The 121,896-nt window shown below is 35.8% G+C and overlaps 8 non-coding genes across 8 annotated transcripts; all 8 read right to left on the bottom strand.

Moving 5' to 3' along the window:
- Positions 1 to 5,158: 5,158 nt before the first annotated feature.
- On the bottom strand, positions 5,159 to 5,251 carry TRNAL-UAA (transfer RNA leucine (anticodon UAA)). Its single transcript is given in 2 exon segments — positions 5,159 to 5,194; positions 5,214 to 5,251. It is a non-coding gene; the product is annotated as a tRNA-Leu (tRNA).
- Positions 5,252 to 17,859: 12,608 nt separating this feature from the next.
- TRNAL-UAA (transfer RNA leucine (anticodon UAA)) lies at positions 17,860 to 17,952 on the bottom strand. Its single transcript is given in 2 exon segments — positions 17,860 to 17,895; positions 17,915 to 17,952. It is a non-coding gene; the product is annotated as a tRNA-Leu (tRNA).
- A 1,709-nt stretch (positions 17,953 to 19,661) lies between these two features.
- TRNAL-UAA (transfer RNA leucine (anticodon UAA)) lies at positions 19,662 to 19,754 on the bottom strand. The gene is given in 2 exon segments: positions 19,662 to 19,697; positions 19,717 to 19,754. It is a non-coding gene; the product is annotated as a tRNA-Leu (tRNA).
- A 37,867-nt stretch (positions 19,755 to 57,621) lies between these two features.
- Positions 57,622 to 57,714, bottom strand: TRNAL-UAA (transfer RNA leucine (anticodon UAA)). Its single transcript is given in 2 exon segments — positions 57,622 to 57,657; positions 57,677 to 57,714. It is a non-coding gene; the product is annotated as a tRNA-Leu (tRNA).
- A 29,669-nt stretch (positions 57,715 to 87,383) lies between these two features.
- Positions 87,384 to 87,476, bottom strand: TRNAI-UAU (transfer RNA isoleucine (anticodon UAU)). Its single transcript is given in 2 exon segments — positions 87,384 to 87,419; positions 87,439 to 87,476. It is a non-coding gene; the product is annotated as a tRNA-Ile (tRNA).
- Positions 87,477 to 91,899: 4,423 nt separating this feature from the next.
- TRNAI-UAU (transfer RNA isoleucine (anticodon UAU)) lies at positions 91,900 to 91,992 on the bottom strand. The gene is given in 2 exon segments: positions 91,900 to 91,935; positions 91,955 to 91,992. It is a non-coding gene; the product is annotated as a tRNA-Ile (tRNA).
- A 4,422-nt stretch (positions 91,993 to 96,414) lies between these two features.
- On the bottom strand, positions 96,415 to 96,507 carry TRNAI-UAU (transfer RNA isoleucine (anticodon UAU)). Its single transcript is given in 2 exon segments — positions 96,415 to 96,450; positions 96,470 to 96,507. It is a non-coding gene; the product is annotated as a tRNA-Ile (tRNA).
- A 16,899-nt stretch (positions 96,508 to 113,406) lies between these two features.
- TRNAI-UAU (transfer RNA isoleucine (anticodon UAU)) lies at positions 113,407 to 113,499 on the bottom strand. Its single transcript is given in 2 exon segments — positions 113,407 to 113,442; positions 113,462 to 113,499. It is a non-coding gene; the product is annotated as a tRNA-Ile (tRNA).
- Positions 113,500 to 121,896: the final 8,397 nt, after the last annotated feature.

Genomic DNA, 121,896 nt, shown 5'->3' with positions numbered 1-121,896 from the left:
TCATTTTTAGCTTCTGTGGTCATTTTTTACAAGCTAAACACTGCAAGACTGTTTTACAGTTGAAGCAAGGATAAAATATCAGCTCTAGTGATGAGGCACTTGCTGTAATGACTTCCACCCCAGATCGGACTTGGACCCACATCCCCTGGCTTAGGAGGACAGCGACTTATCCATTATGCCAGTGGTGCTTACTGATGTTCTTATTTAAGACTGTTAGGTTTTTAATAGTCAATTATTTATTTTTGAGGAAAAAGTGAAGCTGTTTTCTGTGTTCTTTGCATTACCATGTCCAGCAGGAAATGTGCTGGTACTATCCAGAGCTGTCAGTATGGATTATCATGCTATATTGCAGAAAATCAATTTGATGCAACTGTTTTACCAACAGTATGTTAATCTTTTCCATTGCTGTTTTGTTGGCTGACTGAAGGAAGATATGCAGTGCATTTGAACCAAAGCAGATGTGTGCTGACAACTTGAATGCACAATCATGTTTGTGTTTTTTCTTTCTTTCTTCCATCCTTTGTAATATCATATTAAATATTAAGGTAGCAGTTTACAATCAATGATTATTGACATAAGAAAAAGAATAAAAAACAGTAAACAAAGCTGCTCCAGGTGAGTCAAAGGTGCTCCAGGTGAGGTTTGAACTTACAACCTCGGCATTGTTCAACAGATACTGTCTTATAAGTACTGTGCGCTGACCAATTGCGCCACTGGAGCACTTAGCAGCATTTCTTGGTTATGCTATATGTGGATTTTATTCAATACAACCAGTACAGTCATAAAAATTGAAAAAGAAAATAATTTTTGGTAATGAATGATGAGCAACAAACATACGTGCATGCCAGATGGCACTTGAATAAGCTGTCCTCGGTGATAGAAAAGGTTTAAAAAAAACAACAACAATGTTATCATAATAAATGTCATTTTTTAGCTTCTGTGGTCATTTTTTGCCAGCTAAACACTGCAAGACTGTTGTACAGTTGAAGCAAGGATAAAATATCAACTCTAGTGATGAGACACTTGCTGTAATGACTTCCAACTCAGATGGGACTAAAACCCACAACCACTGGCTTTGGAGAACAGTGCCTTATCCATTATGCCAGTGGTGCTTACTGATGTCCTTATTTAAGACTGATAGGTTTTTAATAGTCAATTATTTATTTTTGAAAAAAAGTGAAGCTGTTTACTGTGTTCTTTGCATTACCAAGTCCAGCATGAAATGTGCTGGTACTATGCAGAGCTGTCAGTATGGATTATCATGCTATATTGCAGAAAATCAATTTGATGCAACTGCTTTACCAACAGTATGTTTATCTTTTCCATTGCTGTTTTGTTGGCTGACTGAAGGAAGATATGCAGTGCATTTGAACCAAAGCAGATGTGTGCTTACAACTTAAATGCACAATCATATTTGTGTTTTTTTTTTCTTCCATCATTTGTAATATCATATTAAATATTAAGGTACCAGTTTATAATCAATGACTAATGACATAAGTAAAGAAAAAAAACAGTATACAAAGCTGATCCAGGAGAAGCTTAAACTCACAACCTCGGCATTGCTCAACAGATACTGTCTTACAAGTACCACGCACTGACCAATTGCACCAATGGAACACTTTGCAGCATTTATTGGTTATGCTAGATGTGGATTTTATTCAATACAATCAGTACAGTCATAAGAATTGAAAAAGAAAATCATTTTTGATGATGAATGATGAGCAACAAAGGAACATGCATGCCAGATGACACTTGAATAAGCTGTCCACGGTGATAGAAAAGGTTTAAAATAAACCAACAACAATGTCATCATAATAAATGTAATATTTAGCTTCTGTGGTCATTTTTTACAAGCTAAACACTGCAAGACTGTTTTACAGTTGAAGCAAGGATAAAATATCAACTCTAGTGATGAGACACTTGCTGTAATGACTTCCACCCCAGATGGGACTTGGACCCACAACCCCTGGCTTAGGAGGACAGTGACTTATCCATTATGCCAGTGGTGCTTACTGATGTTCTTATTTAAGACTGTTAGGTTTTTAATAGTCAATTATTTATTTTTGAGGAAAAAGTGAAGCTATTTACTGTGTTCTTTGCGTTACCAAGTCCAGCAGGAAATGTGCTGGTACTATCCAGAGCTGTCAGTATGGATTATCATGCTATATTGCAGAAAATCAATTTGATGCAACTGCTTTACCAACAGTATGTTAATCTTTTCCATTGCTGTTTTGTTGGCTGACTGAAAGAAGATATGCAGTGCATTTGAACCAAAGCAGATGTGTGCTGACAACTTAAATGTACAATCATGTTTGTGTTTTTTCTTTCTTTCTTCCATCCTTTGTAATATCATATTAAATATTAAGGTAGCAGTTTATAATCAATGATTATTGACATAAGAAAAATAATAAAAACAGTAAACAAAGCTGATCCAGGTGAGGTTTGAACTCACAACCTCGGCATTGCTCAACAGATACTGTCTTATAATTACCGCGCGCTGACCAATTGCGCCACTGGAGCACTTAGCAGCATCAGTTGGTTATGCTAGATGTGGGTTTTATTCAATACAATCAGTACAGTCATAAGAATTGAAAAAGAAAATCATTTTTGGTGATGAATGATGAGCAACAAACGAACGTGCATGCCAGATGGCACTTGAATAAGCTGTTCACGGTGATAGAAAAGGTTTAAAAAAAAACAACAACAATGTTATCATAATAAATGTCATTTTGTAGCTTCTCTGGTAATTTTTTGCAAGCTAAACACTGCAAGACTGTTGTACAGTTGAAGCAAGGATAAAATATCAACTCTAGTGATGATACACTTGCTGTAATGACTTCCAACTCAGACGGGACTAAAACCCACAACCACTGGCTTAGGAGAACAGTGCCTTATCCATTATGCCAGTGGTGCTTACTGGTGTCCTTATTTAAGACTGATAGGTTTTTAATAGTCAATTATTTATTTTTGAAAAAAAGTGAAGCTGTTTACTGTGTTATTTGCATTACCAAGTCCAGCATGAAATGTGCTGGTACTATGCAGAGCTGTCAGTATGGATTATCATGCTATATTGCAGAAAATCAATTTGATGCAACTGCTTTACCAACAGTATGTTTATCTTTTCCATTGCTGTTTTGTTGGCTGACTGAAGGAAGATATGCAGTGCATTTGAACCAAAGCAGATGTGTGCTTACAACTTAAATGCACAATAATATTTGTGTTTTTTTTTCTTTCTTCCATCATTTGTAATATCATATTAAATATTAAGGTAGCAGTTTATAATCAATGACTAATGACATAAGTAAAGGAAAAAAATAGTATACAAAGCTGATCCAGGAGAAGCTTGAACTCACAACCTCGGCATTGCTCAACAGATACTGTCTTACAAGTACGGCGCACTGACCAATTGCACCAATGGAACACTTTGCAACATTAATTGGTTATGCTAGATGTGGATTTTATTCAATGCAATCAGTACAGTCATAAGAATTGAAAAAGAAAATCATTTTTGGTGATGAATGATGAGCAACAAAGGAACATGCATGCCAGATTGCACTTGAATAAGCTGTCCACGGTGATAGAAAAGGTTTAAATTAAACCAACAGCAATGTTATCATAATAAATGTCATTTTTAGCTTCTGTGGTCATTTTTTACAAGCTAAACACTGCAAGACTGTTTTACAGTTGAAGCAAGGATAAAATATCAACTCTAGTGATGAGACACTTGCTGTAATGACTTCCACCCCAGATGGGACTTGGACCCACAACCCCTGGCTTAGGAGGACAGTGACTTATCCATTATGCCAGTGGTGCTTACTGCTGTTCTTATTTAAGACTGTTAGGTTTTTAATAGTCAATTATTTATTTTTGAGGAAAAAGTGAAGCTGTTTACTGTGTTCTTTGCGTTACCGAGTCCAGCAGGAATTGTGGTGGTACTATCCAGAGCTGTCAGTATGGATTATCATGCTATATTGCAGAAAATCAATTTGATGCAACTGCTTTACCAACAGTATGTTAATCTTTTCCATTGCTGTTTTGTTGGCTGACTGAAAGAAGATATGCAGTGCATTTGAACCAAAGCAGATGTGTGCTGACAACTTAAATGCACAATCATGTTTGTGTTTTTTCTTTCTTTCTTCCATCCTTTGTAATATCATATTAAATATTAAGGTAGCAGTTTATAATCAATGATTATTGACATAAGAAAAAGAATAAAAACAGTAAACAGAGCTGCTCCAGGTGAGGCAAAGGTGCTCCAGGTGAGGTTTGAACTGACAACCTCACCGTTGCTCAACAGATACTGTCTTATAAGTACCGCACGCTGACCAATTGCGCCACTGGAGCACTTAACAGCATCTGTTGGTTATGCTAGATGTGGATTTTATTTAATACAATCAGTACAGTCATAAGAATAGAAAAAGAAAATAATTTTTGGTGATGAATGATGAGCAACAAAGGAACATGCATGCCAGATGGCACTTGAATAAGCTGTCCACGGTGATAGAAAAGGTTTAAATTAAACCAACAACAATGTTATCATAATAAATGTAATTTTTAGCTTCTGTGGTCATTTTTTACAAGCTAAACACTGCAAGACTGTTTTACAGTTGAAGCAAGGATAAAATATCAACTCTAGTGATGAGACACTTGCTGTAATGACTTCCACCCCAGATGAGACTTGGACCCACAACCCCTGGCTTAGGAGGACAGTGACTTATCCATTATGCCAGTGGTGCTTACTGATGTTCTTATTTAAGACTGTTAGGTTTTTAATAGTCAATTATTTATTTTTGATGAAAAAGTGAAGCTGTTTACTGTGTTCTTTGCGTTACCGAGTACAGCAGGAAATGTGCTGGTACTATCCAGAGCTGTCAGTATGGATTATCATGCTATATTGCAGAAAATCAATTTGATGCAACTGCTTTACCAACAGTATGTTAATCTTTTCCATTGCTGTTTTGTTGGCTGACTGAAAGAAGATATGCAGTGCATTTGAACCAAAGCAGATGTGTGCTGACAACTTAAATGTACAATCATGTTTGTGTTTTTTCTTTCTTTCTTTCTTCCATCCTTTGTAATATCATATTAAATATTAAGGTAGCAGTTTATAATCAATGATTATTGACATAAGAAAAATAATCAAATCAGTAAACGAAGCTGCTGCAGGTGAGGTTTGAACTTACAACCTCGGCATTGCTCAACAGATACTGTCTTTTAAGTACCGCGCGCTGACCAATTGCGCCACTGGAGCACTTAGCAGCATCCGTTGGTTATGCTAGATGTGGGTTTTATGCAATACAATCAGTACAGTCATAAGAATTGAAAAAGAAAATAATTTTTGGTGATGAATGATGAGCAACAAACGAAAGTGCATGCCAGATGGCACTTGAATAAGCTGTCCACGGTGATAGAAAAGGTTTAAAAAAAAGAACAACAATGTTATCATAATTAATGTCATTTTGTAGCTTCTGTGGTTATTTTTTGCAAGCTAAACACTGCAAGACTGTTGTACAGTTGAAGCAAGGATAAAATATCAACTCTAGTGATGATACACTTGCTGTAATGACTTCCAACTCAGACGGGACTAAAACCCACAACCACTGGCTTAGGAGAACAGTGCCTTATCCATTATGCCAGTGGTGCTTACTGATGTCCTTATTTAAGACTGATAGGTTTTTAATAGTCAATTATTTATTTTTGAAAAAAAGTGAAGCTGTTTACTGTGTTCTTTGCATTACCAAGTCCAGCATGAAATGTGCTGGTACTATGCAGAGCTGTCAGTATGGATTATCATGCTATATTGCAGAAAATCAATTTGATGCAACTGCTTTACCAACATTATGTTTATCTTTTCCATTGCTGTTTTGTTGGCTGACTGAAGGAAGATATGCAGTGCATTTGAACCAAAGCAGATGTGTGCTAACAACTTAAATGCACAATCATGTTTGTGTTTTTTCTTTCTTTCTTCCATCCTTTGTAATATCATATTAAATATTAAGGTAGCAGTTTATAATCAATGATTATTGACATAAGAAAAAGAATAAAAACAGTAATGCTCCAGGTGAGGCAAAGGTGCTCCAGGTGAGGTTTGAACTGACAACCTCACCGTTGCTAAACAGATACTGTCTTATAAGTACCGCACGCTGACCAATTGCGCCACTGGAGCACTTAGCAGCATCTGTTGGTTATGCTAGATGTGGATTTTATTTAATACAATCAGTACAGTCATAAGAATTGAAAAAGAAAATAATTTTTGGTGATGAATGATGAGCAACAAAGGAACATGCATGCCAGATGGCACTTGAATAAGCTGTCCACGGTGATATAAAAGGTTTAAATTAAACCAACAGCAATGTTATCATAATAAATGTAATTTTTAGCTTCTGTGGTCATTTTTTACAAGCTAAACACTGCAAGACTGTTTTACAGTTGAAGCAAGGATAAAATATCAACTCTAGTGATGAGACACTTGCTGTAATGACTTCCACCCCAGATGAGACTTGGACCCACAACCCCTGGCTTAGGAGGACAGTGACTTATCCATTATGCCAGTGGTGCTTACTGATGTTCTTATTTAAGACTGTTAGGTTTTTAATAGTCAATTATTTATTTTTGAGGAAAAAGTGAAGCTGTTTACTGTGTTCTTTGCGTTACCGAGTACAGCAGGAAATGTGCTGGTACTATCCAGAGCTGTCAGTATGGATTATCATGCTATATTGCAGAAAATCAATTTGATGCAACTGCTTTACCAACAGTATGTTAATCTTTTCCATTGCTGTTTTGTTGGCTGACTGAAAGAAGATATGCAGTGCATTTGAACCAAAGCAGATGTGTGCTGACAACTTAAATGTACAATCATGTTTGTGTTTTTTCTTTCTTTCTTTCTTCCATCATTTGTAATATCATATTAAATATTAAGGTAGCAGTTTATAATCAATGATTATTGACATAAGAAAAATAATAAAATCAGTAAACGTAGCTGCTGCAGGTGAGGTTTGAGCTTACAACCTCGGCATTGCTCAACAGATACTGTCTTTTAAGTGCCGCGCGCTGACCAATTGCGCCACTGGAGCACTTAGCAGCATCCGTTGGTTATGCTAGATGTGGGTTTTATGCAATACAATCAGTACAGTCATAAGAATTGAAAAAGAAAATAATTTTTGGTGATGAATGATGAGCAACAAACGAAAGTGCATGCCAGATGGCACTTGAATAAGCTGTCCACGGTGATAGAAAAGGTTTAAAAAAAAGAACAACAATGTTATCATAATTAATGTCATTTTGTAGCTTCTGTGGTTATTTTTTGCAAGCTAAACACTGCAAGACTGTTGTACAGTTGAAGCAAGGATAAAATATCAACTCTAGTGATGATACACTTGCTGTAATGACTTCCAACTCAGACGGGACTAAAACCCACAACCACTGGCTTAGGAGAACAGTGCCTTATCCATTATGCCAGTGGTGCTTACTGGTGTCCTTATTTAAGACTGATAGGTTTTTAATAGTCAATTATTTATTTTTGAAAAAAAGTGAAGCTGTTTACTGTGTTCTTTGCATTACCAAGTCCAGCATGAAATGTGCTGGTACTATGCAGAGCTGTTATTATGGATTATCATGCTATATTGCAGAAAATCAATTTGATGCAACTGCTTTACCAACAGTATGTTTATCTTTTCCATTGCTGTTTTGTTGGCTGACTGAAGGAAGATATGCAGTGCATTTGAACCAAAGCAGATGTGTGCTAACTACTTAAATGCACAATCATATTTGTGTTTTTTTTTTTTTCTTCCATCATTTGTAATATCATATTAAATATTAAGGTAGCAGTTTATAATCAATGACTAATGACATAAGTAAAGGAAAAAAACAGTATACAAAACTGATCCAGGAGAAGCTTGAACTCACAACCTCGGCATTGCTCAACAGATACTGTCTTACAAGTACCGCGCACTGACCAATTGCACCAATGGAACACTTTGCAGCATTAATTGGTTATGCTAGATGTGGATTTTATTCAATACAATCAGTACAGCCATAAGAATTGAAAAAGAAAATCATTTTTGGTGATGAATGATGAGCAACAAAGGAACATGCATGCCAGATGGCACTTGAATAAGCTGTCCACGGTGATAGAAAAGGTTTAAAATAAACCAACAAAAATGTCATCATAATAAATGTCATATTTAGCTTCTGTGGTCATTTTTTACAAGCCAAACACTGCAAGACTGTTTTACAGTTGAAGCAAGGATAAAATATCAACTCTAGTGATGAGACACTTGCTGTAATGACTTCCAACTCAGATGGGACTTAAACCCACAACCACTGGCTTAGGAGAACAGTTCCTTATCCATTATGCCAGTGGTGCTTACTGATGTCCTTATTTAAGACTGATCGGTTTTTAATAGTCAATTATTTATTTTTGAAAAAAAGTGAAGCTGTTTACTGTGTTCTTTGCATTACCAAGTACAGCATGAAATGTGCTGGTACTAACCAGAGCTGTCAGTATGGATTATCATGCTATATTGCAGAAAATCAATTTGATGCAACTGCTTTACCAACAGTATGTTTATCTTTTCCATTGCTGTTTTGTTGGCTGACTGAAGGAAGATATGCAGTGCATTTGAACCAAAGCAGATGTGTGCTGACAACTTAAATGCACAATCATGTTTGTGTTTTTTCTTTCTTTCTTTCTTCCATGCTTTGTATTAAGGTAGCAGTTTATAATCAATGACTAATGACATAAGAAAATGAAAAAAACAGTACACAACGCTGATCCAGGTGAGGCTTGAACTCACAACCTCAGCATTGCTCAACAGATTCTGTCTTACAAGTATCGCGCACTGACCAATTGCATCACTGGAACACTTTGCAGCATTAATTGGTTATGCTAGATGTGGATTTTATTCAATACAATCAGTACAGTCATAAGAATTGAAAAAGAAAATCATTTTTGGTGATGAATGATGAGCAACAAAGGAACATGCATGCCAGATGGCACTTGAATAAGCAGTCCACGGTGATAGAAAAGGTTTAAAATAAACCAACAACAATGTCATCATAATAAATGTCATATTTAACTTCTGTGGTCATTTTTTACAAGCTAAACACTGCAAGACTGTTTTACAGTTGAAGCAAGGATAAAATATCAACTCTAGTGATAAGACACTTGCTGTAATGACTTCCACCCCAGATGGGACTTGAACCCACAACCCCTGGCTTAGGAGGACAGTGACTTAACCATTATGCCAGTGGTGCTTACTGATGCTCTTATTTAAGACTGTTAGGTTTTTAATAGTCAATTATTTATTTTTTAGGAAAAAGTGAAGCTGTTTACTGTGTTCTTTGCGTTACCAAGTCCAGCAGGAAATGTGCTGGTACTATCCAGAGCTGTCAGTATGGATTATCATGCTATATTGCAGAAAATCAATTTGATGCAACTGCTTTACCAACAGTATGTTAATCTTTTCCATTGCTGTTTTGTTGGCTGACTGAAGGAAGATATGCAGTGCATTTGAACCAAAGCAGATGTGTGCTGACAACTTAAATGCACAATCATGTTTGTGTTTTTTCTTTCTTTCTTCCATCCTTTGTAATATCATATTAAATATTAAGGTAGCAGTTTATAATCAATGATTATTGACATAAGAAAAAGAATAAAAACAGTAGACAGAGCTGCTCCAGGTGAGGTTTGAACTGACAACCTCACCATTGCTCAACAGATACTGTCTTATAAGTACCGAACGCTGCCCAATTGCGCCACTGGAGCACTTAGCAGCATCTGTTGGTTATGCTAGATGTGGATTTTATTCAATACAATCAGTACAGTCATAAGAATTGAAAAAGAAAATAATTTTTGGTGATGAATGATGAGCAACAAAGGAACATGCATGCCAGATGGCACTTGAATAAGCTGTCCACGGTGATAGAAAAGGTTTAAATTAAACCAACAGCAATGTTATCATAATAAATGTCATTTTTAGCTTCTGTGGTCATTTTTTACAAGCTAAACACTGCAAGACTGTTTTACAGTTGAAGCAAGGATAAAATATCAGCTCTAGTGATGAGGCACTTGCTGTAATGACTTCCACCCCAGATCGGACTTGGACCCACATCCCCTGGCTTAGGAGGACAGCGACTTATCCATTATGCCAGTGGTGCTTACTGATGTTCTTATTTAAGACTGTTAGGTTTTTAATAGTCAATTATTTATTTTTGAGGAAAAAGTGAAGCTGTTTTCTGTGTTCTTTGCATTACCATGTCCAGCAGGAAATGTGCTGGTACTATCCAGAGCTGTCAGTATGGATTATCATGCTATATTGCAGAAAATCAATTTGATGCAACTGTTTTACCAACAGTATGTTAATCTTTTCCATTGCTGTTTTGTTGGCTGACTGAAGGAAGATATGCAGTGCATTTGAACCAAAGCAGATGTGTGCTGACAACTTGAATGCACAATCATGTTTGTGTTTTTTCTTTCTTTCTTCCATCCTTTGTAATATCATATTAAATATTAAGGTAGCAGTTTACAATCAATGATTATTGGCATAAGAAAAAGAATAAAAAACAGTAAACAAAGCTGCTCAAGGTGAGTCAAAGGTGCTCCAGGTGAGGTTTGAACTTACAACCTCGGCATTGTTCAACAGATACTGTCTTATAAGTACTGTGCGCTGACCAATTGCGCCACTGGAGCACTTAGCAGCAGTTCTTGGTTATGCTATATGTGGATTTTATTCAATACAACCAGTACAGTCATAAAAATTGAAAAAGAAAATAATTTTTGGTAATGAATGATGAGCAACAAACATACGTGCATGCCAGATGGCACTTGAATAAGCTGTCCTCGGTGATAGAAAAGGTTTAAAAAAAACAACAACAATGTTATCATAATAAATGTCATTTTTTAGCTTCTGTGGTCATTTTTTGCCAGCTAAACACTGCAAGACTGTTGTACAGTTGAAGCAAGGATAAAATATCAACTCTAGTGATGAGACACTTGCTGTAATGACTTCCAACTCAGATGGGACTAAAACCCACAACCACTGGCTTTGGAGAACAGTGCCTTATCCATTATGCCAGTGGTGCTTACTGATGTCCTTATTTAAGACTGATAGGTTTTTAATAGTCAATTATTTATTTTTGAAAAAAAGTGAAGCTGTTTACTGTGTTCTTTGCATTACCAAGTCCAGCATGAAATGTGCTGGTACTATGCAGAGCTGTCAGTATGGATTATCATGCTATATTGCAGAAAATCAATTTGATGCAAATGCTTTACCAACAGTATGTTTATCTTTTCCATTGCTGTTTTGTTGGCTGACTGAAGGAAGATATGCAGTGCATTTGAACCAAAGCAGATGTGTGCTTACAACTTAAATGCACAATCATATTTGTGTTTTTTTTTTCTTCCATCATTTGTAATATCATATTAAATATTAAGGTACCAGTTTATAATCAATGACTAATGACATAAGTAAAGAAAAAAAACAGTATACAAAGCTGATCCAGGAGAAGCTTAAACTCACAACCTCGGCATTGCTCAACAGATACTGTCTTACAAGTACCACGCACTGACCAATTGCACCAATGGAACACTTTGCAGCATTTATTGGTTATGCTAGATGTGGATTTTATTCAATACAATCAGTACAGTCATAAGAATTGAAAAAGAAAATCATTTTTGATGATGAATGATGAGCAACAAAGGAACATGCATGCCAGATGACACTTGAATAAGCTGTCCACGGTGATAGAAAAGGTTTAAAATAAACCAACAACAATGTCATCATAATAAATGTAATATTTAGCTTCTGTGGTCATTTTTTACAAGCTAAACACTGCAAGACTGTTTTACAGTTGAAGCAAGGATAAAATATCAACTCTAGTGATGAGACACTTGCTGTAATGACTTCCACCCCAGATGGAACTTGGACCCAGAACCCCTGGCTTAGGAGGACAGTGACTTATCCATTATGCCAGTGGTGCTTACTGATGTTCTTATTTAAGACTGTTAGGTTTTTAATAGTCAATTATTTATTTTTGAGGAAAAAGTGAAGCTATTTACTGTGTTCTTTGCGTTACCAAGTCCAGCAGGAAATGTGCTGGTACTATCCAGAGCTGTCAGTATGGATTATCATGCTATATTGCAGAAAATCAATTTGATGCAACTGCTTTACCAACAGTATGTTAATCTTTTCCATTGCTGTTTTGTTGGCTGACTGAAAGAAGATATGCAGTGCATTTGAACCAAAGCAGATGTGTGCTGACAACTTAAATGTACAATCATGTTTGTGTTTTTTCTTTCTTTCTTCCATCCTTTGTAATATCATATTAAATATTAAGGTAGCAGTTTATAATCAATGATTATTGACATAAGAAAAATAATAAAAACAGTAAACAAAGCTGATCCAGGTGAGGTTTGAACTCACAACCTCGGCATTGCTCAACAGATACGGTCTTATAATTACCGCGCGCTGACCAATTGCGCCACTGGAGCACTTAGCAGCATCAGTTGGTTATGCTAGATGTGGGTTTTATTCAATACAATCAGTACAGTCATAAGAATTGAAAAAGAAAATCATTTTTGGTGATGAATGATGAGCAACAAACGAACGTGCATGCCAGATGGCACTTGAATAAGCTGTTCACGGTGATAGAAAAGGTTTAAAAAAAAACAACAACAATGTTATCATAATAAATGTCATTTTGTAGCTTCTCTGGTAATTTTTTGCAAGCTAAACACTGCAAGACTGTTGTACAGTTGAAGCAAGGATAAAATATCAACTCTAGTGATGATACACTTGCTGTAATGACTTCCAACTCAGACGGGACTAAAACCCACAACCACTGGCTTAGGAGAACAGTGCCTTATCCATTATGCCAGTGGTGCTTACTGGTGTCCTTATTTAAGACTGATAGGTTTTTAATAGTCAATTATTTATTTTTGAAAAAAAGTGAAGCTGTTTACTGTGTTATTTGCATTACCAAGTCCAGCATGAAATGTGCTGGTACTATGCAGAGCTGTCAGTATGGATTATCATGCTATATTGCAGAAAATCAATTTGATGCAACTGCTTTACCAACAGTATGTTTATCTTTTCCATTGCTGTTTTGTTGGCTGACTGAAGGAAGATATGCAGTGCATTTGAACCAAAGCAGATGTGTGCTTACAACTTAAATGCACAATAATATTTGTGTTTTTTTTTCTTTCTTCCATCATTTGTAATATCATATTAAATATTAAGGTAGCAGTTTATAATCAATGACTAATGACATAAGTAAAGGAAAAAAATAGTATACAAAGCTGATCCAGGAGAAGCTTGAACTCACAACCTCGGCATTGCTCAACAGATACTGTCTTACAAGTATGGCGCACTGACCAATTGCACCAATGGAACACTTTGCAACATTAATTGGTTATGCTAGATGTGGATTTTATTCAATGCAATCAGTACAGTCATAAGAATTGAAAAAGAAAATCATTTTTGGTGATGAATGATGAGCAACAAAGGAACATGCATGCCAGATTGCACTTGAATAAGCTGTCCACGGTGATAGAAAAGGTTTAAATTAAACCAACAGCAATGTTATCATAATAAATGTCATTTTTAGCTTCTGTGGTCATTTTTTACAAGCTAAACACTGCAAGACTGTTTTACAGTTGAAGCAAGGATAAAATATCAACTCTAGTGATGAGACACTTGCTGTAATGACTTCCACCCCAGATGGGACTTGGACCCACAACCCCTGGCTTAGGAGGACAGTGACTTATCCATTATGCCAGTGGTGCTTACTGCTGTTCTTATTTAAGACTGTTAGGTTTTTAATAGTCAATTATTTATTTTTGAGGAAAAAGTGAAGCTGTTTACTGTGTTCTTTGCGTTACCGAGTCCAGCAGGAATTGTGGTGGTACTATCCAGAGCTGTCAGTATGGATTATCATGCTATATTGCAGAAAATCAATTTGATGCAACTGCTTTACCAACAGTATGTTAATCTTTTCCATTGCTGTTTTGTTGGCTGACTGAAAGAAGATATGCAGTGCATTTGAACCAAAGCAGATGTGTGCTGACAACTTAAATGCACAATCATGTTTGTGTTTTTTCTTTCTTTCTTCCATCCTTTGTAATATCATATTAAATATTAAGGTAGCAGTTTATAATCAATGATTATTGACATAAGAAAAAGAATAAAAACAGTAAACAGAGCTGCTCCAGGTGAGGCAAAGGTGCTCCAGGTGAGGTTTGAACTGACAACCTCACCGTTGCTCAACAGATACTGTCTTATAAGTACCGCACGCGGACCAATTGCGCCACTGGAGCACTTAACAGCATCTGTTGGTTATGCTAGATGTGGATTTTATTTAATACAATCAGTACAGTCATAAGAATAGAAAAAGAAAATATTTTTTGGTGATGAATGATGAGCAACAAAGGAACATGCATGCCAGATGGCACTTGAATAAGCTGTCCACGGTGATAGAAAAGGTTTAAATTAAACCAACAACAATGTTATCATAATAAATGTAATTTTTAGCTTCTGTGGTCATTTTTTACAAGCTAAACACTGCAAGACTGTTTTACAGTTGAAGCAAGGATAAAATATCAACTCTAGTGATGAGACACTTGCTGTAATGACTTCCACCCCAGATGAGACTTGGACCCACAACCCCTGGCTTAGGAGGACAGTGACTTATCCATTATGCCAGTGGTGCTTACTGATGTTCTTATTTAAGACTGTTAGGTTTTTAATAGTCAATTATTTATTTTTGAGGAAAAAGTGAAGCTGTTTACTGTGTTCTTTGCGTTACCGAGTACAGCAGGAAATGTGCTGGTACTATCCAGAGCTGTCAGTATGGATTATCATGCTATATTGCAGAAAATCAATTTGATGCAACTGCTTTACCAACAGTATGTTAATCTTTTCCATTGCTGTTTTGTTGGCTGACTGAAAGAAGATATGCAGTGCATTTGAACCAAAGCAGATGTGTGCTGACAACTTAAATGTACAATCATGTTTGTGTTTTTTCTTTCTTTCTTTCTTCCATCCTTTGTAATATCATATTAAATATTAAGGTAGCAGTTTATAATCAATGATTATTGACATAAGAAAAATAATAAAATCAGTAAACGAAGCTGCTGCAGGTGAGGTTTGAACTTACAACCTCGGCATTGCTCAACAGAGACGGTCTTATAATTACCGCGCGCTGACCAATTGCGCCACTGGAGCACTTAGCAGCATCAGTTGGTTATGCTAGATGTGGGTTTTATTCAATACAATCAGTACAGTCATAAGAATTGAAAAAGAAAATCATTTTTGGTGATGAATGATGAGCAACAAACGAACGTGCATGCCAGATGGCACTTGAATAAGCTGTTCACGGTGATAGAAAAGGTTTAAAAAAAAACAACAACAATGTTATCATAATAAATGTCATTTTGTAGCTTCTCTGGTAATTTTTTGCAAGCTAAACACTGCAAGACTGTTGTACAGTTGAAGCAAGGATAAAATATCAACTCTAGTGATGATACACTTGCTGTAATGACTTCCAACTCAGACGGGACTAAAACCCACAACCACTGGCTTAGGAGAACAGTGCCTTATCCATTATGCCAGTGGTGCTTACTGGTGTCCTTATTTAAGACTGATAGGTTTTTAATAGTCAATTATTTATTTTTGAAAAAAAGTGAAGCTGTTTACTGTGTTATTTGCATTACCAAGTCCAGCATGAAATGTGCTGGTACTATGCAGAGCTGTCAGTATGGATTATCATGCTATATTGCAGAAAATCAATTTGATGCAACTGCTTTACCAACAGTATGTTTATCTTTTCCATTGCTGTTTTGTTGGCTGACTGAAGGAAGATATGCAGTGCATTTGAACCAAAGCAGATGTGTGCTTACAACTTAAATGCACAATAATATTTGTGTTTTTTTTTCTTTCTTCCATCATTTGTAATATCATATTAAATATTAAGGTAGCAGTTTATAATCAATGACTAATGACATAAGTAAAGGAAAAAAATAGTATACAAAGCTGATCCAGGAGAAGCTTGAACTCACAACCTCGGCATTGCTCAACAGATACTGTCTTACAAGTATGGCGCACTGACCAATTGCACCAATGGAACACTTTGCAACATTAATTGGTTATGCTAGATGTGGATTTTATTCAATGCAATCAGTACAGTCATAAGAATTGAAAAAGAAAATCATTTTTGGTGATGAATGATGAGCAACAAAGGAACATGCATGCCAGATTGCACTTGAATAAGCTGTCCACGGTGATAGAAAAGGTTTAAATTAAACCAACAGCAATGTTATCATAATAAATGTCATTTTTAGCTTCTGTGGTCATTTTTTACAAGCTAAACACTGCAAGACTGTTTTACAGTTGAAGCAAGGATAAAATATCAACTCTAGTGATGAGACACTTGCTGTAATGACTTCCACCCCAGATGGGACTTGGACCCACAACCCCTGGCTTAGGAGGACAGTGACTTATCCATTATGCCAGTGGTGCTTACTGCTGTTCTTATTTAAGACTGTTAGGTTTTTAATAGTCAATTATTTATTTTTGAGGAAAAAGTGAAGCTGTTTACTGTGTTCTTTGCGTTACCGAGTCCAGCAGGAATTGTGGTGGTACTATCCAGAGCTGTCAGTATGGATTATCATGCTATATTGCAGAAAATCAATTTGATGCAACTGCTTTACCAACAGTATGTTAATCTTTTCCATTGCTGTTTTGTTGGCTGACTGAAAGAAGATATGCAGTGCATTTGAACCAAAGCAGATGTGTGCTGACAACTTAAATGCACAATCATGTTTGTGTTTTTTCTTTCTTTCTTCCATCCTTTGTAATATCATATTAAATATTAAGGTAGCAGTTTATAATCAATGATTATTGACATAAGAAAAAGAATAAAAACAGTAAACAGAGCTGCTCCAGGTGAGGCAAAGGTGCTCCAGGTGAGGTTTGAACTGACAACCTCACCGTTGCTCAACAGATACTGTCTTATAAGTACCGCACGCGGACCAATTGCGCCACTGGAGCACTTAACAGCATCTGTTGGTTATGCTAGATGTGGATTTTATTTAATACAATCAGTACAGTCATAAGAATAGAAAAAGAAAATATTTTTTGGTGATGAATGATGAGCAACAAAGGAACATGCATGCCAGATGGCACTTGAATAAGCTGTCCACGGTGATAGAAAAGGTTTAAATTAAACCAACAACAATGTTATCATAATAAATGTAATTTTTAGCTTCTGTGGTCATTTTTTACAAGCTAAACACTGCAAGACTGTTTTACAGTTGAAGCAAGGATAAAATATCAACTCTAGTGATGAGACACTTGCTGTAATGACTTCCACCCCAGATGAGACTTGGACCCACAACCCCTGGCTTAGGAGGACAGTGACTTATCCATTATGCCAGTGGTGCTTACTGATGTTCTTATTTAAGACTGTTAGGTTTTTAATAGTCAATTATTTATTTTTGAGGAAAAAGTGAAGCTGTTTACTGTGTTCTTTGCGTTACCGAGTACAGCAGGAAATGTGCTGGTACTATCCAGAGCTGTCAGTATGGATTATCATGCTATATTGCAGAAAATCAATTTGATGCAACTGCTTTACCAACAGTATGTTAATCTTTTCCATTGCTGTTTTGTTGGCTGACTGAAAGAAGATATGCAGTGCATTTGAACCAAAGCAGATGTGTGCTGACAACTTAAATGTACAATCATGTTTGTGTTTTTTCTTTCTTTCTTTCTTCCATCCTTTGTAATATCATATTAAATATTAAGGTAGCAGTTTATAATCAATGATTATTGACATAAGAAAAATAATAAAATCAGTAAACGAAGCTGCTGCAGGTGAGGTTTGAACTTACAACCTCGGCATTGCTCAACAGATACTGTCTTTTAAGTACCGCGCGCTGACCAATTGCGCCACTGGAGCACTTAGCAGCATCCGTTGGTTATGCTAGATGTGGGTTTTATGCAATACAATCAGTACAGTCATAAGAATTGAAAAAGAAAATAATTTTTGGTGATGAATGATGAGCAACAAACGAAAGTGCATGCCAGATGGCACTTGAATAAGCTGTCCACGGTGATAGAAAAGGTTTAAAAAAAAGAACAACAATGTTATCATAATTAATGTCATTTTGTAGCTTCTGTGGTTATTTTTTGCAAGCTAAACACTGCAAGACTGTTGTACAGTTGAAGCAAGGATAAAATATCAACTCTAGTGATGATACACTTGCTGTAATGACTTCCAACTCAGACGGGACTAAAACCCACAACCACTGGCTTAGGAGAACAGTGCCTTATCCATTATGCCAGTGGTGCTTACTGATGTCCTTATTTAAGACTGATAGGTTTTTAATAGTCAATTATTTATTTTTGAAAAAAAGTGAAGCTGTTTACTGTGTTCTTTGCATTACCAAGTCCAGCATGAAATGTGCTGGTACTATGCAGAGCTGTCAGTATGGATTATCATGCTATATTGCAGAAAATCAATTTGATGCAACTGCTTTACCAACATTATGTTTATCTTTTCCATTGCTGTTTTGTTGGCTGACTGAAGGAAGATATGCAGTGCATTTGAACCAAAGCAGATGTGTGCTAACAACTTAAATGCACAATCATGTTTGTGTTTTTTCTTTCTTTCTTCCATCCTTTGTAATATCATATTAAATATTAAGGTAGCAGTTTATAATCAATGATTATTGACATAAGAAAAAGAATAAAAACAGTAATGCTCCAGGTGAGGTTTGAACTGACAACCTCACCGTTGCTAAACAGATACTGTCTTATAAGTACCGCACGCTGACCAATTGCGCCACTGGAGCACTTAGCAGCATCTGTTGGTTATGCTAGATGTGGATTTTATTTAATACAATCAGTACAGTCATAAGAATTGAAAAAGAAAATAATTTTTGGTGATGAATGATGAGCAACAAAGGAACATGCATGCCAGATGGCACTTGAATAAGCTGTCCACGGTGATAGAAAAGGTTTAAATTAAACCAACAGCAATGTTATCATAATAAATGTAATTTTTAGCTTCTGTGGTCATTTTTTACAAGCTAAACACTGCAAGACTGTTTTACAGTTGAAGCAAGGATAAAATATCAACTCTAGTGATGAGACACTTGCTGTAATGACTTCCACCCCAGATGAGACTTGGACCCACAACCCCTGGCTTAGGAGGACAGTGACTTATCCATTATGCCAGTGGTGCTTACTGATGTTCTTATTTAAGACTGTTAGGTTTTTAATAGTCAATTATTTATTTTTGAGGAAAAAGTGAAGCTGTTTACTGTGTTCTTTGCGTTACCGAGTACAGCAGGAAATGTGCTGGTACTATCCAGAGCTGTCAGTATGGATTATCATGCTATATTGCAGAAAATCAATTTGATGCAACTGCTTTACCAACAGTATGTTAATCTTTTCCATTGCTGTTTTGTTGGCTGACTGAAAGAAGATATGCAGTGCATTTGAACCAAAGCAGATGTGTGCTGACAACTTAAATGTACAATCATGTTTGTGTTTTTTCTTTCTTTCTTTCTTCCATCATTTGTAATATCATATTAAATATTAAGGTAGCAGTTTATAATCAATGATTATTGACATAAGAAAAATAATAAAATCAGTAAACGTAGCTGCTGCAGGTGAGGTTTGAACTTACAACCTCGGCATTGCTCAACAGATACTGTCTTTTAAGTGCCGCGCGCTGACCAATTGCGCCACTGGAGCACTTAGCAGCATCCGTTGGTTATGCTAGATGTGGGTTTTATGCAATACAATCAGTACAGTCATAAGAATTGAAAAAGAAAATAATTTTTGGTGATGAATGATGAGCAACAAACGAAAGTGCATGCCAGATGGCACTTGAATAAGCTGTCCACGGTGATAGAAAAGGTTTAAAAAAAAGAACAACAATGTTATCATAATTAATGTCATTTTGTAGCTTCTGTGGTTATTTTTTGCAAGCTAAACACTGCAAGACTGTTGTACAGTTGAAGCAAGGATAAAATATCAACTCTAGTGATGATACACTTGCTGTAATGACTTCCAACTCAGACGGGACTAAAACCCACAACCACTGGCTTAGGAGAACAGTGCCTTATCCATTATGCCAGTGGTGCTTACTGGTGTCCTTATTTAAGACTGATAGGTTTTTAATAGTCAATTATTTATTTTTGAAAAAAAGTGAAGCTGTTTACTGTGTTCTTTGCATTACCAAGTCCAGCATGAAATGTGCTGGTACTATGCAGAGCTGTTATTATGGATTATCATGCTATATTGCAGAAAATCAATTTGATGCAACTGCTTTACCAACAGTATGTTTATCTTTTCCATTGCTGTTTTGTTGGCTGACTGAAGGAAGATATGCAGTGCATTTGAACCAAAGCAGATGTGTGCTAACTACTTAAATGCACAATCATATTTGTGTTTTTTTTTTTTCTTCCATCATTTGTAATATCATATTAAATATTAAGGTAGCAGTTTATAATCAATGACTAATGACATAAGTAAAGGAAAAAAACAGTATACAAAACTGATCCAGGAGAAGCTTGAACTCACAACCTCGGCATTGCTCAACAGATACTGTCTTACAAGTACCGCGCACTGACCAATTGCACCAATGGAACACTTTGCAGCATTAATTGGTTATGCTAGATGTGGATTTTATTCAATACAATCAGTACAGCCATAAGAATTGAAAAAGAAAATCATTTTTGGTGATGAATGATGAGCAACAAAGGAACATGCATGCCAGATGGCACTTGAATAAGCTGTCCACGGTGATAGAAAAGGTTTAAAATAAACCAACAAAAATGTCATCATAATAAATGTCATATTTAGCTTCTGTGGTCATTTTTTACAAGCCAAACACTGCAAGACTGTTTTACAGTTGAAGCAAGGATAAAATATCAACTCTAGTGATGAGACACTTGCTGTAATGACTTCCAACTCAGATGGGACTTAAACCCACAACCACTGGCTTAGGAGAACAGTTCCTTATCCATTATGCCAGTGGTGCTTACTGATGTCTTTATTTAAGACTGATCGGTTTTTAATAGTCAATTATTTATTTTTGAAAAAAAGTGAAGCTGTTTACTGTGTTCTTTGCATTACCAAGTACAGTAAGAAATGTGCTGGTACTAACCAGAGCTGTCAGTATGGATTATCATGCTATATTGCAGAAAATCAATTTGATGCAACTGCTTTACCAACAGTATGTTTATCTTTTCCATTGCTGTTTTGTTGGCTGACTGAAGGAAGATATGCAGTGCATTTGAACCAAAGCAGATGTGTGCTGACAACTTAAATGCACAATCATGTTTGTGTTTTTTCTTTCTTTCTTTCTTCCATGCTTTGTATTAAGGTAGCAGTTTATAATCAATGACTAATGACATAAGAAAATGAAAAAAACAGTACACAACGCTGATCCAGGTGAGGCTTGAACTCACAACCTCAGCATTGCTCAACAGATTCTGTCTTACAAGTATCGCGCACTGACCAATTGCATCACTGGAACACTTTGCAGCATTAATTGGTTATGCTAGATGTGGATTTTATTCAATACAATCAGTACAGTCATAAGAATTGAAAAAGAAAATCATTTTTGGTGATGAATGATGAGCAACAAAGGAACATGCATGCCAGATGGCACTTGAATAAGCTGTCCACAGTGATAGAAAAGGTTTAAATTAAACCAACAACAATGTTATCATAATAAATGTCATATTTAGCTTCTGTGGTCATTTTTTACAAGCTAAACACTGCAAGACTGTTTTACAGTTGAAGCAAGGATAAAATATCAACTCTAGTGATGAGACACTTGCTGTAATGACTTCCACCCCAGATGGGACTTGGACCCACAACCCCTGGCTTAGGAGGACAGTGACTTATCCATTATGCCAGTGGTGCTTACTGATGTTCTTATTTTAGACTGTTAGGTTTTTAATAGTCAATTATTTATTTTTGAGGAAAAAGTGAAGCTGTTTACTGTGTTCTTTGCGTTACCAAGTCCAGCAGGAAATGTGCTGGTACTATACAGAGCTGTCAGTATGGATTATCATGCTATATTGCAGAAAATCAATTTGATGCAACTGCTTTACCAACAGTATGTTAATATTTTCCATTGCTGTTTTGTTGGCTGACTGAAGGAAGATATGCAGTGCATTTGAACCAAAGCAGATGTGTGCTGACAACTTAAATGCACAATCATGTTTGTGTTTTTTCTTTCTTTCTTCCATCCTTTGTAATATCATATTAAATATTAAGGTAGCAGTTTATAATCAATGATTATTGACATAAGAAAAAGAATAAAAACAGTAAACAAAGCTGCTCCAGTTGAGGTTTGAACTCACAACCTCAGCATTGCTCAACAAATACTGTCTAATAAGTACTGCGCGCTGACCAATTGCACCACTGGAGCACTTAGCAGTATCTGTTGGTTATGCTAGATGTGGATTTATTCAATACATTCAGTACAGTCATAAGAATTGAAAAAGAAAATAATTTTTGGTGATGAATGATGAGCAACAAACGAACGTGCATGCCAGATGGCACTTGAATAAGCTGTCCACGGTGATAGAAAAGGTTTAAAAAAAACAACAACAATGTTATCATAATAAATGTCATTTTGTAGCTTCTGTGGTCATTTTTTACAAGCTAAACACTGCAAGACTGTTTTACAGTTGAAGCAAGGATAAAATATCAACTCTAGTGATGATACACTTGCTGTAATGACTTCCAACTCAGACGGGACTGAAACCCACAACCACTGGCTTAGGAGAACAGTGCCTTATCCATTATGCCAGTGGTGCTTACTGATGTCCTTATTTAAGACTGATAGGTTTTTAATAGTCAATTATTTATTTTTGAAAAAAAGTGAAGCTGTTTACTGTGTTCATTGCTTTACCAAGTCCAGCATGAAATGTGCTGGTACTATGCAGAGCTGTCAGTATGGATTATCATGCTATATTGCAGAAAATCAATTTGATGCAACTGCTTTACCAACAGTATGTTTATCTTTTCCATTGCTGTTTTGTTGGATGACTGAAGGAAGATATGCAGTGCATTTGAACCAAAGCAGATGTGTGCTGACAACTTAAATGCAGAATCATGTTTGCGTTTTTTTTTTTTTTCTTTCTTCCATCCTTTGTAATATCATATTAAATATTAAGGTAGCAGTTTATAATCAATGACTAATGACATAAGAAAAGGAAAAAAAACAGTATAAAAGCTGATCCAGGAGAAGCTTGAACTCATAACCTCAGCATTGCTCAACAGATACTGTCTTACAAGTACTGCGCACTGACCAATTGCACCAATGGAACACTTTGCAGCATTAATTGGTTATGCTAGATGTGGATTTTTTTCAATACAATCAGTACAGTCATAAGAATTGAAAAAGAAAATCATTTTTGGTGATGAATGATGAGCAACAAAGGAACATGCATGCCAAATTGCACTTGAATAAGCTGTCCACGGTGATAGAAAAGGTTTAAAATAAAGCAACAACAATGTCATCATTATAAATGCCATATTTAGCTTCTGTGGTCATTTTTTACAAGCTAAACACTGCAAGACTGTTTTACAGTTGAAGCAAGGATAAAATATCAACTCTAGTGATGAGACACTTGCTGTAATGACTTCCACCCCAGATGGGACTTGGACCCACAACCCCTGGCTTAGGAGGACAGTGACTTATCCATTATGCCAGTGGTGCTTACTGATGTTCTTATTTTAGACTGTTAGGTTTTTAATAGTCAATTATTTATTTTTGAGGAAAAAGTGAAGCTGTTTACTGTGTTCTTTGCGTTACCAAGTCCAGCAGGATATGTGCTGGTACTATACAGAGCTGTCAGTATGGATTATCATGCTATATTGCAGAAAATCAATTTGATGCAACTGCTTTACCAACAGTATGTTAATATTTTCCATTGCTGTTTTGTTGGCTGACTGAAGGAAGATATGCAGTGCATTTGAACCAAAGCAGATGTGTACTGACAACTTAAATGCACAATCATGTTTGTGTTTTTTCTTTCTTTCTTCCATCCTTTGTAATATCATATTAAATATTAAGGTAGCAGTTTATAATCAATGATTATTGACATAAGAAAAAGAATAAAAACAGTAAACAAAGCTGCTCCAGTTGAGGTTTGAACTCACAACCTCAGCATTGCTCAACAAATACTGTCTAATAAGTACTGCGCGCTGACCAATTGCACCACTGGAGCACTTAGCAGTATCTGTTGGTTATGCTAGATGTGGATTTATTCAATACATTCAGTACAGTCATAAGAATTGAAAAAGAAAATAATTTTTGGTGATGAATGATGAGCAACAAACGAACGTGCATGCCAGATGGCACTTGAATAAGCTGTCCACGGTGATAGAAAAGGTTTAAAAAAAACAACAACAATGTTATCATAATAAATGTCATTTTGTAGCTTCTGTGGTCATTTTTTACAAGCTAAACACTGCAAGACTGTTTTACAGTTGAAGCAAGGATAAAATATCAACTCTAGTGATGATACACTTGCTGTAATGGCTTCCAACTCAGACGGGACTGAAACCCACAACCACTGGCTTAGGAGAACAGTGCCTTATCCATTATGCCAGTGGTGCTTACTGATGTCCTTATTTAAGACTGATAGGTTTTTAATAGTCAATTATTTATTTTTGAAAAAAAGTGAAGCTGTTTACTGTGTTCATTGCATTACCAAGTCCAGCATGAAATGTGCTGGTACTATGCAGAGCTGTCAGTATGGATTATCATGCTATATTGCAGAAAATCAATTTGATGCAACTGCTTTACCAACAGTATGTTTATCTTTTCCTTTGCTGTTTTGTTGGATGACTGAAGGAAGATATGCAGTGCATTTGAACCAAAGCAGATGTGTGCTGACAACTTAAATGCAGAATCATGTTTGCGTTTTTTTTTTTTCTTTCTTCCATCCTTTGTAATATCATATTAAATATTAAGGTAGCAGTTTATAATCAATGACTAATGACATAAGAAAAGGAAAAAAACAGTATACAAAGCTGATCCAGGAGAAGCTTGAACTCATAACCTCAGCATTGCTCAACAGATACTGTATTACAAGTACTGCGCACTGACCAATTGCACCAATGGAACACTTTGCAGCATTAATTGGTTATGCTAGATGTGGATTTTTTTCAATACAATCAGTACAGTCATAAGAATTGAAAAAGAAAATCATTTTTGGTGATGAATGATGAGCAACAAAGGAACATGCATGCCAAATTGCACTTGAATAAGCTGTCCACGGTGATAGAAAAGGTTTAAAATAAACCAACAACAATGTCATCATTATAAATGCCATATTTAGCTTCTGTGGTCATTTTTTACAAGCTAAACACTGCAAGACTGTTTTACAGTTGAAGCAAGGATAAAATATCAACTCTAGTGATGAGACACTTGCTGTAATGACTTCCACCCCAGATGGGACTTGGACCCACAACCCCTGGCTTAGGAGGACAGTGACTTATCCATTATGCCAGTGGTGCTTACTGATGTTCTTATTTTAGACTGTTAGGTTTTTAATAGTCAATTATTTATTTTTGAGGAAAAAGTGAAGCTGTTTACTGTGTTCTTTGCGTTACCAAGTCCAGCAGGAAATGTGCTGGTACTATACAGAGCTGTCAGTATGGATTATCATGCTATATTGCAGAAAATCAATTTGATGCAACTGCTTTACCAACAGTATGTTAATATTTTCCATTGCTGTTTTGTTGGCTGACTGAAGGAAGATATGCAGTGCATTTGAACCAAAGCAGATGTGTACTGACAACTTAAATGCACAATCATGTTTGTGTTTTTTCTTTCTTTCTTCCATCCTTTGTAATATCATATTAAATATTAAGGTAGCAGTTTATAATCAATGATTATTGACATAAGAAAAAGAATAAAAACAGTAAACAAAGCTGCTCCAGTTGAGGTTTGAACTCACAACCTCAGCATTGCTCAACAAATACTGTCTAATAAGTACTGCGCGCTGACCAATTGCACCACTGGAGCACTTAGCAGTATCTGTTGGTTATGCTAGATGTGGATTTATTCAATACATTCAGTACAGTCATAAGAATTGAAAAAGAAAATAATTTTTGGTGATGAATGATGAGCAACAAACGAACGTGCATGCCAGATGGCACTTGAATAAGCTGTACACGGTGATAGAAAAGGTTTAAAAAAAACAACAACAATGTTATCATAATAAATGTCATTTTGTAGCTTCTGTGGTCATTTTTTACAAGCTAAACACTGCAAGACTGTTTTACAGTTGAAGCAAGGATAAAATATCAACTCTAGTGATGATACACTTGCTGTAATGACTTCCAACTCAGACGGGACTGAAACCCACAACCACTGGCTTAGGAGAACAGTGCCTTATCCATTATGCCAGTGGTGCTTACTGATGTCCTTATTTAAGACTGATAGGTTTTTAATAGTCAATTATTTATTTTTGAAAAAAAGTGAAGCTGTTTACTGTGTTCATTGCATTACCAAGTCCAGCATGAAATGTGCTGGTACTATGCAGAGCTGTCAGTATGGATTATCATGCTATATTGCAGAAAATCAATTTGATGCAACTGCTTTACCAACAGTATGTTTATCTTTTCCATTGCTGTTTTGTTGGATGACTGAAGGAAGATATGCAGTGCATTTGAACCAAAGCAGATGTGTGCTGACAACTTAAATGCAGAATCATGTTTGCATTTTTTTTTTTCTTTCTTCCATCCTTTGTAATATCATATTAAATATTAAGGTAGCAGTTTATAATCAATGACTAATGACATAAGAAAAGGAAAAAAACAGTATACAAAGCTGATCCAGGAGAAGCTTGAACTCATAACCTCAGCATTACTCAACAGATACTGTCTTACAAGTACTGCGCACTGACCAATTGCACCAATGGAACACTTGGCAGCATTAATTGGTTATGCTAGATGTGGATTTTTTTCAATACAATCAGTACAGTCATAAGAATTGAAAAAGAAAATCATTTTTGGTGATGAATGATGAGCAACAAAGGAACATGCATGCCAAATTGCACTTGAATAAGCTGTCCACGGTGATAGAAAGGGTTTAAAATAAACCAACAACAATGTCATCATTATAAATGCCATATTTAGCTTCTGCGGTCATTTTTTACAAGCTAAACACTGCAAGACTGTTTTACAGTTGAAGCAAGGATAAAATATCAACTCTAGTGATGAGACACTTGCTGTAATGACTTCCACCCCAGATGGGACTTGGACCCACAACCCCTGGTTTAGGAGGACAGTGACTTATCCATTATGCCAGTGGTGCTTACTGATGTTCTTATTTAAGACTGTTAGGTTTTTAATAGTCAATTATTTATTTTTGAGGAAAAAGTGAAGCTGTTTACTGTGTTCTTTGCGTTACCAAGTCCAGCAGGAAATGTGCTGGTACTATCCAGAGCTGTCAGTATGGATTATCATGCTATATTGCAGAAAATCAATTTGATGCAACTGCTTTACCAACAGTATGTTAATCTTTTCCATTGCTGTTTTGTTGGCTGACTGAAGGAAGATATGCAGTGCATTTGAACCAAAGCAGATGTGTGCTGACAACTTAAATGCACAATCATGTTTGTGTTTTTTCTTTCTTTCTTTCATCCTTTGTAATATCATATTAAATATTAAGGTAGCAGTTTATAATCAATGATTATTGACATAAGAAAAAGAATAAAAACAGTAAACAAAGCTGCTCCAGGTGAGGTTTGAACTTACAACCTCAGCATTGCTCAACAGATACTGTCTTATAAGTACCACGCGCTGACCAATTGCGCCACTGGAGCACTTTGCAGCATCAGTTGGTTATGCTAGATGTGGATTTTATTCAATACAATCAGTACAGTCATAAGAATTGAAAAAGAAAATAATTTTTGGTGATGAATGATGAGCAACAAACGAACATGCATGCCAGATGGCACTTGAATAAGCTGTCCACGGTGATAGAAAAGGTTTAAAATAAACCAACAACAATGTCATCATAATAAATGTCATATTTAGCTTCTGTGGTCATTTTTTACAAGTTAAACACTGCAAGACTGTTTTACAGTTGAAGCAAGGATAAAATATCAACTCTAGTGATGAGACACTTGTTGTAATGACTTCCACCCCAGATGGGACTTGGACCAACAACCCCTGGCTTAGGAGGACAGTGACTTATCCATTATGCCAGTGGTGCTTACTGATGTTCTTATTTAAGACTGTTAGGTTTTTAATAGTCAATTGTTTATTTTTGAGGAAAAAGTTAAGCTGTTTACTGTGTTCTTTGCGTTACCAAGTCCAGCAGGAAATGTGCTGGTACTATCCAGAGCTGTCAGTATGGATTATCATGCTATATTGCAGAAAATCAATTTGATGCAACTGCTTTACCAACAGTATGTTAATCTTTTCCATTGCTGTTTTGTTGGCTGACTGAAGGAAGATATGCAGTGCATTTGAACCACTGCAGATGTGTGCTGACAACTTAAATGCACAATCATGTTTGTGTTTTTTCTTTCTTTCTTCCATCCTTTGTAATATCATATTAAATATTAAGGTAGCAGTTTATAATCAATGATTATTGACATAAGAAAAAGAATAAAAACAGTAAACAAAGCTGCTCCAGGTGAGGTTTGAACTTACAACCTCAGCATTGCTCAACAGATACTGTCTTATAAGTACCGCGCGCTGACCAATAGCGCCACTGGAGAACTTAGCAGTATCTGTTGGTTATGCTAGATGTGGATTTATTCAATACATTCAGTACAGTCATAAGAATTGAAAAATAAAATCATTTTTGGTGATGAATGATGAGCAACAAACGAACGTGCATGCCAGATGGCACTTGAATAAGCTGTCCACGGTGATAGAAAAGGTTTAAAAAAATACAACAACAATGTTATCATAATAAATGTCATTTTGTAGCTTCTGTGGTCATTTTTTACAAGCTAAACACTGCAAGACTGTTTTACAGTTGAAGCAAGGATAAAATATCAACTCTAGTGATGATACACTTGCTGTAATGACTTCCAACTCAGACGGGACTAAAACCCACAACCACTGGCTTAGGAGAACAGTGCCTTATCCATTATGCCAGTGGTGCTTACTGATGTCCTTATTTAAGACTGATAGGTTTTTAATAGTCAATTATTTATTTTTGAAAAAAAGTGAAGCTGTTTACTGTGTTCATTGCATTACCAAGTTCAGCATGAAATGTGCTTGTACTATGCAGAGCTGTCAGTATGGATTATCATGCTATATTGCAGAAAATCAATTTGATGCAACTGCTATACCAACAGTATGTTTATCTTTTCCATTGCTGTTTTGTTGGCTGACTGAAGGAAGATATGCAGTGCATTTGAACCAAAGCAGATGTGTGCTGACAACTTAAATGCACAATCATGTTTGTGTTTTTTTTTCTTTCTTCCATCCTTTGTAATATCATATTAAATATTAAGGTAGCAGTTTATAATCAATGACTAATGACATAAGAAAAGGAAAAAAACAGTATAAAAAGCTGATCCAGGAGAAGCTTGAACTCACAACCTCGACATTGCTCAACAGATATTGTCTTACAAGTACAGCGCACTGACCAATTGCACCAATGGAACACTTTGCAGCATTAATTGGTTATGCTAGATGTGGATTTTATTCAATACAATCAGTACAGTCATAAGAATTGAAAAAGAAAATCATTTTTGGTGATGAATGATGAGCAACAAAGGAATATGCATGCCAGATGGCACTTGAATAAGCTGTACACGGTGATAGAAAAGGTTTAAAATAAACCAACAACAATGTCATCATTATAAATGCCATATTTAGCCTCTGTGGTCATTTTTTACAAGCTAAACACTGCAAGACTGTTTTACAGTTGAAGCAAGGATAAAATATCAACTCTAGTGATGAGACACTTGCTGTAATGACTTCCACCCCAGATGGGACTTGGACCCACAACCCCTGGCTTAGGAGGACAGTGACTTATCCATTATGCCAGTGGTGCTTACTGATGTTCTTATTGTAGACTGTTAGGTTTTTAATAGTCAATTATTTATTTTTGAGGAAAAAGTGAAGCTGTTTACTGTGTTCTTTGCGTTACCAAGTCCAGCAGGAAATGTGCTGGTACTATACAGAGCTGTCAGTATGGATTATCATGCTATATTGCAGAAAATCAATTTGATGCAACTGCTTTACCAACAGTATGTTAATATTTTCCATTGCTGTTTTGTTGGCTGACTGAAGGAAGATATGCAGTGCATTTGAACCAAAGCAGATGTGTACTGACAACTTAAATGCACAATCATGTTTGTGTTTTTTCTTTCTTTCTTCCATCCTTTGTAATATCATATTAAATATTAAGGTAGCAGTTTATAATCAATGATTATTGACATAAGAAAAAGAATAAAAACAGTAAACAAAGCTGCTCCAGTTGAGGTTTGAACTCACAACCTCAGCATTGCTCAACAAATACTGTCTAATAAGTACTGCGCGCTGACCAATTGCACCACTGGAGCACTTAGCAGTATCTGTTGGTTATGCTAGATGTGGATTTATTCAATACATTCAGTACAGTCATAAGAATTGAAAAAGAAAATAATTTTTGGTGATGAATGATGAGCAACAAACGAACGTGCATGCCAGATGGCACTTGAATAAGCTGTCCACGGTGATAGAAAAGGTTTAAAAAAAACAACAACAATGTTATCATAATAAATGTCATTTTGTAGCTTCTGTGGTCATTTTTTACAAGCTAAACACTGCAAGACTGTTTTACAGTTGAAGCAAGGATAAAATATCAACTCTAGTGATGATACACTTGCTGTAATGACTTCCAACTCAGACGGGACTGAAACCCACAACCACTGGCTTAGGAGAACAGTGCCTTATCCATTATGCCAGTGGTGCTTACTGATGTCCTTATTTAAGACTGATAGGTTTTTAATAGTCAATTATTTATTTTTGAAAAAAAGTGAAGCTGTTTACTGTGTTCATTGCATTACCAAGTCCAGCATGAAATGTGCTGGTACTATGCAGAGCTGTCAGTATGGATTATCATGCTATATTGCAGAAAATCAATTTGATGCAACTGCTTTACCAACAGTATGTTTATCTTTTCCATTGCTGTTTTGTTGGATGACTGAAGGAAGATATGCAGTGCATTTGAACCAAAGCAGATGTGTGCTGACAACTTAAATGCAGAATCATGTTTGCGGTTTTTTTTTTTCTTTCTTCCATCCTTTGTAATATCATATTAAATATTAAGGTAGCAGTTTATAATCAATGACTAATGACATAAGAAAAGGAAAAAAACAGTATACAAAGCTGATCCAGGAGAAGCTTGAACTCATAACCTCAGCATTGCTCAACAGATACTGTCTTACAAGTACTGCGCACTGACCAATTGCACCAATGGAACACTTTGCAGCATTAATTGGTTATGCTAGATGTGGATTTTTTTCAATACAATCAGTACAGTCATAAGAATTGAAAAAGAAAATCATTTTTGGTGATGAATGATGAGCAACAAAGGAACATGCATGCCAAATTGCACTTGAATAAGCTGTCCACGGTGATAGAAAAGGTTTAAAATAAACCAACAACAATGTCATCATTATAAATGCCATATTTAGCTTCTGTGGTCATTTTTTACAAGCTAAACACTGCAAGACTGTTTTACAGTTGAAGCAAGGATAAAATATCAACTCTAGTGATGAGACACTTGCTGTAATGACTTCCACCCCAGATGGGACTTGGACCCACAACCCCTGGTTTAGGAGGACAGTGACTTATCCATTATGCCAGTGGTGCTTACTGATGTTCTTATTTAAGACTGTTAGGTTTTTAATAGTCAATTATTTATTTTTGAGGAAAAAGTGAAGCTGTTTACTGTGTTCTTTGCGTTACCAAGTCCAGCAGGAAATGTGCTGGTACTATCCAGAGCTGTCAGTATGGATTATCATGCTATATTGCAGAAAATCAATTTGATGCAACTGCTTTACCAACAGTATGTTAATCTTTTCCATTGCTGTTTTGTTGGCTGACTGAAGGAAGATATGCAGTGCATTTGAACCAAAGCAGATGTGTGCTGACAACTTAAATGCACAATCATGTTTGTGTTTTTTCTTTCTTTCTTTCATCCTTTGTAATATCATATTAAATATTAAGGTAGCAGTTTATAATCAATGATTATTGACATAAGAAAAAGAATAAAAACAGTAAACAAAGCTGCTCCAGGTGAGGTTTGAACTTACAACCTCAGCATTGCTCAACAGATACTGTCTTATAAGTACCACGCGCTGACCAATTGCGCCACTGGAGCACTTTGCAGCATCAGATGGTTATGCTAGATGTGGATTTTATTCAATACAATCAGTACAGTCATAAGAATTGAAAAAGAAAATAATTTTTGGTGATGAATGATGAGCAACAAACGAACATGCATGCCAGATGGCACTTGAATAAGCTGTCCACGGTGATAGAAAAGGTTTAAAATAAACCAACAACAATGTCATCATAATAAATGTCATATTTAGCTTCTGTGGTCATTTTTTACAAGTTAAACACTGCAAGACTGTTTTACAGTTGAAGCAAGGATAAAATATCAACTCTAGTGATGAGACACTTGTTGTAATGACTTCCACCCCAGATGGGACTTGGACCAACAACCCCTGGCTTAGGAGGACAGTGACTTATCCATTATGCCAGTGGTGCTTACTGATGTTCTTATTTAAGACTGTTAGGTTTTTAATAGTCAATTATTTATTTTTGAGGAAAAAGTGAAGCTGTTTACTGTGTTCTTTGCGTTACCAAGTCCAGCAGGAAATGTGCTGGTACTATCCAGAGCTGTCAGTATGGATTATCATGCTATATTGCAGAAAATCAATTTGATGCAACTGCTTTACCAACAGTATGTTAATCTTTTCCATTGCTGTTTTGTTGGCTGACTGAAGGAAGATATGCAGTGCATTTGAACCACTGCAGATGTGTGCTGACAACTTAAATGCACAATCATGTTTGTGTTTTTTCTTTCTTTCTTCCATCCTTTGTAATATCATATTAAATATTAAGGTAGCAGTTTATAATCAATGATTATTGACATAAGAAAAAGAATAAAAACAGTAAACAAAGCTGCTCCAGGTGAGGTTTGAACTTACAACCTCAGCATTGCTCAACAGATACTGTCTTATAAGTACCGCGCGCTGACCAATAGCGCCACTGGAGAACTTAGCAGTATCTGTTGGTTATGCTAGATGTGGATTTATTCAATACATTCAGTACAGTCATAAGAATTGAAAAATAAAATCATTTTTGGTGATGAATGATGAGCAACAAACGAACGTGCATGCCAGATGGCACTTGAATAAGCTGTCCACGGTGATAGAAAAGGTTTAAAAAAATACAACAACAATGTTATCATAATAAATGTCATTTTGTAGCTTCTGTGGTCATTTTTTACAAGCTAAACACTGCAAGACTGTTTTACAGTTGAAGCAAGGATAAAATATCAACTCTAGTGATGATACACTTGCTGTAATGACTTCCAACTCAGACGGGACTAAAACCCACAACCACTGGCTTAGGAGAACAGTGCCTTATCCATTATGCCAGTGGTGCTTACTGATGTCCTTATTTAAGACTGATAGGTTTTTAATAGTCAATTATTTATTTTTGAAAAAAAGTGAAGCTGTTTACTGTGTTCATTGCATTACCAAGTTCAGCATGAAATGTGCTTGTACTATGCAGAGCTGTCAGTATGGATTATCATGCTATATTGCAGAAAATCAATTTGATGCAACTGCTTTACCAACAGTATGTTTATCTTTTCCATTGCTGTTTTGTTGGCTGACTGAAGGAAGATATGCAGTGCATTTGAACCAAAGCAGATGTGTGCTGACAACTTAAATGCACAATCATGTTTGTGTTTTTTTTTCTTTCTTCCATCCTTTGTAATATCATATTAAATATTAAGGTAGCAGTTTATAATCAATGACTAATGACATAAGAAAAGGAAAAAAACAGTATAAAAAGCTGATCCAGGAGAAGCTTGAACTCACAACCTCGACATTGCTCAACAGATATTGTCTTACAAGTACAGCGCACTGACCAATTGCACCAATGGAACACTTTGCAGCATTAATTGGTTATGCTAGATGTGGATTTTATTCAATACAATCAGTACAGTCATAAGAATTGAAAAAGAAAATCATTTTTGGTGATGAATGATGAGCAACAAAGGAATATGCATGCCAGATGGCACTTGAATAAGCTGTCCACGGTGATAGAAAAGGTTTAAAATAAACCAACAACAATGTCATCATTATAAATGCCATATTTAGCCTCTGTGGTCATTTTTTACAAGCTAAACACTGCAAGACTGTTTTACAGTTGAAGCAAGGATAAAATATCAACTCTAGTGATGAGACACTTGCTGTAATGACTTCCACCCCAGATGGGACTTGGACCCACAACCCCTGGCTTAGGAGGACAGTGACTTATCCATTATGCCAGTGGTGCTTACTGATGTTCTTATTGTAGACTGTTAGGTTTTTAATAGTCAATTATTTATTTTTGAGGAAAAAGTGAAGCTGTTTACTGTGTTCTTTGCGTTACCAAGTCCAGCAGGAAATGTGCTGGTACTATACAGAGCTGTCAGTATGGATTATCATGCTATATTGCAGAAAATCAATTTGATGCAACTGCTTTACCAACAGTATGTTAATATTTTCCATTGCTGTTTTGTTGGCTGACTGAAGGAAGATATGCAGTGCATTTGAACCAAAGCAGATGTGTACTGACAACTTAAATGCACAATCATGTTTGTGTTTTTTCTTTCTTTCTTCCATCCTTTGTAATATCATATTAAATATTAAGGTAGCAGTTTATAATCAATGATTATTGACATAAGAAAAAGAATAAAAACAGTAAACAAAGCTGCTCCAGTTGAGGTTTGAACTCACAATCTCAGCATTGCTCAACAAATACTGTCTAATAAGTACTGCGCGCTGACCAATTGCACCACTGGAGCACTTAGCAGTATCTGTTGGTTATGCTAGATGTGGATTTATTCAATACATTCAGTACAGTCATAAGAATTGAAAAAGAAAATAATTTTTGGTGATGAATGATGAGCAACAAACGAACGTGCATGCCAGATGGCACTTGAATAAGCTGTCCACGGTGATAGAAAAGGTTTAAAAAAAACAACAACAATGTTATCATAATAAATGTCATTTTGTAGCTTCTGTGGTCATTTTTTACAAGCTAAACACTGCAAGACTGTTTTACAGTTGAAGCAAGGATAAAATATCAACTCTAGTGATGATACACTTGCTGTAATGACTTCCAACTCAGACGGGACTGAAACCCACAACCACTGGCTTAGGAGAACAGTGCCTTATCCATTATGCCAGTGGTGCTTACTGATGTCCTTATTTAAGACTGATAGGTTTTTAATAGTCAATTATTTATTTTTGAAAAAAAGTGAAGCTGTTTACTGTGTTCATTGCATTACCAAGTCCAGCATGAAATGTGCTGGTACTATGCAGAGCTGTCAGTATGGATTATCATGCTATATTGCAGAAAATCAATTTGATGCAACTGCTTTACCAACAGTATGTTTATCTTTTCCATTGCTGTTTTGTTGGATGACTGAAGGAAGATATGCAGTGCATTTGAACCAAAGCAGATGTGTGCTGACAACTTAAATGCAGAATCATGTTTGCGTTTTTTTTTTTTTTCTTTCTTCCATCCTTTGTAATATCATATTAAATATTAAGGTAGCAGTTTATAATCAATGACTAATGACATAAGAAAAGGAAAAAAACAGTATACAAAGCTGATCCAGGAGAAGCTTGAACTCATAACCTCAGCATTGCTCAACAGATACTGTCTTACAAGTACTGCGCACTGACCAATTGCACCAATGGAACACTTGGCAGCATTAATTGGTTATGCTAGATGTGGATTTTTTTCAATACAATCAGTACAGTCATAAGAATTGAAAAAGAAAATCATTTTTGGTGATGAATGATGAGCAACAAAGGAACATGCATGCCAAATTGCACTTGAATAAGCTGTCCACGGTGATATAAAAGGTTTAAAATAAACCAACAACAATGTCATCATTATAAATGCCATATTTAGCTTCTGTGGTCATTTTTTACAAGCTAAACACTGCAAGACTGTTTTACAGTTGAAGCAAGGATAAAATATCAACTCTAGTGATGAGACACTTGCTGTAATGACTTCCACCCCAGATGGGACTTGGACCCACAACCCCTGGTTTAGGAGGACAGTGACTTATCCATTATGCCAGTGGTGCTTACTGATGTTCTTATTTAAGACTGTTAGGTTTTTAATAGTCAATTATTTATTTTTGAGGAAAAAGTGAAGCTGTTTACTGTGTTCTTTGCGTTACCAAGTCCAGCAGGAAATGTGCTGGTACTATCCAGAGCTGTCAGTATGGATTATCATGCTATATTGCAGAAAATCAATTTGATGCAACTGCTTTACCAACAGTATGTTTATCTTTTCCATTGCTGTTTTGTTGGCTGACTGAAGGAAGATATGCAGTGCATTTGAACCAAAGCAGATGTGTGCTGACAACTTAAATGCACAATCATGTTTGTGTTTTTTTTTCTTTCTTCCATCCTTTGTAATATCATATTAAATATTAAGGTAGCAGTTTATAATCAATGACTAATGACATAAGAAAAGGAAAAAAACAGTATAAAAAGCTGATCCAGGAGAAGCTTGAACTCACAACCTCGACATTGCTCAACAGATATTGTCTTACAAGTACAGCGCACTGACCAATTGCACCAATGGAACACTTTGCAGCATTAATTGGTTATGCTAGATGTGGATTTTATTCAATACAATCAGTACAGTCATAAGAATTGAAAAAGAAAATCATTTTTGGTGATGAATGATGAGCAACAAAGGAATATGCATGCCAGATGGCACTTGAATAAGCTGTCCACGGTGATAGAAAAGGTTTAAAATAAACCAACAACAATGTCATCATTATAAATGCCATATTTAGCCTCTGTGGTCATTTTTTACAAGCTAAACACTGCAAGACTGTTTTACAGTTGAAGCAAGGATAAAATATCAACTCTAGTGATGAGACACTTGCTGTAATGACTTCCACCCCAGATGGGACTTGGACCCACAACCCCTGGCTTAGGAGGACAGTGACTTATCCATTATGCCAGTGGTGCTTACTGATGTTCTTATTGTAGACTGTTAGGTTTTTAATAGTCAATTATTTATTTTTGAGGAAAAAGTGAAGCTGTTTACTGTGTTCTTTGCGTTACCAAGTCCAGCAGGAAATGTGCTGGTACTATACAGAGCTGTCAGTATGGATTATCATGCTATATTGCAGAAAATCAATTTGATGCAACTGCTTTACCAACAGTATGTTAATATTTTCCATTGCTGTTTTGTTGGCTGACTGAAGGAAGATATGCAGTGCATTTGAACCAAAGCAGATGTGTACTGACAACTTAAATGCACAATCATGTTTGTGTTTTTTCTTTCTTTCTTCCATCCTTTGTAATATCATATTAAATATTAAGGTAGCAGTTTATAATCAATGATTATTGACATAAGAAAAAGAATAAAAACAGTAAACAAAGCTGCTCCAGTTGAGGTTTGAACTCACAATCTCAGCATTGCTCAACAAATACTGTCTAATAAGTACTGCGCGCTGACCAATTGCACCACTGGAGCACTTAGCAGTATCTGTTGGTTATGCTAGATGTGGATTTATTCAATACATTCAGTACAGTCATAAGAATTGAAAAAGAAAATAATTTTTGGTGATGAATGATGAGCAACAAACGAACGTGCATGCCAGATGGCACTTGAATAAGCTGTCCACGGTGATAGAAAAGGTTTAAAAAAAACAACAACAATGTTATCATAATAAATGTCATTTTGTAGCTTCTGTGGTCATTTTTTACAAGCTAAACACTGCAAGACTGTTTTACAGTTGAAGCAAGGATAAAATATCAACTCTAGTGATGATACACTTGCTGTAATGACTTCCAACTCAGACGGGACTGAAACCCACAACCACTGGCTTAGGAGAACAGTGCCTTATCCATTATGCCAGTGGTGCTTACTGATGTCCTTATTTAAGACTGATAGGTTTTTAATAGTCAATTATTTATTTTTGAAAAAAAGTGAAGCTGTTTACTGTGTTCATTGCATTACCAAGTCCAGCATGAAATGTGCTGGTACTATGCAGAGCTGTCAGTATGGATTATCATGCTATATTGCAGAAAATCAATTTGATGCAACTGCTTTACCAACAGTATGTTTATCTTTTCCATTGCTGTTTTGTTGGATGACTGAAGGAAGATATGCAGTGCATTTGAACCAAAGCAGATGTGTGCTGACAACTTAAATGCAGAATCATGTTTGCGTTTTTTTTTTTTTCTTTCTTCCATCCTTTGTAATATCATATTAAATATTAAGGTAGCAGTTTATAATCAATGACTAATGACATAAGAAAAGGAAAAAAACAGTATACAAAGCTGATCCAGGAGAAGCTTGAACTCATAACCTCAGCATTGCTCAACAGATACTGTCTTACAAGTAATGCGCACTGACCAATTGCACCAATGGAACACTTGGCAGCATTAATTGGTTATGCTAGATGTGGATTTTTTTCAATACAATCAGTACAGTCATAAGAATTGAAAAAGAAAATCATTTTTGGTGATGAATGATGAGCAACAAAGGAACATGCATGCCAAATTGCACTTGAATAAGCTGTCCACGGTGATAGAAAAGGTTTAAAATAAACCAACAACAATGTCATCATTATAAATGCCATATTTAGCTTCTGTGGTCATTTTTTACAAGCTAAACACTGCAAGACTGTTTTACAGTTGAAGCAAGGATAAAATATCAACTCTAGTGATGAGACACTTGCTGTAATGACTTCCACCCCAGATGGGACTTGGACCCACAACCCCTGGTTTAGGAGGACAGTGACTTATCCATTATGCCAGTGGTGCTTACTGATGTTCTTATTTAAGACTGTTAGGTTTTTAATAGTCAATTATTTATTTTTGAGGAAAAAGTGAAGCTGTTTACTGTGTTCTTTGCGTTACCAAGTCCAGCAGGAAATGTGCTGGTACTATCCAGAGCTGTCAGTATGGATTATCATGCTATATTGCAGAAAATCAATTTGATGCAACTGCTTTACCAACAGTATGTTAATCTTTTCCATTGCTGTTTTGTTGGCTGACTGAAGGAAGATATGCAGTGCATTTGAACCAAAGCAGATGTGTGCTGACAACTTAAATGCACAATCATGTTTGTGTTTTTTCTTTCTTTCTTTCATCCTTTGTAATATCATATTAAATATTAAGGTAGCAGTTTATAATCAATGATTATTGACATAAGAAAAAGAATAAAAACAGTAAACAAAGCAGCTCCAGGTGAGGTTTGAACTTACAACCTCAGCATTGCTCAACAGATACTGTCTTATAAGTACCACGCGCTGACCAATTGCGCCACTGGAGCACTTTGCAGCATCAGTTGGTTATGCTAGATGTGGATTTTATTCAATACAATCAGTACAGTCATAAGAATTGAAAAAGAAAATAATTTTTGGTGATGAATGATGAGCAACAAACGAACATGCATGCCAGATGGCACTTGAATAAGCTGTCCACGGTGATAGAAAAGGTTTAAAATAAACCAACAACAATGTCATCATAATAAATGTCATATTTAGCTTCTGTGGTCATTTTTTACAAGTTAAACACTGCAAGACTGTTTTACAGTTGAAGCAAGGATAAAATATCAACTCTAGTGATGAGACACTTGTTGTAATGACTTCCACCCCAGATGGGACTTGGACCAACAACCCCTGGCTTAGGAGGACAGTGACTTATCCATTATGCCAGTGGTGCTTACTGATGTTCTTATTTAAGACTGTTAGGTTTTTAATAGTCAATTATTTATTTTTGAGGAAAAAGTTAAGCTGTTTACTGTGTTCTTTGCGTTACCAAGTCCAGCAGGAAATGTGCTGGTACTATCCAGAGCTGTCAGTATGGATTATCATGCTATATTGCAGAAAATCAATTTGATGCAACTGCTTTACCAACAGTATGTTAATCTTTTCCATTGCTGTTTTGTTGGCTGACTGAAGGAAGATATGCAGTGCATTTGAACCACTGCAGATGTGTGCTGACAACTTAAATGCACAATCATGTTTGTGTTTTTTCTTTCTTTCTTCCATCCTTTGTAATATCATATTAAATATTAAGGTAGCAGTTTATAATCAATGATTATTGACATAAGAAAAATAATAAAAACAGTTAACAAAGCTGCTCCAGGTGAGGTTTGAACTTACAACCTCAGCATTGCTCAACAGATACTGTCTTATAAGTACCGCGCGCTGACCAATAGCGCCACTGGAGAACTTAGCAGTATCTGTTGGTTATGCTAGATGTGGATTTATTCAATACATTCAGTACAGTCATAAGAATTGAAAAATAAAATCATTTTTGGTGATGAATGATGAGCAACAAACGAACGTGCATGCCAGATGGCACTTGAATAAGCTGTCCACGGTGATAGAAAAGGTTTAAAAAAATACAACAACAATGTTATCATAATAAATGTCATTTTGTAGCTTCTAGGGTCATTTTTTACAAGCTAAACACTGCAAGACTGTTTTACAGTTGAAGCAAGGATAAAATATCAACTCTAGTGATGATACACTTGCTGTAATGACTTCCAACTCAGACGGGACTAAAACCCACAACCACTGGCTTAGTAGAACAGTGCCTTATCCATTATGCCAGTGGTGCTTACTGATGTCCTTATTTAAGACTGATAGGTTTTTAATAGTCAATTATTTATTTTTGAAAAAAAGTGAAGCTGTTTACTGTGTTCTTTGCATTACCAAGTTCAGCATGAAATGTGCTTGTACTATGCAGAGCTGTCAGTATGGATTATCATGCTATATTGCAGAAAATCAATTTGATGCAACTGCTTTACCAACAGTATGTTTATCTTTTCCATTGCTGTTTTGTTGGCTGACTGAAGGAAGATATGCAGTGCATTTGAACCAAAGCAGATGTGTGCTGACAACTTAAATGCACAATCATGTTTGTGTTTTTTTTTCTTTCTTCCATCCTTTGTAATATCATATTAAATATTAAGGTAGCAGTTTATAATCAATGACTAATGACATAAGAAAAGGAAAAAAACAGTATAAAAAGCTGATCCAGGAGAAGCTTGAACTCACAACCTCGACATTGCTCAACAGATATTGTCTTACAAGTACAGCGCACTGACCAATTGCACCAATGGAACACTTTGCAGCATTAATTGGTTATGCTAGATGTGGATTTTATTCAATACAATCAGTACAGTCATAAGAATTGAAAAAGAAAATCATTTTTGGTGATGAATGATGAGCAACAAAGGAATATGCATGCCAGATGGCACTTGAATAAGCTGTCCACGGTGATAGAAAAGGTTTAAAATAAACCAACAACAATGTCATCATTATAAATGCCATATTTAGCTTCTGTGGTCATTTTTTACAAGCTAAACACTGCAAGACTGTTTTACAGTTGAAGCAAGGATAAAATATCAACTCTAGTGATGAGACACTTGCTGTAATGACTTCCACCCCAGATGGGACTTGGACCCACAACCCCTGGCTTAGGAGGACAGTGACTTATCCATTATGCCAGTGGTGCTTACTGATGTTCTTATTTAAGACTGTTAGGTTTTTAATAGTCAATTATTTATTTTTGAGGAAAAAGTGAAGCTGTTTACTGTGTTCTTTGCGTTACCAAGTCCAGCAGGAAATGTGCTGGTACTATCCAGAGCTGTCAGTATGGATTATCATGCTATATTGCAGAAAATCAATTTGATGCAACTGCTTTACCAACAGTATGTTAATCTTTTCCATTGCTGTTTTGTTTGCTGACTGAAGGAAGATATGCAGTGCATTTGAACCAAAGCAGATGTGTGCTGACAACTTAAATGCACAATCATGTTTGTGTTTTTTCTTTCTTTCTTTCATCCTTTGTAATATCATATTAAATATTAAGGTAGCAGTTTATAATCAATGATTATTGACATAAGAAAAAGAATAAAAACAGTAAACAAAGCTGCTCCAGGTGAGGTTTGAACTTACAACCTCAGCATTGCTCAACAGATACTGTCTTATAAGTACCACACGCTGACCAATTGCGCCACTGGAGCACTTTGCAGCATCAGTTGGTTATGCTAGATGTGGATTTTATTCAATACAATCAGTACAGTCATAAGAATTGAAAAAGAAAATCATTTTTGGTGATGAATGATGAGCAACAAACGAACATGCATGCCAGATGGCACTTGAATAAGCTGTCCACGGTGATAGAAAAGGTTTAAAATAAACCAACAACAATGTCATCATAATAAATGTCATATTTAGCTTCTGTGGTCATTTTTTACAAGTTAAACACTGCAAGACTGTTTTACAGTTGAAGCAAGGATAAAATATCAACTCTAGTGATGATACACTTGCTGTAATGACTTCCAACTCAGACGGGACTAAAACCCACAACCACTGGCTTAGGAGAACAGTACCTTATCCATTATGCCAGTGGTGCTTACTGATGTCCTTATTTAAGACTGATAGGTTTTTAATAGTCAATTATTTATTTTTGAAAAAAAGTGAAGCTGTTTACTGTGTTCATTGCATTACCAAGTTCAGCATGAAATGTGCTGGTACTATGCAGAGCTGTCAGTATGGATTATCATGCTATATTGCAGAAAATCAATTTGATGCAACTGCTTTACCAACAGTATGTTTATCTTTTCCATTGTTGTTTTGTTGGCTGACTGAAGGAAGATATGCAGTGCATTTGAACCAAAGCAGATGTGTGCTGACAAATTAAATGCACAATCATGTTTGTGTTTTTTTTTTCTTTCTTCCATCCTTTGTAATATCATATTAAATATTAAGGTAGCAGTTTATAATCAATGTCTAATGACATAAGAAAAGGAAAAAAACAGTATAAAAAGCTGATCCAGGAGAAGCTTGAACTCACAACCTCAACATTGCTCAACAGATATTGTCTTACAAGTACAGCGCACTGACCAATTGCACCAATGGAACACTTTGCAGCATTAATTGGTTATGCTAGATGTGGATTTTATTCAATACAATCAGTACAGTCATAAGAATTGAAAAAGAAAATCATTTTTGGTGATGAATGATGAGCAACAAAGGAATATGCATGCCAGATGGCACTTGAATAAGCTGTCCACGGTGATAGAAAAGGTTTAAAATAAACCAACAACAATGTCATCATTATAAATGCCATATTTAGCCTCTGTGGTCATTTTTTACAAGCTAAACACTGCAAGACTGTTTTACAGTTGAAGCAAGGATAAAATATCAACTCTAGTGATGAGACACTTGCTGTAATGACTTCCACCCCAGATGGGACTTGGACCCACAACCACTGGCTTAGGAGGACAGTGACTTATCCATTATGCCAGTGGTGCTTACTGATTTTCTTATTTAAGACTGTTAGGTTTTTAATAGTCAATTATTTATTTTTGAGGAAAAAGTGAAGCTGTTTACTGTGTTCTTTGCGTTACCAAGTCCAGCAGGAAATGTGCTGGTACTATCCAGAGCTGTCAGTATGGATTATCATGCTATAATGCAGAAAATCAATTTGATGCAACTGCTTTACCAACAGTATGTTTATCTTTTCCATTGCTGTTTTGTTGGATGACTGAAGGAAGATATGCAGTGCATTTGAACCAAAGCAGATGTGTGCTGACAACTTAAATGCAGAATCATGTTTGCGTTTTTTTTTTTTTTCTTTCTTCCATCCTTTGTAATATCATATTAAATATTAAGGTAGCAGTTTATAATCAATGACTAATGACATAAGAAAAGGAAAAAAACAGTATACAAAGCTGATCCAGGAGAAGCTTGAACTCATAACCTCAGCATTGCTCAACAGATACTGTCTTACAAGTACTGCGCACTGACCAATTGCACCAATGGAACACTTGGCAGCATTAATTGGTTATGCTAGATGTGGATTTTTTTCAATACAATCAGTACAGTCATAAGAATTGAAAAAGAAAATCATTTTTGGTGATGAATGATGAGCAACAAAGGAACATGCATGCCAAATTGCACTTGAATAAGCTGTCCACGGTGATATAAAAGGTTTAAAATAAACCAACAACAATGTCATCATTATAAATGCCATATTTAGCTTCTGTGGTCATTTTTTACAAGCTAAACACTGCAAGACTGTTTTACAGTTGAAGCAAGGATAAAATATCAACTCTAGTGATGAGACACTTGCTGTAATGACTTCCACCCCAGATGGGACTTGGACCCACAACCCCTGGTTTAGGAGGACAGTGACTTATCCATTATGCCAGTGGTGCTTACTGATGTTCTTATTTAAGACTGTTAGGTTTTTAATAGTCAATTATTTATTTTTGAGGAAAAAGTGAAGCTGTTTACTGTGTTCTTTGCGTTACCAAGTCCAGCAGGAAATGTGCTGGTACTATCCAGAGCTGTCAGTATGGATTATCATGCTATATTGCAGAAAATCAATTTGATGCAACTGCTTTACCAACAGTATGTTTATCTTTTCCATTGCTGTTTTGTTGGCTGACTGAAGGAAGATATGCAGTGCATTTGAACCAAAGCAGATGTGTGCTGACAACTTAAATGCACAATCATGTTTGTGTTTTTTTTTCTTTCTTCCATCCTTTGTAATATCATATTAAATATTAAGGTAGCAGTTTATAATCAATGACTAATGACATAAGAAAAGGAAAAAAACAGTATAAAAAGCTGATCCAGGAGAAGCTTGAACTCACAACCTCGACATTGCTCAACAGATATTGTCTTACAAGTACAGCGCACTGACCAATTGCACCAATGGAACACTTTGCAGCATTAATTGGTTATGCTAGATGTGGATTTTATTCAATACAATCAGTACAGTCATAAGAATTGAAAAAGAAAATCATTTTTGGTGATGAATGATGAGCAACAAAGGAATATGCATGCCAGATGGCACTTGAATAAGCTGTCCACGGTGATAGAAAAGGTTTAAAATAAACCAACAACAATGTCATCATTATAAATGCCATATTTAGCCTCTGTGGTCATTTTTTACAAGCTAAACACTGCAAGACTGTTTTACAGTTGAAGCAAGGATAAAATATCAACTCTAGTGATGAGACACTTGCTGTAATGACTTCCACCCCAGATGGGACTTGGACCCACAACCCCTGGCTTAGGAGGACAGTGACTTATCCATTATGCCAGTGGTGCTTACTGATGTTCTTATTGTAGACTGTTAGGTTTTTAATAGTCAATTATTTATTTTTGAGGAAAAAGTGAAGCTGTTTACTGTGTTCTTTGCGTTACCAAGTCCAGCAGGAAATGTGCTGGTACTATACAGAGCTGTCAGTATGGATTATCATGCTATATTGCAGAAAATCAATTTGATGCAACTGCTTTACCAACAGTATGTTAATATTTTCCATTGCTGTTTTGTTGGCTGACTGAAGGAAGATATGCAGTGCATTTGAACCAAAGCAGATGTGTACTGACAACTTAAATGCACAATCATGTTTGTGTTTTTTCTTTCTTTCTTCCATCCTTTGTAATATCATATTAAATATTAAGGTAGCAGTTTATAATCAATGATTATTGACATAAGAAAAAGAATAAAAACAGTAAACAAAGCTGCTCCAGTTGAGGTTTGAACTCACAATCTCAGCATTGCTCAACAAATACTGTCTAATAAGTACTGCGCGCTGACCAATTGCACCACTGGAGCACTTAGCAGTATCTGTTGGTTATGCTAGATGTGGATTTATTCAATACATTCAGTACAGTCATAAGAATTGAAAAAGAAAATAATTTTTGGTGATGAATGATGAGCAACAAACGAACGTGCATGCCAGATGGCACTTGAATAAGCTGTCCACGGTGATAGAAAAGGTTTAAAAAAAACAACAACAATGTTATCATAATAAATGTCATTTTGTAGCTTCTGTGGTCATTTTTTACAAGCTAAACACTGCAAGACTGTTTTACAGTTGAAGCAAGGATAAAATATCAACTCTAGTGATGATACACTTGCTGTAATGACTTCCAACTCAGACGGGACTGAAACCCACAACCACTGGCTTAGGAGAACAGTGCCTTATCCATTATGCCAGTGGTGCTTACTGATGTCCTTATTTAAGACTGATAGGTTTTTAATAGTCAATTATTTATTTTTGAAAAAAAGTGAAGCTGTTTACTGTGTTCATTGCATTACCAAGTCCAGCATGAAATGTGCTGGTACTATGCAGAGCTGTCAGTATGGATTATCATGCTATATTGCAGAAAATCAATTTGATGCAACTGCTTTACCAACAGTATGTTTATCTTTTCCATTGCTGTTTTGTTGGATGACTGAAGGAAGATATGCAGTGCATTTGAACCAAAGCAGATGTGTGCTGACAACTTAAATGCAGAATCATGTTTGCGTTTTTTTTTTTTTCTTTCTTCCATCCTTTGTAATATCATATTAAATATTAAGGTAGCAGTTTATAATCAATGACTAATGACATAAGAAAAGGAAAAAAACAGTATACAAAGCTGATCCAGGAGAAGCTTGAACTCATAACCTCAGCATTGCTCAACAGATACTGTCTTACAAGTAATGCGCACTGACCAATTGCACCAATGGAACACTTGGCAGCATTAATTGGTTATGCTAGATGTGGATTTTTTTCAATACAATCAGTACAGTCATAAGAATTGAAAAAGAAAATCATTTTTGGTGATGAATGATGAGCAACAAAGGAACATGCATGCCAAATTGCACTTGAATAAGCTGTCCACGGTGATAGAAAAGGTTTAAAATAAACCAACAACAATGTCATCATTATAAATGCCATATTTAGCTTCTGTGGTCATTTTTTACAAGCTAAACACTGCAAGACTGTTTTACAGTTGAAGCAAGGATAAAATATCAACTCTAGTGATGAGACACTTGCTGTAATGACTTCCACCCCAGATGGGACTTGGACCCACAACCCCTGGTTTAGGAGGACAGTGACTTATCCATTATGCCAGTGGTGCTTACTGATGTTCTTATTTAAGACTGTTAGGTTTTTAATAGTCAATTATTTATTTTTGAGGAAAAAGTGAAGCTGTTTACTGTGTTCTTTGCGTTACCAAGTCCAGCAGGAAATGTGCTGGTACTATCCAGAGCTGTCAGTATGGATTATCATGCTATATTGCAGAAAATCAATTTGATGCAACTGCTTTACCAACAGTATGTTAATCTTTTCCATTGCTGTTTTGTTGGCTGACTGAAGGAAGATATGCAGTGCATTTGAACCAAAGCAGATGTGTGCTGACAACTTAAATGCACAATCATGTTTGTGTTTTTTCTTTCTTTCTTTCATCCTTTGTAATATCATATTAAATATTAAGGTAGCAGTTTATAATCAATGATTATTGACATAAGAAAAAGAATAAAAACAGTAAACAAAGCTGCTCCAGGTGAGGTTTGAACTTACAACCTCAGCATTGCTCAACAGATACTGTCTTATAAGTACCACGCGCTGACCAATTGCGCCACTGGAGCACTTTGCAGCATCAGTTGGTTATGCTAGATGTGGATTTTATTCAATACAATCAGTACAGTCATAAGAATTGAAAAAGAAAATAATTTTTGGTGATGAATGATGAGCAACAAACGAACATGCATGCCAGATGGCACTTGAATAAGCTGTCCACGGTGATAGAAAAGGTTTAAAATAAACCAACAACAATGTCATCATAATAAATGTCATATTTAGCTTCTGTGGTCATTTTTTACAAGTTAAACACTGCAAGACTGTTTTACAGTTGAAGCAAGGATAAAATATCAACTCTAGTGATGAGACACTTGTTGTAATGACTTCCACCCCAGATGGGACTTGGACCAACAACCCCTGGCTTAGGAGGACAGTGACTTATCCATTATGCCAGTGGTGCTTACTGATGTTCTTATTTAAGACTGTTAGGTTTTTAATAGTCAATTATTTATTTTTGAGGAAAAAGTTAAGCTGTTTACTGTGTTCTTTGCGTTACCAAGTCCAGCAGGAAATGTGCTGGTACTATCCAGAGCTGTCAGTATGGATTATCATGCTATATTGCAGAAAATCAATTTGATGCAACTGCTTTACCAACAGTATGTTAATCTTTTCCATTGCTGTTTTGTTGGCTGACTGAAGGAAGATATGCAGTGCATTTGAACCACTGCAGATGTGTGCTGACAACTTAAATGCACAATCATGTTTGTGTTTTTTCTTTCTTCCATCCTTTGTAATATCATATTAAATATTAAGGTAGCAGTTTATAATCAATGATTATTGACATAAGAAAAATAATAAAAACAGTTAACAAAGCTGCTCCAGGTGAGGTTTGAACTTACAACCTCAGCATTGCTCAACAGATACTGTCTTATAAGTACCGCGCGCTGACCAATAGCGCCACTGGAGAACTTAGCAGTATCTGTTGGTTATGCTAGATGTGGATTTATTCAATACATTCAGTACAGTCATAAGAATTGAAAAATAAAATCATTTTTGGTGATGAATGATGAGCAACAAACGAACGTGCATGCCAGATGGCACTTGAATAAGCTGTCCACGGTGATAGAAAAGGTTTAAAAAAATACAACAACAATGTTATCATAATAAATGTCATTTTGTAGCTTCTAGGGTCATTTTTTACAAGCTAAACACTGCAAGACTGTTTTACAGTTGAAGCAAGGATAAAATATCAACTCTAGTGATGATACACTTGCTGTAATGACTTCCAACTCAGACGGGACTAAAACCCACAACCACTGGCTTAGTAGAACAGTGCCTTATCCATTATGCCAGTGGTGCTTACTGATGTCCTTATTTAAGACTGATAGGTTTTTAATAGTCAATTATTTATTTTTGAAAAAAAGTGAAGCTGTTTACTGTGTTCTTTGCATTACCAAGTTCAGCATGAAATGTGCTTGTACTATGCAGAGCTGTCAGTATGGATTATCATGCTATATTGCAGAAAATCAATTTGATGCAACTGCTTTACCAACAGTATGTTTATCTTTTCCATTGCTGTTTTGTTGGCTGACTGAAGGAAGATATGCAGTGCATTTGAACCAAAGCAGATGTGTGCTGACAACTTAAATGCACAATCATGTTTGTGTTTTTTTTTCTTTCTTCCATCCTTTGTAATATCATATTAAATATTAAGGTAGCAGTTTATAATCAATGACTAATGACATAAGAAAAGGAAAAAAACAGTATAAAAAGCTGATCCAGGAGAAGCTTGAACTCACAACCTCGACATTGCTCAACAGATATTGTCTTACAAGTACAGCGCACTGACCAATTGCACCAATGGAACACTTTGCAGCATTAATTGGTTATGCTAGATGTGGATTTTATTCAATACAATCAGTACAGTCATAAGAATTGAAAAAGAAAATCATTTTTGGTGATGAATGATGAGCAACAAAGGAATATGCATGCCAGATGGCACTTGAATAAGCTGTCCACGGTGATAGAAAAGGTTTAAAATAAACCAACAACAATGTCATCATTATAAATGCCATATTTAGCTTCTGTGGTCATTTTTTACAAGCTAAACACTGCAAGACTGTTTTACAGTTGAAGCAAGGATAAAATATCAACTCTAGTGATGAGACACTTGCTGTAATGACTTCCACCCCAGATGGGACTTGGACCCACAACCCCTGGCTTAGGAGGACAGTGACTTATCCATTATGCCAGTGGTGCTTACTGATGTTCTTATTTAAGACTGTTAGGTTTTTAATAGTCAATTATTTATTTTTGAGGAAAAAGTGAAGCTGTTTACTGTGTTCTTTGCGTTACCAAGTCCAGCAGGAAATGTGCTGGTACTATCCAGAGCTGTCAGTATGGATTATCATGCTATATTGCAGAAAATCAATTTGATGCAACTGCTTTACCAACAGTATGTTAATCTTTTCCATTGCTGTTTTGTTTGCTGACTGAAGGAAGATATGCAGTGCATTTGAACCAAAGCAGATGTGTGCTGACAACTTAAATGCACAATCATGTTTGTGTTTTTTCTTTCTTTCTTTCATCCTTTGTAATATCATATTAAATATTAAGGTAGCAGTTTATAATCAATGATTATTGACATAAGAAAAAGAATAAAAACAGTAAACAAAGCTGCTCCAGGTGAGGTTTGAACTTACAACCTCAGCATTGCTCAACAGATACTGTCTTATAAGTACCACACGCTGACCAATTGCGCCACTGGAGCACTTTGCAGCATCAGTTGGTTATGCTAGATGTGGATTTTATTCAATACAATCAGTACAGTCATAAGAATTGAAAAAGAAAATCATTTTTGGTGATGAATGATGAGCAACAAACGAACATGCATGCCAGATGGCACTTGAATAAGCTGTCCACGGTGATAGAAAAGGTTTAAAATAAACCAACAACAATGTCATCATAATAAATGTCATATTTAGCTTCTGTGGTCATTTTTTACAAGTTAAACACTGCAAGACTGTTTTACAGTTGAAGCAAGGATAAAATATCAACTCTAGTGATGATACACTTGCTGTAATGACTTCCAACTCAGACGGGACTAAAACCCACAACCACTGGCTTAGGAGAACAGTACCTTATCCATTATGCCAGTGGTGCTTACTGATGTCCTTATTTAAGACTGATAGGTTTTTAATAGTCAATTATTTATTTTTGAAAAAAAGTGAAGCTGTTTACTGTGTTCATTGCATTACCAAGTTCAGCATGAAATGTGCTGGTACTATGCAGAGCTGTCAGTATGGATTATCATGCTATATTGCAGAAAATCAATTTGATGCAACTGCTTTACCAACAGTATGTTTATCTTTTCCATTGTTGTTTTGTTGGCTGACTGAAGGAAGATATGCAGTGCATTTGAACCAAAGCAGATGTGTGCTGACAAATTAAATGCACAATCATGTTTGTGTTTTTTTTTTCTTTCTTCCATCCTTTGTAATATCATATTAAATATTAAGGTAGCAGTTTATAATCAATGTCTAATGACATAAGAAAAGGAAAAAAACAGTATAAAAAGCTGATCCAGGAGAAGCTTGAACTCACAACCTCAACATTGCTCAACAGATATTGTCTTACAAGTACAGCGCACTGACCAATTGCACCAATGGAACACTTTGCAGCATTAATTGGTTATGCTAGATGTGGATTTTATTCAATACAATCAGTACAGTCATAAGAATTGAAAAAGAAAATCATTTTTGGTGATGAATGATGAGCAACAAAGGAATATGCATGCCAGATGGCACTTGAATAAGCTGTCCACGGTGATAGAAAAGGTTTAAAATAAACCAACAACAATGTCATCATTATAAATGCCATATTTAGCCTCTGTGGTCATTTTTTACAAGCTAAACACTGCAAGACTGTTTTACAGTTGAAGCAAGGATAAAATATCAACTCTAGTGATGAGACACTTGCTGTAATGACTTCCACCCCAGATGGGACTTGGACCCACAACCACTGGCTTAGGAGGACAGTGACTTATCCATTATGCCAGTGGTGCTTACTGATTTTCTTATTTAAGACTGTTAGGTTTTTAATAGTCAATTATTTATTTTTGAGGAAAAAGTGAAGCTGTTTACTGTGTTCTTTGCGTTACCAAGTCCAGCAGGAAATGTGCTGGTACTATCCAGAGCTGTCAGTATGGATTATCATGCTATAATGCAGAAAATCAATTTGATGCAACTGCTTTACCAACAGTATGTTAATCTTTTCCATTGCTGTTTTGTTGGCTGACTGAAGGAAGATATGCAGTGCATTTGAACCAAAGCAGATGTGTGCTGACAACTTAAATGCACAATCATGTTTGTGTTTTTTTTTCTTTCTTTCTTCCATCCTTTGTAATATCATATTAAATATTAAGGTAGCAGTTTATAATCAATGACTAATGACATAAGTAAAGGAAAAAAAACAGTAAACAAAGCTGCTCCAGGTGAGGTTTGAACTCACAACCTCGGCATTGCACAACAGATACTGTCTTATAAGTACTGCGCACTGACCAATTGCGCCACTGGAGCACTTAGCAGTATCGGTTGGTTATGCTAGATGTGGATTTTATTCAATACAATCAGTACAGTCATAAGTATTGAAAAAGAAAATAATTTTTGGTGATGAATGATGAGCAACAAAGGAACATGCATGCCAGATGGCACTTGAATAAGCTGTCCACGGTGATAGAAAAGGTTTAAAATAAGCCAACAACAATGTTATCATAATAAATGTCATATTTAGCTTCTTTGGTCATTTTTTACAAGCTTAACACTGCAAGACTGTTGTACAGTTGAAGCAAGGATAAAATATCAACTCTAGTGATGAGACACTTGTTGTAATGACTTCCACCCCAGATGGGACTTGGACCCACAACCCCTGGCTTAGGAGGACAGTGACTTATCCATTATGCCAGTGGTGCTTACTGATGTCCTTATTTAAGACAGATAGGTTTTTAATAGTCAATTATTTATTTTTGAGGAAAAAGTGAAGCTGTTTACTGTGTTCTTTGCATTACCATGTCCAGCAGGAAATGTGCTGGTACTATCCAGAGCTGTCAGTATGGATTATCATGCTATATTGCAGAAAATCAATTTGATGCAACTGCTTTACCAACAGTATGTTAATCTTTTCCATTGCTGTTTTGTTGGCTGACTGAAGGAAGATATGCAGTGCATTTGAACCAAAGCAGATGTGTGCTGACAACTTAAATGCACAATCATGTTTGTGTTTTTTCTTTCTTTCTTCCATCCTTTGTAATATCATATTAAATATTAAGGTAGCAGTTTACAATCAATGATTATTGACATAAGAAAAAGAATAAAAACAGTAAACAAAGCTGCTCCAGGTGAGTCAAAGGTGCTCCAGGTGAGGTTTGAACTTACAACCTCTGCATTGCTCAACAGATACTGTCTTATAAGTACTGTGCGCTGACCAATTGCGCCACTGGAGCACTTAACAGCGTCTGTTGGTTATGCTAGATGTGGATTTTATTCAATACAACCAGTACAGTCATAAAAATTAAAAAAAGAAAATAATTTTTGGTGATGAATGATGAGCAACAAACGAACGTGCATGCTAGATGGCACTTGAATAAGCTGTCCTCGGTGATAGAAAAGGTTTAAAAAAAACAACAACAATGTTATCATAATAAATGTCATTTTTTAGCTTCTGTGGTCATTTTTTGCCAGCTAAACACTGCAAGACTGTTGTACAGTTGAAGCAAGGATAAAATATCAACTCTAGTGATGAGACACTTGCTGTAATGACTTCCAACTCAGACCGGACTAAAACCCACAACCACTGGCTTAGGAGAACAGTGCCTTATCCATTATGCCAGTGGTGCTTACTGATGTCCTTATTTAAGACTGATAGGTTTTTAATAGTCAATTATTTATTTTTGAAAAAAAGTGAAGCTGTTTACTGTGTTCTTTGCATTACCAAGTCCAGCATGAAATGTGCTGGTACTATGCAGAGCTGTCAGTATGGATTATCATGCTATATTGCAGAAAATCAATTTGATGCAACTGCTTTACCAACAGTATGTTTATCTTTTCCATTGCTGTTTTGTTGGCTGACTGAAGGAAGATATGCAGTGCATTTGAACCAAAGCAGATGTGTGCTTACAACTTAAATGCACAATCATATTTGTGTTTTTTTTTCTTTCTTCCATCATTTGTAATATCATATTAAATATTAAGGTAGCAGTTTATAATCAATGACTAATGACATAAGTAAAGGAAAAAAATAGAATACAAAGCTGATCCAGGAGAAGCTTGAACTCACAACCTCGGCATTGCTCAACAGATACTGTCTTACAAGTACCGCGCACTGACCAATTGCACCAATGGAACACTTTGCAGCATTAATTGGTTATGCTAGATGTGGATTTTATTCAATACAATCAGTACAGTCATAAGAATTGAAAAAGAAAATCATTTTTGGTGATGAATGATGAGCAACAAAGGAACATGCATGCCAGATGGCACTTGAATAAGCAGTCCACGGTGATAGAAAAGGTTTAAAATAAACCAACAACAATGTCATCATAATAAATGTCATATTTAACTTCTGTGGTCATTTTTTACAAGCTAAACACTGCAAGACTGTTTTACAGTTGAAGCAAGGATAAAATATCAACTCTAGTGATAAGACACTTGCTGTAATGACTTCCACCCCAGATGGGACTTGAACCCACAACCCCTGGCTTAGGAGGACAGTGACTTAACCATTATGCCAGTGGTGCTTACTGATGCTCTTATTTAAGACTGTTAGGTTTTTAATAGTCAATTATTTATTTTTGAGGAAAAAGTGAAGCTGTTTACTGTGTTCTTTGCGTTACCAAGTCCAGCAGGAAATGTGCTGGTACTATCCAGAGCTGTCAGTATGGATTATCATGCTATATTGCAGAAAATCAATTTGATGCAACTGCTTTACCAACAGTATGTTAATCTTTTCCATTGCTGTTTTGTTGGCTGACTGAAGGAAGATATGCAGTGCATTTGAACCAAAGCAGATGTGTGCTGACAACTTAAATGCACAATCATGTTTGTGTTTTTTCTTTCTTTCTTCCATCCTTTGTAATATCATATTAAATATTAAGGTAGCAGTTTATAATCAATGATTATTGACATAAGAAAAAGAATAAAAACAGTAGACAGAGCTGCTCCAGGTGAGGCAAAGGTGCTCCACGTGAGGTTTGAACTGACAACCTCACCATTGCTCAACAGATACTGTCTTATAAATACCGCACGCTGACCAATTGCGCCACTGGAGCACTTAGCCGAATCTGTTGGTTATGCTAGATGTGGATTTTATTCAATACAATCAGTACAGTCATAAGAATTGAAAAAGAAAATAATTTTTGGTGATGAATGATGAGCAACAAAGGAACATGCATGCCAGATGGCACTTGAATAAGCTGTCCACGGTGATAGAAAAGGTTTAAATTAAACCAACAGCAATGTTATCATAATAAATGTCATTTTTAGCTTCTGTGGTCATTTTTTACAAGCTAAACACTGCAAGACTGTTTTACAGTTGAAGCAAGGATAAAATATCAACTCTAGTGATGAGGCACTTGCTGTAATGACTTCCACCCCAGATCGGACTTGGACCCACATCCCCTGGCTTAGGAGGACAGCGACTTATCCATTATGCCAGTGGTGCTTACTGATGTTCTTATTTAAGACTGTTAGGTTTTTAATAGTCAATTATTTATTTTTGAGGAAAAAGTGAAGCTGTTTACTGTGTTCTTTGCATTACCATGTCCAGCAGGAAATGTGCTGGTACTATCCAGAGCTGTCAGTATGGATTATCATGCTATATTGCAGAAAATCAATTTGATGCAACTGTTTTACCAACAGTATGTTAATCTTTTCCATTGCTGTTTTGTTGGCTGACTGAAGGAAGATATGCAGTGCATTTGAACCAAAGCAGATGTGTGCTGACAACTTGAATGCACAATCATGTTTATGTTTTTTCTTTCTTTCTTCCATCCTTTGTAATATCATATTAAATATTAAGGTAGCAGTTTACAATCAATGATTATTGACATAAGAAAAAGAATAAAAACCAGTAAACAAAGCTGCTCCAGGTGAGTCAAAGGTGCTCCAGGTGAGGTTTGAACTTACAACCTCGGCATTGTTCAACAGATACTGTCTTATAAGTACTGTGCGCTGACCAATTGCGCCACTGGAGCACTTAGCAGCATCTGTTGGTTATGCTAGATGTGGGTTTTATGCAATACAACCAGTACAGTCATAAAAATTGAAAAAGAAAATAATTTTTGGTAATGAATGATGAGCAACAAACATACGTGCATGCCAGATGGCACTTGAATAAGCTGTCCACGGTGATAGAAAAGGTTTAAAAAAAAGAACAACAATGTTATCATAATTAATGTCATTTTGTAGCTTCTGTGGTTATTTTTTGCAAGCTAAACACTGCAAGACTGTTGTACAGTTGAAGCAAGGATAAAATATCAACTCTAGTGATGATACACTTGCTGTAATGACTTCTAACTCAGACGGGACTAAAACCCACAACCACTGGCTTAGGAGAACAGTGCCTTATCCATTATGCCAGTGGTGCTTACTGATGTCCTTATTTAAGACTGATAGGTTTTTAATAGTCAATTATTTATTTTTGAAAAAAAGTGAAGCTGTTTACTGTGTTCTTTGCATTACCAAGTCCAGCATGAAATGTGCTGGTACTATGCAGAGCTGTCAGTATGGATTATCATGCTATATTGCAGAAAATCAATTTGATGCAACTGCTTTACCAACAGTATGTTTATCTTTTCCATTGCTGTTTTGTTGGCTGACTGAAGGAAGATATGCAGTGCATTTGAACCAAAGCAGATGTGTGCTGACAACTTAAATGCACAATCATGTTTGTGTTTTTTTTTTCTTCCATCATTTGTAATATCATATTAAATATTAAGGTACCAGTTTATAATCAATGATTATTGACATAAGAAAAAGAATAAAAACAGTAATGCTCCAGGTGAGGCAAAGGTGCTCCAGGTGAGGTTTGAACTGACAACCTCACCGTTGCTAAACAGATACTGTCTTATAAGTACCGCACGCTGACCAATTGCGCCACTGGAGCACTTAGCAGCATCTGTTGGTTATGCTAGATGTGGATTTTATTTAATACAATCAGTACAGTCATAAGAATTGAAAAAGAAAATAATTTTTGGTGATGAATGATGAGCAACAAAGGAACATGCATGCCAGATGGCACTTGAATAAGCTGTCCACGGTGATAGAAAAGGTTTAAATTAAACCAACAGCAATGTTATCATAATAAATGTAATTTTTAGCTTCTGTGGTCATTTTTTACAAGCTAAACACTGCAAGACTGTTTTACAGTTGAAGCAAGGATAAAATATCAACTCTAGTGATGAGACACTTGCTGTAATGACTTCCACCCCAGATGAGACTTGGACCCACAACCCCTGGCTTAGGAGGACAGTGACTTATCCATTATGCCAGTGGTGCTTACTGATGTTCTTATTTAAGACTGTTAGGTTTTTAATAGTCAATTATTTATTTTTGAGGAAAAAGTGAAGCTGTTTACTGTGTTCTTTGCGTTACCGAGTACAGCAGGAAATGTGCTGGTACTATCCAGAGCTGTCAGTATGGATTATCATGCTATATTGCAGAAAATCAATTTGATGCAACTGCTTTACCAACAGTATGTTAATCTTTTCCATTGCTGTTTTGTTGGCTGACTGAAAGAAGATATGCAGTGCATTTGAACCAAAGCAGATGTGTGCTGACAACTTAAATGTACAATCATGTTTGTGTTTTTTCTTTCTTTCTTTCTTCCATCATTTGTAATATCATATTAAATATTAAGGTAGCAGTTTATAATCAATGATTATTGACATAAGAAAAATAATAAAATCAGTTAACGTAGCTGCTGCAGGTGAGGTTTGAACTTACAACCTCGGCATTGCTCAACAGATACTGTCTTTTAAGTGCCGCGCGCTGACCAATTGCGCCACTGGAGCACTTAGCAGCATCCGTTGGTTATGCTAGATGTGGGTTTTATGCAATACAATCAGTACAGTCATAAGAATTGAAAAAGAAAATAATTTTTGGTGATGAATGATGAGCAACAAACGAAAGTGCATGCCAGATGGCACTTGAATAAGCTGTCCACGGTGATAGAAAAGGTTTAAAAAAAAGAACAACAATGTTATCATAATTAATGTCATTTTGTAGCTTCTGTGGTTATTTTTTGCAAGCTAAACACTGCAAGACTGTTGTACAGTTGAAGCAAGGATAAAATATCAACTCTAGTGATGATACACTTGCTGTAATGACTTCCAACTCAGACGGGACTAAAACCCACAACCACTGGCTTAGGAGAACAGTGCCTTATCCATTATGCCAGTGGTGCTTACTGGTGTCCTTATTTAAGACTGATAGGTTTTTAATAGTCAATTATTTATTTTTGAAAAAAAGTGAAGCTGTTTACTGTGTTCTTTGCATTACCAAGTCCAGCATGAAATGTGCTGGTACTATGCAGAGCTGTTATTATGGATTATCATGCTATATTGCAGAAAATCTATTTGATGCAACTGCTTTACCAACAGTATGTTTATCTTTTCCATTGCTGTTTTGTTGGCTGACTGAAGGAAGATATGCAGTGCATTTGAACCAAAGCAGATGTGTGCTAACTACTTAAATGCACAATCATATTTGTGTTTTTTTTTTTCTTCCATCATTTGTAATATCATATTAAATATTAAGGTAGCAGTTTATAATCAATGACTAATGACATAAGTAAAGGAAAAAAACAGTATACAAAACTGATCCAGGAGAAGCTTGAACTCACAACCTCGGCATTGCTCAACAGATACTGTCTTACAAGTACCGCGCACTGACCAATTGCACCAATGGAACACTTTGCAGCATTAATTGGTTATGCTAGATGTGGATTTTATTCAATACAATCAGTACAGCCATAAGAATTGAAAAAGAAAATAATTTTTGGTGATGAATGATGAGCAACAAAGGAACATGCATGCCAGATGGCACTTGAATAAGCTGTCCACGGTGATAGAAAAGGTTTAAAATAAACCAACAAAAATGTCATCATAATAAATGTCATATTTAGCTTCTGTGGTCATTTTTTACAAGCCAAACACTGCAAGACTGTTTTACAGTTGAAGCAAGGATAAAATATCAACTCTAGTGATGAGACACTTGCTGTAATGACTTCCAACTCAGATGGGACTTAAACCCACAACCACTGGCTTAGGAGAACAGTTCCTTATCCATTATGCCAGTGGTGCTTACTGATGTCCTTATTTAAGACTGATCGGTTTTTAATAGTCAATTATTTATTTTTGAAAAAAAGTGAAGCTGTTTACTGTGTTCTTTGCATTACCAAGTACAGTAAGAAATGTGCTGGTACTAACCAGAGCTGTCAGTATGGATTATCATGCTATATTGCAGAAAATCAATTTGATGCAACTGCTTTACCAACAGTATGTTTATCTTTTCCATTGCTGTTTTGTTGGCTGACTGAAGGAAGATATGCAGTGCATTTGAACCAAAGCAGATGTGTGCTGACAACTTAAATGCACAATCATGTTTGTGTTTTTTCTTTCTTTCTTTCTTCCATGCTTTGTATTAAGGTAGCAGTTTATAATCAATGACTAATGACATAAGAAAATGAAAAAAACAGTACACAACGCTGATCCAGGTGAGGCTTGAACTCACAACCTCAGCATTGCTCAACAGATTCTGTCTTACAAGTATCGCGCACTGACCAATTGCATCACTGGAACACTTTGCAGCATTAATTTTTTATGCTAGATGTGGATTTTATTCAATACAATCAGTACAGTCATAAGAATTGAAAAAGAAAATCATTTTTGGTGATGAATGATGAGCAACAAAGGAACATGCATGCCAGATGGCACTTGAATAAGCTGTCCACAGTGATAGAAAAGGTTTAAATTAAACCAACAACAATGTTATCATAATAAATGTCATATTTAGCTTCTGTGGTCATTTTTTACAAGCTAAACACTGCAAGACTGTTTTACAGTTGAAGCAAGGATAAAATATCAACTCTAGTGATGAGACACTTGCTGTAATGACTTCCACCCCAGATGGGACTTGGACCCACAACCCCTGGCTTAGGAGGACAGTGACTTATCCATTATGCCAGTGGTGCTTACTGATGTTCTTATTTTAGACTGTTAGGTTTTTAATAGTCAATTATTTATTTTTGAGGAAAAAGTGAAGCTGTTTACTGTGTTCTTTGCGTTACCAAGTCCAGCAGGAAATGTGCTGGTACTATACAGAGCTGTCAGTATGGATTATCATGCTATATTGCAGAAAATCAATTTGATGCAACTGCTTTACCAACAGTATGTTAATATTTTCCATTGCTGTTTTGTTGGCTGACTGAAGGAAGATATGCAGTGCATTTGAACCAAAGCAGATGTGTGCTGACAACTTAAATGCACAATCATGTTTGTGTTTTTTCTTTCTTTCTTCCATCCTTTGTAATATCATATTAAATATTAAGGTAGCAGTTTATAATCAATGATTATTGACATAAGAAAAAGAATAAAAACAGTAAACAAAGCTGCTCCAGTTGAGGTTTGAACTCACAACCTCAGCATTGCTCAACAAATACTGTCTAATAAGTACCGCGCGCTGACCAATTGCACCACTGGAGCACTTAGCAGTATCTGTTGGTTATGCTAGATGTGGATTTATTCAATACATTCAGTACAGTCATAAGAATTGAAAAAGAAAATAATTTTTGGTGATGAATGATGAGCAACAAACGAACGTGCATGCCAGATGGCACTTGAATAAGCTGTCCACGGTGATAGAAAAGGTTTAAAAAAAACAACAACAATGTTATCATAATAAATGTCATTTTGTAGCTTCTGTGGTCATTTTTTACAAGCTAAACACTGCAAGACTGTTTTACAGTTGAAGCAAGGATAAAATATCAACTCTAGTGATGATACACTTGCTGTAATGACTTCCAACTCAGACGGGACTGAAACCCACAACCACTGGCTTAGGAGAACAGTGCCTTATCCATTATGCCAGTGGTGCTTACTGATGTCCTTATTTAAGACTGATAGGTTTTTAATAGTCAATTATTTATTTTTGAAAAAAAGTGAAGCTGTTTACTGTGTTCATTGCTTTACCAAGTCCAGCATGAAATGTGCTGGTACTATGCAGAGCTGTCAGTATGGATTATCATGCTATATTGCAGAAAATCAATTTGATGCAACTGCTTTACCAACAGTATGTTTATCTTTTCCATTGCTGTTTTGTTGGATGACTGAAGGAAGATATGCAGTGCATTTGAACCAAAGCAGATGTGTGCTGACAACTTAAATGCAGAATCATGTTTGCGTTTTTTTTTTTTCTTTCTTCCATCCTTTGTAATATCATATTAAATATTAAGGTAGCAGTTTATAATCAATGACTAATGACATAAGAAAAGGAAAAAAACAGTATAAAAGCTGATCCAGGAGAAGCTTGAACTCATAACCTCAGCATTGCTCAACAGATACTGTCTTACAAGTACAGCGCACTGACCAATTGCACCAATGGAACACTTTGCAGCATTAATTGGTTATGCTAGATGTGGATTTTTTTCAATACAATCAGTACAGTCATAAGAATTGAAAAAGAAAATCATTTTTGGTGATGAATGATGAGCAACAAAGGAACATGCATGCCAAATTGCACTTGAATAAGCTGTCCACGGTGATAGAAAAGGTTTAAAATAAAGCAACAACAATGTCATCATTATAAATGCCATATTTAGCTTCTGTGGTCATTTTTTACAAGCTAAACACTGCAAGACTGTTTTACAGTTGAAGCAAGGATAAAATATCAACTCTAGTGATGAGACACTTGCTGTAATGACTTCCACCCCAGATGGGACTTGGACCCACAACCCCTGGCTTAGGAGGACAGTGACTTATCCATTATGCCAGTGGTGCTTACTGATGTTCTTATTTTAGACTGTTAGGTTTTTAATAGTCAATTATTTATTTTTGAGGAAAAAGTGAAGCTGTTTACTGTGTTCTTTGCGTTACCAAGTCCAGCAGGATATGTGCTGGTACTATACAGAGCTGTCAGTATGGATTATCATGCTATATTGCAGAAAATCAATTTGATGCAACTGCTTTACCAACAGTATGTTAATATTTTCCATTGCTGTTTTGTTGGCTGACTGAAGGAAGATATGCAGTGCATTTGAACCAAAGCAGATGTGTACTGACAACTTAAATGCACAATCATGTTTGTGTTTTTTCTTTCTTTCTTCCATCCTTTGTAATATCATATTAAATATTAAGGTAGCAGTTTATAATCAATGATTATTGACATAAGAAAAAGAATAAAAACAGTAAACAAAGCTGCTCCAGTTGAGGTTTGAACTCACAACCTCAGCATTGCTCAACAAATACTGTCTAATAAGTACTGCGCGCTGACCAATTGCACCACTGGAGCACTTAGCAGTATCTGTTGGTTATGCTAGATGTGGATTTATTCAATACATTCAGTACAGTCATAAGAATTGAAAAAGAAAATAATTTTTGGTGAAGAATGATGAGCAACAAACGAACGTGCATGCCAGATGGCACTTGAATAAGCTGTCCACGGTGATAGAAAAGGTTTAAAAAAAACAACAACAATGTTATCATAATAAATGTCATTTTGTAGCTTCTGTGGTCATTTTTTACAAGCTAAACACTGCAAGACTGTTTTACAGTTGAAGCAAGGATAAAATATCAACTCTAGTGATGATACACTTGCTGTAATGGCTTCCAACTCAGACGGGACTGAAACCCACAACCACTGGCTTAGGAGAACAGTGCCTTATCCATTATGCCAGTGGTGCTTACTGATGTCCTTATTTAAGACTGATAGGTTTTTAATAGTCAATTATTTATTTTTGAAAAAAAGTGAAGCTGTTTACTGTGTTCATTGCATTACCAAGTCCAGCATGAAATGTGCTGGTACTATGCAGAGCTGTCAGTATGGATTATCATGCTATATTGCAGAAAATCAATTTGATGCAACTGCTTTACCAACAGTATGTTTATCTTTTCCATTGCTGTTTTGTTGGATGACTGAAGGAAGATATGCAGTGCATTTGAACCAAAGCAGATGTGTGCTGACAACTTAAATGCAGAATCATGTTTGCGTTTTTTTTTTTTCTTTCTTCCATCCTTTGTAATATCATATTAAATATTAAGGTAGCAGTTTATAATCAATGATTATTGACATAAGAAAAAGAATAAAAACAGTAAACAAAGCTGCTCCAGGTGAGGTTTGAACTTACAACCTCAGCATTGCTCAACAGATACTGTCTTATAAGTACCACGCGCTGACCAATTGCGCCACTGGAGCACTTTGCAGCATCAGTTGGTTATGCTAGATGTGGATTTTATTCAATACAATCAGTACAGTCATAAGAATTGAAAAAGAAAATAATTTTTGGTGATGAATGATGAGCAACAAACGAACATGCATGCCAGATGGCACTTGAATAAGCTGTCCACGGTGATAGAAAAGGTTTAAAATAAACCAACAACAATGTCATCATAATAAATGTCATATTTAGCTTCTGTGGTCATTTTTTACAAGTTAAACACTGCAAGACTGTTTTACAGTTGAAGCAAGGATAAAATATCAACTCTAGTGATGAGACACTTGTTGTAATGACTTCCACCCCAGATGGGACTTGGACCAACAACCCCTGGCTTTGGAGGACAGTGACTTATCCATTATGCCAGTGGTGCTTACTGATGTTCTTATTTAAGACTGTTAGGTTTTTAATAGTCAATTATTTATTTTTGAGGAAAAAGTTAAGCTGTTTACTGTGTTCTTTGCGTTACCAAGTCCAGCAGGAAATGTGCTGGTACTATCCAGAGCTGTCAGTATGGATTATCATGCTATATTGCAGAAAATCAATTTGATGCAACTGCTTTACCAACAGTATGTTAATCTTTTCCATTGCTGTTTTGTTGGCTGACTGAAGGAAGATATGCAGTGCATTTGAACCACTGCAGATGTGTGCTGACAACTTAAATGCACAATCATGTTTGTGTTTTTTCTTTCTTTCTTCCATCCTTTGTAATATCATATTAAATATTAAGGTAGCAGTTTATAATCAATGATTATTGACATAAGAAAAATAATAAAAACAGTAAACAAAGCTGCTCCAGGTGAGGTTTGAACTTACAACCTCAGCATTGCTCAACAGATACTGTCTTATAAGTACCGCGCGCTGACCAATAGCGCCACTGGAGAACTTAGCAGTATCTGTTGATTATGCTAGATGTGGATTTATTCAATACATTCAGTACAGTCATAAGAATTGAAAAATAAAATCATTTTTGGTGATGAATGATGAGCAACAAACGAACGTGCATGCCAGATGGCACTTGAATAAGCTGTCCACGGTGATAGAAAAGGTTTAAAAAAATACAACAACAATGTTATCATAATAAATGTCATTTTGTAGCTTCTGTGGTCATTTTTTACAAGCTAAACACTGCAAGACTGTTTTACAGTTGAAGCAAGGATAAAATATCAACTCTAGTGATGATACACTTGCTGTAATGACTTCCAACTCAGACGGGACTAAAACCCACAACCACTGGCATAGGAGAACAGTGCCTTATCCATTATGCCAGTGGTGCTTACTGATGTCCTTATTTAAGACTGATAGGTTTTTAATAGTCAATTATTTATTTTTGAAAAAAAGTGAAGCTGTTTACTGTGTTCATTGCATTACCAAGTTCAGCATGAAATGTGCTTGTACTATGCAGAGCTGTCAGTATGGATTATCATGCTATATTGCAGAAAATCAATTTGATGCAACTGCTTTACCAACAGTATGTTTATCTTTTCCATTGCTGTTTTGTTGGCTGACTGAAGGAAGATATGCAGTGCATTTGAACCAAAGCAGATGTGTGCTGACAACTTAAATGCACAATCATGTTTGTGTTTTTTTTTCTTTCTTCCATCCTTTGTAATATCATATTAAATATTAAGGTAGCAGTTTATAATCAATGACTAATGACATAAGAAAAGGAAAAAAACAGTATAAAAAGCTGATCCAGGAGAAGCTTGAACTCACAACCTCGACATTGCTCAACAGATATTGTCTTACAAGTACAGCGCACTGACCAATTGCACCAATGGAACACTTTGCAGCATTAATTGGTTATGCTAGATGTGGATTTTATTCAATACAATCAGTACAGTCATAAGAATTGAAAAAGAAAATCATTTTTGGTGATGAATGATGAGCAACAAAGGAATATGCATGCCAGATGGCACTTGAATAAGCTGTCCACGGTGATAGAAAAGGTTTAAAATAAACCAACAACAATGTCATCATTATAAATGCCATATTTAGCCTCTGTGGTCATTTTTTACAAGCTAAACACTGCAAGACTGTTTTACAGTTGAAGCAAGGATAAAATATCAACTCTAGTGATGAGACACTTGCTGTAATGACTTCCACCCCAGATGGGACTTGGACCCACAACCCCTGGCTTAGGAGGACAGTGACTTATCCATTATGCCAGTGGTGCTTACTGATGTTCTTATTTAAGACTGTTAGGTTTTTAATAGTCAATTATTTATTTTTGAGGAAAAAGTGAAGCTGTTTACTGTGTTCTTTGCGTTACCAAGTCCAGCAGGAAATGTGCTGGTACTATCCAGAGCTGTCAGTATGGATTATCATGCTATATTGCAGAAAATCAATTTGATGCAACTGCTTTACCAACAGTATGTTAATCTTTTCCATTGCTGTTTTGTTTGCTGACTGAAGGAAGATATGCAGTGCATTTGAACCAAAGCAGATGTGTGCTGACAACTTAAATGCACAATCATGTTTGTGTTTTTTCTTTCTTTCTTTCATCCTTTGTAATATCATATTAAATATTAAGGAAGCAGTTTATAATCAATGATTATTGACATAAGAAAAAGAATAAAAACAGTAAACAAAGCTGCTCCAGGTGAGGTTTGAACTTACAACCTCAGCATTGCTCAACAGATACTGTCTTATAAGTACCACGCGCTGACCAATTGCGCCACTGGAGCACTTTGCAGCATCAGTTGGTTATGCTAGATGTGGATTTTATTCAATACAATCAGTACAGTCATAAGAATTGAAAAAGAAAATCATTTTTGGTGATGAATGATGAGCAACAAACGAACATGCATGCCAGATGGCACTTGAATAAGCTGTCCACGGTGATAGAAAAGGTTTAAAATAAACCAACAACAATGTCATCATAATAAATGTCATATTTAGCTTCTGTGGTCATTTTTTACAAGTTAAACACTGCAAGACTGTTTTACAGTTGAAGCAAGGATAAAATATCAACTCTAGTGATGATACACTTGCTGTAATGACTTCCAACTCAGACGGGACTAAAACCCACAACCACTGGCTTAGGAGAACAGTACCTTATCCATTATGCCAGTGGTGCTTACTGATGTCCTTATTTAAGACTGATAGGTTTTTAATAGTCAATTATTTATTTTTGAAAAAAAGTGAAGCTGTTTACTGTGTTCATTGCATTACCAAGTTCAGCATGAAATGTGCTGGTACTATGCAGAGCTGTCAGTATGGATTATCATGCTATATTGCAGAAAATCAATTTGATGCAACTGCTTTACCAACAGTATGTTTATCTTTTCCATTGCTGTTTTGTTGGCTGACTGAAGGAAGATATGCAGTGCATTTGAACCAAAGCAGATGTGTGCTGACAAATTAAATGCACAATCATGTTTGTGTTTTTTTTTTCTTTCTTCCATCCTTTGTAATATCATATTAAATATTAAGGTAGCAGTTTATAATCAATGACTAATGACATAAGAAAAGGAAAAAAACAGTATAAAAAGCTGATCCAGGAGAAGCTTGAACTCACAACCTCAACATTGCTCAACAGATATTGTCTTACAAGTACAGCGCACTGACCAATTGCACCAATGGAACACTTTGCAGCATTAATTGGTTATGCTAGATGTGGATTTTATTCAATACAATCAGTACAGTCATAAGAATTGAAAAAGAAAATCATTTTTGGTGATGAATGATGAGCAACAAAGGAATATGCATGCCAGATGGCACTTGAATAAGCTGTCCACGGTGATAGAAAAGGTTTAAAATAAACCAACAACAATGTCATCATTATAAATGCCATATTTAGCCTCTGTGGTCATTTTTTACAAGCTAAACACTGCAAGACTGTTTTACAGTTGAAGAAAGGATAAAATATCAACTCTAGTGATGAGACACTTGCTGTAATGACTTCCACCCCAGATGGGACTTGGACCCACAACCACTGGCTTAGGAGGACAGTGACTTATCCATTATGCCAGTGGTGCTTACTGATGTTCTTATTTAAGACTGTTAGGTTTTTAATAGTCAATTATTTATTTTTGAGGAAAAAGTGAAGCTGTTAACTGTGTTCTTTGCGTTACCAAGTCCAGCAGGAAATGTGCTGGTACTATCCAGAGCTGTCAGTATGGATTATCATGCTATAATGCAGAAAATCAATTTGATGCAACTGCTTTACCAACAGTATGTTAATCTTTTCCATTGCTGTTTTGTTGGTTGACTGAAGGAAGATATGCAGTGCATTTGAACCAAAGCAGATGTGTGCTGACAACTTAAATGCACAATCATGTTTGTGTTTTTTTTTCTTTCTTTCTTCCATCCTTTGTAATATCATATTAAATATTAAGGTAGCAGTTTATAATCAATGATTATTGACATAAGAAAAAGAATAAAAACAGTAAACAAAGCTGCTCCAGTTGAGGTTTGAACTCACAACCTCAGCATTGCTCAACAAATACTGTCTAATAAGTACTGCGCGCTGACCAATTGCACCACTGGAGCACTTAGCAGTATCTGTTGGTTATGCTAGATGTGGATTTATTTAATACATTCAGTACAGTCATAAGAATTGAAAAAGAAAATAATTTTTGGTGATGAATGATGAGCAACAAACGAACGTGCATGCCAGATGGCACTTGAATAAGCTGTCCACGGTGATAGAAAAGGTTTAAAAAAAACAACAACAATGTTATCATAATAAATGTCATTTTGTAGCTTCTGTGGTCATTTTTTACAAGCTAAACACTGCAAGACTGTTTTACAGTTGAAGCAAGGATAAAATATCAACTCTAGTGATGATACACTTGCTGTAATGGCTTCCAACTCAGACGGGACTGAAACCCACAACCACTGGCTTAGGAGAACAGTGCCTTATCCATTATGCCAGTGGTGCTTACTGATGTCCTTATTTAAGACTGATAGGTTTTTAATAGTCAATTATTTATTTTTGAAAAAAAGTGAAGCTGTTTACTGTGTTCATTGCATTACCAAGTCCAGCATGAAATGTGCTGGTACTATGCAGAGCTGTCAGTATGGATTATCATGCTATATTGCAGAAAATCAATTTGATGCAACTGCTTTACCAACAGTATGTTTCTTTTCCATTGCTGTTTTGTTGGATGACTGAAGGAAGATATGCAGTGCATTTGAACCAAAGCAGATGTGTGCTGACAAATTAAATGCACAATCATGTTTGTGTTTTTTTTTTCTTTCTTCCATCCTTTGTAATATCATATTAAATATTAAGGTAGCAGTTTATAATCAATGACTAATGACATAAGAAAAGGAAAAAAACAGTATAAAAGCTGATCCAGGAGAAGCTTGAACTCATAACCTCAGCATTGCTCAACAGATACTGTCTTACAAGTACAGCGCACTGACCAATTGCACCAATGGAACACTTTGCAGCATTAATTGGTTATGCTAGATGTGGATTTTTTTCAATACAATCAGTACAGTCATAAGAATTGAAAAAGAAAATCATTTTTGGTGATGAATGATGAGCAACAAAGGAACATGCATGCCAAATTGCACTTGAATAAGCTGTCCACGGTGATAGAAAAGGTTTAAAATAAAGCAACAACAATGTCATCATTATAAATGCCATATTTAGCTTCTGTGGTCATTTTTTACAAGCTAAACACTGCAAGACTGTTTTACAGTTGAAGCAAGGATAAAATATCAACTCTAGTGATGAGACACTTGCTGTAATGACTTCCACCCCAGATGGGACTTGGACCCACAACCCCTGGCTTAGGAGGACAGTGACTTATCCATTATGCCAGTGGTGCTTACTGATGTTCTTATTTTAGACTGTTAGGTTTTTAATAGTCAATTATTTATTTTTGAGGAAAAAGTGAAGCTGTTTACTGTGTTCTTTGCGTTACCAAGTCCAGCAGGATATGTGCTGGTACTATACAGAGCTGTCAGTATGGATTATCATGCTATATTGCAGAAAATCAATTTGATGCAACTGCTTTACCAACAGTATGTTAATATTTTCCATTGCTGTTTTGTTGGCTGACTGAAGGAAGATATGCAGTGCATTTGAACCAAAGCAGATGTGTACTGACAACTTAAATGCACAATCATGTTTGTGTTTTTTCTTTCTTTCTTCCATCCTTTGTAATATCATATTAAATATTAAGGTAGCAGTTTATAATCAATGATTATTGACATAAGAAAAATAATAAAAACAGTAAACAAAGCTGCTCCAGTTGAGGTTTGAACTCACAACCTCAGCATTGCTCAACAAATACTGTCTAATAAGTACTGCGCGCTGACCAATTGCACCACTGGAGCACTTAGCAGTATCTGTTGGTTATGCTAGATGTGGATTTATTCAATACATTCAGTACAGTCATAAGAATTGAAAAAGAAAATAATTTTTGGTGAAGAATGATGAGCAACAAACGAACGTGCATGCCAGATGGCACTTGAATAAGCTGTCCACGGTGATAGAAAAGGTTTAAAAAAAACAACAACAATGTTATCATAATAAATGTCATTTTGTAGCTTCTGTGGTCATTTTTTACAAGCTAAACACTGCAAGACTGTTTTACAGTTGAAGCAAGGATAAAATATCAACTCTAGTGATGATACACTTGCTGTAATGGCTTCCAACTCAGACGGGACTGAAACCCACAACCACTGGCTTAGGAGAACAGTGCCTTATCCATTATGCCAGTGGTGCTTACTGATGTCCTTATTTAAGACTGATAGGTTTTTAATAGTCAATTATTTATTTTTGAAAAAAAGTGAAGCTGTTTACTGTGTTCATTGCATTACCAAGTCCAGCATGAAATGTGCTGGTACTATGCAGAGCTGTCAGTATGGATTATCATGCTATATTGCAGAAAATCAATTTGATGCAACTGCTTTACCAACAGTATGTTTATCTTTTCCATTGCTGTTTTGTTGGATGACTGAAGGAAGATATGCAGTGCATTTGAACCAAAGCAGATGTGTGCTGACAACTTAAATGCAGAATCATGTTTGCGTTTTTTTTTTTTCTTTCTTCCATCCTTTGTAATATCATATTAAATATTAAGGTAGCAGTTTATAATCAATGATTATTGACATAAGAAAAAGAATAAAAACAGTAAACAAAGCTGCTCCAGGTGAGGTTTGAACTTACAACCTCAGCATTGCTCAACAGATACTGTCTTATAAGTACCACGCGCTGACCAATTGCGCCACTGGAGCACTTTGCAGCATCAGTTGGTTATGCTAGATGTGGATTTTATTCAATACAATCAGTACAGTCATAAGAATTGAAAAAGAAAATAATTTTTGGTGATGAATGATGAGCAACAAACGAACATGCATGCCAGATGGCACTTGAATAAGCTGTCCACGGTGATAGAAAAGGTTTAAAATAAACCAACAACAATGTCATCATAATAAATGTCATATTTAGCTTCTGTGGTCATTTTTTACAAGTTAAACACTGCAAGACTGTTTTACAGTTGAAGCAAGGATAAAATATCAACTCTAGTGATGAGACACTTGTTGTAATGACTTCCACCCCAGATGGGACTTGGACCAACAACCCCTGGCTTTGGAGGACAGTGACTTATCCATTATGCCAGTGGTGCTTACTGATGTTCTTATTTAAGACTGTTAGGTTTTTAATAGTCAATTATTTATTTTTGAGGAAAAAGTTAAGCTGTTTACTGTGTTCTTTGCGTTACCAAGTCCAGCAGGAAATGTGCTGGTACTATCCAGAGCTGTCAGTATGGATTATCATGCTATATTGCAGAAAATCAATTTGATGCAACTGCTTTACCAACAGTATGTTAATCTTTTCCATTGCTGTTTTGTTGGCTGACTGAAGGAAGATATGCAGTGCATTTGAACCACTGCAGATGTGTGCTGACAACTTAAATGCACAATCATGTTTGTGTTTTTTCTTTCTTTCTTCCATCCTTTGTAATATCATATTAAATATTAAGGTAGCAGTTTATAATCAATGATTATTGACATAAGAAAAATAATAAAAACAGTAAACAAAGCTGCTCCAGGTGAGGTTTGAACTTACAACCTCAGCATTGCTCAACAGATACTGTCTTATAAGTACCGCGCGCTGACCAATAGCGCCACTGGAGAACTTAGCAGTATCTGTTGATTATGCTAGATGTGGATTTATTCAATACATTCAGTACAGTCATAAGAATTGAAAAATAAAATCATTTTTGGTGATGAATGATGAGCAACAAACGAACGTGCATGCCAGATGGCACTTGAATAAGCTGTCCACGGTGATAGAAAAGGTTTAAAAAAATACAACAACAATGTTATCATAATAAATGTCATTTTGTAGCTTCTGTGGTCATTTTTTACAAGCTAAACACTGCAAGACTGTTTTACAGTTGAAGCAAGGATAAAATATCAACTCTAGTGATGATACACTTGCTGTAATGACTTCCAACTCAGACGGGACTAAAACCCACAACCACTGGCATAGGAGAACAGTGCCTTATCCATTATGCCAGTGGTGCTTACTGATGTCCTTATTTAAGACTGATAGGTTTTTAATAGTCAATTATTTATTTTTGAAAAAAAGTGAAGCTGTTTACTGTGTTCATTGCATTACCAAGTTCAGCATGAAATGTGCTTGTACTATGCAGAGCTGTCAGTATGGATTATCATGCTATATTGCAGAAAATCAATTTGATGCAACTGCTTTACCAACAGTATGTTTATCTTTTCCATTGCTGTTTTGTTGGCTGACTGAAGGAAGATATGCAGTGCATTTGAACCAAAGCAGATGTGTGCTGACAACTTAAATGCACAATCATGTTTGTGTTTTTTTTTCTTTCTTCCATCCTTTGTAATATCATATTAAATATTAAGGTAGCAGTTTATAATCAATGACTAATGACATAAGAAAAGGAAAAAAACAGTATAAAAAGCTGATCCAGGAGAAGCTTGAACTCACAACCTCGACATTGCTCAACAGATATTGTCTTACAAGTACAGCGCACTGACCAATTGCACCAATGGAACACTTTGCAGCATTAATTGGTTATGCTAGATGTGGATTTTATTCAATACAATCAGTACAGTCATAAGAATTGAAAAAGAAAATCATTTTTGGTGATGAATGATGAGCAACAAAGGAATATGCATGCCAGATGGCACTTGAATAAGCTGTCCACGGTGATAGAAAAGGTTTAAAATAAACCAACAACAATGTCATCATTATAAATGCCATATTTAGCCTCTGTGGTCATTTTTTACAAGCTAAACACTGCAAGACTGTTTTACAGTTGAAGCAAGGATAAAATATCAACTCTAGTGATGAGACACTTGCTGTAATGACTTCCACCCCAGATGGGACTTGGACCCACAACCCCTGGCTTAGGAGGACAGTGACTTATCCATTATGCCAGTGGTGCTTACTGATGTTCTTATTTAAGACTGTTAGGTTTTTAATAGTCAATTATTTATTTTTGAGGAAAAAGTGAAGCTGTTTACTGTGTTCTTTGCGTTACCAAGTCCAGCAGGAAATGTGCTGGTACTATCCAGAGCTGTCAGTATGGATTATCATGCTATATTGCAGAAAATCAATTTGATGCAACTGCTTTACCAACAGTATGTTAATCTTTTCCATTGCTGTTTTGTTTGCTGACTGAAGGAAGATATGCAGTGCATTTGAACCAAAGCAGATGTGTGCTGACAACTTAAATGCACAATCATGTTTGTGTTTTTTCTTTCTTTCTTTCATCCTTTGTAATATCATATTAAATATTAAGGAAGCAGTTTATAATCAATGATTATTGACATAAGAAAAAGAATAAAAACAGTAAACAAAGCTGCTCCAGGTGAGGTTTGAACTTACAACCTCAGCATTGCTCAACAGATACTGTCTTATAAGTACCACGCGCTGACCAATTGCGCCACTGGAGCACTTTGCAGCATCAGTTGGTTATGCTAGATGTGGATTTTATTCAATACAATCAGTACAGTCATAAGAATTGAAAAAGAAAATCATTTTTGGTGATGAATGATGAGCAACAAACGAACATGCATGCCAGATGGCACTTGAATAAGCTGTCCACGGTGATAGAAAAGGTTTAAAATAAACCAACAACAATGTCATCATAATAAATGTCATATTTAGCTTCTGTGGTCATTTTTTACAAGTTAAACACTGCAAGACTGTTTTACAGTTGAAGCAAGGATAAAATATCAACTCTAGTGATGATACACTTGCTGTAATGACTTCCAACTCAGACGGGACTAAAACCCACAACCACTGGCTTAGGAGAACAGTACCTTATCCATTATGCCAGTGGTGCTTACTGATGTCCTTATTTAAGACTGATAGGTTTTTAATAGTCAATTATTTATTTTTGAAAAAAAGTGAAGCTGTTTACTGTGTTCATTGCATTACCAAGTTCAGCATGAAATGTGCTGGTACTATGCAGAGCTGTCAGTATGGATTATCATGCTATATTGCAGAAAATCAATTTGATGCAACTGCTTTACCAACAGTATGTTTATCTTTTCCATTGCTGTTTTGTTGGCTGACTGAAGGAAGATATGCAGTGCATTTGAACCAAAGCAGATGTGTGCTGACAAATTAAATGCACAATCATGTTTGTGTTTTTTTTTTCTTTCTTCCATCCTTTGTAATATCATATTAAATATTAAGGTAGCAGTTTATAATCAATGACTAATGACATAAGAAAAGGAAAAAAACAGTATAAAAAGCTGATCCAGGAGAAGCTTGAACTCACAACCTCAACATTGCTCAACAGATATTGTCTTACAAGTACAGCGCACTGACCAATTGCACCAATGGAACACTTTGCAGCATTAATTGGTTATGCTAGATGTGGATTTTATTCAATACAATCAGTACAGTCATAAGAATTGAAAAAGAAAATCATTTTTGGTGATGAATGATGAGCAACAAAGGAATATGCATGCCAGATGGCACTTGAATAAGCTGTCCACGGTGATAGAAAAGGTTTAAAATAAACCAACAACAATGTCATCATTATAAATGCCATATTTAGCCTCTGTGGTCATTTTTTACAAGCTAAACACTGCAAGACTGTTTTACAGTTGAAGAAAGGATAAAATATCAACTCTAGTGATGAGACACTTGCTGTAATGACTTCCACCCCAGATGGGACTTGGACCCACAACCACTGGCTTAGGAGGACAGTGACTTATCCATTATGCCAGTGGTGCTTACTGATGTTCTTATTTAAGACTGTTAGGTTTTTAATAGTCAATTATTTATTTTTGAGGAAAAAGTGAAGCTGTTAACTGTGTTCTTTGCGTTACCAAGTCCAGCAGGAAATGTGCTGGTACTATCCAGAGCTGTCAGTATGGATTATCATGCTATAATGCAGAAAATCAATTTGATGCAACTGCTTTACCAACAGTATGTTAATCTTTTCCATTGCTGTTTTGTTGGTTGACTGAAGGAAGATATGCAGTGCATTTGAACCAAAGCAGATGTGTGCTGACAACTTAAATGCACAATCATGTTTGTGTTTTTTTTTCTTTCTTTCTTCCATCCTTTGTAATATCATATTAAATATTAAGGTAGCAGTTTATAATCAATGATTATTGACATAAGAAAAAGAATAAAAACAGTAAACAAAGCTGCTCCAGTTGAGGTTTGAACTCACAACCTCAGCATTGCTCAACAAATACTGTCTAATAAGTACTGCGCGCTGACCAATTGCACCACTGGAGCACTTAGCAGTATCTGTTGGTTATGCTAGATGTGGATTTATTTAATACATTCAGTACAGTCATAAGAATTGAAAAAGAAAATAATTTTTGGTGATGAATGATGAGCAACAAACGAACGTGCATGCCAGATGGCACTTGAATAAGCTGTCCACGGTGATAGAAAAGGTTTAAAAAAAACAACAACAATGTTATCATAATAAATGTCATTTTGTAGCTTCTGTGGTCATTTTTTACAAGCTAAACACTGCAAGACTGTTTTACAGTTGAAGCAAGGATAAAATATCAACTCTAGTGATGATACACTTGCTGTAATGGCTTCCAACTCAGACGGGACTGAAACCCACAACCACTGGCTTAGGAGAACAGTGCCTTATCCATTATGCCAGTGGTGCTTACTGATGTCCTTATTTAAGACTGATAGGTTTTTAATAGTCAATTATTTATTTTTGAAAAAAAGTGAAGCTGTTTACTGTGTTCATTGCATTACCAAGTCCAGCATGAAATGTGCTGGTACTATGCAGAGCTGTCAGTATGGATTATCATGCTATATTGCAGAAAATCAATTTGATGCAACTGCTTTACCAACAGTATGTTTCTTTTCCATTGCTGTTTTGTTGGATGACTGAAGGAAGATATGCAGTGCATTTGAACCAAAGCAGATGTGTGCTGACAACTTAAATGCAGAATCATGTTTGCGTTTTTTTTTTTTTCTTTCTTCCATCCTTTGTAATATCATATTAAATATTAAGGTAGCAGTTTATAATCAATGACTAATGACATAAGAAAAGGAAAAAAACAGTATAAAAGCTGATCCAGGAGAAGCTTGAACTCATAACCTCAGCATTGCTCAACAGATACTGTCTTACAAGTACAGCGCACTGACCAATTGCACCAATGGAACACTTTGCAGCATTAATTGGTTATGCTAGATGTGGATTTTTTTCAATACAATCAGTACAGTCATAAGAATTGAAAAAGAAAATCATTTTTGGTGATGAATGATGAGCAACAAAGGAACATGCATGCCAAATTGCACTTGAATAAGCTGTCCACGGTGATAGAAAAGGTTTAAAATAAAGCAACAACAATGTCATCATTATAAATGCCATATTTAGCTTCTGTGGTCATTTTTTACAAGCTAAACACTGCAAGACTGTTTTACAGTTGAAGCAAGGATAAAATATCAACTCTAGTGATGAGACACTTGCTGTAATGACTTCCACCCCAGATGGGACTTGGACCCACAACCCCTGGCTTAGGAGGACAGTGACTTATCCATTATGCCAGTGGTGCTTACTGATGTTCTTATTTTAGACTGTTAGGTTTTTAATAGTCAATTATTTATTTTTGAGGAAAAAGTGAAGCTGTTTACTGTGTTCTTTGCGTTACCAAGTCCAGCAGGATATGTGCTGGTACTATACAGAGCTGTCAGTATGGATTATCATGCTATATTGCAGAAAATCAATTTGATGCAACTGCTTTACCAACAGTATGTTAATATTTTCCATTGCTGTTTTGTTGGCTGACTGAAGGAAGATATGCAGTGCATTTGAACCAAAGCAGATGTGTACTGACAACTTAAATGCACAATCATGTTTGTGTTTTTTCTTTCTTTCTTCCATCCTTTGTAATATCATATTAAATATTAAGGTAGCAGTTTATAATCAATGATTATTGACATAAGAAAAAGAATAAAAACAGTAAACAAAGCTGCTCCAGTTGAGGTTTGAACTCACAACCTCAGCATTGCTCAACAAATACTGTCTAATAAGTACTGCGCGCTGACCAATTGCACCACTGGAGCACTTAGCAGTATCTGTTGGTTATGCTAGATGTGGATTTATTCAATACATTCAGTACAGTCATAAGAATTGAAAAAGAAAATAATTTTTGGTGAAGAATGATGAGCAACAAACGAACGTGCATGCCAGATGGCACTTGAATAAGCTGTCCACGGTGATAGAAAAGGTTTAAAAAAAACAACAACAATGTTATCATAATAAATGTCATTTTGTAGCTTCTGTGGTCATTTTTTACAAGCTAAACACTGCAAGACTGTTTTACAGTTGAAGCAAGGATAAAATATCAACTCTAGTGATGATACACTTGCTGTAATGGCTTCCAACTCAGACGGGACTGAAACCCACAACCACTGGCTTAGGAGAACAGTGCCTTATCCATTATGCCAGTGGTGCTTACTGATGTCCTTATTTAAGACTGATAGGTTTTTAATAGTCAATTATTTATTTTTGAAAAAAAGTGAAGCTGTTTACTGTGTTCATTGCATTACCAAGTCCAGCATGAAATGTGCTGGTACTATGCAGAGCTGTCAGTATGGATTATCATGCTATATTGCAGAAAATCAATTTGATGCAACTGCTTTACCAACAGTATGTTTATCTTTTCCATTGCTGTTTTGTTGGATGACTGAAGGAAGATATGCAGTGCATTTGAACCAAAGCAGATGTGTGCTGACAACTTAAATGCAGAATCATGTTTGCGTTTTTTTTTTTTTCTTTCTTCCATCCTTTGTAATATCATATTAAATATTAAGGTAGCAGTTTATAATCAATGATTATTGACATAAGAAAAAGAATAAAAACAGTAAACAAAGCTGCTCCAGGTGAGGTTTGAACTTACAACCTCAGCATTGCTCAACAGATACTGTCTTATAAGTACCACGCGCTGACCAATTGCGCCACTGGAGCACTTTGCAGCATCAGTTGGTTATGCTAGATGTGGATTTTATTCAATACAATCAGTACAGTCATAAGAATTGAAAAAGAAAATAATTTTTGGTGATGAATGATGAGCAACAAACGAACATGCATGCCAGATGGCACTTGAATAAGCTGTCCACGGTGATAGAAAAGGTTTAAAATAAACCAACAACAATGTCATCATAATAAATGTCATATTTAGCTTCTGTGGTCATTTTTTACAAGTTAAACACTGCAAGACTGTTTTACAGTTGAAGCAAGGATAAAATATCAACTCTAGTGATGAGACACTTGTTGTAATGACTTCCACCCCAGATGGGACTTGGACCAACAACCCCTGGCTTTGGAGGACAGTGACTTATCCATTATGCCTGTGGTGCTTACTGATGTTCTTATTTAAGACTGTTAGGTTTTTAATAGTCAATTATTTATTTTTGAGGAAAAAGTTAAGCTGTTTACTGTGTTCTTTGCGTTACCAAGTCCAGCAGGAAATGTGCTGGTACTATCCAGAGCTGTCAGTATGGATTATCATGCTATATTGCAGAAAATCAATTTGATGCAACTGCTTTACCAACAGTATGTTAATCTTTTCCATTGCTGTTTTGTTGGCTGACTGAAGGAAGATATGCAGTGCATTTGAACCACTGCAGATGTGTGCTGACAACTTAAATGCACAATCATGTTTGTGTTTTTTCTTTCTTTCTTCCATCCTTTGTAATATCATATTAAATATTAAGGTAGCAGTTTATAATCAATGATTATTGACATAAGAAAAATAATAAAAACAGTAAACAAAGCTGCTCCAGGTGAGGTTTGAACTTACAACCTCAGCATTGCTCAACAGATACTGTCTTATAAGTACCGCGCGCTGACCAATAGCGCCACTGGAGAACTTAGCAGTATCTGTTGATTATGCTAGATGTGGATTTATTCAATACATTCAGTACAGTCATAAGAATTGAAAAATAAAATCATTTTTGGTGATGAATGATGAGCAACAAACGAACGTGCATGCCAGATGGCACTTGAATAAGCTGTCCACGGTGATAGAAAAGGTTTAAAAAAATACAACAACAATGTTATCATAATAAATGTCATTTTGTAGCTTCTGTGGTCATTTTTTACAAGCTAAACACTGCAAGACTGTTTTACAGTTGAAGCAAGGATAAAATATCAACTCTAGTGATGATACACTTGCTGTAATGACTTCCAACTCAGACGGGACTAAAACCCACAACCACTGGCATAGGAGAACAGTGCCTTATCCATTATGCCAGTGGTGCTTACTGATGTCCTTATTTAAGACTGATAGGTTTTTAATAGTCAATTATTTATTTTTGAAAAAAAGTGAAGCTGTTTACTGTGTTCATTGCATTACCAAGTTCAGCATGAAATGTGCTTGTACTATGCAGAGCTGTCAGTATGGATTATCATGCTATATTGCAGAAAATCAATTTGATGCAACTGCTTTACCAACAGTATGTTTATCTTTTCCATTGCTGTTTTGTTGGCTGACTGAAGGAAGATATGCAGTGCATTTGAACCAAAGCAGATGTGTGCTGACAACTTAAATGCACAATCATGTTTGTGTTTTTTTTTCTTTCTTCCATCCTTTGTAATATCATATTAAATATTAAGGTAGCAGTTTATAATCAATGACTAATGACATAAGAAAAGGAAAAAAACAGTATAAAAAGCTGATCCAGGAGAAGCTTGAACTCACAACCTCGACATTGCTCAACAGATATTGTCTTACAAGTACAGCGCACTGACCAATTGCACCAATGGAACACTTTGCAGCATTAATTGGTTATGCTAGATGTGGATTTTATTCAATACAATCAGTACAGTCATAAGAATTGAAAAAGAAAATCATTTTTGGTGATGAATGATGAGCAACAAAGGAATATGCATGCCAGATGGCACTTGAATAAGCTGTCCACGGTGATAGAAAAGGTTTAAAATAAACCAACAACAATGTCATCATTATAAATGCCATATTTAGCCTCTGTGGTCATTTTTTACAAGCTAAACACTGCAAGACTGTTTTACAGTTGAAGCAAGGATAAAATATCAACTCTAGTGATGAGACACTTGCTGTAATGACTTCCACCCCAGATGGGACTTGGACCCACAACCCCTGGCTTAGGAGGACAGTGACTTATCCATTATGCCAGTGGTGCTTACTGATGTTCTTATTTAAGACTGTTAGGTTTTTAATAGTCAATTATTTATTTTTGAGGAAAAAGTGAAGCTGTTTACTGTGTTCTTTGCGTTACCAAGTCCAGCAGGAAATGTGCTGGTACTATCCAGAGCTGTCAGTATGGATTATCATGCTATATTGCAGAAAATCAATTTGATGCAACTGCTTTACCAACAGTATGTTAATCTTTTCCATTGCTGTTTTGTTTGCTGACTGAAGGAAGATATGCAGTGCATTTGAACCAAAGCAGATGTGTGCTGACAACTTAAATGCACAATCATGTTTGTGTTTTTTCTTTCTTTCTTTCATCCTTTGTAATATCATATTAAATATTAAGGAAGCAGTTTATAATCAATGATTATTGACATAAGAAAAAGAATAAAAACAGTAAACAAAGCTGCTCCAGGTGAGGTTTGAACTTACAACCTCAGCATTGCTCAACAGATACTGTCTTATAAGTACCACGCGCTGACCAATTGCGCCACTGGAGCACTTTGCAGCATCAGTTGGTTATGCTAGATGTGGATTTTATTCAATACAATCAGTACAGTCATAAGAATTGAAAAAGAAAATCATTTTTGGTGATGAATGATGAGCAACAAACGAACATGCATGCCAGATGGCACTTGAATAAGCTGTCCACGGTGATAGAAAAGGTTTAAAATAAACCAACAACAATGTCATCATAATAAATGTCATATTTAGCTTCTGTGGTCATTTTTTACAAGTTAAACACTGCAAGACTGTTTTACAGTTGAAGCAAGGATAAAATATCAACTCTAGTGATGATACACTTGCTGTAATGACTTCCAACTCAGACGGGACTAAAACCCACAACCACTGGCTTAGGAGAACAGTACCTTATCCATTATGCCAGTGGTGCTTACTGATGTCCTTATTTAAGACTGATAGGTTTTTAATAGTCAATTATTTATTTTTGAAAAAAAGTGAAGCTGTTTACTGTGTTCATTGCATTACCAAGTTCAGCATGAAATGTGCTGGTACTATGCAGAGCTGTCAGTATGGATTATCATGCTATATTGCAGAAAATCAATTTGATGCAACTGCTTTACCAACAGTATGTTTATCTTTTCCATTGCTGTTTTGTTGGCTGACTGAAGGAAGATATGCAGTGCATTTGAACCAAAGCAGATGTGTGCTGACAAATTAAATGCACAATCATGTTTGTGTTTTTTTTTTCTTTCTTCCATCCTTTGTAATATCATATTAAATATTAAGGTAGCAGTTTATAATCAATGACTAATGACATAAGAAAAGGAAAAAAACAGTATAAAAAGCTGATCCAGGAGAAGCTTGAACTCACAACCTCAACATTGCTCAACAGATATTGTCTTACAAGTACAGCGCACTGACCAATTGCACCAATGGAACACTTTGCAGCATTAATTGGTTATGCTAGATGTGGATTTTATTCAATACAATCAGTACAGTCATAAGAATTGAAAAAGAAAATCATTTTTGGTGATGAATGATGAGCAACAAAGGAATATGCATGCCAGATGGCACTTGAATAAGCTGTCCACGGTGATAGAAAAGGTTTAAAATAAACCAACAACAATGTCATCATTATAAATGCCATATTTAGCCTCTGTGGTCATTTTTTACAAGCTAAACACTGCAAGACTGTTTTACAGTTGAAGAAAGGATAAAATATCAACTCTAGTGATGAGACACTTGCTGTAATGACTTCCACCCCAGATGGGACTTGGACCCACAACCACTGGCTTAGGAGGACAGTGACTTATCCATTATGCCAGTGGTGCTTACTGATGTTCTTATTTAAGACTGTTAGGTTTTTAATAGTCAATTATTTATTTTTGAGGAAAAAGTGAAGCTGTTAACTGTGTTCTTTGCGTTACCAAGTCCAGCAGGAAATGTGCTGGTACTATCCAGAGCTGTCAGTATGGATTATCATGCTATAATGCAGAAAATCAATTTGATGCAACTGCTTTACCAACAGTATGTTAATCTTTTCCATTGCTGTTTTGTTGGTTGACTGAAGGAAGATATGCAGTGCATTTGAACCAAAGCAGATGTGTGCTGACAACTTAAATGCACAATCATGTTTGTGTTTTTTTTTCTTTCTTTCTTCCATCCTTTGTAATATCATATTAAATATTAAGGTAGCAGTTTATAATCAATGATTATTGACATAAGAAAAAGAATAAAAACAGTAAACAAAGCTGCTCCAGTTGAGGTTTGAACTCACAACCTCAGCATTGCTCAACAAATACTGTCTAATAAGTACTGCGCGCTGACCAATTGCACCACTGGAGCACTTAGCAGTATCTGTTGGTTATGCTAGATGTGGATTTATTTAATACATTCAGTACAGTCATAAGAATTGAAAAAGAAAATAATTTTTGGTGATGAATGATGAGCAACAAACGAACGTGCATGCCAGATGGCACTTGAATAAGCTGTCCACGGTGATAGAAAAGGTTTAAAAAAAACAACAACAATGTTATCATAATAAATGTCATTTTGTAGCTTCTGTGGTCATTTTTTACAAGCTAAACACTGCAAGACTGTTTTACAGTTGAAGCAAGGATAAAATATCAACTCTAGTGATGATACACTTGCTGTAATGGCTTCCAACTCAGACGGGACTGAAACCCACAACCACTGGCTTAGGAGAACAGTGCCTTATCCATTATGCCAGTGGTGCTTACTGATGTCCTTATTTAAGACTGATAGGTTTTTAATAGTCAATTATTTATTTTTGAAAAAAAGTGAAGCTGTTTACTGTGTTCATTGCATTACCAAGTCCAGCATGAAATGTGCTGGTACTATGCAGAGCTGTCAGTATGGATTATCATGCTATATTGCAGAAAATCAATTTGATGCAACTGCTTTACCAACAGTATGTTTCTTTTCCATTGCTGTTTTGTTGGATGACTGAAGGAAGATATGCAGTGCATTTGAACCAAAGCAGATGTGTGCTGACAACTTAAATGCAGAATCATGTTTGCGTTTTTTTTTTTTCTTTCTTCCATCCTTTGTAATATCATATTAAATATTAAGGTAGCAGTTTATAATCAATGACTAATGACATAAGAAAAGGAAAAAAACAGTATACAAAGCTGATCCAGGAGAAGCTTGAACTCATAACCTCAGCATTGCTCAACAGATACTGTCTTACAAGTACTGCGCACTGACCAATTGCACCAATGGAACACTTTGCAGCATTAATTGGTTATGCTAGATGTGGATTTTTTTCAATACAATCAGTACAGTCATAAGAATTGAAAAAGAAAATCATTTTTGGTGATGAATGATGAGCAACAAAGGAACATGCATGCCAAATTGCACTTGAATAAGCTGTCCACGGTGATAGAAAAGGTTTAAAATAAACCAACAACAATGTCATCATTATAAATGCCATATTTAGCTTCTGTGGTCATTTTTTACAAGCTAAACACTGCAAGACTGTTTTACAGTTGAAGCAAGGATAAAATATCAACTCTAGTGATGAGACACTTGCTGTAATGACTTCCACCCCAGATGGGACTTGGACCCACAAACCCTGGCTTAGGAGGACAGTGACTTATCCATTATGCCAGTGGTGCTTACTGATTTTCTTATTGTAGACTGTTAGGTTTTTAATAGTCAATTATTTATTTTTGAGGAAAAAGTGAAGCTGTTTACTGTGTTCTTTGCGTTACCAAGTCCAGCAGGAAATGTGCTGGTACTATACAGAGCTGTCAGTATGGATTATCATGCTATATTGCAGAAAATCAATTTGATGCAACTGCTTTACCAACAGTATGTTAATATTTTCCATTGCTGTTTTGTTGGCTGACTGAAGGAAGATATGCAGTGCATTTGAACCAAAGCAGATGTGTACTGACAACTTAAATGCACAATCATGTTTGTGTTTTTTCTTTCTTTCTTCCATCCTTTGTAATATCATATTAAATATTAAGGTAGCAGTTTATAATCAATGACTAATGACATAAGAAAAGGAAAAAAACAGTATACAAAGCTGATCCAGGAGAAGCTTGAACTCATAACCTCAGCATTGCTCAACAGATACTGTCTTACAAGTACTGCGCACTGACCAATTGCACCAATGGAACACTTTGCAGCATTAATTGGTTATGCTAGATGTGGATTTTTTTCAATACAATCAGTACAGTCATAAGAATTGAAAAAGAAAATCATTTTTGGTGATGAATGATGAGCAACAAAGGAACATGCATGCCAAATTGCACTTGAATAAGCTGTCCACGGTGATAGAAAAGGTTTAAAATAAACCAACAACAATGTCATCATTATAAATGCCATATTTAGCTTCTGTGGTCATTTTTTACAAGCTAAACACTGCAAGACTGTTTTACAGTTGAAGCAAGGATAAAATATCAACTCTAGTGATGAGACACTTGCTGTAATGACTTCCACCCCAGATGGGACTTGGACCCACAACCCCTGGTTTAGGAGGACAGTGACTTATCCATTATGCCAGTGGTGCTTACTGATGTTCTTATTTAAGACTGTTAGGTTTTTAATAGTCAATTATTTATTTTTGAGGAAAAAGTGAAGCTGTTTACTGTGTTCTTTGCGTTACCAAGTCCAGCAGGAAATGTGCTGGTACTATCCAGAGCTGTCAGTATGGATTATCATGCTATATTGCAGAAAATCAATTTGTTGCAACTGCTTTACCAACAGTATGTTAATCTTTTCCATTGCTGTTTTGTTGGCTGACTGAAGGAAGATATGCAGTGCATTTGAACCAATCAGATGTGTGCTGACAACTTAAATGCACAATCATGTTTGTGTTTTTTCTTTCTTTCTTTCATCCTTTGTAATATCATATTAAATATTAAGGTAGCAGTTTATAATCAATGATTATTGACATAAGAAAAAGAATAAAAACAGTAAACAAAGCTGCTCCAGGTGAGGTTTGAACTTACAACCTCAGCATTGCTCAACAGATACTGTCTTATAAGTACCACGCGCTGACCAATTGCGCCACTGGAGCACTTTGCAGCATCAGTTGGTTATGCTAGATGTGGATTTTATTCAATACAATCAGTACAGTCATAAGAATTGAAAAAGAAAATAATTTTTGGTGATGAATGATGAGCAACAAACGAACATGCATGCCAGATGGCATCTTGAATAAGCTGTCCACGGTGATAGAAAAGGTTTAAAATAAACCAACAACAATGTCATCATAATAAATGTCATATTTAGCTTCTGTGGTCATTTTTTACAAGTTAAACACTGCAAGACTGTTTTACAGTTGAAGCAAGGATAAAATATCAACTCTAGTGATGAGACACTTGTTGTAATGACTTCCACCCCAGATGGGACTTGGACCAACAACCCCTGGCTTAGGAGGACAGTGACTTATCCATTATGCCAGTGGTGCTTACTGATGTTCTTATTTAAGACTGTTAGGTTTTTAATAGTCAATTATTTATTTTTGAGGAAAAAGTTAAGCTGTTTACTGTGTTCTTTGCGTTACCAAGTCCAGCAGGACATGTGCTGGTACTATCCAGAGCTGTCAGTATGGATTATCATGCTATATTGCAGAAAATCAATTTGATGCAACTGCTTTACCAACAGTATGTTAATCTTTTCCATTGCTGTTTTGTTGGCTGACTGAAGGAAGATATGCAGTGCATTTGAACCACTGCAGATGTGTGCTGACAACTTAAATGCACAATCATGTTTGTGTTTTTTCTTTCTTTCTTCCATCCTTTGTAATATCATATTAAATATTAAGGTAGCAGTTTATAATCAATGACTAATGACATAAGAAAAGGAAAAAAACAGTATAAAAAGCTGATCCAGGAGAAGCTTGAACTTACAACCTCAACATTGCTCAACAGATATTGTCTTACAAGTACAGCGCACTGACCAGTTGCACCAATGGAACACTTTGCAGCATTAATTGGTTATGCTAGATGTGGATTTTATTCAATACAATCAGTACAGTCATAAGAATTGAAAAAGAAAATCATTTTTGGTGATGAATGATGAGCAACAAAGGAATATGCATGCCAGATGGCACTTGAATAAGCTGTCCACGGTGATAGAAAAGGTTTAAAATAAACCAACAACAATGTCATCATTATAAATGCCATATTTAGCCTCTGTGGTCATTTTTTACAAGCTAAACACTGCCAGACTGTTTTACAGTTGAAGCAAGGATAAAATATCAACTCTAGTGATGAGACACTTGCTGTAATGACTTCCACCCCAGATGGGACTTGGACCCACAACCACTGGCTTAGGAGGACAGTGACTTATCCATTATGCCAGTGGTGCTTACTGATGTTCTTATTTAAGACTGTTAGGTTTTTAATAGTCAATTATTTATTTTTGAGGAAAAAGTGAAGCTGTTTACTGTGTTCTTTGCGTTACCAAGTCCAGCAGGAAATGTGCTGGTACTATCCAGAGCTGTCAGTATGGATTATCATGCTATAATGCAGAAAATCAATTTGATGCAACTGCTTTACCAACAGTATGTTAATCTTTTCCATTGCTGTTTTGTTGGCTGACTGAAGGAAGATATGCAGTGCATTTGAACCAAAGCAGATGTGTGCTGACAACTTAAATGCACAATCATGTTTGTGTTTTTTTTTCTTTCTTTCTTCCATCCTTTGTAATATCATATTAAATATTAAGGTAGCAGTTTATAATCAATGATTATTGACATAAGAAAAAGAATAAAAACAGTAAACAAAACTGCTCCAGGTGAGGTTTGAACTTACAACCTCAGCATTGCTCCACGGATACAGTCTTATAAGTACCACGCGCTGACCAATTGCGCCACTGGAGCACTTAGCAGCGTTTGTTGGTTATGCTAGATGTGGATTTTATTCAATACAATCAGTACAGTCATAAGAATTGAAAAAGAAAATCATTTTTGGTGATGAATGATGAGCAACAAACGAACGTGCATGCCAGATGGCACTTGAATAAGCTGTCCTCGGTGATAGAAAAGGTTTAAAAAAAACAACAACAATGTTATCATAATAAATGTCATTTTTTAGCTTCTGTGGTCATTTTTTGCCAGCTAAACACTGCAAGACCGTTGTACAGTTGAAGCAAGGATAAAATATCAACTCTAGTGATGATACACTTGCTGTAATGACTTCAAACTCAGACGGGACTAAAACCCACAACCACTGGCTTAGGAGAACAGTGCCTTATCCATTATGCCAGTGGTGCTTACTGGTGTCCTTATTTAAGACTGATAGGTTTTTAATAGTCAATTATTTATTTTTGAAAAAAAGTGAAGCTGTTTACTGTGTTCTTTGCATTATCAAGTCCAGCATGAAATGTGCTGGTACTATCCAGAGCTGTCAGTATGGATTATCATGCTATATTGCAGAAAATCAATTTGATGCAACTGCTTTACCAACAGTATGTTTATCTTTTCCATTGCTGTTTTGTTGGCTGACTGAAGGAAGATATGCAGTGCATTTGAACCAAAGCAGATGTGTGCTGACAACTTAAATGCACAATCATGTTTGTGTTTTTTCTTTCTTTCTTCCATCCTTTGTAATATCATATTAAATATTAAGGTAGCAGTTTATAATCAATTATTATTGACATAAGAAAAAGAATAAAAACAGTAAACAAACCTGCTCCTGGTGAGGTTTGAACTCACAACCTCGGCATTGCTCAACAGATTCTGTCTTATAAGTACCGTGCGCTGACCAATTGCGCCACTGGAGCACTTAGCAGCATTTGTTGGTTATGCCACATGTGGATTTTATTCAATACAATCAGTACAGTCATAAGAATTGAAAAAGAAAATCATTTTTGGTGATGAATGATGAGCAACAAACGAACGTGCATGCCAGATGGCACTTGAATAAGCTGTCCTCGGTGATAGAAAAGGTTTAAAAAAAAAAACAATGTTATCATAATAAATGTCATATTTAGCTTCTGTGGTCATTTTTTACTAGCTAAACACTGCAAGACTGTTTTACAGTTGAAGCAAGGATAAAATATCAACTCTAGTGATGAGACACTTGCTGTAATGACTTCCACCCCAGATGGGACTTGGACTCACAACCCCTGCCTTAGGAGGACAGTGACTTATCCATTATGCCAGTGGTGCTTACTGATGTTCTTATTTAAGACTGTTAGGTTTTTAATAGTCAATTATTTATTTTTGAGGAAAAAGTGAAGCTGTTTACTGTGTTCTTTGCGTTACCAAGTCCAGCAGGAAATGTGCTGGTACTATCCAGAGCTGTCAGTATGGATTATCATGCTATATTGCAGAAAATCAATTTGATGCAACTGCTTTACCAATAGTATGTTAATCTTTTCCATTGCTGTTTTGTTGGCTGACTGAAGGAAGATATGCAGTGCATTTGAACAAAAGCAGATGTGTGCTGACAACTTAAATGCACAATCATGTTTGTGTTTTTTTTTTCTTTCTTCCATCCTTTGTAATATCATATTAAATATTAAGGTAGCAGTTTATAATCAATGATTATTGACAAAAGAAAAAGAATAAAAACAGTAAACAAAGCTGCTCCAGGTGAGGTTTGAACTTACAACCTCAGCATTGCTCAACAGACACTGTCTTATATGTACCGCGCGCTGACCAATTGCACCAATGGAACACCATGCAGCATTAATTGGTTATGCTAGATGTGGATTTTATTCAATACAATCAGTACAGTCATAAGAATTGAAAAAGAAAATCATTTTTGGTGATGAATGATGAGCAACAAACGAACGTGCATGCCAGATGGCACTTGAATAAGCTGTCCTCGGTGATAGAAAAGGTTTAAAAAAAACAACAACAATGTTATCATAATAAATGTCATTTTTTAGCTTCTGTGGTCATTTTTTGCCAGCTAAACACTGCAAGACTGTTTTACAGTTGAAGCAAGGATAAAATATCAACTCTAGTGATGAGACACTTGCTGTAATGACTTCCACCCTAGATGGGACTTGGACCAACAACCCCTGGCTTAGGAGGACAGTGACTTAATTATTATGCCAGTGGTGCTTACTGATGTACTTATTTAAGACTGATAGGTTTTTAATAGTCAATTATTTATTTTTGAAAAAAAGTGAAGCTGTTTACTGTGTTCTTTGCATTACCAAGTCCAGCAAGAAATGTGCTGGTACTATCCAGAGCTGTCAGTATGGATTATCATGCTATATTGCAGAAAATCAATTTGATGCAACTGCTTTACCAACAGTATGTTAATCTTTTTCATTGCTGTTTTGTTGGCTGACTGAAGGAAGATATGCAGTGCATTTGAACCAAAGTAGATGTGTGCTGACAACTTAAATGCACAATCATGTTTGTGTTTTTTCTTTCTTTCTTTCTTCCATCCTTTGTAATATCATATTAAATATTAAGGTAGCAGTTTATAATCAATGACTATTGACATAAGAAAAATAAAAAGTACAGTAAACAAAGCTGCTCCAGGTAAGGCTTAAACTCACAACCTCGGCATTGCTCAACAGATACTGTCTTATAAGTACCACGTGCTGACCAATTGCACCACTGGAGCACTTAGCAGCATTTGTTGGTTATGCTAGATGTGGATTTTATTCAATACAATCAGTACAGTCTTAAGAATTGAAAAAGAAAATAATTTTTGGTGATGAATGATGAGCAACAAACGAACGTGCATGACAGATGGCACTTGAATAAGCTGTCCACTGTGATAGAAAAGGTTTAAAAAAAAAACCAACAATAATGATATCTTCAAAATTTCATATTTTAGCTTCTGTGTTCATTTTTTACAAGCTAAACACCGCAAGACTGTTTTACAGTTGAAGCAAGGATAAAATATCAACTCTACTGATGAGACACTTGCTGTAATGACTTCCACCCCAGATGGGACTTGGACCCACAACCACTGGCTTAGGAGGACAGTGACTTATCCATTATGCCAGTGGTGCTTACTGATGTACTTATTTAAGACTGTTAGGTTTTTAATAGTCAATTATTTATTTTTGAGAAAAAGTGAAGCTGTTTACTGTGTTCATTGCATTACCAAGTTCAGCATGAAATGTGCTGGTACTATGCAGAGCTGTCAGTATGGATTATCATGCTATATTGCAGAAAATCAATTTGATGCAACTGCTTTACCAACAGTATGTTTATCTTTTCCATTGCTGTTTTGTTGGCTGACTGAAGGAAGATATGCAGTGCATTTGAACCAAAGCAGATGTGTGCTGACAAATTAAATGCACAATCATGTTTGTGTTTTTTTTTTCTTTCTTCCATCCTTTGTAATATCATATTAAATATTAAGGTAGCAGTTTATAATCAATGACTAATGACATAAGAAAAGGAAAAAAACAGTATAAAAAGCTGATCCAGGAGAAGCTTGAACTCACAACCTCAACATTGCTCAACAGATATTGTCTTACAAGTACAGCGCACTGACCAGTTGCACCAATGGAACACTTTGCAGCATTAATTGGTTATGCTAGATGTGGATTTTATTCAGTACAATCAGTACAGTCATAAGAATTGAAAAAGAAAATCATTTTTGGTGATGAATGATGAGCAACAAAGGAATATGCATGCCAGATGGCACTTGAATAAGCTGTCCACGGTGATAGAAAAGGTTTAAAATAAACCAACAACAATGTCATCATTATAAATGCCATATTTAGCCTCTGTGGTCATTTTTTACAAGCTAAACACTGCCAGACTGTTTTACAGTTGAAGCAAGGATAAAATATCAACTCTAGTGATGAGACACTTGCTGTAATGACTTCCACCCCAGATGGGACTTGGACCCACAACCACTGGCTTAGGAGGACAGTGACTTATCCATTATGCCAGTGGTGCTTACTGATGTTCTTATTTAAGACTGTTAGGTTTTTAATAGTCAATTATTTATTTTTGAGGAAAAAGTGAAGCTGTTTACTGTGTTCTTTGCGTTACCAAGTCCAGCAGGAAATGTGCTGGTACTATCCAGAGCTGTCAGTATGGATTATCATGCTATAATGCAGAAAATCAATTTGATGCAACTGCTTTACCAACAGTATGTTAATCTTTTCCATTGCTGTTTTGTTGGCTGACTGAAGGAAGATATGCAGTGCATTTGAACCAAAGCAGATGTGTGCTGACAACTTAAATGCACAATCATGTTTGTGTTTTTTTTTCTTTCTTTCTTCCATCCTTTGTAATATCATATTAAATATTAAGGTAGCAGTTTATAATCAATGATTATTGACATAAGAAAAAGAATAAAAACAGTAAACAAAACTGCTCCAGGTGAGGTTTGAACTTACAACCTCAGCATTGCTCCACGGATACAGTCTTATAAGTACCACGCGCTGACCAATTGCGCCACTGGAGCACTTAGCAGCGTTTGTTGGTTATGCTAGATGTGGATTTTATTCAATACAATCAGTACAGTCATAAGAATTGAAAAAGAAAATCATTTTTGGTGATGAATGATGAGCAACAAACGAACGTGCATGCCAGATGGCACTTGAATAAGCTGTCCTCGGTGATAGAAAAGGTTTAAAAAAAACAACAACAATGTTATCATAATAAATGTCATTTTTTAGCTTCTGTGGTCATTTTTTGCCAGCTAAACACTGCAAGACCGTTGTACAGTTGAAGCAAGGATAAAATATCAACTCTAGTGATGATACACTTGCTGTAATGACTTCAAACTCAGACGGGACTAAAACCCACAACCACTGGCTTAGGAGAACAGTGCCTTATCCATTATGCCAGTGGTGCTTACTGGTGTCCTTATTTAAGACTGATAGGTTTTTAATAGTCAATTATTTATTTTTGAAAAAAAGTGAAGCTGTTTACTGTGTTCTTTGCATTATCAAGTCCAGCATGAAATGTGCTGGTACTATCCAGAGCTGTCAGTATGGATTATCATGCTATATTGCAGAAAATCAATTTGATGCAACTGCTTTACCAACAGTATGTTTATCTTTTCCATTGCTGTTTTGTTGGCTGACTGAAGGAAGATATGCAGTGCATTTGAACCAAAGCAGATGTGTGCTGATAACTTAAATGCACAATCATGTTTGTGTTTTTTCTTTCTTTCTTCCATCCTTTGTAATATCATATTAAATATTAAGGTAGCAGTTTATAATCAATTATTATTGACATAAGAAAAAGAATAAAAACAGTAAACAAACCTGCTCCTGGTGAGGTTTGAACTCACAACCTCGGCATTGCTCAACAGATTCTGTCTTATAAGTACCGTGCGCTGACCAATTGCGCCACTGGAGCACTTAGCAGCATTTGTTGGTTATGCCACATGTGGATTTTATTCAATACAATCAGTACAGTCATAAGAATTGAAAAAGAAAATCATTTTTGGTGATGAATGATGAGCAACAAACGAACGTGCATGCCAGATGGCACTTGAATAAGCTGTCCTCGGTGATAGAAAAGGTTTAAAAAAAAAAACAATGTTATCATAATAAATGTCATATTTAGCTTCTGTGGTCATTTTTTACTAGCTAAACACTGCAAGACTGTTTTACAGTTGAAGCAAGGATAAAATATCAACTCTAGTGATGAGACACTTGCTGTAATGACTTCCACCCCAGATGGGACTTGGACTCACAACCCCTGCCTTAGGAGGACAGTGACTTATCCATTATGCCAGTGGTGCTTACTGATGTTCTTATTTAAGACTGTTAGGTTTTTAATAGTCAATTATTTATTTTTGAGGAAAAAGTTAAGCTGTTTACTGTGTTCTTTGCGTTACCAAGTCCAGCAGGAAATGTGCTGGTACTATCCAGAGCTGTCAGTATGGATTATCATGCTATATTGCAGAAAATCAATTTGATGCAACTGCTTTACCAATAGTATGTTAATCTTTTCCATTGCTGTTTTGTTGGCTGACTGAAGGAAGATATGCAGTGCATTTGAACAAAAGCAGATGTGTGCTGACAACTTAAATGCACAATCATGTTTGTGTTTTTTTTTTCTTTCTTCCATCCTTTGTAATATCATATTAAATATTAAGGTAGCAGTTTATAATCAATGATTATTGACAAAAGAAAAAGAATAAAAACAGTAAACAAAGCTGCTCCAGGTGAGGTTTGAACTTACAACCTCAGCATTGCTCAACAGACACTGTCTTATATGTACCGCGCGCTGACCAATTGCACCAATGGAACACCATGCAGCATTAATTGGTTATGCTAGATGTGGATTTTATTCAATACAATCAGTACAGTCATAAGAATTGAAAAAGAAAATCATTTTTGGTGATGAATGATGAGCAACAAACGAACGTGCATGCCAGATGGCACTTGAATAAGCTGTCCTCGGTGATAGAAAAGGTTTAAAAAAAACAACAACAATGTTATCATAATAAATGTCATTTTTTAGCTTCTGTGGTCATTTTTTGCCAGCTAAACACTGCAAGACTGTTTTACAGTTGAAGCAAGGATAAAATATCAACTCTAGTGATGAGACACTTGCTGTAATGACTTCCACCCTAGATGGGACTTGGACCAACAACCCCTGGCTTAGGAGGACAGTGACTTAATTATTATGCCAGTGGTGCTTACTGATGTACTTATTTAAGACTGATAGGTTTTTAATAGTCAATTATTTATTTTTGAAAAAAAGTGAAGCTGTTTACTGTGTTCTTTGCATTACCAAGTCCAGCAAGAAATGTGCTGGTACTATCCAGAGCTGTCAGTATGGATTATCATGCTATATTGCAGAAAATCAATTTGATGCAACTGCTTTACCAACAGTATGTTAATCTTTTTCATTGCTGTTTTGTTGGCTGACTGAAGGAAGATATGCAGTGCATTTGAACCAAAGTAGATGTGTGCTGACAACTTAAATGCACAATCATGTTTGTGTTTTTTCTTTCTTTCTTTCTTCCATCCTTTGTAATATCATATTAAATATTAAGGTAGCAGTTTATAATCAATGACTATTGACATAAGAAAAATAAAAAGTACAGTAAACAAAGCTGCTCCAGGTAAGGCTTAAACTCACAACCTCGGCATTGCTCAACAGATACTGTCTTATAAGTACCACGTGCTGACCAATTGCACCACTGGAGCACTTAGCAGCATTTGTTGGTTATGCTAGATGTGGATTTTATTCAATACAATCAGTACAGTCTTAAGAATTGAAAAAGAAAATAATTTTTGGTGATGAATGATGAGCAACAAACGAACGTGCATGACAGATGGCACTTGAATAAGCTGTCCACTGTGATAGAAAAGGTTTAAAAAAAAACCAACAATAATGATATCTTCAAAATTTCATATTTTAGCTTCTGTGTTCATTTTTTACAAGCTAAACACCGCAAGACTGTTTTACAGTTGAAGCAAGGATAAAATATCAACTCTACTGATGAGACACTTGCTGTAATGACTTCCACCCCAGATGGGACTTGGACCCACAACCACTGGCTTAGGAGGACAGTGACTTATCCATTATGCCAGTGGTGCTTACTGATGTACTTATTTAAGACTGTTAGGTTTTTAATAGTCAATTATTTATTTTTGAGAAAAAGTGAAGCTGTTTACTGTGTTCATTGCATTACCAAGTTCAGCATGAAATGTGCTGGTACTATGCAGAGCTGTCAGTATGGATTATCATGCTATATTGCAGAAAATCAATTTGATGCAACTGCTTTACCAACAGTATGTTTATCTTTTCCATTGCTGTTTTGTTGGCTGACTGAAGGAAGATATGCAGTGCATTTGAACCAAAGCAGATGTGTGCTGACAAATTAAATGCACAATCATGTTTGTGTTTTTTTTTTCTTTCTTCCATCCTTTGTAATATCATATTAAATATTAAGGTAGCAGTTTATAATCAATGACTAATGACATAAGAAAAGGAAAAAAACAGTATAAAAAGCTGATCCAGGAGAAGCTTGAACTCACAACCTCAACATTGCTCAACAGATATTGTCTTACAAGTACAGCGCACTGACCAGTTGCACCAATGGAACACTTTGCAGCATTAATTGGTTATGCTAGATGTGGATTTTATTCAGTACAATCAGTACAGTCATAAGAATTGAAAAAGAAAATCATTTTTGGTGATGAATGATGAGCAACAAAGGAATATGCATGCCAGATGGCACTTGAATAAGCTGTCCACGGTGATAGAAAAGGTTTAAAATAAACCAACAATAATGTCATCATTATAAATGCCATATTTAGCCTCTGTGGTCATTTTTTACAAGCTAAACACTGCCAGACTGTTTTACAGTTGAAGCAAGGATAAAATATCAACTCTAGTGATGAGACACTTGCTGTAATGACTTCCACCCCAGATGGGACTTGGACCCACAACCACTGGCTTAGGAGGACAGTGACTTATCCATTATGCCAGTGGTGCTTACTGATGTTCTTATTTAAGACTGTTAGGTTTTTAATAGTCAATTATTTATTTTTGAGGAAAAAGTGAAGCTGTTTACTGTGTTCTTTGCGTTACCAAGTCCAGCAGGAAATGTGCTGGTACTATCCAGAGCTGTCAGTATGGATTATCATGCTATAATGCAGAAAATCAATTTGATGCAACTGCTTTACCAACAGTATGTTAATCTTTTCCATTGCTGTTTTGTTGGCTGACTGAAGGAAGATATGCAGTGCATTTGAACCAAAGCAGATGTGTGCTGACAACTTAAATGCACAATCATGTTTGTGTTTTTTTTTCTTTCTTTCTTCCATCCTTTGTAATATCATATTAAATATTAAGGTAGCAGTTTATAATCAATGATTATTGACATAAGAAAAAGAATAAAAACAGTAAACAAAACTGCTCCAGGTGAGGTTTGAACTTACAACCTCAGCATTGCTCCACGGATACAGTCTTATAAGTACCACGCGCTGACCAATTGCGCCACTGGAGCACTTAGCAGCGTTTGTTGGTTATGCTAGATGTGGATTTTATTCAATACAATCAGTACAGTCATAAGAATTGAAAAAGAAAATCATTTTTGGTGATGAATGATGAGCAACAAACGAACGTGCATGCCAGATGGCACTTGAATAAGCTGTCCTCGGTGATAGAAAAGGTTTAAAAAAAACAACAACAATGTTATCATAATAAATGTCATTTTTTAGCTTCTGTGGTCATTTTTTGCCAGCTAAACACTGCAAGACCGTTGTACAGTTGAAGCAAGGATAAAATATCAACTCTAGTGATGATACACTTGCTGTAATGACTTCAAACTCAGACGGGACTAAAACCCACAACCACTGGCTTAGGAGAACAGTGCCTTATCCATTATGCCAGTGGTGCTTACTGGTGTCCTTATTTAAGACTGATAGGTTTTTAATAGTCAATTATTTATTTTTGAAAAAAAGTGAAGCTGTTTACTGTGTTCTTTGCATTATCAAGTCCAGCATGAAATGTGCTGGTACTATCCAGAGCTGTCAGTATGGATTATCATGCTATATTGCAGAAAATCAATTTGATGCAACTGCTTTACCAACAGTATGTTTATCTTTTCCATTGCTGTTTTGTTGGCTGACTGAAGGAAGATATGCAGTGCATTTGAACCAAAGCAGATGTGTGCTGACAACTTAAATGCACAATCATGTTTGTGTTTTTTCTTTCTTTCTTCCATCCTTTGTAATATCATATTAAATATTAAGGTAGCAGTTTATAATCAATTATTATTGACATAAGAAAAAGAATAAAAACAGTAAACAAACCTGCTCCTGGTGAGGTTTGAACTCACAACCTCGGCATTGCTCAACAGATTCTGTCTTATAAGTACCGTGCGCTGACCAATTGCGCCACTGGAGCACTTAGCAGCATTTGTTGGTTATGCCACATGTGGATTTTATTCAATACAATCAGTACAGTCATAAGAATTGAAAAAGAAAATCATTTTTGGTGATGAATGATGAGCAACAAACGAACGTGCATGCCAGATGGCACTTGAATAAGCTGTCCTCGGTGATAGAAAAGGTTTAAAAAAAAAAACAATGTTATCATAATAAATGTCATATTTAGCTTCTGTGGTCATTTTTTACTAGCTAAACACTGCAAGACTGTTTTACAGTTGAAGCAAGGATAAAATATCAACTCTAGTGATGAGACACTTGCTGTAATGACTTCCACCCCAGATGGGACTTGGACTCACAACCCCTGCCTTAGGAGGACAGTGACTTATCCATTATGCCAGTGGTGCTTACTGATGTTCTTATTTAAGACTGTTAGGTTTTTAATAGTCAATTATTTATTTTTGAGGAAAAAGTTAAGCTGTTTACTGTGTTCTTTGCGTTACCAAGTCCAGCAGGAAATGTGCTGGTACTATCCAGAGCTGTCAGTATGGATTATCATGCTATATTGCAGAAAATCAATTTGATGCAACTGCTTTACCAATAGTATGTTAATCTTTTCCATTGCTGTTTTGTTGGCTGACTGAAGGAAGATATGCAGTGCATTTGAACAAAAGCAGATGTGTGCTGACAACTTAAATGCACAATCATGTTTGTGTTTTTTTTTTCTTTCTTCCATCCTTTGTAATATCATATTAAATATTAAGGTAGCAGTTTATAATCAATGATTATTGACAAAAGAAAAAGAATAAAAACAGTAAACAAAGCTGCTCCAGGTGAGGTTTGAACTTACAACCTCAGCATTGCTCAACAGACACTGTCTTATATGTACCGCGCGCTGACCAATTGCACCAATGGAACACCATGCAGCATTAATTGGTTATGCTAGATGTGGATTTTATTCAATACAATCAGTACAGTCATAAGAATTGAAAAAGAAAATCATTTTTGGTGATGAATGATGAGCAACAAACGAACGTGCATGCCAGATGGCACTTGAATAAGCTGTCCTCGGTGATAGAAAAGGTTTAAAAAAAACAACAACAATGTTATCATAATAAATGTCATTTTTTAGCTTCTGTGGTCATTTTTTGCCAGCTAAACACTGCAAGACTGTTTTACAGTTGAAGCAAGGATAAAATATCAACTCTAGTGATGAGACACTTGCTGTAATGACTTCCACCTTAGATGGGACTTGGACCAACAACCCCTGGCTTAGGAGGACAGTGACTTAATTATTATGCCAGTGGTGCTTACTGATGTACTTATTTAAGACTGATAGGTTTTTAATAGTCAATTATTTATTTTTGAAAAAAAGTGAAGCTGTTTACTGTGTTCTTTGCATTACCAAGTCCAGCAAGAAATGTGCTGGTACTATCCAGAGCTGTCAGTATGGATTATCATGCTATATTGCAGAAAATCAATTTGATGCAACTGCTTTACCAACAGTATGTTAATCTTTTTCATTGCTGTTTTGTTGGCTGACTGAAGGAAGATATGCAGTGCATTTGAACCAAAGTTGATGTGTGCTGACAACTTAAATGCACAATCATGTTTGTGTTTTTTCTTTCTTTCTTTCTTCCATCCTTTGTAATATCATATTAAATATTAAGGTAGCAGTTTATAATCAATGACTATTGACATAAGAAAAATAAAAAGTACAGTAAACAAAGCTGCTCCAGGTAAGGCTTAAACTCACAACCTCGGCATTGCTCAACAGATACTGTCTTATAAGTACCACGTGCTGACCAATTGCACCACTGGAGCACTTAGCAGCATTTGTTGGTTATGCTAGATGTGGATTTTATTCAATACAATCAGTACAGTCTTAAGAATTGAAAAAGAAAATAATTTTTGGTGATGAATGATGAGCAACAAACGAACGTGCATGACAGATGGCACTTGAATAAGCTGTCCACTGTGATAGAAAAGGTTTAAAAAAAAACCAACAATAATGATATCTTCAAAATTTCATATTTTAGCTTCTGTGTTCATTTTTTACAAGCTAAACACCGCAAGACTGTTTTACAGTTGAAGCAAGGATAAAATATCAACTCTACTGATGAGACACTTGCTGTAATGACTTCCACCCCAGATGGGACTTGGACCCACAACCACTGGCTTAGGAGGACAGTGACTTATCCATTATGCCAGTGGTGCTTACTGATGTACTTATTTAAGACTGTTAGGTTTTTAATAGTCAATTATTTATTTTTGAGAAAAAGTGAAGCTGTTTACTGTGTTCTTTGCATTACCAAGTCCAGCAAGAAATGTGCTGGTACTATCCAGAGCTGTCAGTATGGATTATAATGTTATATTGCAGAAAATCAATTTGATGCAACTGCTTTACCAACAGTATGTTAATCTTTTCCATTGCTGTTTTGTTGGCTGACTGAAGGAATATATGCAGTGCATTTGAACCAAAGCAGGTGTGTGCTGACAACTTAAATACAAACTCATGTTTGTGTTTTTTTCTTTCTTTCTTCCATCCTTTTGTAATATCATATTAAATATTAAGGTAGCAGTTTGTAATTAATGACTATTGACATAAGAAAAAGAAAAAAAACAGTAAACAAAGCTGCTCCAGTTGAGGCTTGAACTCACAACCTCGGCATTGCTCAACAGATACTGTCTTATAAGTGCCGCGTGCTGACCAATTGCGCCACTGGAGCACTTAGCAGCATCAGTTGGTTATGCTAGATGTGGATTTTATTCTATACAAACAGTACAGTCATAAGAATTGAAAAAGAAAATCATTTTTGGTGATGAATGATGATAAACAAATGAATATGCATGCCAGATGGCACTTGAATAAGCTGTCCACATTGATAGAAAAGGTTTTAAAAAAACAAAAACAATGTTATCATAATAAATGTCATTTTTTAGCTTCTGTGGTCATTTTTTGCAAGCTAAACACTGCAAGACTGTTGTACAGTTGAAGCAAGGATAAAATATCAACTCCAGTGATGAGACACTTGCTGTAATGACTTCCAACTCAGGCGGGAGTTAAACCCACAACCACTGGCTTAGGAGAACAGTGCCTTATACATTATGCCAGTGGTGCTTACTGATGTCCTTATTTAAAACTGATATGTTTTTAATAGTCAATTATTTATTTTTGAAAAAAAGTGAAGCTGTTTACTGTGTTCTTTGCATTACCAAGTCCCGCAAGAAATGTGCTGGTACTATCCAGAGCTGTCAATATGGATTATTATGCTATATTGCAGAAAATCAATTTGATGCAACTGCTTTACCAACAGTATGTTAATCTTTTCCATTGCTGTTTTGTTGGCTGACTGAAGGAAGATATGCAGTGCATTTGAACCAAAGCAGATGTGTGCTGACAACTTAAATGCACAATCATGTTTGTGTTTTTTCTTTCTTTCTTCCATCCTTTGTAATATCATATTAAATATTAAGGTAGCAGTTTATAATCAATGACTAATGACATAAGAAAAGGAAAAAAAACAGTATACAAAGCTGATCCAGGTGAGGCTTTAACTCACAACCTCGGCATTGCTCAACAGATACTGTCTTACAAGTACCTCGCGCAAACAAATTGCACCACTGGAGCACTTAATAGCATTAATTGGTTATGCTAGATGTGGATTTTATTCAATACAATCAGTACAGTCATAAGAATTGAAAAAGAAAATCATTTTTGGTGATGAATGATGAGCAACAAACGAACGTGCATGCCAGATGGAACTTGAATAAGCTGTCCACGGTGATAGAAAAGGTTTAAAAAAAAACCAACATCAATGATATCATAATAAATGTTATATTTTAGCTTCTGTGGTCATTTTTTACAAGCTAAACACTGCAAGACTGTTTTACAGTTGAAACAAGGATAAAATATCAACTCTAGTGATAAGACACTTGCTGTAATGACTTCCAACTCAGACGGGACTTAAATCCCACAACCACTGGCTTAGGAGAACAGTGACTTATCCATTATGCCAGTGGTGCTTACTGATGTTCTTATTTAAGACTGATAGGTTTTTAATAGTCAAATATTTATTTTTGAGGAAAAAGTGAAGCTGTTTACTGTGTTCTTTGCATTACCAAGTCCAGCAAGAAATGTGCTGGTACTATCCAGAGCTGTCAGTATGGATTATCATGCTATTGTGCAGAAAATCAATTTGATGCAACTGCTTTACCAACAGTATGTTAATCTTTTCCATTGCTGTTTTGTTGGCTGACTGAAGGAATATATGCAGTGCATTTGAACCAAAGCAGATGTGTGCTGACAACTTAAATACAAACTCATGTTTGTGTTTTTTCTTTCTTTCTTCCATCCTTTGTAATATCATATTAAATATTAAGGTAGCAGACTATAATCAATGACTATTGACATAAGAAAAAGAAAAAAAACAGTAAACAAAGTTGCTCCAGGTGAGGCTTGAACTCACAACCTCGGCATTGCTCAGCAGATACTGTCTTATAAGTACTGCGTGCTGACCAATTGCGCCACTGGAGCACTTAGCGGCATCAGTTGGTTATGCTAGATGTGTACTTTATTCAATACAATCAGTACAGTCATAAGAATTGAAAAAGAAAATCATTTTTGGTGATGAATAATGAGCAACAAACGAACGTGCATGCCAGATGGCACTTGAATAAGCTGTCCACGGTGATAGAAAAGGTTTAAAAAAAACAACAACAATGATATCATAATAAATGTCATATTTTAGCTTCTGTGGTCATTTTTTACAAGCGAAACACTGCAAGACTGTTTTACAGTTGAAGCAAGGATAAAATATCAACTCTAGTGATGAGACACTTGCTGTAATGACTTCCACCCCAGATGGGACTTGGACCCGCAACCACTGGCTTAGGAGGACAGTGACTTATCCATTATGCCAGTGGTGCTTACTGATGTACTTATTTAAGACTGTTAGGCTTTTAATAGTTAATTATTTATTTTTGAGAAAAAGTGAAGCTGTTTACTGTGTTCTTTGCATTACCAAGTCCAGCAAGAAATGTGCTGGTACTATCCAGAGCTGTCAGTATGGATTATAATGCTATATTGCAGAAAATCAATTTGATGCAACTGCTTTACCAACAGTATGTTAATCTTTTCCATTGCTGTTTTGTTGGCTGACTGAAGGAAGATATGCAGTGCATTTGAACCAAAGCAGGTGTGTGCTAACAACTTAAATACAAACTCATGTTTGTGTTTTTTCTTTCTTTCTTCCATCCTTTTGTAATATCATATTAAATATTAAGGTAGCAGTTTATAATCAATGACTATTGACATAAGAAAAAGAAAAAAAAAGGAAAACAAAGCTGTCCCAGGTGAGGCTTGAACTCACAATCTCGGTATAGCTCAACAGATACTGTCTTATTAGTACTGCGCGCTGACCAATTGCGCCACTGGAGCACTTAGCAGCATCAGTTGGTTATGCTAGATGTGGATTTTATTCAATACAATCAGTACAGTCATAAGAATTGAAAAAGAAAATAATTTTTGGTGATGAATGATGAGCAACAAACGAACGTGCATGCCAGATGGCACTTGAATAAGCTGTCCACGGTGATAGAAAAGGTTTAAAAAAAAAACAACAACAATGATATCATAATAAATGTCATATTTTAGCTTCTGTGTTCATTTTTTACAAGCTAAACACCGCAAGACTGTTTTACAGTTGAAGCAAAGATAAAATATCAACTCTAGTGATGAGACACTTGCTGTAATGACTTCCACCCCAGATGGGACTTGGACCCACAACCACTGGCTTAGGAGGACAGTGACTTATCCATTATGCCAGTGGTGCTTACTGATGTACTGATTTAAGACTGTTAGGTTTTTAATAGTCAATTATTTATTTTTGAGAAAAAGTGAAGCTGTTTACTGTGTTCTTTGCATTACCAAGTCCAGCAAGAAATGTGCTGGTACTATCCAGAGCTGTCAGTATGGATTATAATGTTATATTGCAGAAAATCAATTTGATGCAACTGCTTTACCAACAGTATGTTAATCTTTTCCATTGCTGTTTTGTTGGCTGACTGAAGGAAGATATGCAGTGCATTTGAACCAAAGCAGGTGTGTGCGGACAACTTAAATACATACTCATGTTTGTGTTTTTTCTTTCTTTCTTTCTTCCATCCTTTTGTAATATCATATTAAATATTAAGGTAGCAGTTTGTAATTAATGACTATTGACATAAGAAAAAAAAAACAGTAAACAAAGCTGCTCCAGGTGAGGCAGAACTCACAACCTCGGCATTGCGCAACAGATACTGTCTTATAAGTACCGCGCTCTGACCAATAGCGCCACTGGAGCACTTAGCAGCATCAGTTGGTTATGCTAGATGTGGATTTTATTCTATACAAACAGTACATTCATAAGAATTGAAAAAGAAAATCATTTTTGGTGATGAATGATGATAAACAAATGAATGTGCATGCCAGATGGCACTTGAATAAGCTGTCCACATTGATAGAAAAGGTTTTAAAAAAACAAAAACAATGTTATCATAATAAATGTCATTTTTTAGCTTCTGTGGTCATTTTTTGCAAGCTAAACACTGCAAGACTGTTGTACAGTTGAAGCAAGGATAAAATATCAACTCCAGTGATGAGACACTTGCTGTAATGACTTCCAACTCAGATGGGACTTATCCCATAACCACTGGCTTAGGAGAACAGTGCCTTATCCATTATGCCAGTGGTGCTTACTGGTGTCCTTATTTAAGACTGATAGGTTTTTAATAGTCAATTATTTATTTTTGAAAAAAAGTGAAGCTGTTTACTGTGTTCTTTGCATTACCAAGTCCAGCAAGAAATGTGCTGGTACTATCCAGAGCTGTCAATATGGATTATTATGCTATATTGCAGAAAATCAATTTGATGCAACTGCTTTACCAACAGTATGTTAATCTTTTCCATTGCTGTTTTGTTGGCTGACTTAAGGAAGATATGCAGTGCATTTGAACCAAAGCAGATGTATACTGACAACTTAAATACAAACTCATGTTCGTGTTTTTTCTTTCTTTCTTCCATCCTTTGTAATATCATATTAAATATTAAGGTAGCAGTTTATAATCAATGACTATTGACATAAGAAAAAGAAAAAAACAGTAAACAAAGCTGCTCCAGGTGAGGCTTGAACTCACAACCTTGGCATTGCTCAACAGATACTGTCTTATAAGTACTGCGCGCTGACCAATTGCGCCACTGGAGCACTTAGCAGCATCAGGTGGTTATGCTAGATGTGGATTTTATTCAATACAATCAGTACAGTCATAAGAATTGAAAAAGAAAATAATTTTTGGTGATGAATGATGATAAACAAATGAATGTGCATGCCAGATGGCACTTGAATAAGCTATCCACAGTGATAGAAAAGGTTTAAAAAAAACAACAACAATGTTATCATAATAAATGTCATTTTTTGCTTCTGTGGTCATTTTTTGCAAGCTAAACACTGCAAGACTGTTGTACAGTTGAAGCAAGGATAAAATATCAACTCTACTGATGAGACACTTGCTGTAATGACTTCCACCCCAGATGGGACTTGGACCCACAACCACTGTCTTAGGAGGACAGTGACTTATCCATTATGCCAGTGGTGCTTACTGATGTACTTATTTAAGACTGATAGGTTTTTAATAGTCAATTATTTATTTTTGAGAAAAAGTGAAGCTGTTTACTGTGTTCTTTGCATTACCAAATCCAGCAAGAAATGTGCTGGTACTATACAGAGCTGTCAGTATGGATTATAATGCTATATTGCAGAAAATCAATTTGATGCAACTGCTTTACCAACAGTATGTTAATCTTTTCCATTGCTGTTTTGTTGGCTGACTGAAGGAAGATATGCAGTGCATTTGAACCAAAGCAGATGTGTGCTGACAACTTAAATGCACAATCATGTTTGTGTTTTTTCTTTCATTCTTCCATCCTTTGTAATATCATATTAAATATTAAGGAAGCAGTTTATAATCAATGACTATTGACATAAGAAAAAGAAAAATACAGTAAACAAAGCTGCTCCAGGTGAGGCTTGAACTGACAACCTTGGCATTGCTCAACAGATACTGTCTTATAAGTACTGCGCGCTGACCAATTGCGCCACTGGATCACTTAGCAGCATCAGTTGGTTATGCTAGATGTGGATTTTATTCAATACAATCAGTACAGTCATAAGAATTGAAAAAGAAAATCATTTTTGGTGATGAATGATGATAAACATATGAATGTGCATGCCAGATGGCACTTGAATAAGCTGTCCACAGTGATAGAAAAGGTTTAAAAAAAACAACAACAATGTTATCATAATAAATGTCATTTTTTGCTTCTGTGGTCATTTTTTGCAAGCTAAACACTGCAAGACTGTTGTACAGTTGAAGCAAGGATAAAATATCAACTCTACTGATGAGACACTTGCTGTAATGACTTCCACCCCAGATGGGACTTGGACCCACAACCACTGGCTTAGGAGGACAGTGACTTATCCATTATGCCAGTGGTGCTTACTGATGTACTTATTTAAGACTGTTAGGTTTTTAATAGTCAATTATTTATTTTTGAGAAAAAGTGAAGCTGTTTACTGTGTTCTTTGCATTACCAAGTCCAGCAAGAAATGTGCTGGTACTATCCAGAGCTGTCAGTATGGATTATAATGCTATATTGCAGAAAATCTATTTGATGCAACTGCTTTACCAACAGTATGTTAATCTTTTCCATTGCTGTTTTGTTGGCTGACTGAAGGTAGATTTGCAGTGCATTTGAACCAAAGCAGGTGTGTGCTGACAACTTAAATACAAACTCATGTTTGTGTATTTTCTTTCTTTCTTCCATCCTTTGTAATATCATATTAAATATTAAGGTAGCAGTTTATAATCAATGACTATTGACATAAGAAAAAGAAAAAACAGTAAACAAAGCTGCTCCAGGTGAGGCTTGTCTTATAAATACTGCGCGCTGACCAATTGCGCCACTGGAGCACTTAGCAGCATCAGTTGGTTATGCTAGATGTGGATTTTATTCAATACAATCAGTACAGTCATAAGAATTGAAAAAGAAAATCATTTTTGGTGATGAATGATGATAAACATATGAATGTGCATGCCAGATGGCACTTGAATAAGCTATCCACAGTGATAGAAAAGGTTTAAAAAAAACAACAATAATGTTATCATAATAAATGTCATTTTTTTGCTTCTGTGGTCATTTTTTGCAAGCTAAACACTGCAAGACTGTTGTACAGTTGGAGCAAGGATAAAATATCAACTCTACTGATGAGATACTTGCTGTAATGACTTCCACCCCAGATGGGACTTGGACCCACAACCACTGGCTTAGGAGGACAGTGACTTATCCATTATGCCAGTGGTGCTTACTGATGTACTTATTTAAGACTGTTAGGTTTTTAATAGTCAATTATTTATTTTTGAAAAAAAGTGAAGCTGTTTACTGTGTTCTTTGCATTACCAAGTCCAGCAAGAAATGTGCTGGTACTATCCAGAGCTGTCAGTATGGATTATAATGCTATATTGCAGAAAATCAATTTGATGCAACTGCTTTACCAACAGTATGTTAATCTTTTCCATTGCTGTTTTGTTGGCTGACTGAAGGAAGATATGCAGTGCATTTGAACCAAAGCAGGTGTGTGCTAACAACTTAAATACAAACTCATGTTTGTGTTTTTTCTTTCTTTCTTCCATCCTTGTAATATCATATTAAATATTAAGGTAGCAGTTTATAATCAATGGCTATTGACATAAGAAAAAGAAAAAACAGTAAACAAAGATGCTCCAGGTGAGGCTTGAACTCACAACCTCGGTATTGCTCAACAGATACTGTCTTATAAATACTGGGCGCTGACCAATTGCGCCACTGGAGCACTTAGCAGCATCAGTTGGTTATGCTAGGTGTGGATTTTATTCAATACAATCAGTACAGTCATGAGAATTGAAAAAGAAAATAATTTTTGGTGATGAATGATGAGCAACAAACGAACGTGCATGCCAGATTGCACTTGAATAAGCTGTCCACGGTGATAGAAAAGGTTTAAAAAAAACAACAACAATGTTATCATAATAAATGTCATATTTTAGCTTCTGTGGTCATTTTTTGCAAGCTAAACACTGCAAGACTGTTGTACAGTTGAAGCAAGGATAAAATATCAACTCTAGTGATGAGACACTTGCTGTAATGACTTCCAACTCAGACGGGACTTAAATCCCACAACCAATGGCTTAGGAGAACAGTGCCTTATCCATTATGCCAGTGGTGCTTACTGATCTCCTTATTTAAGACTGATAGGTTTTTAATAGTCAATTATTTATTTTTGAGAAAAAGTGAAGCTGTTTACTGTGTTCTTTGCATTACCAAGTCCAGCAAGAAATGTGCTGGTACTATAAAGAGCTGTCAGTATGGATTATCATGCTATATTGCAGAAAATCAATTTGATGCAACTGCTTTACCAACAGTATGTTAATCTTTTCCATTGCTGTTTTGTTGGCTGACTTAAGGAAGATATGCAGTGCATTTGAACCAAAGCAGATGTGTGCTGACAACTTAAATACAAACTCATGTTCGTGTTTTTTCTTTCTTTCTTCCATCCTTTGTAATATCATATTAAATATTAAGGTAGCAGTTTATAATCAATGACTATTGACATAAGAAAAAGAAAAAAACAGTAAACAAAGCTGCTCCAGGTGAGGCTTGAACTCACAACCTTGGCATTGCTCAACAGATACTGTCTTATAAGTACTGCGCGCTGACCAATTGCGCCACTTGAGCACTTAGCAGCATCAGTTGGTTATGCTAGATGTGGATTTTATTCAATACAATCAGTACAGTCATAAGAATTGAAAAAGAAAATCATTTTTGGTGATGAATGATGATAAACAAATGAATGTGCATGCCAGATGGCACTTGAATAAGCTATCCACAGTGATAGAAAAGGTTTATAAAAAACAACAACAATGTTATCATAATAAATGTCATTTTTTGCTTCTGTGGTCATTTTTTGCAAGCTAAACACTTCAAGACTGTTGTACAGTTGAAGCAAGGATAAAATATCAACTCTAGTGATGAGACACTTGCTGTAATGACTTCCAACTCAGACGGGACTTAAATCCCACAACCAATGGCTTAGGAGAACAGTGCCTTATCCATTATGCCAGTGGTGCTTACTGATCTCCTTATTTAAGACTGATAGGTTTTTAATAGTCAATTATTTATTTTTGAGAAAAAGTGAAGCTGTTTACTGTGTTCTTTGCATTACCAAGTCCAGCAAGAAATGTGCTGGTACTATACAGAGCTGTCAGTATGGATTATCATGCTATATTGCAGAAAATCAATTTGATGCAACTGCTTTACCAACAGTATGTTAATCTTTTCCATTGCTGTTTTGTTGGCTGACTTAAGGAAGATATGCAGTGCATTTGAACCAAAGCAGATGTGTGCTGACAACTTAAATACAAACTCATGTTCGTGTTTTTTCTTTCTTTCTTCCATCCTTTGTAATATCATATTAAATATTAAGGTAGCAGTTTATAATTAATGACTATTGACATAAGAAAAAGAAAAAAACAGTAAACAAAGCTGCTCCAGGTGAGGTTTGAACTCACAACCTTGGCATTGCTCAACAGATACTGTCTTATAAGTACTGCGCGCTGACCAATTGCGCCACTGGAGCACTTAGCAGCATCGGTTGGTTATGCTAGATGTGGATTTTATTCAATACAATCAGTACAGTCATAAGAATTGAAAAAGAAAATCATTTTTGGTGAAGAATGATGATAAACATATGAATGTGCATGCCAGATGGCACTTGAATAAGCTGTCCACAGTGATAGAAAAGGTTTAAAAAAAACAACAACAATGTTATCATAATAAATGTCATTTTTTGCTTCTGTGGTCATTTTTTGCAAGCTAAACACTGCAAGACTGATGTACAGTTGAAGCAAGGATAAAATATAAACTCTACTGATGAGACACTTGCTGTAATGACTTCCACCCCAGATGGGACTTGGACCCACAACCACTGGCTTAGGAGAACAGTGACTTATCCATTATGCCAGTGGTGCTTACTGATGTTTTTATTTAAGACTGATAGGTTTTTAATAGTCAATTATTTATTTTAGAGGAAAAAGTGAAGCTGTTTACTGTGTTCTTTGCATTACCAAGTCCAGCAAGAAATGTGCTGGTACTATCCAGAGCTGTCAGTATGGATTATCATGCTATATTGCAGAAAATCAATTTGATGCAACTGCTTTACCAACAGTATTTTAATCTTTTCCATTGCTGTTTTGTTGGCTGACCGAAGGAATATATGCAGTGCATTTGAACCAAAGCAGGTGTGTGCTGACAACTTAAATACAAACTCATGTTTGTGTTTTTTCTTTCTTTCTTCCATCCTTTGTAATATAATATTAAATATTAAGGTAGCAGTTTATAATCAATGACTATTGACATAAGAAAAAGAAAAAACAGTAAACAAAGCTGCTCCAGGTGAGGCTTGTCTTATAAATACTGCGCGCTGACCAATTGCGCCACTGGAGCACTTAGCAGCATCAGTTGGTTATGCTAGATGTGGATTTTATTCAATACAATCAGTACAGTCATAAGAATTGAAAAAGAAAATAATTTTTGGTGATGAATGATGAGCAACAAACGAACGTGCATGCCAGATGGCACTTGAATAAGCTGTCCACGGTGATAGAAAAGGTTTAAAAAAAACAACAACAATGTTATCATAATAAATGTCATATTTTAGCTTCTGTGGTCATTTTTTGCAAGCTAAACACTGCAAGACTGTTGTACAGTTGAAGCAAGGATAAAATATCAACTCTAGTGATGAGACACTTGCTGTAATGACTTCCACCCCAGATGGGACTTGGACCCACAACCACTGGCTTAGGAGTACAGTAACTTATCCATTATGTCAGTGGTGCTTACTGATGTTCTTATTTAAGACTGTTAGGTTTTTAATAGTCAATATTTTATTTTTGAGGAAAAAGTGAAGCTGTTTACTGTGTTCTTTGCATTACCAAGTCCAGCAAGAAATGTGCTGGTACTATCCAGAGCTGTCAGTATGGATTATCATGCTATATTGCAGAAAATCAATTTGATGTAACTGCTTTACCAACAATATGTTAATCTTTTCCATTGCTGTTTTGTTGGCTGACTGAAGGAAGAAATGCAGTGCATTTGAATCAAAGCAGATGTGTGCTGACAACTTAAATGCACAATCATGTTTGTGTTTTTTCTTTCATTCTTCCATCCTTTGTAATATCATATTAAATATTAAGGTAGCAGTTTATAATCAATGACTATTGACATAAGAAAAAGAAAAAAACAGTAAACAAAGCTGCTCCAGGTGAGGCTTGAACTCACAACCTTGGCATTGCTCAACAGATACTGTCTTATAAGTACTGCGCGCTGACCAATTGCGCCACTGGAGCACTTAGCAGCATCAGTTGGTTATGCTAGATGTGGATTTCATTCAATACAATCAGTACAGTCATAAGAATTGAAAAAGAAAATCATTTTTGGTGATGAATGATGATAAACATATGAATGTGCATGCCAGATGGCACTTGAATAAGCTGTCCACAGTGATAGAAAAGGTTTAAAAAAAACAACAACAATGTTATCATAATAAATGTCATTTTTTGCTTCTGTGGTCATTTTTTGCAAGCTAAACACTGCAAGACTGATGTACAGTTGAAGCAAGGATAAAATATAAACTCTACTGATGAGACACTTGCTGTAATGACTTCCACCCCAGATGGGACTTGGACCCACAACCACTGGCTTAGGAGAACAGTGACTTATCCATTATGCCAGTGGTGCTTACTGATGTTTTTATTTAAGACTGATAGGTTTTTAATAGTCAATTATTTATTTTAGAGGAAAAAGTGAAGCTGTTTACTGTGTTCTTTGCATTACCAAGTCCAGCAAGAAATGTGCTGGTACTATCCAGAGCTGTCAGTATGGATTATCATGCTATATTGCAGAAAATCAATTTGATGCAACTGCTTTACCAACAGTATTTTAATCTTTTCCATTGCTGTTTTGTTGGCTGACCGAAGGAATATATGCAGTGCATTTGAACCAAAGCAGGTGTGTGCTGACAACTTAAATACAAACTCATGTTTGTGTTTTTTCTTTCTTTCTTCCATCCTTTGTAATATAATATTAAATATTAAGGTAGCAGTTTATAATCAATGACTATTGACATAAGAAAAAGAAAAAACAGTAAACAAAGCTGCTCCAGGTGAGGCTTGTCTTATAAATACTGCGCGCTGACCAATTGCGCCACTGGAGCACTTAGCAGCATCAGTTGGTTATGCTAGATGTGGATTTTATTCAATACAATCAGTACAGTCATAAGAATTGAAAAAGAAAATAATTTTTGGTGATGAATGATGAGCAACAAACGAACGTGCATGCCAGATGGCACTTGAATAAGCTGTCCACGGTGATAGAAAAGGTTTAAAAAAAACAACAACAATGTTATCATAATAAATGTCATATTTTAGCTTCTGTGGTCATTTTTTGCAAGCTAAACACTGCAAGACTGTTGTACAGTTGAAGCAAGGATAAAATATCAACTCTACTGATGAGACACTTGCTGTAATGACTTCCACCCCAGATGGGACTTGGACCCACAACCACTGGCTTAGGAGAACAGTGACTTATCCATTATGCCAGTTGTGCTTACTGATGATTTTATTTAAGACTGATAGGTTTTTAATAGTCAATTATTTATTTTAGAGGAAAAAGTGAAGCTGTTTACTGTGTTCTTTGCATTACCAAGTCCAGCAAGAAATGTGCTGGTACTATCCAGAGCTGTCAGTATGGATTATCATGCTATATTGCAGAAAATCAATTTGATGCAACTGCTTTACCAACAGTATTTTAATCTTTTCCATTGCTGTTTTGTTGACTGACCGAAGGAATATATGCAGTGCATTTGAACCAAAGCAGGTGTGTGCTGACAACTTAAATACAAACTCATGTTTGTGTTTTTTCTTTCTTTCTTCCATCCTTTGTAATATAATATTAAATATTAAGGTAGCAGTTTATAATCAATGACTATTGACATAAGAAAAAGAAAAAACAGTAAACAAAGCTGCTCCAGGTGAGGCTTGTCTTATAAATACTGCGCGCTGACCAATTGCGCCACTGGAGCACTTAGCAGCATCAGTTGGTTATGCTAGATGTGGATTTTATTCAATACAATCAGTACAGTCATAAGAATTGAAAAAGAAAATAATTTTTGGTGATGAATGATGAGCAACAAACGAACGTGCATGCCAGATGGCACTTGAATAAGCTGTCCACGGTGATAGAAAAGGTTTAAAAAAAACAACAACAATGTTATCATAATAAATGTCATATTTTAGCTTCTGTGGTCATTTTTTGCAAGCTAAACACTGCAAGACTGTTGTACAGTTGAAGCAAGGATAAAATATCAACTCTAGTGATGAGACACTTGCTGTAATGACTTCCACCCCAGATGGGACTTGGACCCACAACCACTGGCTTAGGAGTACAGTAACTTATCCATTATGTCAGTGGTGCTTACTGATGTTCTTATTTAAGACTGTTAGGTTTTTAATAGTCAATAATTTATTTTTGAGGAAAAAGTGAAGCTGTTTACTGTGTTCTTTGCATTACCAAGTCCAGCAAGAAATGTGCTGGTACTATCCAGAGCTGTCAGTATGGATTATCATGCTATATTGCAGAAAATCAATTTGATGTAACTGCTTTACCAACAATATGTTAATCTTTTCCATTGCTGTTTTGTTGGCTGACTGAAGGAAGATATGCAGTGCATTTGAATCAAAGCAGATGTGTGCTGACAACTTAAATGCACAATCATGTTTGTGTTTTTTCTTTCATTCTTCCATCCTTTGTAATATCATATTAAATATTAAGGTAGCAGTTTATAATCAATGACTATTGACATAAGAAAAAGAAAAATACAGTAAACAAAGCTGCTCCAGGTGAGGCTTGAACTCACAACCTTGGCATTGCTCAACAGATACTGTCTTATAAGTACTGCGCGCTGACCAATTGTGCCACTGGAGCACTTAGCAGCATCAGTTGGTTATGCTAGATGTGGATTTTATTCAATACAATCAGTACAGTCATAAGAATTGAAAAAGAAAATCATTTTTGGTGATGAATGATGATAAACATATGAATGTGCATGCCAGATGGCACTTGAATAAGCTGTCCACAGTGATAGAAAATGTTTAAAAAAAACAACAACAATGTTATCATAATAAATGTCATTTTTTGCTTCTGTGGTCATTTTTTGCAAGCTAAACACTGCAAGACTGTTGTACAGTTGAAGCAAGGATAAAATATCAACTCTAGTGATGAGACACTTGCTGTAATGACTTCCACCCCAGATGGGACTTGGACCCACAACCACTGGCTTAGGAGGACAGTGACTTATCCATTATGCCAGTGGTGCTTACTGATGTACTTATTTAAGACTGTTAGGTTTTTAATAGTCAATTATTTATTTTTGAGAAAAGGTGAAGCTGTTTACTGTGTTCTTTGCATTACCAAGTCCAGCAAGAAATGTGCTGGTACTATCCAGAGCTGTCAGTATGGATTATAATGCTATATTGTAGAAAATCAATTTGATGCAACTGCTTTACCAACAGTATGTTAATCTTTTCCATTGCTGTGTTGTTGGCTGACTGAAGGAAGATTTGCAGTGCATTTGAACCAAAGCAGGTGTGTGCTGACAACTTAAATACAAACTCATGTTTGTGTTTTTTCTTTCTTTCTTCCATCCTTTGAAATATAATATTAAATATTAAGGTAGCAGTTTATAATCAATGACTATTGACATAAGAAAAAAAAAACAGTAAACAAAGCTGCTCCAGGTGAGGCTTGAACTCACAACCTCAGTATTGCTCAATAGATACTGTCTTATAAATACTGCGCGCTGACCAATTGCGCCACTGGAGCACTTAGCAACATCAGTTGGTTATGCTAGATGTGGATTTTATTCAATACAATCAGTACAGTCATAAGAATTGAAAAAGAAAATAATTTTTGGTGATGAATGATGAGCAACAAACGAACGTGCATGCCAGATGGCACTTGAATAAGCTGTCCACAGTGATAGAAAAGGTTTTAAAAAAACAACAACAATGTTATCATAATAAATGTCATATTTTAGCTTCTGTGGTCATTTTTTGCAAGCTTAACACTGCAAGACTGTTGTACAGTTGAAGCAAGGATAAAATATCAACTCTAGTGATGAGACACTTGCTGTAATGACTTCCAACTCAGACGGGACTTAAATCCCACAACCAATGGCTTAGGACAGGCATGTCCAAACTGTGGCCCTCCAGCTGTGGAGAAACTACACATCCCAACATGCCCTGACACAGCTTTAGCATTCTCTGGCAGCAAAACTGTGTTTGGGCATGCTGGGATATGTAGTTTTACAACAGCTAAGGGGCTGCAGTTTGGACATGCCTGGCTTTGGAGAACAGTGCCTTATCCATTATGCCAGTGGTGCTTACTGATATCCTTATTTAAGACTGATAGGTTTTTAATAGTCAATTATTTATTTTTGAGAAAAAGTGAAGCTGTTTAATGTGTTCTTTGCATTACCAAGTCCAGCAAGAAATGTGCTGGTACTATACAGAGCTGTCAGTATGGATTATCATGCTATACTGCAGAAAATCAATTTGATGCAACTGCTTTACCAACAGTATGTTAATCTTTTCCATTGCTGTTTTGTTGGCTGACTGAAGGAAGATATGCAGTGCATTTGAACCAAAGCAGATGTGTGCTGACAACTTAAATACAAACTCATGTTTGTGTTTTTTCTTTCTTTCTTCCATCATTTGTAATATCATATTAAATATTAAGGTAGCAGTTTATAATCAATGACCATTGACATAAGAAAAAGAAAAAACAATAAACAAAGCTGCTCCAGGTGAGGCTTGAACTCACAACCTCGGTATTGCTCAACAGATACTGTCTTATAAATACTGCGCGCTGACCAATTGTGCCACTGGAGCACTTAGCAACAACAGTTGGTTATGCTAGATGTGGATTTTATTCAATACAATCAGTACAGTCATAAGAATTGAAAAAGAAAATCATTCTTGGTGATGAATGATGATAAACAAATGAATGTGCATGCCAGATGGCACTTGAATAAGCTGTCCAAGGTGATAGAAAAGGTTTAAAAAAACAACAACAATGTTATCATAATAAATGTCATATTTTAGCTTCTGTGGTCATTTTTTGCAAGCTTAACACTGCAAGACTGTTGTACAGTTGAAGCAAGGATAAAATATCAACTCTAGTGATGAGACACTTGCTGTAATGACTTCCAACTCAGACGGGACTTAAATCCCACAACCAATGGCTTAGGACAGGCATGTCCAAACTGTGGCCCTCCAGCTGTGGAGAAACTACACATCCCAACATGCCCTGACACAGCTTTAGCATTCTCTGGCAGCAAAACTGTGTTTGGGCATGCTGGGATATGTAGTTTTACAACAGCTAAGGGGCTGCAGTTTGGACATGCCTGGCTTAGGAGAACAGTGCCTTATCCATTATGCCAGTGGTGCTTACTGATATCCTTATTTAAGACTGATAGGTTTTTAATAGTCAATTATTTATTTTTGAGAAAAAGTGAAGCTGTTTAATGTGTTCTTTGCATTACCAAGTCCAGCAAGAAATGTGCTGGTACTATACAGAGCTGTCAGTATGGATTATCATGCTATACTGCAGAAAATCAATTTGATGCAACTGCTTTACCAACAGTATGTTAATCTTTTCCATTGCTGTTTTGTTGGCTGACTGAAGGAAGATATGCAGTGCATTTGAACCAAAGCAGATGTGTGCTGACAACTTAAATACAAACTCATGTTTGTGTTTTTTCTTTCTTTCTTCCATCCTTTGTAATATCATATTATATATTAAGGTAGCAGTTTATAATCAATGACTATTGACATAAGAAAAAGAAAAAACAATAAACAAAGCTGCTCCAGGTGAGGCTTGAACTCACAACCTCGGTATTGCTCAACAGATACTGTCTTATAAATACTGCGCGCTGACCAATTGTGCCACTGGAGCACTTAGCAGCAACAGTTGGTTATGCTAGATGTGGATTTTATTCAATACAAACAGTACAGTCATAAGAATTGAAAAAGAAAATCATTTTTGCTGATGAATGATGATAAAAAAATGAATGTGCATGCCAGATGGCACTTGAATAAGCTGTCCAAGGTGATAGAAAAGGTTTAAAAAAAACAACAACAATGTTATCATAATAAATGTCATATTTTAGCTTCTGTGGTCATTTTTTGCAAGCTAAACACTGCAAGACTGTTGTACAGTTGAAGCAAGGATAAAATATCAACTCTAGTGATGAGACACTTGCTGTAATGACTTCCAACTCAGACGGGACTTAAATCCCACAACCAATGGCTTAGGAGAACAGTGCCTTATCCATTATGCCAGTGGTGCTTACTGATCTCCTTATTTAAGACTGATAGGTTTTTAATAGTCAATTATTTATTTTTGAGAAAAAGTGAAGCTGTTTACTGTGTTCTTTGCATTACCAAGTCCAGCAAGAAATGTGCTGGTACTATACAGAGCTGTCAGTATGGATTATCATGCTATATTGCAGAAAATCAATTTGATGCAACTGCTTTACCAACAGTATGTTCATCTTTTCCATTGCTGTTTTGTTGGCTGACTTAAGGAAGATATGCAGTGCATTTGAACCAAAGCAGATGTGTGCTGACAACTTAAATACAAACTCATGTTCGTGTTTTTTCTTTCTTTCTTTCATCCTTTGTAATATCATATTAAATATTATGGTAGCAGTTTATAATCAATGACTAATGACATAAGAAAAGGAGAAAAACAGTATACAAAGCTGATCCAGATGAGGCTTAAACTCACAACCTCGGTATTGCTCAACAGATACTGTTTTACAAGTACCTCGCGCAGACCAATTGCACCACTGGAGCACATTGCAGCATTAATTGGTTATGCTAGATGTGTATTTTATTTAATACAATCAGTACAGTCATAAGAATTGAAAAAGAAAATCATTTTTGGTGATGAATGATGAGCAACAAACGAACGTGCATGCCAGATGGCACTTGAATAAGCTGTCCACGGTGATAGAAAAGGTTTAAAAAAAAACAACAACAATGTTATCATAATAAATGTCATATTTTAGCTTCTGTGGTCATTTTTTACAAGCTAAACACTGCAAGACTGTTGTACAGTTGAAGCAAGGATAAAATATCAACTCTACTGATGAGACACTTGCTGTAATGACTTCCAACTCAGACGGGACTTAAACCCACAACCACTGGCTTAGGAGAACAGTGCCTTACCCATTATGCCAGTGGTGCTTACTGACATCCTTATTTAAGACTGATAGGTTTTTAATAGTCAATTATTTATTTTTGAAAAAAAGTGAAGCTGTTTAATGTGTTCTTTGCATTACCAAGTCCAGCAAGAAATGTGCTGGTACTATCCAGAGCTGTCAGTATGGATTATAATGCTATATTGCAGAAAATCAATTTGATGCAACTGCTTTACCAACAGTATGTTAATCTTTTCCATTGCTGTTTTGTTGGCTGACTGAAGGAAGATATGCAGTGCATTTGAACCAAAGCAGGTGTGTGCTGACAACTTAAATACAAACTCATGTTTGTGTTTTTTCTTTCATTCTTCCATCCTTTGTAATATCATATTAAATATTAAGGTAGCAGTTTATAATCAATGACTATTGACATAAGAAAAAGAAAAAAAACAGTAAACAAAGCTGCTCCAGGTGAGGCTTGAACTCACAACCTCGGTATTGCTCAACAGATACTGACTTACTAGTACTGCGTGCTGACCAATTGCGCCACTGGAGCACTTAGCAGTGTTAGTTGGTTATGCTAGATGTGGATTTCATTCAATACAATCAGTACAGTCATAAGAATTGAAAAAGAAAATCATTCTTGGTGATGAATGATGATAAACAAATGAATGTGCATGCCAGATGGCACTTGAATAAGCTGTCCAAGGTGATAGAAAAGGTTTAAAAAAATCAACAACAATGTTATCATAATAAATGTCATTTTTTTGCTTCTGTGGTCATTTTTTGCAAGCTAAACACTGCAAGACTGTTGTACAGTTGAAGCAAGGATAAAATATCAACTCTAGTGATGAGACACTTGCTGTAATGACTTCCAACTCAGACAGGACTTAAACCTACAACCACTGGCTTAGGAGAACAGTGCCTTATCCATTATGCCAGTGGTGCTTACTGGTGTCCTTATTTAAGACTGATAGGTTTTTAATAGTCAATTATTTATTTTTGAAAAAAAGTGAAGCTGTTTAATGTGTTCTTTGCATTACCAAGTCCAGCAAGAAATGTGCTGGTACTATCCAGAGCTGTCAGTATGGGTTATCATGCTATATTGCAGAAAATTAATTTGATGCAACTGCTTTACCAACAGTATGTTAATCTTTTCCATTGCTGTTTTGTTGGCTGACTGAAGGAAGATATGCAGTGCATTTGAACCAAAGCAGATGTGTGCTGACAACTTAAATGCACAATCATGTTTGTGTTTTTTCTTTCTTTCTTCCATCCTTTGTAATATCATATTAAATATTAAGGTAGCAGTTTATAATCAATGACTAATGACATAAGAAAAGGAAAAAAAACAGTATACAAAGCTGATCCAGGTGAGGCTTAAACTCACAACCTCGGTATTGCTCAACAGATACTGTTTTACAAGTACCTCGTGCAGACCAATTGCACCACTGGAGCACATTGCAGCATTGATTGGTTATGCTAGATGTGGATTTTATTTAATACAATCAGTACAGTCATAAGAATTGAAAAAGAAAATCATTTTTGGTGATGAATGATGAGCAACAAACGAACGTGCATGCCAGATGGCACTTGAATAAGCTGTCCACGGTGATAGAAAAGGTTTTAAAAAAAATAACAACAACAATGTTATCATAATAAATGTCATATTTTAGCTTCTGTGGTCATTTTTTACAAGCTAAACACTGCAAGACTGTTGTACAGTTGAAGCAAGGATAAAATATCAACTCTACTGATGAGACACTTGCTGTAATGACTTCCAACTCAGACGGGACTTAAACCCACAACCACTGGCTTAGGAGAACAGTGCCTTACCCATTATGCCAGTGGTGCTTACTGACATCCTTATTTAAGACTGATAGGTTTTTAATAGTCAATTATTTATTTTTGAGAAAAAGTGAAGCTGTTTAATGTGTTCTTTGCATTACCAAGTCCAGCAAGAAATGTGCTGGTACTATACAGAGCTGTCAGTATGGATTATCATGCTATACTGCAGAAAATCAATTTGATGCAACTGCTTTACCAACAGTATGTTAATCTTTTCCATTGCTGTTTTGTTGGCTGACTGAAGGAAGATATGCAGTGCATTTGAACCAAAGCAGATGTGTGCTGACAACTTAAATACAAACTCATGTTTGTGTTTTTTCTTTCTTTCTTCCATCATTTGTAATATCATATTAAATATTAAGGTAGCAGTTTATAATCAATGACCATTGACATAAGAAAAAGAAAAAACAATAAACAAAGCTGCTCCAGGTGAGGCTTGAACTCACAACCTCGGTATTGCTCAACAGATACTGTCTTATAAATACTGCGCGCTGACCAATTGTGCCACTGGAGCACTTAGCAGCAACAGTTGGTTATGCTAGATGTGGATTTTATTCAATACAATCAGTACAGTCATAAGAATTGAAAAAGAAAATCATTCTTGGTGATGAATGATGATAAACAAATGAATGTGCATGCCAGATGGCACTTGAATAAGCTGTCCAAGGTGATAGAAAAGGTTTAAAAAAACAACAACAATGTTATCATAATAAATGTCATATTTTAGCTTCTGTGGTCATTTTTTGCAAGCTTAACACTGCAAGACTGTTGTACAGTTGAAGCAAGGATAAAATATCAACTCTAGTGATGAGACACTTGCTGTAATGACTTCCAACTCAGACGGGACTTAAATCCCACAACCAATGGCTTAGGACAGGCATGTCCAAACTGTGGCCCTCCAGCTGTGGAGAAACTACACATCCCAACATGCCCTGACACAGCTTTAGCATTCTCTGGCAGCAAAACTGTGTTTGGGCATGCTGGGATATGTAGTTTTACAACAGCTAAGGGGCTGCAGTTTGGACATGCCTGGCTTAGGAGAACAGTGCCTTATCCATTATGCCAGTGGTGCTTACTGATATCCTTATTTAAGACTGATAGGTTTTTAATAGTCAATTATTTATTTTTGAGAAAAAGTGAAGCTGTTTAATGTGTTCTTTGCATTACCAAGTCCAGCAAGAAATGTGCTGGTACTATACAGAGCTGTCAGTATGGATTATCATGCTATACTGCAGAAAATCAATTTGATGCAACTGCTTTACCAACAGTATGTTAATCTTTTCCATTGCTGTTTTGTTGGCTGACTGAAGGAAGATATGCAGTGCATTTGAACCAAAGCAGATGTGTGCTGACAACTTAAATACAAACTCATGTTTGTGTTTTTTCTTTCTTTCTTCCATCCTTTGTAATATCATATTATATATTAAGGTAGCAGTTTATAATCAATGACTATTGACATAAGAAAAAGAAAAAACAATAAACAAAGCTGCTCCAGGTGAGGCTTGAACTCACAACCTCGGTATTGCTCAACAGATACTGTCTTATAAATACTGCGCGCTGACCAATTGTGCCACTGGAGCACTTAGCAGCAACAGTTGGTTATGCTAGATGTGGATTTTATTCAATACAAACAGTACAGTCATAAGAATTGAAAAAGAAAATCATTTTTGCTGATGAATGATGATAAAAAAATGAATGTGCATGCCAGATGGCACTTGAATAAGCTGTCCAAGGTGATAGAAAAGGTTTAAAAAAAACAACAACAATGTTATCATAATAAATGTCATATTTTAGCTTCTGTGGTCATTTTTTGCAAGCTAAACACTGCAAGACTGTTGTACAGTTGAAGCAAGGATAAAATATCAACTCTAGTGATGAGACACTTGCTGTAATGACTTCCAACTCAGACGGGACTTAAATCCCACAACCAATGGCTTAGGAGAACAGTGCCTTATCCATTATGCCAGTGGTGCTTACTGATCTCCTTATTTAAGACTGATAGGTTTTTAATAGTCAATTATTTATTTTTGAGAAAAAGTGAAGCTGTTTACTGTGTTCTTTGCATTACCAAGTCCAGCAAGAAATGTGCTGGTACTATACAGAGCTGTCAGTATGGATTATCATGCTATATTGCAGAAAATCAATTTGATGCAACTGCTTTACCAACAGTATGTTCATCTTTTCCATTGCTGTTTTGTTGGCTGACTTAAGGAAGATATGCAGTGCATTTGAACCAAAGCAGATGTGTGCTGACAACTTAAATACAAACTCATGTTCGTGTTTTTTCTTTCTTTCTTTCATCCTTTGTAATATCATATTAAATATTATGGTAGCAGTTTATAATCAATGACTAATGACATAAGAAAAGGAGAAAAACAGTATACAAAGCTGATCCAGATGAGGCTTAAACTCACAACCTCGGTATTGCTCAACAGATACTGTTTTACAAGTACCTCGCGCAGACCAATTGCACCACTGGAGCACAATGCAGCATTAATTGGTTATGCTAGATGTGTATTTTATTTAATACAATCAGTACAGTCATAAGAATTGAAAAAGAAAATCATTTTTGGTGATGAATGATGAGCAACAAACGAACGTGCATGCCAGATGGCACTTGAATAAGCTGTCCACGGTGATAGAAAAGGTTTAAAAAAAAACAACAACAATGTTATCATAATAAATGTCATATTTTAGCTTCTGTGGTCATTTTTTACAAGCTAAACACTGCAAGACTGTTGTACAGTTGAAGCAAGGATAAAATATCAACTCTACTGATGAGACACTTGCTGTAATGACTTCCAACTCAGACGGGACTTAAACCCACAACCACTGGCTTAGGAGAACAGTGCCTTACCCATTATGCCAGTGGTGCTTACTGACATCCTTATTTAAGACTGATAGGTTTTTAATAGTCAATTATTTATTTTTGAAAAAAAGTGAAGCTGTTTAATGTGTTCTTTGCATTACCAAGTCCAGCAAGAAATGTGCTGGTACTATCCAGAGCTGTCAGTATGGATTATAATGCTATATTGCAGAAAATCAATTTGATGCAACTGCTTTACCAACAGTATGTTAATCTTTTCCATTGCTGTTTTGTTGGCTGACTGAAGGAAGATATGCAGTGCATTTGAACCAAAGCAGGTGTGTGCTGACAACTTAAATAC

Source organism: Pseudophryne corroboree, chromosome 11 (assembly GCF_028390025.1).
Source record: "Pseudophryne corroboree isolate aPseCor3 chromosome 11, aPseCor3.hap2, whole genome shotgun sequence".
Classification (NCBI taxonomy): Eukaryota; Metazoa; Chordata; class Amphibia; order Anura; family Myobatrachidae; genus Pseudophryne; species Pseudophryne corroboree.
This window is presented reverse-complemented; position numbering and strand designations above follow the sequence as displayed.